Source organism: Eublepharis macularius, chromosome 2, assembly GCF_028583425.1.
Source record: "Eublepharis macularius isolate TG4126 chromosome 2, MPM_Emac_v1.0, whole genome shotgun sequence".
NCBI lineage: Eukaryota > Metazoa > Chordata > Lepidosauria > Squamata > Eublepharidae > Eublepharis > Eublepharis macularius.
In genome coordinates, this window is record NC_072791.1 from 69,217,185 (window position 1) to 69,361,363 (window position 144,179).

At 41.6% G+C, this 144,179-nt stretch overlaps 5 protein-coding genes across 9 annotated transcripts in view; 3 read left to right on the forward strand and 2 right to left on the reverse strand.

The window, feature by feature from the left end:
• The first annotated feature begins 1,215 nt into the window (after positions 1-1,215).
• CAPN3 (calpain 3) lies at positions 1,216-46,098 on the forward strand. Its single transcript, XM_054971127.1, has 23 exons — positions 1,216-2,089; positions 4,052-4,121; positions 10,420-10,538; positions 10,827-10,960; positions 14,211-14,379; positions 15,677-15,808; positions 17,062-17,145; positions 17,469-17,554; positions 18,716-18,793; positions 21,578-21,738; positions 25,234-25,403; positions 25,774-25,785; positions 26,357-26,565; positions 28,125-28,161; positions 29,872-29,946; positions 31,439-31,516; positions 34,350-34,407; positions 34,682-34,746; positions 37,447-37,515; positions 39,433-39,511; positions 39,699-39,815; positions 41,576-41,634; positions 42,486-46,098. The coding sequence occupies exons 1-23, from the start codon at positions 1,799-1,801 to the stop codon at positions 42,510-42,512; spliced, it is 2,379 nt and encodes a 792-aa protein (XP_054827102.1). The 5' UTR covers positions 1,216-1,798; the 3' UTR covers positions 42,513-46,098.
• Positions 46,099-48,278: 2,180 nt separating this feature from the next.
• On the reverse strand, positions 48,279-94,413 carry ZNF106 (zinc finger protein 106). The gene is made up of 22 exons (XM_054970718.1): positions 94,309-94,413; positions 85,758-85,843; positions 85,285-85,346; positions 77,371-77,565; positions 71,120-73,207; positions 68,830-69,448; positions 68,048-68,117; positions 67,593-67,747; positions 67,441-67,501; positions 66,170-66,523; positions 63,990-64,779; positions 63,234-63,289; positions 62,041-62,186; positions 60,506-60,640; positions 59,803-59,919; positions 57,706-57,897; positions 56,753-56,815; positions 56,406-56,525; positions 55,740-55,811; positions 54,433-54,504; positions 53,772-53,918; positions 48,279-52,042 (listed from the first exon to the last, which is right to left on the reverse strand). Exons 2-22 carry the CDS (start codon positions 85,809-85,811, stop codon positions 51,986-51,988), a joined length of 5,625 nt encoding a protein of 1,874 aa, XP_054826693.1. The 5' UTR covers positions 85,812-85,843; positions 94,309-94,413; the 3' UTR covers positions 48,279-51,985.
• A 6,284-nt stretch (positions 94,414-100,697) lies between these two features.
• Positions 100,698-126,550, forward strand: SNAP23 (synaptosome associated protein 23). Of its 2 annotated transcripts, none has more exons than XM_054972754.1 (8): positions 100,698-100,846; positions 112,443-112,551; positions 119,315-119,356; positions 120,545-120,593; positions 121,975-122,092; positions 124,186-124,335; positions 124,630-124,774; positions 125,022-126,550. In XM_054972754.1, the coding sequence occupies exons 2-8, from the start codon at positions 112,495-112,497 to the stop codon at positions 125,085-125,087; spliced, it is 627 nt and encodes a 208-aa protein (XP_054828729.1). In that variant the 5' UTR covers positions 100,698-100,846; positions 112,443-112,494; the 3' UTR covers positions 125,088-126,550. The 2 variants fall into 2 exon arrangements, with proteins under 2 accessions (XP_054828729.1, XP_054828730.1); XM_054972755.1 differs by lacking the exon at positions 100,698-100,846 and adding an exon at positions 101,021-101,067.
• Positions 126,551-130,783: 4,233 nt separating this feature from the next.
• LRRC57 (leucine rich repeat containing 57) lies at positions 130,784-139,565 on the reverse strand. Of its 4 annotated transcripts, none has more exons than XM_054972750.1 (6): positions 139,480-139,565; positions 136,460-136,647; positions 135,304-135,439; positions 134,594-134,862; positions 133,355-133,540; positions 130,784-132,440 (listed from the first exon to the last, which is right to left on the reverse strand). In XM_054972750.1, the coding sequence occupies exons 2-6, from the start codon at positions 136,541-136,543 to the stop codon at positions 132,399-132,401; spliced, it is 717 nt and encodes a 238-aa protein (XP_054828725.1). In that variant the 5' UTR covers positions 136,544-136,647; positions 139,480-139,565; the 3' UTR covers positions 130,784-132,398. The 4 variants fall into 4 exon arrangements, with proteins under 4 accessions (XP_054828725.1, XP_054828727.1, XP_054828726.1 ...); XM_054972752.1 differs by lacking the exon at positions 139,480-139,565 and adding an exon at positions 139,308-139,470; XM_054972751.1 differs by lacking the exon at positions 139,480-139,565 and adding an exon at positions 139,002-139,296.
• Positions 139,566-139,578: 13 nt separating this feature from the next.
• The window catches only part of HAUS2 (HAUS augmin like complex subunit 2), a 22,084-nt gene continuing 17,483 nt past the window's right edge, over positions 139,579-144,179 (forward strand). The window contains exon 1 of the mRNA XM_054972753.1: positions 139,579-139,740. Within this exon, the coding sequence (XP_054828728.1) occupies positions 139,651-139,740 (90 nt within the window). The 5' untranslated portion in view covers positions 139,579-139,650. The remainder of the gene's footprint in view (positions 139,741-144,179) is intronic.

The following is a 144,179-nucleotide window of genomic DNA, read 5'->3' on the forward strand; positions in this document are numbered from 1 at the left end:
TTATGGGCATGGAGCAGGGGTCGCTGGGGGTGTGAAGGGTAGTTGTGAATTTCCTGTACTGTGCAGGGGGTTGGACTAGATGACCCTGGAGAACCCTTCTGACTCTAGGATTCTCTGAGATTACTTTTTCTTTTTAAAAATACATTTCCCTCTCATTCCCTCTCTCTACATGTCCAAACTTTCTTCTGTTAAAGTTGGTTCACAGAACCCGTTCCAGGTTGTAGTAGCCCTTGGTAAGATGTTGTCCAGTGAATCCCTCGCATAGCCATGATACAAATACAGATAGCAAGCAAGAAAATAGTGCAGCTGCTCCTACTTGACGTCACTTCTTAATCACTTGTCCTGGCAAGTGAGCTGCAGCTGTTGCTGGGAACAGCACTACCATCACTTGCCTGTCCTCTCCCTCTAGTTGCTGACTGCTATTGCTGTTCCTGGCAGCCACTATTGTTCACTTAATTAAGTGGGCAGTGGAATGAAGTAGCTACCACAGCATTGACTATCCTCTGGTTATCTGGCAGATGAGGAGAGGAAGAGAAAGAACTTTCCACAATAGTGGTAACATGCATGTTGAAGGGGGAAGGAAAGGTGGGCAGCCAAAGGAGGAGCATTGCCATCAAGATAATGAGAGGATAGGCAGTGATTTCTTCTGCTGCAAATTTGTTGGCCCTACCCAGGCCACAGGGCTTTGGCAGCTACCTAATGATGCCTATCTCTGACTCTAGCTCTGGGATTCATTTATTTCTCTATTTATTTGTTTGTCTGAATAGCAATGCCCACTGATTATCTTCCTTGAGCAAGTGAGCAGGGGCAGGGACTGCTCCTATAGCCATTGCCATTCAGTTACCTGAGGGGCAACCATCATAGCAGCACCCTTGTTTCATTCAAGGCAGTGGCCAAATCCGGGCCACCCCCACCACTGTTGCTGCCCACAGGAAGAGGCCAGATGAGCAAGTGGAAGCCTTCTGAGGGGAGTGCAGGTGGGAGGCTCATATGATAGCATATTGCCAACCCCTAGATTATTTCTCTCATGCACATTTATATGAGCTCTCTCTCTCTCTCTCTCTCTCACACACACACACACACACACACACACACACACACACACACACACACACACTTGAGATTTATCTAATTGTTGGTTGCTGGCTCTGCATAATACTTCAGTTTTCCTCAAATATATACAACACGTACTTCTAAATTTTTAAACGCATGATATGTATGACTTTTACATAGTTGTCAGTTCCTTAATTTTTTTAGCTACTCTTACTTAGAAGGGCTGGGGGCGGGGGAGAAAGTACTACTAAAAGAAAGCCTTTAAGGTGCTTTTTTGACATGGTTAGAAACGTTACTTAAAATTCTGCCTACTCTTTTCAGTTCTTCTGAATCAACTTTGAACCCTCCCCTCCTCCACACCAACTCCCCCCCTGTTTATTTATAGTTTTCTGAGTTGCAACCTTCACAAAGCATGCCATAGGCATGCTCTCTTTCACTCGCACATACATCTCCAGAGGCAAAAGTTACTCAACATTTCTTCTTGTTTCTTGCTGAGTTGGGAATTTTGACATCAAGTTGCAGAATGACTACAGGAAGAATCTCAGGAAGATATGAGGACAACTTGGTGGTGCAGGTCTTTATAATTTTTTTTCCTGAATGTATGTAGACAAACAACAGAAAGACAGACAACGGTGCCGGTGAAACGGTTTTCAGCACGACTTCCTCTTTTCTGTCACTTCCTTCCAGTTCAAAAAATCTTCCTTTCTGTTGTTGTTGTTGATAAATTTGCTTAAATCTTACCTCCATGCCAACAGCTGTCAGTGCCACTGTGGCTCAAAAGGCTGAGGTTGGACTGGTTCCCTCTCAGCATGTTAGCACAACTGCTGAGACAGGTGGAGGCACAGGAGGGATCTATTCTGCTATTCTCAGTCGCAACCAGCCCATCATTGGAGTGAAAGAGAAGACTTTTTATGAGCTCCGCAAGAAGTGTCTGGAAAAGAAGATTCTGTATGAGGATCCAGATTTCCCAGCTAATGATACCACCCTCTTCTACAGTCAAAAGCTCCCTGTTAAATTTGAGTGGAAGAGACCAACAGTGAGTAGGCTGTCTGTTTAATTTAAAGGCTGATTGTATTTAATATTGGCAAATTAACTAATTCCCTTTTCCATTTGTTCAGACAAAATTTCTTAAAATTTCATATGTTGCCTCTAGCATGTGTCATTCAAGATGTGGGAGCACTGTTTATTAAAAGGATAGCTAGAAAACAGTGGGATTATAGAAGAAAAGGCTGAACTCGGAGCTCACATCTGAAGTGCCAGATGGAGTTCACCTTTCGTTCTTAAATATATTGTTATTTCTTGGTTTTGGGGAGAGGGACTCTAAATGCTAGTTCATTTGCTGCAGGGAAATTGCATTTCCTCAGCAATATTCTAGGAAAATATAACACACAGCACGTTTATAAGGATTGCTTAGTTCAACAAGGGTCTTACACAGGTATTTTGTACACCTCTTGGCCAGCTCCTTCAATATAAAGAGCGACATAAATATTTCTGTAGATTTATAGTTTAATTACAAAGACTACAGATTCTTTCAGATGCTGAAATCACATGGGCAGGACTGTATGGTCATGGCTAAGCCAATGTGATGAAATAGCCCCAAACATTCCCTTTGTTGGGGCATGTTAACCACTGTTAACCAATGGCCAAATCTTAAATTTAAGTTTATGGAAAACAGCTATTCCTTGCTTCAAGAGGCACTGTGGCTCTCTTAAAATTGTGGTGAAAGGTGGATGTCTTCAGATCAGACACATTAGATGGTGCCATAACATACGATGCAAAGTATTTCCAAGTTCCTCTCTCATGCCATTATTAATCTGCTCTTTTCCTCCCTATCCAATGATTTGGCTGTGGTTTATTATTATTTAGTTAGACTTTTTGGTCATTTACATTGTTTCCAACCAGAAGACATTCATCCCCTACTTATCTTTAGGTCTCAAGGTTAGCTCCACTCCTATCTTTAGGATGGCAATGTGAATTTCCATATAGACAACTAGAACTAGTGCAGTCCTAGCTTGCTGTGATGTTGTCACGGAAAAAGACTTCTCGTCTAACATAGTCTTATCTCTAAAATAAGACTTAAGCGAAGGAGAAAAAGTAAGAGATACAGGAATCAGTCCAAATTTCCAAGCTGGGATAGGAACTTTTAAAAATCATTACTGCAGTCTATAGTCCTCTCCAGATGTTCAGTCATGTACAGTGAATGTGTTTAGAGGGGAACATGATTGCATCTGCTAGCCGTACCCCTACACAGACAGTAGAAGGTCTGCACAGAACTCTATGCATGTGTAACATGTAGGTTCTTCCACCATAGCAGGAACACCACCTTAGAGCAAGGCCCGCAACGACTCATACAGAGCCTATGATCATATATTTATATGTGTGCAGACTGTGTGCAAACTTTCTATTGACTGAATGGATATCAAGGGGGAAGTTCACCAGGTTCTGTCCTGTCCTGATCTCCTTTATATGTGTTCACCAAGTTAAAAACTCCTAGAGTCATACAAAAGATAGGAGAAAATGATACATGTCTGCTTTTTATTTAACAGATCTAGTTACCATTTGCCTTTCTCCTCTGTCTCACAGTTCTCACAGGACAAATTCAAATACTTAGAAGCTATTTTTTTGAAAAGTTATTTTTGTAAACATAGGCAGGTGTAGCACATAATCATATCAGCTGCCCTAACCGTATAGGTAGAAAGTGTACCACTTACACTACTGTTCAGCACAAACAGTCTGCTTACAAAACACAGAAACTCAAGAAAGCTGCATATATCTACATATGTATTGTGAACTGATTTTACAACAGAATATTGTACTTCCAGTTTCCAAATCCGATTGTTAAATCCTCCAAAAATTTGTGGATTGCATCCAACCTGAGGCTCTGTATATTTGGCGAAACACGAGAATACAGAAAGCTTGCACCAAAACAGCAACAATTAATTTTAGTTCTAAATTGTAGTACATTTTACTCTCTCAGACGTTTATTTCTAATCTACAGGAAATCTGTGAGAATCCACGTTTTATCATTGGTGGAGCCAAAAGGACTGACATTTGTCAAGGAGAACTAGGTATGAAAACCTCTGTTCTGAACTATTTGGATTTGTGTTACCTAACCAAATTAATTTGTCAGAGACCCATAGAGGCTATTTAGGATGTTAAAAAGGCTCAGGAGTAGGGGTGTGCACCCAAAAAATATTCAGCTTTCCTGCTTCAAGTTTACCCGAAGTGGGAAAACAATTCAGGATAACTCAAATCCCGAAGCAGCAAGCCGCTTCAGGATTTGGGTGTGTAAATGCTTTGGTGTGGTCTGTAAAGATTCAGGAATCTTTACAGACCACACCAAAGCTCAAAGCAGCACTTTCCTTGCCGTTTGCGTTTTGAAATCAACACTTTTCTTGCCACTTGCAAGCAGCAAGAAAAGTGTTGCTCTTTGGCCAAAACTTCCAGAAGCGATATAAATCACTTCAAGAAGCTTTGCTTCAGGATTCCCAAATCAGCAATGCTGGGGCCGAATCAGGAACCCCAAATCTTTCCAAATCAGACCTGATTCAGGTTAAAAACTCCAATTGGAAATCAAAGCGCACACCTCTACTAAAGAGTAAGACTAGAACTTGACCAGTAAGTTAAAGTGCCAGTCAGCTTCATATTTTAATTGAAAAATGGTCTCCAGGAACAAAGTGCTTATTTTTACTTACAACGTTCAGAGAGAAAACTGTCTTAATACTTTCTGAACCAAATATTGTTTAATGATTAGCAGAGATTTGCATTTATTTAACTCCCGCTGTGGAGCACTGGAGCACTGCTGGGGTGGTGCGCTGGGCCCTGGAGTGCTTCTGCACTTTGCAGCAGGCCGGTTTCAACCCCAAATGGGCGCAATTTGGCACACTGTGGAGCACAGGAGCACTGCCAGGAGGGCCCTGGAGAGCTCCTGTGCTTCACAGTGGGCCAATGTAGGGCCCAATTTGGCCCCAAATGAGCCGAAATCGGCCTGTTGCAGCCTGCGGGAGCATGCCCCGGGAGGCATGTTCCCCCACCTTTTCTCCCACCAGTCAGATTAGCGGGGGGGGGGGGTGCAGGGGGGGAGCATGGGATCCCCTGCCCTCAGCAGGAGACTGGCAACCCTAGTAACTACAACGCTACAATATATTTGTTAGGCTTTAAGGTGCCACAGGAGTCTCCAGCCTAGTTCTCACAGCTATTTTAAACCTGACACTGGACTGTATCACTTTCAGATTCAAAACGGAACACTCAGATTCAAAAAGAAACAAGAAATACAGAGAACAATGTGGGGTAATGGTTACAGTATTGGACTAGGATCTGGGACCAATCAGACACTCTCAGGCTAAGCTGCCTCACAATGTTGTGATGAGGATAAAATGGAGGAGCAGAGAATGATGTAAGCTACTTTGGGTCCCCAACGAGAAGAAAAGTGGGGTATGAATGCAGTAAATAATTATAAAACAAGTAAACCCTTCTGCACATAGAAAACTGGATAATAATAATAATAACTGTACTTATATACTACTCTTCTAGACAGATTAGTGTCTGACTCAGAAAGGTGAACAAAGTTAGTGTTATCATTATCCTCATAATACAGCTGGGGAACTGAGGGTGAAAGGAGTGGCTTACCCAAAGCATCTACTGAGCTTATGGCAGTAGAGTAATTTGAACCAGCAGAGTCCTGATTGCTCTAGCTTAGCCTTTTCCCTGTGATGCTAGTTGTCTATACTTGCTATGTGTGAGATCTTTGCACATATGTTGGTGTCATATTATGCTCCCTCCAAGGTTGAATAAAAGTAGGGGGACAAGCTGAAAGAGACTGAGAGAAGCTGACGTGAACTAGCAGCTGTGACAAAACCTGTGCAACCCTTAAGTATACATTTATATTTTATTAATTGTCATCTGGAGATCATAATATGATTAGGAACTGAAGTGATCCCCTGCTCCCAACTTTTCCCCCCTGCCACCAGAGTTGGAAGGGGCCATACAGGGGGAAAGGCAGGGAATGGGCCTCCTGAGTGTGCTCCTTAGGTCTGGCGTGATGGCATCACTGACGTCATTGTGCCACCACAAGAGCACTCTCATGCTTCACAGCAGGCTGATTTGGGCCCGAAATGGGCCAAATCGGGCCTGTTTGGGGCTCAAATCAGCCTACAGCGAAGCGCACACACTCCCCAGCCTTGCGAGAGGACATCACTTTCCTGAAGCCAGCACAAGGAATGCAAGCACTGGGTCCCCACTCCAGTCGGGAGGGTAAGGGGACCTGGCAACCCTAGTATGTCTAGCATTTTTGTTGAAAGCGTCTGGCAACCCTATTAGGCCAGATCCAATTGTGCGGAGAGAAAGGAGATTGAGGGGGGACATGATTGCTCTCTTTAAATATTTGGAGGAGGACAAGGAGCTGTTCCAGTTGGCAGCAGAGGATAGGACTCAAAGCTACGGGCTTAAATTACATGCAGAAAGGTACTGGCTGGATATTAGGGGAAAAAATTTCATGGTCAGAGTAGTTCAAAGGTGGAATCAGCTGCAGTTTTCAAGAACAGGCTGGATTAATATTTGTCAGAGATGCTTTAGGCTCATCCTGCATTGAGCAGGGGGTTGGACTAGAAGGCTCATTCCAACTCTGTGATTCTGTAAAACCTGTAAGGACTTGTGTTGGGGGGACCCCGTTTCCCCGTTTCCCCCTGCCCACACTGTTTCCTCCTTCCCTCCTTCTGGCAACCCCCAAGTTCTCACCCTTCCATGATTCTACCCATGAACCAATTTACCTTTTATCTATCCCCCATCTTTGGCTACATATTATTTCATTTTTACCCCTTACTCAGAGGGAACCCATTGTGGCTAGCGTTTCCAGGTGCCTGCCATTGGTGGGCAAACTCCCAGGCCGTTGATCCATCAATGATGGGTGGGAGGTGATAAGCCCCCTGGAGGTCACTTGCCACTGGCAGGCACCCCAGGAGCGTGCGCAGTGCGCACGCTCCCAAGGGGCGCGGCTGTCTGGGGTCTGAGACAGCCCCCGGCCTCGCCGGGAGAAAGCAAGGGGAGGCAGCCGGGAGGGGGCTGCCCTGCCACCCCAGCCAGCAGCCAGGACCAGAGCCTGCCCACCCCAGGGGAAAGGGGCAAAGGGTCAAAGCCCCAGAGGGCTAGAGGGGGCAGGGAGAGGCCAGCTAGTCCCACCCTCCAGGGGGAGGATAGGGGGCTGAGCAGAACAGAGGGAGAAGGCAAATGCAGGAAGAATAGGGACCCAGCAGTAGCCCAAACAGAGCCCTTACCAGCAAAGGAGGAGAAGCAGCCACAGCAGCTCAGAGCCACGCCCCAGCCTCCACCTCAGCTTGAAGACAACAACCTGGCTCAGGAGATGCTCAGAACCACGCCCCTCCAGGTGGAGCTGCTGAAGGCATTCTGTGGGAAGAGCTGGGCAACCAGCCAAGGGGCCACAGCTGGGCCTACCTTCAGTAATCAGCTCAGCCAGGGAGGCCTGGCAGCCAGCCAACATGACACAGCTGTTGCTGATCCAGGCAGCCCAGCCAGCTACCCTGGCTGCAGCAGCTTGAGACGGCTCAGGCCAATGCTGGGAGGCCAAGGAGGGGTGTGGCCTGGCAGGCAGGACCTGCAAGGAGGGCGAGGCGGTGAGAGAAGGCCCTATAAAGGCTGGCTGGGAAGAGCTCTGGGGTGGTGGATGTGAGCAAGGAGTGATGGTGTGGAGTGAGAGTGGAGGCGAGTTCTGGGAGGAGGAGATGACTGAGGGTGAAGGGGGTGAGCAGGCCAGTGAGTGGACTGAGAGGGAGTCTGGGTGATGTATACCGCCCCTCCTTCCATGGAGCAGGGTCCTGCAGCATCCCTGGCACCCCTCTGACATCAGGGCTGGCCCAGCCAGCGCCCCGCCCAGTGGCAGTGGCGGCGAGCCCTGACAGCGGCAACATCACCCCCCAAAGTGACATCATTGCACCAGCCACAGGACTGTTTCTATGCTTCATTTGGGGTCAATTTGGCCCTGCATGGAGCATGGGAGTGCTCCCATGGCCAGCGCGACAACATCACTTCCGGCAGTAATGCCATTGCACAGACGGTGCAGTGTGCATGCAAAGAACTGCATGCTGCCAACACGAGCTAAATGTCAGGTCCCCCTCTCCCACTGAGAGGGTATCAGGACCTGGCAACCTTAACTGTAGCTTACATCATTCTGTCCTCCATTTTATCCTCATAATAACCCTGTGAAGTAAGTTAGGATGACAGTGTGTGTCTGATCCAAAGTCACCCAATGAGTTTTCATGACAGTGTGTGTATTTGAACTTATCTCTCCTAGATCCTAGTCTGAAATCTGGTTGCCAACTTCCAGTCGGGCCTAGAGATCTGGAATTATAAGTGATCTCCAGACTACAGAGATCTCAGTTTCCCTGGAGAAAATGGCTACTTTGGACAGTAGACTTAGGGTTCCCAGGTGCCCACAAGTGGCAAGCAAACCCCCAGGGTTTGACTCCTTGCCCACCAATCCGCCAACAATCAGGAGGAGGTGGCAAGCCCCCCCAGAGGTCTCCCACCGCCAGCAGGCACCCTGGGAACACATGTGGTGCATGTGTTCCAGAGGGGCGTGATGACATCACTTCTGGGAGTGATGTCACGCCAGCCATGAAAATTCTCCTGCACTTTGTTTGGTACCAATTTTGGCCCCAAATGGACTGAATCGGCCCCGCACAGAGCACAGGAACACTCATACATCCAGCGCAATGACATCACCCCCGGAAATGATGTCATTCTGCATGTGCCGAGATGGGAAACACGCTTCTAGCACAAGGTAAGTGCCAGGTCCCCCCCTTCCACTGGGAGGGTAGAGGGACCTGACAACCCTAGGGCAGACTCTATGGTGTTAAACCCCACTGAGATTCCTCCCCAAACCCCAGGCTCCAACCTGAAATTTCCAGGAATTTCCCAATCCAGAGTTGGCAGCCCTAGAGAAACTCTAACCACTATATCACACTGTCTTTTGTGTAGTGGCTGCTATTGAAGAGTGCAGTCTGCTGGGCCTGGACAAGTCATGCAAGTTGTGTGGTATTAAATTGCCCACTGGTTGCTAGTGGGCCTGGTCCTATTGAGTCCTCCCTCAGAGGCCAAAACAGCCCTGGAAAGGGCCATGCCCCATTCCCTTTTCCTGACAAAAATCAAGTCGAAGAATGGTAATGTTTTTGTGGCTGCCCTGCAATGGTCACTGAGGGCATCCATTTCTTAAAGCTACGGGTTTGCCTCTTATCATTCCCATTCCTTTCCCTTTCTACTCCCAGGATTTAATCCAAACCCAGCAGGTGATGATGCAAAGGGGAATGAAAGCAATATACATCTCAGTGATCAAATGTGAATGTATCATGGCCTCCTTACAATAGATATTTATAGCATAACAAACTATAGCCCTTATGCATGTTAGCTGTTTACCCAGAACATACCAAGGGTCAGTTTATTAAGATCAAAAGGGCAACAGACCAAGGTCTGAATATTTAAGAACTTCTTCCATGGACAACATATAAAAGATGTTGCAAAGAAGTCCGCCCCCCTCCATGTGTATCTTTTCAGCTTTTGCTGCCTTCTGTAGTTGAACACTAGAGCACTTGCTAAATGAAATCAACAACCTAAAATAAGTTTCAGTAATAGCATTTTTACTAACTAGCAAGTTGTTTGAATAAAATATTTTAATTAGATAATTATTCACATTATTCTGATTTGCACCTTTACAGTGACAGAAGGTCTAATTTGGGCATTCTGGATAAGAAGGGTAAAGACTAGATCCACTTATATCTCCTTCTAAGGACTGATGATTTTCCGGCAAAGATTTCTGCAAACTTTGTGGAGTTAGAATGTATAAGGGCACTTTTCTGTGGAAGACTGATCCCTTTCAAACAAAAACGATAAATGGGAGATACACACTGTAAGGGACAGCACCCATATTTCTGCAAAAAAAGTCAAGAAAATGATATGAAATAGAGTACTATTGTACAAATAGTTTTGCTCAAACCCACTAATACTCCTTTTTTTCTTTTAAGGGACTCTGAGAATATTTTACCAAAATGAAAACTCTTATAACTTTAGTATATAGGTACTAGTGATGCTATGGACATATTATCTGCTGAAATCTTCTTAACAATGGAGCTGCAAGTTGAGGGAGAATCACATTGAACTTGCAGCACTGAATTTCTTTTCTTTTTAGAGCTAAATATCTGCATTCCCTGGACCACCACTAGAGGGTTATAGAGGCATCCTTACTTAACAAAAGAAAAATTATTTATAGAGGCCTTCAGTCTTCCATTGTATACATTTTCCCTTTCCTCTTATTTCTGACTCTTCATTTTTTATCCTCTTCCTTTTCCTTTATATCAGGTGATTGTTGGTTCTTGGCTGCCACTGCTTGTTTAACCCTAAATGAAAAATTGTTGTACCGGGTCATACCCCAGGACCAGACCTTCATAAAAGATTATGCTGGGATCTTTCACTTCCAGGTGTGTTTTGTTGATCTGAAACAAGTTTCCCTTTTCATAATTCAGCTGTAGCAGTGCATGGCACACAAATATTCTAACGTAAGGCCTATTTAACTATTCTTTCTCCATTACAAATGTATTCTGTACATTCCCCACTGTAAATTTTCCCACTACAAATGTATAAAACCAAGCCCCATATGGCAGCAATAATATGTAAGCCAGTTCATAGTCACAAGCTGTGTAGTTACCTGTTTTTTGTAACATATTTCACTACTACACATATCTAATTTCTTCTTTTTAACTTTCCAGTTTTGGCGTTATGGAAGTTGGGTGGAAGTTATCATTGATGATCGCTTACCAACATATGGTAAACAACTGGTATTTACCAAATCTGCCCACCAAAATGAATTTTGGAGTGCTCTGATGGAAAAGGCCTATGCAAAGTAAATATATTTTGAATCCTGTTTGCTCTCTGGGGTGAAGTAGGGACATTATTTTGTATGCCGATGTCTCTTTATTATGATATGTGTCTGTGTTTACTTGTGGTAAGAGTAATGCTCCCAAACTCAATTTCTCACCCCCAAGGAATTGAGGATCAAAAGAAAAAAGGCCACCACATAGGGATGCCACAGAGTAATGAATAGAGGTGGGCACAATCCAAAAAAAATTAACGATCCAGCTGATTGTGGATCGGCGCCGGTGCCGATCCCGAATTAACAATCCACACAGAGCATCTCCCGTTCCCAATCTGTGGATCGTGGATTGTGGAGGCCAAAGCGGGGTGCGCTGCTATTCCCAGCTATGTGGGAAGGTGGGTGGTGGCAGTGGCTGCTGGGCCTGGCGGGCACGGGGAGACGGCGACAAGCCGCCTCCCCTCAGGGGGCGGGGGGTCTGGCCGCTCAACGGCGGCACCCCCCATGTGCCCGCCTGCCAGGCCGAAGAGGAGCGTGCTGGTATTCCAGGCGAGAAAAGAACGGTGGGTGATGACGGCAGCTGCTGGGCCTGGTGGGCACGGGGAGACGGCGACAAGCCACCTCCCCTCAGAGCTGCCTATCAGGGTTTGCAGGGATGAGATTGGAGTGCCCATGGCTACAGAACACCCCCTTCCCCCTCCCTCCCCTGGGTGTCTTCTCCCAACTGGTGACTGCTTTGCTGCTCCGTAGTTGGAAGGAAGCCCTGCTGATCAAGGAAAGCTGGGTTCCATTCGGGTTTCCAGGGCGACAGAAGGAGAGCAAACACAGCTCAGGCATTCCCCTGACTCCGTTGCCAGGGGAATAGATTGCTGGCGCCTGAGTGTCTGGCTTCCCAATCCGAGCCCCATCGCCCTGATCCAGGCCCCTGCCGATCGCTGAATCGTTGGCCATGGACAATCACGATCCGCCAGTTCACCATCATGTGATCGCCATTATCGTGGGGTTTTTTCAATCGTAATGCGGATCGTGCCCATCTCTAGTAATGAAGATCTGTCTTCTCTTGAGATTCCTCAGGTCGACATGTCATGCAATAATATAACTCCATAGTTTTGTGTGGTTTCTTTGGAAGAAGCCGCTACAAAGCATTGTAGGTACTTGGACTCCTGGCACGTATATCAAGAAAAGTTTCTGCTTCTACCAGAAACTATGTTTCTGTGAGCAAAAGCACAGCCATTTTTCTTGCTGGCTTGAAAAATGAAGCAGTTTTTGCCTGGCCTTGAATGTAACCCTGCAGAGAATAGCTTAGCCAGCAAGACCAGAAGTAGTAAACAACTGCCGGTTGAAACCAGCTAGATAAGAAGTAAAAGTTTCACTTAGAGATGACAGAAGAGGATGGGCCTTTCGTCTCAGCAAGAAGGTGGGCTTTGTCTCAGAAAGGCAAGGTATAAAAGGTCTTCCCCACCATCTTTAGGGTGGGCTCAGAGTTTTTTTCTTGCTTGAAACTCTGTAACCCTTTTATTCCTGGAATAAAATCTTTTCCTCTTTCAACATTGTCCAGATTAGTGTAATTATTTGGGCAAACACCACACCAAGTCAAAGGGACCTTGCACTCCCTCCACTATTCACCTGGTTAATGGAGGTGTCAAGAAACTGACTATGCTAGTCTGTTTCTTGGCCTTTTTCAAGCATTGGTTCAGGCCTTTTGGCCCAGATAAAAATAAAGAAACCCTTTTCCTCTGGGAAAGTGCAGTCATGAAGACACTACAAGTTCCCACTTAGATAAGGGTGAGATAGAACTAGCCACAGGTGCACATCATAAAGTATCAAGGACAGAGCTCAGGAAGGAGTTTCGCATTCAGCATTCCATCTTGTTAAGGCATAGCATTCTGGGAGTGGAGTGATTTGCTCCCACTTGTGCAGACATTCCAACTTCAGGGGTATGTCATCACAAGGTGAGCTCCTCATTGATTGGTCAGGCTGTACTTCATGCAGGTGGCCTTAAAGCTTGAACCCTCATTCTAGTTACATCCTTCCTAGGGTTCTAGGGATCATGTCCTCCTATGCTAAGAATCATATCTTCCTTTTGGGATGGTTGCTGGTGGACACCTGTAGTGATACACTGTCTTGTTCTCTGGACTTTAGACTCTGAAATTTTGCCTGGACTGTTTGCTGTAGCTGAAAGGTAATGTCTGGGTTAGGACTGAAAGCCCATTACAGTATTATTAGGATAGTTATTTAGATTATTATTTTCTTTTCCTGTTTTGCACATTTTTATAATTGTATTTTTGCACTTCTTTTAATAAACTTTATTAATCATAGTCATGTGGAGGTATTTGGATTTCAGCACTTTCTGAATCCAGCACTGTGGTCTACTTGCCAGAACTACCCAAGTCATTGTTTAGCGGAACTCAGAGCCAAACTACAAGTGACGTCTTACACAGGTTGGACACTAGTCGGCTTCCCTCAAGTTTTGATGGGAAATGTAGGCGCCCTGGTTTTACAGCTTGGCTCTCCATTACAGCTGCAAGACCAGGATTCCTACATTTCCCATCAAAACTTGAGGGAAGCCGACTAGTGTCCAACCTGTGTAAGACGTCACTTTTAGTTTGGCTCTCAGTCTGCAAAATGGTCTGTCTTGCAGGGCTGATGTCTTTTTGCTTAACACTTGATAGGTATTGAGGATTAAGTTGAGGGCTAGCCAAAGAGGCTGGTGGAGGCTCCACTACTCTGGACATGAGGATTTACTTTCCAGTTTTGAGTGTTTTGACTCTTGACCCCCATAAGAAATCTTCTTGTGGGACTGGGAGGTTTCAACAGGGAGAACAGTTGTGGGAAGGCTAGCATGTGGCAAAATGGCTCATGTGTGCTCTGCAGGCTCCTAATGACATCACTTCTGGTTTAGAACAGAAGCAAAGGGGTCTCAGCAGGGCCGATTCTTTTGAATCAGCCTAGCTAAAACTCAATTTCTTCTTGTTTAAAGCAGAAGTGATGTCATAAGAACTGATTGGAATGCATGCACACAAAAGAAGAGAAGCAGGGGGCCCCCTCCATTTCAAGGTAGCGGGACCTGGCAAACCTGGCACTGGGTCAGGAGGATGTGCTCAAACTGCCTGCTTCAAACTTAAGAGAGTGGACAAAATGTGGATTTAAACAATGCAAATTATTTAGGTGTTTAAGTTCTTGATTTATGTTACAAACCTTTCAGTCAAAGATGATCTGTTTATAAATGGAGAAGAAGCACCAAGATTGTACTGAAACTTTTTTTGTTGATTTTTTTCAGGCTTCATGGATCCTATGAGGCTCTGAAAGGAGGTAACACCACAGAAGCCATGGAGGATTTCACTGGAGGAGTGACAGAATTCTATGAGATAAAAGATGCACCTAAAGATATATACAAAATCATGAAGCATGCCATTGAAAGGGGATCACTCATGGCCTGCTCTATAGAGGTACATGCTAGGAAGTGCTAAGGATTTTCTCACATCCATAATTAGCCCTGAGTCATCCTAGTGTGAGATATTTCTGAGGGTCATTTTATGCTGTTTATATTAAATAAATACAAGGCAAATACATGTCATGATGAAGATGATCTCTGACAGTGGATGCTATTGGATACAAAAGATCATTCACACAACTGTTCATCATTCATTTGGAATATTTCTGCACTTGATACCACACTACATACTGGGTTGATTTCAAATGTCAGAATTTACCTTTGTTTCATCTTCTCTGCAACACTGGGTACATATGGATTATTTGTTCTCCTATTCATGAAAATATTCTACAAAAGTTATAAGGTGATATGAAATGCAACATCAGAATCAGGGCTTATCAAGTGAAAAGAGCCTTTGGTTGGACTTCTGTATAATTTTTAGTGAGCCCTTGATGAAAGTTTTTTTTTAGATTGCCAATGTGGAAATATGATTTACGTCTTTCAAAAATGAAGAAGCATGTTGAACTATCAGTGGCCTATATATGGGTACAAGGTGAGGCCTAGGAGGCCTAGCAGGGTGGAGGATGTGGCTGATTTGTAAATGTTCATACTGTTTATTTAGAGAATTCATATGCTGCTTCTCCAGAGGCCTGTTCAAGGCAGCTAACACAATAAAAACTACACAGTAAAATCGTAACAACATAATAAATAATATCAATGTTAAAACAAGCCATAAAACAAGCCAGGGGCATAAAACACTATTAACAGAGCAATCCTAAGCAGAGTTACTTCCATCTAGGATCATTGATTTCAATGGGCTTAGATCAGAGTGACTGTTCTTAGGATTGCTGTGCATGCAACCTAAAATAATATGTAAACAAATAGGCTTGAACAAGATTATAAAAACAACTTTAAAAGATGGAACCTCCTCACGGAAAAGCCTGAGGCCTAGCACTTAAAGAAGAGCAAGGAAGACACCATGCGAGTCTTAAGTTTGGAGGACATTCCAAAGATAAGGTACAACCACTGAAAAGGCCCTGCTTCTGGTTGCCCCCCCCTCACTGCTGCCAGCAAGGGACATAGAGAACATGGCTTAGGAAATCTCCCTCTCCATTGTCTCCTCCAAATTTCTCTAAGTTCTGCCTCTCCTTGAACATTTCCAGTCCTCCTTGTGGATTTTTATAAAGTTTTTTTTATTTCCATAACATGCCCTATTATTTTATTTCCCACTCTTTTTGCTTCTTTTTCCAAACTGTTTTTCTATTCTTTTATTTCTTTGTTTTGCACTCTCTCTGTCCTTTTTTCTATCACAGGACACCATGGGACTTATTTATGGAAATGCTCCTCAAACTGATATTGGATTGTTAATTGCCCAAATGATGAAGAACATGAATAATCCACCCCTGAATGATTCGTCCCAATGTACAAATGATGGAGCAACTCGGGTTTGTATTCCTCTAGTCAAAAAACCACCTAGTACCATCTATTCGCACAAATTCTATTCTTCATGTGCCCAACAGAACAATTAGAACTCCTGAAAGATGGTACTGGGTTGAATGTAGCGGGTCTGAAATATCGAGAGCCCATTGACCAGACTGCTGAGTTGTCAATTCCATTTTGGGAAACTTCTGGAGATTTGGGAGTGGATCCCGGGGAGAGTCCTTATTGGGGTATAGAATGCCATAGAATTCACTCTCCAAAGCAGCCATTTTCCTCAGGGGAACTGATCTCTGTCGTCTGTAGATCAATTGTAGTTCCAGGAGTTCTCAAGGCCCCACCAGGAGGTTGGCAATCCTACCAGACCACCATAGTCAGTGAGAGTAAATATTGAGATAGATGGACTTGGTTCATATTGTACATTCAGTGTAAGAATTACTAATTTTTAGATTAGTAAAAATTAACTCCGTTCAGAGGAAAGGGGGCTCTAGTGGGGGGGCCTTAACAGTCTTTATTGTTACTTATTAATTTTGCAATAATTTTATTGTGGGATTACTGTGGAGAGAATTCTTATTTCCCTGGTATTTCTGGCAATTCATGGTGGCTAGGACCTACAAACAACCCTGTGTCCACCTGCATGGATTCCATGATGAACAGGGGGCACTGGGGCAGCCCAGGCTAAACCATTCCAGAAACAGGGGCATTAGGACCCAGAGGAAAACAGGCAGGTTGAGCCTGGTGAGGTAAAGTTGACAGGGCAAAAGCTGATTGGGGCAGAGGTGACTTGTGGGGCACAGATCTCCAAAAGAAGCAGGCAGCACCCTAGGATGCTGGGAGAATTTAATGGAGCTACCCTACCCAGGCAAGCAGGGGGACAAGATAGATAGCATGTCATGGGAGGTTGTGTCTGCTTAGCTGAACACCAAAAGAAGTAGTCTGAGCAACTTAGGGGGGTGCAGTAGGTATGTCTGGCAAGATGTGAGCAGGCTGGTGCACAGGGAAAGAATATTTGTAATCCAATAAAAGGAGGTAAATTAAAGACTGTACTTCATCCTTGGGTCAATTGCTCCTTGCAGGTCCCCCTAGTCTACTATAACCACCCATGGCAGTGTTCATAAATGCCCAATCTGAGTATATGTGGAACAGTTTTCCAGGGAGAACATAAATTAGAACAAAAGGAAATGAAAAGCAGGAGGACAAGTTACCCTTTTAAAAAAAACTAGAAGATACAGCTGCTACTGTATTTCATTGTATTTTACAGACAATCATTCCAATGCTGTTTGAGACGCGCATGGCTAATGGACTCGTCAAAGGTCATGCCTATTCAGTGACAGCAATGGAGGAGGTAAATAGGGAATCAATGATTCTGCTTATGGGAGAAGTACAGGTTAGAAATTTTATAAATAAATATAGATAAAGCCATAAATGTTGCTAAGATGCAAGAAAATGAATGAGATATTGTATTTGTACAATATACAATGAAGTAACTTCTTTATGAAAAAAGGAATGGATACTTAGTAGTATCAGTCAGGATCAGAGAAGCAGATAAAGCTCTGGTAGAGCTGGACAGAATCAAGGTTAGCATGTGTTTTGAGTTATGCTAGCATCTATAAGAGGATGCTTGCTAAGCAACTTTATTGAATTAATTATATGTTTTCCTTTTCCAAGACAACTTTTAAGGGGAAAAAGATAAACCTGGTGCGGCTAAGAAATCCTTGGGGGCAAGTAGAATGGAATGGAGCTTGGAGTGACAGGTGAGTGCAAAACAACTCATAGACTTTGGAAACAGACTTTGCACATAGACTTTGGAAACAGACTTTGCACATAGACTTTGGAAACAGCTTTCTTACATTAAGAATACATATTGGTTCTGCAGAGGTGCCCAACAAAATTTTGATCCTATTTGTGGTCCAATATAAAATGCATAAGTTAGTGTTCTTCTGAAGATATACCATGCTTTAAACTGGAAGTTATTAAAGTGTGAATGTCTTGGGACAAGTTCATGCCTGCATATTCATCAATCAGTGATGGGATTATGAAATGATGACATCCATCTATGAACTGGTCAGACTGAATTGGACACCAGAAATGGAGCTTTCATACCTCCTCCAGAATCATATGGCTCAGTGACACTAGTTCACACATTCAGCTGTGCATCATTGTGTCTGCATAATAAATGCATGTGCTAATTAGCCCTTAAGGGAAATAAGAGGAACAGAAGGCATAGCATGCTTTCTTCATTCAGTCAAAGATTTCCCTGATTACAGAATTCTCCAATTCACACCAAGGCTGAGGACAACAATTCAAAATTATTGCAATACTTCATGCAAGAAGCAGGAGGAAGTGGTTTCACCTCCTTCACCCTCCCCACTGCAACTTCCCAGCCTGTATGGCTGGTACGGTTACCCTGGAGATTAACTTTCCCAGGATTGGAAACAGTGGCTGGGAAGGAGGAGAGGAGAAGCTAGGAATGCAACCATCAGCACTTTCACTTCACTGATTATGAGATTCATCCTAATGGTTAGAGGAGCAAGAAGCATGTGTTTAACTTTGTGTGACATCCATAGGATCTAAGAGTCCTCTCTGTTCACAAGATTGTGTTTTATCTTCTCAGATTGAAGCCTGAAATAAAGTTACTATCTCTTTTTTATGGGTAACAAAAAGGCCTAAAATAGGATTACAATTTGCAGCACTTTCACTCTGCAGCCCAGTAAATTTTACATGTAGGTCTGTAGGTAGATGTTTTCTACACCTTCAGGAAAGGAAAGGGAAAAACTTAACCATTTGTTAAACTAAAGATATGTAAACCTTTAATTCATAGATCATTAATAGAAAAATATTTGGTTTAAGAAACAGCAGAAACGTAATTTGTAATCAATTTTGTACTGAAAAGATTCTTCTTAATTTTATTTCAGTTCTAATGAGTGGACCCTGATTGACAAATCGGAGAAGATACGATTGCAGCATAAAGTTGAAGAAGATGGGGAATTCTGGTAAAGATATACGGTTTTTGTCTATAGATAAAATGCTGCATTCTTTTGGAGAAATCCTGCATTTGAACTTCAGCACAAATCCATGATCCTACTGCCTAATCAATCACAGGCCAAATCCCCACGTCCTTACATTCACACCACTTTTTTGCTACTGCTGCGCTATACTTACTGCTGTTCACATGTTCTCTATTCAATTCTGTCATTCTCTTGCTATGGTTGCGCTTCAGTTCAGAATGCATGAAAAACGCTTGGAGACATTTCTTTCATGCTAGTTTCAGTATGAATGTGAATGCTTACAAGCGCTTCTCAAGAGACTGGCCCCCAAACCACACCTCCTTCAGAGTGCCCTGCCTTAAAGGAGCAAGGTTTCCCTCTGTAAAGGGATCCTTATGGCCAGGACTGTGTCCGAAGCTATCCTGCTCCCCCTTGTTTTCCCTCCCCCCCCCCATGTCAGCCACGTCTTTAAAAGGGGGAGGCTGCAGCCTGCGCGACTTGGCACCCACCTCATGCCCGCCTTGACTCCGCAGCTGCAAAACTGAATTTCTCGCTGCTTCCTCAAGTGGAGGAGTAGGAAAAGGAGGGCAAAAGCGGTGGCATTGCAGATGGGCCCCTTGGCTGAGCACTCAACTGTGCACCTGGGCCAGCAGCGGAACTTCCAGCGCTGCCCTCCCCTCCTCAGCCTGTGCCCCTCACTCTTCCCTTCTCCCTGCCGTGCCAGGGAGAAGTTGGAGGTTTAGAACCAGTTGGGAGGAGGAGGCGGCAGGAGAAGAAGGGGTGAGAAGGCAGCGTTGCCTCGACATTGATAAAGCTTGGTCTTGCTCCGCCCTATATCCCACATTTCTCACAGTAATGTGCACAAATGATAATGCCATGCAGTCACTATTTGGGCAGGAATGTGAATGACCACTGGGTAATTGCAGAATAGAAAATAACACAATCATTACGAGAGAAAAGCGAAAGGTAAGACTGTGTGGATTCAGCCACAGTTAACAAATTTCGCAAACTAATCTATGTAGTTGACCACAAACCAGTCCAAATGAATGCCATTCTCTGATAGAACAGCTCAGCTGTCCAGCAGACACTGCTCTGTCCCACCCTCTGAGAGCCAAACTACATGAGACGCCCAGCTCGTGTTCTTCAAGATTCCCTGGGTAGTATAGTCTTATATAGATGAGCCACTCCATGCGATTCTCTGCCAGTGGAAGAGCACTGGGTGGCAGGGGGGGGGGATTCTCTCTCATCTCTTGCAAAAAGCCTTTGTTTGGGTTTTCTTCCAGGAGCTCAGGGGCGGGGGCAGGGGAGTGGATGTAACAGAGGCAGGAAATCCAGGGCATCTTTTTACAAGAGAGAGAGAGAATTACCCTCCACACTGCTTTTCTTCTCGGTGGAGAATTGCAAATTCTCTTTCTCTCTTGTAAAAAGCCGAGAGAAAGGCTGCCAGGGGCAGAGAAGGAGAGAAAGCTGAAGAAGGGAACCAGATAAAGGTAAGTTAGCTGGTGAGTAGGAAGGAGAGAAGGAAACAGGAAAGGGGGAAAAGCTATAGGGGCTTTCAGGGAAGGGAAAGAGGAAATAGTAGGTGAGGGGAAAATAAGGTGCCCCTTGGAAATCTTTGTTGTATATCATCCAATTCAATAGCTTTTATATTACACTGGTTCTTGAGTCACCCCATTTCATTCCCAGGTTCATTTCTAGGTATTGATTAGATCTTACAAAGCACTTCATGACCCAGTACCCACATATTGAAAGGACCGCCTGTTCCAATATGCCACATGGTAACAGCTGTGCTCATCAGAGAAAAGTCTGCTGAAGGTGTCACCCTGCGAATAGGTACAGTCAGCAGCTGCCCAGACCTGAGCTTTCTTTGTTGTATTTCCCACCTGGTGCAATGGTTTGCCTGAGGGGGCCAGGAAGCCTCCCTCACTTCTATTATTCCAAAGAATGTGTGAAATGGAATTGTTCCAGAGGTCAGTTTTATAATGGAAATTGGGCTATAGTGAAATTGAATTGTTCAGAAATATGCTTTTACCAAGGACAAGGGCTATAGTTTGTGGTATTGTGTGCAGGGCTCATTTTGAGGGGGAATGTGCAGGAACGCAGTACCGGCAGTTCCCCAAAGAGGTCATATGTCAGGTGGCCCCGCCCACCTGACTCTTGGCTATTTTGGGCCCGTTTCAGCCTGGGTTGGGGCCAAAACGGCCTGGATCGGGCCTCTGACTGGTGGTGGATCACTCTTCCACTCAGCATCGGCCCGAGCCTGACCATTTTGGGCCCCTTTTTGGCCATTTTCAGCCCCTTTTTGCCATTTCGGCCCTGAATGGCCAGGATTGGGTCCAAAACAGCCAGGATAGGTGATGTCAGGGGGTGTGGCATATGCAAATCAGTTATGCCAATGACACACTCCCGGTGATGGCAAGGGACGTGGCATATGCTAATGGTTTATGTTAATGAGTTCCTCTAGCTCTTTTTCTACGAAATGACCCAATTGTGTTATTTCCTTTTTACTGCATTATTTTCTGATATCTGTAATCCAGTTTTTTGCATTTATTTATTTATTTTATATTATTTCTTTAAAGTACATTTCTTATGCTTTATACTGTTTTATTGTACTGTTTTCTCACTTTGTATCCCAGTCTTATTACCATATTTATTGTACTCTTCCTATTGCATTGGTAAATTTTGTAATCCACCTTAAGTCTCAGTGAGAAAGGTAGACTACAAATAAAATAAATAAATAAATAAATAAAATACATATCATAGTATCAATTCCCCACCCCATCTCTCTAGGATATCTTTTGAAGATTTTATGAGATACTTCACAAAGCTTGAGATGTGTAATCTCACACCTGATGCACTGGCAGTTGATAAACTTCACACATGGACAGTTTCAGTCACTGAAGGGCGCTGGGTGCGAGGATGCACTGCAGGTGGTTGCCGTAACCATCCAGGTAAGCAATATATGGGAGCTGCAGATTCTGCCATATTCTGCATGTCTAAACCCTGCAACATACATTTTGTTCTGGAACCATTTACTATGAACAAGTGGTAAGAATTTTGAACATCATCTAAGGGTACAAACAAATGTGACATGGGAATTCCATAATGAAATCTCCTGACTTTTTTGCTTGTCCTGAAAATCAGCTATGGGGGCCATAAATATGATCAGAGAAGCAGGAGGAGGAGAAAAAAGTTTTTTTAAACTCTTCCATGCACCATTTCCCCATGCTAAATCAATCCATGCTGAATTTTATCTTGATTTGTTTATTTATTTAACTTATTCTCTTAAAGGAGAAAAAAAGAAATACAAGTTGTATCTCTTGCTAAGGCTCTTCCCCAGTGTCACTGCTCCAGTCAGACTGAAGACATTAGGAAAGTCTATAGAATGCCTGGCTTGCTCACTGGCAAGTGCCTGTTCTGCTTTAGGCCTTCCAAGGGATCGAGACTTAGCAGCCATCTCACATCTCCTACCAGTGGCTCACTGCTCTCCCAAGCCCATTCAACTCTTGGAGAGTTTCCTTGCTTCTTTCTGGGTATCTAAGCTGCCACCAATTGATCGATCAGGATATTTCCCACTAAGGGGATCAGCTCTCCTAACACTGTGTTGCCATTTACAAGTTCCACCTAGTACCCATGTCTGCTGCTTTCACTCCAACTAGCCTTCACAGGGCAGGTTTACTGCACTTGCACAATCTTGGTAGTGTAGCAATCTGTTGATCAACCACCTCCCTTCCCCTATGCCCTTTAGTAATGTGCAAGTGGGGCTTATCATGGTTATGGAGAATAAACCTGCAATCAAAATAATAAGAAATTTGTCGAAGGCTTTCATGGCTGGAGAACGATGGTTGTTGTGGGTTTTCCGGGCTGTATTGCCGTGGTCTTGGCATTGTAGTTCCTGACGTTTCGCCAGCAGCTGTGGCTGGCATCTTCAGAGGTGTAGCACCAAAAGAGAGAGATCTCTCAGTGTCACAGCTACACCTCTGAAGATGCCAGCCACAGCTGCTGGCGAAACGTCAGGAACTACAATGCCAAGACCACGGCAATACAGCCCGGAAAACCCACAACAACCAATAAGAAATTTGTTGCACACACATTCTGCATAGCAAAAGATTGAGCAAGGTTACACAGCAAAGGTGCATAAACACCAGGCCTTTTTTTCAGCCGGAGCATGGCAGAATGGTGTGCCAGCACCTCTCCAAAATGATCACGTGCTTCAGGAAACCTGAAGTGGAAAAAAAGCCAGGGTTTAAATGCCCCTTTCAATGCTGCTGTGCAGCGGCACAGAAAGGAGAATTTAAACCCCACCAGCTCACCTCAGCTGCCTGGTGAGGAAGTCTCTGCCAAGCAGCTGAAGCCAGGGTTTAAATTCCCCTTTCTGTACCACTGCGCAGTGGCATGGAAAGGGGAGTTTAAACCCCACCGGCTTGCTTGGGCTGCCTGGTGGGGAAGTCCCCGCCATGCAGCTGAAGCTGGGGCTTAAATGCCCCTTTCCATGCTGCTGTGCAGCGGCATGGAAAGGGGCATTTAAAACCTGCTGGCTTGCTTGGGCTACCTGGCGGGGAAGTCCCCACCAAGCAGCTGAAGCCCAGGGGTTTAAAATTTAAAGAGCCCCTTGCAGCGGAGCCCTGCATGATGATGTCACTTCCCGGAAATGATGTCATCACACAGTCCCAGGAGCACGCATGGCTTTGCGCACACACACTTGTAGTGGCAAGGTAGCCACCCCCTACAGGGAGTTGCCCCAGGTGCTGGCAACCGCTACCCTGAGTTCTACCACCTGTTTCCCCAGAAAAATCCCTGATAAACACAATCCTCTGTACCTTATCTAACTTTCCTGACAGTAGTTATTCTAAGGCACGCTTCTTTTTTCTTGAGTTACAACTTTCTATCTGTCATTCATGACTCCAAGTCTTCATCCAGGCTGCCTGCCTCTTTGTTAGCTCCACATGGTAATGGTAGTCATCATAATGGAGCCCAGGTGTGAGAGATCCTTCCTCCAAGTTGCTTCCTGAAAGGCTTCCTAAAATTGAACCCCATTCCCAAGTTCAAGGAATTTATCTCCTCTGCCTGCCCAGCCCTCATGGGTCAATCGTCTTCTCATCCTGTCCTTCTGAAGAAGAGATACAGTCTATCATTTGTAGACAGATAGATACAATCTATCAAGTGTCACTTTCCTGACAGAGTGTAAGATGGCCCTTTGGTTGTTCTCTAATGGCCAGAGGTATTTGCATAACCAACTTGGGTGCTTGAACCATCAATATGAGAAATGTTTGAGACTAACTAACTTCTCTCCTGTTTCCTGTCCTTGTACTAACAGAGAAACTTCTTGGAATTAACGTGAGGGTTTTGTAGCCCCAAAACTGTCAATAGTGTGATGTAGCCTGAAATGGAGGGCAGTTCTCCACATCTGTCATGGATCTTGTATGTCACTTGTGTATGTGTACCTTAAGGTTCAAGTCAGAAAGTATGTGGAGGTGCCATAGATAAAGGCTTACTCACAAGTCCCACTATAGTCCTCCTGAATGCTCCACAGTAGATTCTACGTAGAAACTAAGTGCTTCTCCATGTAGAAATAAACAAACAGCCTGCTCACTAGCACAGCAGAAAGAACACCAAATTGGACTCTTTTTCTATGAAATTTGAATGTTTTCTGGTCAAGGGGCTGTTGTGACATGGGAGAGCTGTCAATCATGTAATCCTTTGGTAGCATGGCTAATATGACAATATGCCAAAGAAGAAAGCTGAGAGAAACTGAAGTCTTGCTGAGCAAATTGATCCCACAGTCTCCCCTTAAGCTAGAGGCTACCAAGTGCCTTACACATTTACACAAATGCAACTCAAGAGATCCAAAGTGTGATGGATAGGTTTGAAGGTTCCCTGGAGAGGCAACACAGAAGTAAATACATAAATAAATAATGGCCATTGCTCTATCAGCCTGCCCAAAGGCACCAAAACGAGCATGTCAATTGCTGTACCCTCACTGAGGCCCTGGGCCAGAGCCCTTTCTATGAAGCTGGCATGCTTCCCTAGAGCTCATGACAAGCCACAGATATGTCATCCATAATTCAATGAAAGTAGTAATGTAGCATTGACATTGTGTCTATTATTCATAAACTCAGATACATGAAAATACACCATGGCTCCTGTTAGAGGAGTTTCTGCCAATAAACTTAGGAAACTATAATGAGTAAAGGATTTCTGATGTTGTAGAACTGACACCAAGGATGCCAGGGACTATTCTGATAAAAGAGAACAGATCTCAGCAACCTAGGCCTTCCACTTTGCTTAGAGAAATATCTAGCAATGTATAAATTATTACCTTGGTCCTTTTCCTAAAATATTTCAAAATGGAAGTTGAGACAAAGAAGAATTCTCACAGAGACTGGTGGTATAGGTTTTAAATTAAATTAAAGTAATTTTATAGTTTGGGGTGGTTTTATTTGCAGACACATTTTGGACCAATCCTCAGTATCGTTTGAAACTCCTGGAAGAAGATGATGACCCAGAAGATGATGAAGTTGTGTGTAGTTTTCTAGTTGCACTGATGCAAAAAAACAGGAGGAAAGAACGCAAACTAGGAGCCAACCTTCTCACTATTGGCTTTGCCATCTATGAGGTATCACTGTTACTAAGCTTCTATGTTACTCCACCAAATTGCTTCATTCACTACTGAACTGATCAAATTCGAGACTATCATTATAAGTCCCTCATGGACAACTAATGATACTGAACAGCTGTATGTAAAAGGGGACATTGTGTGATTGCTTTAAAACATTTTACCAGGCATGAGACAGTTCAAAGCCTTTTCTTCTTAGGCATAAACACATGTATGTTGCCTAAAGCACAGAAGAAATCACAAATACTGGGTCCTGGTATAACTGCTTAATCAAGAAATGGAGTTTGTGGGTGGCAATTGTATATAAATGTGTAGTAAGACATTGTCCACCTCATATCTAATGATATTTATACCTTATTTTTTCTCTAAGGTGCCCAAAGAGGTATGAACAGAATAGAGGCCGAAGAGCTGATGCCTTGATGTAACATTTTCAGATATTTCTGCTTTGTGCTTGTCCATATCAACCATTGGAATTGTCTGTTTGAGTTTATTATCTGTGATTCAGTGCAAGTGCAAAATTTTGCCCATGCAAATAAATAGCACCTGAAGAAGGCGTTATTTGAATGGGGTCTTTACCCACGTGTGGAGCTTGTATATGAGTGTTAGCATCTTGGGTTTGTATTGCATTAAAATTGTTTATTATAATTTGGGAGTCAGTTGTGCTTTATAAGGATATTGTTTTATCTTTTTCTGCCAGCACAGACACAGCATTAAAATATTAATATACATCTATAGCGGCCCCTATATAGTAAAATTTAGTTCTAAGTATGACTCAGTAGAAGATGTTAGTCCCTCACTGCTAACATTAACTGAGTTGGAATTATACTATCTAGTGTAATAGATTTCAAAGTTGTTGAGACAATTCCAGTCACTGTTGCTATTATATGTATCTGTGCTCTTTGTTTTTTCTGCAGAAATGTAAGGCTTTGCTAGCAATCTCTTTTTGTTTACAGATGCAAGGTGACAAGAAGCACTTACAGAAAGACTTTTTCCTCTACAATGCCTCCAAAGTCAAGTGCAAGTCATATATAAACATGAGAGAAGTTGCTGAACGCTTCCGGCTGCCTCCAAACGAGTATGTCATCATCCCATCCACATATGAACCTCACCAAGAAGGGGAATTCATCCTAAGAGTCTTCTCAGAAAAAAGAAGCCATTCAGAGTAAGTACTAGATCCTCAGCTTGGATTCCACACTGAAAATTAGCATTTATATAACAGTTCTGAGGCATTCAGAGCATTTCACATCCATTATCTCAATAATCCTTATAACAATCTTACAGACTAGACGGAATGAGGAAATAGTGAACACACAAACATGTGAAGCTGCAATCAGAACTGACTACACTGATTGTCAATAGTTCTCCAGGGTCTTAGGCAGAGGTCTGTCACATTACCAACTACTTTCACCTTTTAGTTAGAGCTGTCAAGAATTGAACATGAGACCTTCTGAATGTAAAGCAGATTAGTGAATTCATGGCAGAGGTGAGATCTGAATTAAGGACTCACTAGCTCAACAACTTCAGGCATTGTGCTAAACCGCCACTTAGCCTGCAGTGGTCTTTTAATATCCCCTGCCTAAAATGCAGCCCACCTTCTAATATATCTGGACACATTTGTAAGAGATAATATTTACACTATAGCAGCCCAAATGGCCCATACTAACTCAATCTCATCAGAGCTTGGAAACTAAGCAGGGTTGGCTATGGTCAGTACTTGAATGGGAGACCACCAAGGAAGACTCAGGTTGTTATGTGGAGAAAGACAATGGCAAACTGCCGCTGCTCATCTCTTGCTTTGAAAACCTCATGAGGTGAACTTTCACATGGTTGATGGCACTTTACTGCTGCTTTATTGCTGCCATTAAATGTATTTTCAGTTATACATGTTTTAACAAGATTTAATATCAATTATTAGACAATCAAAGCATAGAACTGACTAAATTATTGATGTTACTTCTTTACATTACTTCATACTAGACATGGGCATGAACTGGGAAAATGGCGGTTTGTTGGGTTCGTGGTTTGTTGTGTTTCACGAACCACGAACCAGCATGAAATTGCCCGGTTCACGAACTGGTTCATTTGGTTCATGCAAATGTCACTTCCGAGGCAGCAGAAGGTCTGCAGAAAGCCCCTCCCCTCCTTTCCCCGTTGCCTAGGAAACTGATTGATTGGCACCAGGTTGTCTGCAGTGACAAACCAAAAAATGAATCAAACGAACCAGGCTAAAAATCATAGCGGTTCGTCGTGGGTCATCAGAAATGCCCGCTGACGAACCACCGGTGAATCATGAACCAAATAACGGCCCGGTTTGTGATGAACTTTGGTTTATATTTCAGTTCATGCCCATCTCTACTTTATACCTAGTGTTTACTTGTACAGTTCTTCCAGTTTACACAAAACTTTCAACACGCTTGGGGTTCTTTTCACTTTGCTTTATGGCCAGTTTAGACATTAGAGATTCTGGCCATTTAGCAAAGACAACCTCCCAATGTCTGCTGTATGACCATCATGGTCACTGACAGGTTTTTTTTAGATATTTAATTCTGATGAGACTGTAAATAGATGCTAGAACACAAATGGAGGATGTTTAGAACCAGCAGGGGCTTCTCCTTTGAATTGTGTTATCATGCTGTGCTAAGGCAAAGAGAAATGGACATGATCCCTTATTTTTTCCCCTCTTGTCTCCTATCCATTTCTGCCATCCCACCAATCCTGTAGAGAAGTTGAAAACAAGATTGAAGCAGGACACTTTTCTGTGAGTACCTCCTATACTCAGTTTATTATAGGCCCTTTGTTTTGTTATTATTACTTTTTTTAATGTATAGGCTTGAAACATTTCAAGCTGTCCTTTTTTAAAAACAATGGAAGAGTGCTCCAGGATGCAAGTAGTTTCAGAAAAAATATGTCACTTTATAAAACTTAAAAAGTCCAAATATGAACAGTGATAAAACCTGAATGTCTATTCTTTGGAAATTTCTTAAGATTTTGTTGCTAGATTACAGTGATTGATGAGAATTGGAATATTTTGCTGAAAATTTCTAATTTTTTTAGAAATTCAGCCCTACTCTGTTTCTCCACTAATATTAGCCACCTATGTTTTCCATACACATTATTTCCCCCAAATACAATGCTATTGTGAAGTGTGGTTTTTTTCCTTGCTTCCTCACAGCATTGTGGTGCATTTGTGTATCTTCTGGGTTTCCCCCAATTTTTATCTGATCTTTTCCAAACCTGCTTTACTGAGAAGTTTTGGGAAAGATCACAGCAAATTTTGGATGGCTATCATGTGGAATCATCCCACAGATCTCACCAACATAGTGGCCATTTTTGCTGTACCTGTCCCCATGGTGTGGAAGAAGGGCAAGCCCACGGGGAATACAATAGAACAATGCTTCACAAATTATTCAATTTTTAAAGTGCCAGTGCTGTATGATTTAAACATTCATACATATTTGTGCTGTTCTTACAGGAACAAGAGTAAATCCCATATACAAAAAGTGCATTCAAGGTTAATATACAGAAAGTGCATTCAAGGTTATTGCAACATGTCCGGGTGTAATAGAGTTTGTATGAATATAAATCCTTGCATTAGACTCTTTCCTTCTTTCTGGTGTCCTTTTCTTACACAGAGCAAACGCAGAGGTGGGAGAGATGTAAAAATCCTCCTCAGGCCCAATCTGGGGCCGGCTTAGAAACCACAGATTTCGTGTCCTCTTCTACGGGAGCACTGCCTTTGGTTCCATGTGGTTGAAGATTCTCATATTACAACAACCGGATAGGGCAGCCGTCTATTCCAAGGCGCCCTTCTTCCACACCAGTTTGTTACGGGGTTTGCCATCCCTCCCCTTCTCATTTGTACCTGTCCCCATGGCAGCCATTTACTCCTGCCATAACAGGCTTTCTTAAAAAAAATAATCAGCAATTGAATATTGCTATATTGTCACAACATTACAAAAATAGGGGTATCAGGTTCTCTGAATTCCCAGCTTCCATTTTTCAAAAAGTTTAACCTTTTTGTTGCAAAGATATGCATTTTCCCTTGTATCTCCACAACAAAAGAGGCTAGGGGCTTTTAAAAGGGAATTTTAGGGAGATACGTATTTCCCCTTGTATCTCCATAATAAAAGGGGCTGGGGACTTTTTGGGAATTCAGAAAATCAAATACAAAGATTGTTATAACATTATGATGATGAGATATTAAATTGCCAATTTACACAAAAACTGGGACAGTCCTAGGGGTGTGGGTCGTTGTCTGCTGGTTGAGACTGGGGTGAGGAAACTATGGGGAAACCTGCCATATGGAAGCCCTATTGCTACTGCAGTGCATTAGCAGCATTAGTATGTGAGGTGGCACCTGTCTGAAAAGCAGGAGAGCTTGTACGAGACATTTTCAGACGCTCTGTCCTGTTGGTAAACTGCACTCACGGATTCCCACCCTCTTTTCTCCCACTTCTCCTCTCTCTAGCCAATCATCTTTGTCTCAGACAGAGCAAACAAAAATAAGGATCTGAAAGGTGGTGAAGGGCCTAAAAAGGAAAAGGCAAGCAGAGATAAGAAAAAGAAATATGATAGTGTTTCTATATCAGTCGGCATGAAAACTTGAGTGTGTTTTAACTAGCATGTTGAAGTAGTGAGTATCTTCTATCCCTGCACATAGTGAGCTTGCATCCTTTGCCATAATGCTTTGAAAATGAGTTCCATAGAAGAAACATTTATATCAAAATTCCAACGGGAGATAGTAGAAACCTGATCTCCAGTTCACTGGGCTTTCTTTTTTTCTTTTTCTTTTTAAAAATGTTGTTCTAACCTAAGCTGCATCCACACAGTTTTTTCTCCATCTTAATTTCCAAACTGCAGTGGGTTTTTCTTGCGCAACCATACAATGTTGTCCTCTAAGCATTCAGTTTTCTTGGTACACATCCTTAGGACATTGTTTTTCAAACCCAGGATGGTACTAACGTTTTTGAAAGAATGCAGTCCATGTGCATTAGCTGGACAGAAAGGTGTGCATTTTAGGAGGTCCTGCACCCAACTAAACAATTTTCCTTAGAACATAAGAACATAAGCAAAGCCATGTTGGATCAGGCCAGTGGCCCATCCAGTCCAACATTCTGTCACACACAGTGGCTAGAAATCCAGTGCCATCTAAAGGACTGTCAGTGAGGCCAGGACACCAGAAGGGATTGAAAACAAATCAGCCGGTATCATAATGCCTCTGTATAAATCGATGGTGAGGCCTCATTTGGAGTACTGTCCTTGTCCTATGGCTACCATTTCCCCCAATACCACTGGAGGGCTTTTCCCAGTTTTTTTTTTAATCGATAATTGCCATTGTAATGATCTATTGCCATCATTTACTAGTTCCTCAGAATTCTCACCTTTCATTTAAATAAAAGCCAGTTTAGCCCTTTTCAATAAAGGGCTGGGTACTCTTTTAAATCTGAAAGCTGGGAATCCAGTGGAACTAGCAGTTCATGGCAACAGATTGTTATTATAACACTATTGCGCAATAGCAGAATAGCAATTACCAATTTCTTTAAAAGCCCTGGATGGTGCAGTAGGAGAAACATACATGGCAAATGGCAGCTGATGGAGGAAAGTGTACACAAAACTCTTGTGTGGACATATTAGTACTAGTGTGAATGTTTCTACAGTCACAGTTGCCATGTCAGGGAACCAGAGAATCCTCCCTGTTTGGATGCAGTGTCATCTTCTACATGCATGGAATTCTTATCGTTGCATGGGAACGGGCTGTGAGTGGCAGAAGGGTACAGTTCTTTTAAATCATTCTATAATGATGCTATTACGTAGGTCCATCTGCCTACCTATTATATAAACAGGCCGGTTAGACTCTTCTCTCCTTGTTAGACAAATATGAGTATTCGCTCATAGAATTAAACAAAACAAGTTTAAGCAGGACAGCCTGTGACAAGATGACAATGGAAGACAGAAGAGCGTTTTCTCTTTTCTGGATACCCATAAGTAAATACATCAACCTCTGTTATTTCAGTCCATCTTTTTTGCTTTTGCAGCCCACTGCCACACATTCCACTAAGGACAGCGAGGAAGACAGACAGTTCCAAAATATTTTTCGGCAGATTGCTGGGGATGTGAGTATGTCACTGTTTCTCTTTCTTGTCAGCAGTTAAATGCATTCCTTCTGTAAGGCCCAAAGCCAAGCTAGTCACAAGATGTCTGAAAGCTGGTTTTGAAGTCTTAACTTGTCAGTGTTAAGAAGAATCTTAAGTTCAGCAGTGTTATTTAAATTAAAATAATGTATTAGTGAGGAAGCCAAATATAATGGCACATACTGACATGTAACTAACAGTTAGTGCTAGAGTTGCCAACTCTAGGTGGGGAGACTCCTGGAGATTTGGGTTGGAGCCTGGGGAGGGCAGAATTTGAGGAGGAGGAGAGGGCCCTCAGCATTAATGTGATGCCATAGAGGCCACCCTTGAAGATGGCTATTTTTTCCAGGAGAACTGATTTCTGTAGTCTAGAGATCAATTGCAATTCTGGCAGATCTCCAGGCCCCACCTGGGGGTTAGCAGCCCTAGTCAGTGCCCAGAGGTCACATGGAATTTTCCCACATTCCTTTTCATTCCAGCAGTCATTCCTGGAGTCACAGGATACATACAGATAAATAACTGGGTCAGTGGGCTGGAGTAAGGAGGGACGACAGGATAAAATTAACCCCTGTCCTCAGTGGAGCTGTGCTTGCAGAAGAAAGAGGCAGGAGGAACAATTCCCTCCCCTTACTCCAGGCCCCCAGCCCATGGATCTATTCCTCCATGGGAGTCTTGCAACCCTGAGAAAGATCTTTCTGGGTGTCAAAAGGCTGCAAGAGCAGAAAGAAACACAGAAAAACTCCATGCACAGAATGATTCGATACAGGCTGATGCTTTTTGTTTCTAGTAAATGTCTCAAATCTGCTCAGGCTATTGAGCTATTGATCCATCTAATTAGCTTCCCTGCTGGTCTCCTGCCGGGGAGGGGGAGCATATGGTCCATCTGCCCCCCTATGCCTAAGGAGTTAGAATTTCACCAATCCACACCTCCACCCTTTTCTTACCTTGTGTATGGTGGGCAGGGAAAGGGGGAAGGGTGCCCCATCTGGAATGCTGATATCCATGTTTGCATTGAGATGTTATTTTATTGGTTTTATTTATTGTTTATGATTGTAACCCGCCCTGAGCCTGCTTGCAGGGAGGGCAAGCTAAAAATCTAATCAATCAATCTTAAACCTTTAAAAATAAGTTTCTTGAATATGTCCTTCATAATTAAGTGTTGATTTCAGCTTTTTTGAAATAACAGAATTAGGTTTATTAGATTAATAAGCATACAGTGACCTACTCTACAACCTTCAGGAAACCCTGAAGGCGTTGACTTTGATGATGATGATGATTCCACCGTTCTCACTGAGATCTAAGGCAGATTACAACAGTGCAGGTGAAAATACAATATAATCAACAGCTAAGATATTCATGGAGCAAAGTACAATAATGAACAACAGGATATTCAGGGAAACAGATACAATAGGGAGTGGTAGCAGAAAATTTTTAAACAAACATAAAACCAAGCATAGAAATGAAAAGTATCTGAAAATAAGCATAACTAATTTTCATTGCATGTTTAGCAGCATGGAAACTTACTAGTAGCCACATATCTGCATCAGAAGACAGTACCAAATAGCATAGCCTTTAGTCCCTGTTCTTACCAAGGCATCTCTCTGAGCTATTTCTTACGACAGTCCTGTAATCTGGGTAGCAAGCCCTCATAAATAATTCAGTTTTACATAGTTCGTGGAAAGTCAGGCAAGCAGGTGCTTTACTGATCATCTCAGGCAGGCATTCCATAAGGTGGGGGCTACCACAGAGAAAGCGTGTGTGTGGGCAGCTGTTGAGTTTGTCGAACTGCAAGGTGATATCTGCAAAAGGCCTTGACCAGATGAGTGAAGCTGCCTTGGCGGAGCATAAGAGAAGAGGAAGCCATGCAGATATGAGGAGCCAAGGCCATGAAGGGCTTTGAATGGGATAGTGATGATCTTGAACTGAGCCCAGTAACTGATGGGAAGCCAGCCAATGGAGTGACTGCAGAATGGGAGTGCTGTGCATGCTCCATCTAGCTCCTGAGAGTAAACAAGCTGCAGCATTCTTCTCCAACTGAAGTCTCCAAGTTAACTTTGTAGACTGTATTACAGTAGTCTATTCTTGATATTACTGTGCCATGAATCCAGACGGCCAGACTGGCCATCTTCCAGGCTGCTCTGAGTTGTGACAAGGCCTTTTTGTGACTGCGTTTACTTGCTTCTCTAGCAACAGTGTTGGTCTAGTATAACCCCATGGCTCTTAACAGAGTCAGCCAAGGTCATCTGAACCCAATCAAAGGTTGGAAGCACAATGTCCTTCAAGATCTCTGCTTTTCCAGCTAGCATTACTTCCATCTTGTGTGGCTTCATTATGCACTGTGCACATGATTCTCTGCAAGCCACATGGAATGCACAACCAACTCTGATTTAAAAACTTTTAAAATGACCACAGAATGAAATGTGTAGTTCTACCCTATGTAAGGTCCTTTCGGAGTACTGCTTCCAGGCACTAATTTTGCTCTAAGATGCCAAACAGAATGTAAGGGAGCTTCCTGTGGAGACAAGCCTCCTGCACTAGATAAAGGATTTCAAGGCCAATATTATTCTAGTGATAAAGATGGACTATAAATAGCATAAGTAAGAAGAATATCATGGGGCCCTACACTAGCCTGAAATCACATGCCACACTGTGCTGCCTGCCACAAGAACACATAGACACAGTAGAAACCTACATTTAAATCTAAACACATTTTCACTCTCACAAACACATTCTTGTTTCAAATAGAAATTAAACACATTTTTGCAACCTTGAGAGAAGTTACCATTTTGTCACCTGCTCTTCTTTTTCCTCACAGGACATGGAGATTAGTGCTGATGAACTGAGAAATGTCCTCAACAATGTCCTGAAAAAACGTAAGCTTTGCTCCACTGTTTGCCCTACAATTCAACCTCTGAGACCCAAATTACATGTTATAGGGGAGGTCTTTCATTGGGGCTGTGATCCACAGAAGGGGCATGGTTAACCCCACCCTGTCCTCTGATAGCCAGCTTCATGGGTTCAATATGTTCAGGGTAATGCTGTTTCAGAATATGTTAGGTGAGGAAAGATACTGTTTACTGACATCATTTCAAATGCAATATAAATAATTTATGCTTTATGGTCTTTAATTGGAATTACTTCTTTTAGACAAGGACCTGAAGACAGAAGGGTTTGCACAGGAGTCCTGCCGCAGCATGATTGCCTTAATGGATGTATCCTTTTCAAATCACTTGCAACAGTTTGACATCACAGTCAGGAGAGTACTGGGAAGTTAAAATGGCCCTGGAGCAGGCCAAGATAAGCTGTCCTGCAGCACTGTAAGCCAGCGTTGCAAGGGGCACTTGGGGCCAAAATACAAAATATAGTTAATATGTGCCAGGTCATGTGCGCGCAACCTGACTTGGAGTCAGATGTATACTGGGAGAACTCACATTAAACACTGCTTGTTTGCTCACTGTTGCAAGGAGCTTTTGGTTTCTCTCCCATTCCACTTTTGCCAGGGACTTTTTATCCCTTTTCTCTGTCTCCATGTGAACTGGGTGTGTAAAGCCAGAAAAAAGGGGCAAAAAGCCCCATCCCAACCTTTCCACTGTCAAAAGCAAGTTGGGAGAGAAACTGGAAACTCCTCCCCCCCCTCGCCCCCGCCCTTGCAGTACTTCCTCACAGTGCTAAATGCTAAGCACTGTTTAAGGAGAATTCCCCTCATGTACATCTGACTATGAGTCAGATTGTGCACTTCTGACTCAGCCTATGGGGTGTATATTGTTTTTGGCTCTCAGTTCAGCAGTCCCAACAACAGGCATTAGCTCACCAATTGCTTCCTCACACAAACTGGTGGCAGTGCAGGAGAGACAACTGGTGATTACTGCTGAAAGGCTTCGGCCAAGTAGCTCTGGGGTGTTAGCAGAGTTACTGGGATTTGAATCTGCTTGGGGCTGTAGGGGTGAAGGTGGGGGTGGGGGCTGGGGTTTGGGCAGTTTAAAGGGCCCTGCCGCTTGCAAGCAGCAGGTCCCTTTAAACTATCAGCTGGCAGGCAGCAGGGGGGGATTCCCCCCCTCGCCACCTGCCAGCTGATAGTTTAAAGGGACCTGCCGCTTGCAAGGCAGGAAAGGGCCCTTTAAACTGTCAAATGCTCCTTTCCGTGCCGCTGCTAAGCGGCTAGAAAGGGGCATTTAAACCCCACGAACCACTAACTGATTCGTAACTGGCCTCAGTTCCGTGCCAGTTCGTGGTTCTTGGTTCGTGAAAAGCCACGAACCACAAACCTCATGGTTCGTTCTTTTTTGGGGGGGTTCGTGCCCATGTCTAACTATGAGAGAGTCAGAGAGAGAGAGAGAGAGATCAAGGATGTGTCCATCCTTCCTTTCTTCTGTCCTAGAACTATCCCTTTGAAGCATAGATTGTTTTCTCAGATATTTGCTTCCTTCTTGCACTACCCTTTCCTTTCTTTGTCCTTCTCCATCTTGCCACCATGGGTGCAGGACATGCCATGCTGCATCTCTCAGCATCCTAGACCAGATAGCTTTCTTTACTCTTTCCTGTCCTCAGTGGACTTCCTGAAATAAAAGGACTCATATTTCTTTTCTAAAACTTAAACTAGGCTTCGGCTGTGAGTTTGTTCCTCTCCGTGCATATATTCTGCAACTGAAGCACACGCACATGCTTCACTGCATTTACTCTGCTACTCTGCTAACAGCTCTTTTGTTCTAGGGAATTCCCCATGTCTCTATGGCCTTTACCACAGAGATTAGGGGAAATTCCTAGTGTGTCACCCTGAAATGACATCACCATTCTCCCAAAGCACTGCCCTCAAAATCTCAGAGCATTTTTATTTATTTATTTAATTCAATTTATATTCTGCCCTCTCCACATCAGCAGGCTCAGGGGGGATTACAATCAGTATAGTAATTTAAATTACATATAGCTTTAAAACCAATAAAATCACATAAATATTTAATAACATACAGCAGACATTGCTGGCAACTCCTGGCATTAGGTATCAGTAAGATATAACAGCGGTTAGGAACCCTGGTTCACTGGTAAGCTCGCTGCTGCAACCTGTGCACCTTCCCTGCTGCCCACCCATATGCCCCTTCCCTATCACCCACCTCTGCATCCATCACCAGCTTGCTGTCTGCACGCCCTTCCCAGAATGGCACTGGGCAGTGTGGGCAGCCAGCAGTATTACTCACATCCATGCGCTAGGGGGGGAAATAGTGCAAGCATCCATGCAAAGGGGAGGAGGCTGAACAAGGAAGCTTATACAGTTCAAAAGTTGAGCATGAGTTAAAAGGCTGAGAAGCAGGGCTAGAGAGTAACAAAAAATTAAGGTTTTATTTATTCAGGTTGAGAAATAGGTTTGCCAGCCTCCAGATAATGGATGGAGATCTCCCCAAATTACTACTGATCTCCAGGCTAAAGAGATCAGTTCCCCTGGAGAAAATGGCTGCTTTGTAGGGTGGACTCTATGGGCTTATACCCCACTAAATGCCCTCCCCAATCCCTGACCTCCCCAGGCTCCACTTCCAAAACCTCCAGGAATTTCCCAACCCAGAGCTGGCACTCATAAGCAAGCCCTTGGATTAGTTTGGAGTGGAGAAAAGACTTGAGGCAGGGTGGAGGGCATGCCCAGGAAGGGCTTTCATGGCAGGAAGCGCTCAAAATAAGGAAAGCAGAAAGAGGAGGAGGTTAGAGGAGCTCGTGTTCCTTAACCAAAAGTCCTTTTGGCAAAAATGGAGGCAGAATAGTTATACAAGATGAAGAGCAGAGGATGAATAATAGTATGTTGTCTAGTGTCTCAGTAAATTAATAATTAAGCAGGTATAACATACATATTCTCTCTCTGGAAATTGAATGTTGGCTTTATTTATATTGTTTGATGAATTGTTTTGACTTAAATACTAATATCACAGACAGATGGTTCTGGGAAGATAAATCTTGATGAGTTTAGACACCTTTGGGACAAGATTAAAAGCTGGCAGGTATTCTGGAATTTTTTCAAGTTCTTTCCTTTAGAGACAGCATTTTATTATGGGGAATTGCCACAGCATGATATAGTAAAGTCAAAAGAGTAGTTAAAGTGCAGATTACACACATTCTAAATACTGATAGGTAGCAAATGGAGTGACTGCAGAATGGGAATAATATTCATGTTCCCCCTAGCTCCTGATAATAACTGAGCTGCAGCATTCTGCACCAACTGGAGTCTCTGAGACTTATGTACAGAGCATTAAAGTAGTCAAGTCTTGATGTTACCATGGCATGGATCCAAGTGGCCAGATCAGCCTTGTAGAAGTACCCAGCTATCTTCCAGGACTGACTTTGTAGAAAGCATTTTTTGCAGTTGCCTTAGCTTGCTTTTCCAGTAGCAGCACTGAATCCGGTATAACTCCTAGGCTCTTGAGTCTGCAAGGGTCAGGTGAACTCCATCTAAAGTGGGGAATGCAATGTCCTTCAAGATCTCTCTCTTCCCAACAAGCATCACTTGGGTCTTCTCTGGGATCAGTTTCAGTTTGTTTACTTTCAGCCATTTGACCACAGCTGTCAGGCAGTGATCCAAGATCTCTACTGCATTGTGTGGTGATTTGGATTGTGAGATGTAGAGCTGGGTGTAATCTGCTGATTGCTAGCATCCAATTCCATAGCTATGAATGCTTCCCCAAGTTCTATTTTGCTTTCATTTTGTTGAATTAAAACCAGTACTGTTGGACCATAAAAGCAACTTAGGTACTGTATGTTTCTGAAAGAGTATGGCCAAATCCACACTTCCCTACCTTCCGCTTTTCATACGCAATAATTGTGTGGGATTCTATCCCACAATGTCCCAGTCTGTGTTCACATCCCCTCTTTTACTGCGCCAGCATCGTGCCATACTCCGTTCACATCTCTGGGAGAATTGCGCGATATGGGGCGGGTTTAGGTCCGCCATCGCCGATGATGACATCACGTAGCCTTTTAAAAAAAATTTAATGCTAGATTTTCGCTAGCTATCGATTTTCTGCTCAATTGCAATGGCAGGGCCACTCCCCCATTGATGCCTGTGATTGGTTAATGTTACCACTCAGCTATAATTATAGGATAGCGATTTTTCAATTGCAATGGTCGGGCCACACCCCTATTGATGCCTGTGATTGGTTAATGTTACCGCTCAGCTATAATTATTGGATAGTGATTTTTCACGATACCGATAATTTTAATTTTTTTAAATAAAAAACCCCCGGAAAGAGTCAGCCTTTGCAGGCACAGTCCACTTATCAGAAATTACCTAGGCTCTCCTTTGGCAGTGAAACATTATTTACTGTAAAAAAAAATGGCACCCCCCCCACCCTGATGCCTCCACGGACTTCTTACAACACCACTTCCCAAACCGCTTGTGGGTGATCTTCATGAATGGGATTGCGCAATAGCACTAGGAATGCCCCCCCTTTTAAAAAAAATAAACAGGATGGGCGTGTGGGCATGCCTTGGACAGAGTTGGGACCATAAGAATTGCTTGGCAAAGAGGGATGGTGTTCCAGAAAGGCAAGAAACAAGGAAGTGGGGGTGGTTAAGAGGGGGCGGTCTCTTTGGGAACCGCTTCTATTTGTTCACATCCATGGTGAGAACTGCGCAAGAGAAGCGTTTGAAAGCGTGACAACCTTGTCTGAGGCGCAGCGCAACAGATACGATAGAATGGTGGGATTGAGGTAAGAGTACGTGAACAGCCCTCTGAGAAGCGCATAAATGGTGGGAAAATAGCGGCAAACTTGAGCCGTGTAGATTTGGCCTATATTAGGTTTTCTTTGCTTTCTGTGGTGATAGGGGCTTCAGCTCCACAGAATATCACTGAGTTTCCACTGTTTTTTGTGGAAGAGTTTCAAAACTAAAATGTCACCATCATTATGACTTTTCTTTTCCAGAGAATTTTCAAACTTTATGACACAGATCATTCAGGAACCATTAACAGCTACGAGATGCGCAATGCTGTCAAAGATGCAGGTATCACAGAGTATTCATTGCCCTGATTTCTTTGGGAAAGATGTTTGCCAACCTATTTCCCTTGTTTCATCTTTTATAGGTATCCTTTATAAAGCATAATATCTAAATAATATTTTCCTCCCTCCCTTCTGCCCCCACCCTGCCCAAGTCATCCTGGGTGTTCCATGTTGCATGTTTTCCTTTTCAGGGTTTCAACTGAATACCCAGCTTTATGACATCATTACTATGCGCTATGCTGACAGAAATATGAACATTGACTTTGACAGTTTTATCTGTTGCTTTGTGCGACTAGAGGGAATGTTCCGTAAGTCTGTATATTGCATTTATTTAAAATATGTATATCATACCATTCCACCCAGATGGCATCAAAACCAGGCAAAATCACATAAAATAAGAAAACCAATACATTATCAATTAATATATAAAAAAATACAGAAAATCAATTAAAAAGCATACAAAAATCAATACAAAATACAAACAGAATCTCTCAACCATTTATTCTTCCTTCAGAGGCACACCTGAAAGCAAACTTGTTCTGACTGACTGACTGGGTGGTACTAGCACCTTTTGAGAGGGCTCTCCCAAATCCTCATGGGAGAACTGGTAGAAATCAGTACAACCTTATATATAAATACCAGCACCTTTTAAAAAACAAACAGCCAGCCAGCCAGCCCTGGCAGGGCTACTACCACTTGTTCTGCTTCCTCCCCTCTAGCTGGGAAGCTGCCTGGAGGGGGAACTGTCTTCCAAAGACAGGATTTTTACAATCTGTTCTGGTCTTCCCCTATTTGATGGGTTGTTGTTGTTCTCATATTGTAAGTTGCTTTGAGTTCACATTGAGAGGAGAAAAGCAGGATAAAAGTACCTAGATAAATAAATTCTTCAAAGTACTGAAGAAAATGTATAGGAATGTTTATGGTGTGTTGTTTTGGGTACTGGAGAAGGATTAGTTGAGAGATTACTGAAACAAGGGGGGCAGCTCAATTGCTTCAGATTTAAATTGGATTTTTGTGGGCCACTACAGGTTTTTGATACCAATTAAAATCAAACCAACTTGGATCTGCTAGGGCTAATTTTATAACATAGGGAGAAAAACCCAGGCTCTAAGCATTCTTCTTCCTGAAAATTATAATACTGAAACAAAATGATCACAGTATCTTAGGTCCTGCTATCAGTTACATGCATGTTTTATTTTAAATAACATTACCTGATTATTTTTATCTAATCAGATACCTGCATATTACTCAACTATTGGCTGATACTAAGCTAAAGGTCATAAAACTGCCCAATCTAGCAGCCATACTGAGTAGATTTTGGTCAATTTTATGATTGATGATTATCAATCATAAAATTTTTACCTAAGTGATATTGCTACCTATCCCAAGGTGAACAGGTCCAGGAACTGAAAAGTAGAAACCTTTTCTCTGTAAATTTGACTCCTTCACTTTTCTGACTAAACTGAAATGTTTTGAGCTATTGTGCCCAAAATGAGACTCAGTCTCTACTTCACCAGATAATTTTAGAGTATATTTAGCATCTATTACTTCAGATGTATGATCTATTAATAATCTATTATGTCTGCATAGCTAAATATGGGAACTCTCCCAAACATACCTTTCACATGATGGAAATTGGCACCACTGAGATCTGTGGCTTTGATCCTATGAATTGTAAGCAGTGTTACATATGTGGTAGCTTTCTCCCTACCCGCTGCAGTTATTTCTACCTAGATATTGTGCCTCATGGGGGGGGGGGGGTCAAAGCAGAGGGCTGCCATGAGAGGGAGTGACTCGGCAAAAATTGCCTTGTCCCCTCTTCCAACGTTGAAGTGCTTATTGCACACATGAAGGGGCTTAGGAGGATCCTCCAAATCCATGAGTTTCTGGCTTACACATTGCATTGCTCAGATAAGTAGTTAACCCCCATAATCCACCATCAGCTTCCAGAAATGTTGACAGTTTTGATGGCTCACAGTACTTGGGTCTGTGTTTGGCTTACTATTCAGAGTGATCTATATTTTACATAGAGTAGTTCTCCATATGCTATTTTTCTTCTGTTCTGTAGGTGCATTTCATGCATTTGATAAAGATGGAGATGGTATTATTAAACTGAATGTCTTAGAGGTAAATACTTTTCTTTGATATGTTTCATCAGGGAACTATGTTCAGATGTTTCTTTTCTTAAAACACTGAGAAATTGGTAGGAAGCAAGTCCCCAAATTAAATCTGTTTTGGGACCACTTTTCATGTTGTAGTTTCCCTTAACAACAAAATATTAATCATAGATAACTGTACTGTAGGGAAACAATGGAAATGTTGACTCACCCAAACCACTGCCCACTTGGCAGTAGAGCGTCTTGTGTTGGAGCCAGTGGAAAATCTGTACTAGAATTCCCTGGCTCTTTTCTACCACTACAGCCTCAAATTCTCCCCTTAAATGATATTTAAGGGGAAATAACCTCCCAGAACAGCATGAGAGGAGATTTTGAGTTCTGCAGTAGAAGTGGCAAATAGGCAAAAGTCACCTTTCCCCATATCCTAGCCTAAATTTTACTTAATATGGTTTCTGTTATTTAGGGATAGTGTCATAACGGTTCAATAAAGGATTACAGTAATACTGATTTCAGCAGTAAGCTGATACTTGAAAATACTGGAATGCATTCTATTATCAGACACCTATACCAAACTTTTTCTGTCCTCCAGCTCAAACAAATACACTTGAGGACCACTTCACCCACTCTAAATGCATATATTGGGGTGATTGTATGGAACTTAAGGGTGCCTTTTAAGACATCCACTCTCATGAATATGGGAACAAGAGCAAAGACAGGCAGCTGAGCCTGTTCCTTTGCATGTTTATTTGAAAATAAATCCCACTGGGATCTTTAGGACTCGTTTCCAGTTTAAAAGTTTGCATTTGTTTGGCATTTGGTAAAATGTTCTCTTTGTAATTTACTGTTTGTTTCTCCTTCCAGTGGCTACAGCTCACCATGTATGCGTAAATCCTCACCTGTTCCCCCCCCCCGCCCCCACCTCACAACTGCATGCTGATTTTGCCTGGCAGCCAACATTCATTTGCACAACTGGTACATCTGAAAGTTACACAGGAAGACAAGTGAGACTTGACAACTGTTTTAGACCCAAAGCATCATCTTTCTTTATCAGATGATTGTCAGCTGTCTGAAATTGATGTTCTTCCACATATTGGTAACTAATGTCAGCACTATGGCTTCTTACAAATGCCATTTATATGATGGGAAACGCTTATCAATCTAGTGCTCACTGGCCATTTCTCCTAACTGACTTTCTCATGCAAACATACCTACTGTTCTTAGCTTGAAAAGAGTTTTGCAGTGTGAGGGACAAAAGAGTCAGGAATATTGAACACAGAATTACTGGATAGCCATTCTAAATATGTGAAGTATTTTAAAATAAAAACAGTGCACTTGCATACAATGCCTTGAGCTGTTTGGGGTCTATTCATACACTCTCTTTCGTTCTCTGCATTAGACATGGGCACGAACAGCATTACAAATGGAAAAAACCAACGAACAGCCCGTTCGTCTGTTTGCGAACAGCCATTTGTGAGGCCCCATTCTAAACGAACAAGTGGTCGTTGCAAGCCTCCTTCGTTGCCTTCTTCAGCCATTCGTCAAGCCAGACAGTCTGGCACCTGCAATCAATTCCCTTGGCAACCGGAGGCAGGGACTGAACTCTGTCTGAACTCCTTCTGGCTTTCCTTCTGGCTTTAACCCTTCAAAGTACTTCTAGCAGAGAGTCCCATTTTTGCCACTCTGACGGGAAAATGACAGGGGAGACCTGTGTATTGTGCCTTTCCTGGGGTGCAATCTCTCTGAAACTTGGGGGGGGGGGGTCTTCAGAGGACAGTGAGGACTATGTCCCCTGCAAATTTGGTGGGTATTGGACATTGGGAAGGTCAAACTAGCTGCTGCAGACACTGCTGTTTTTGACAGGACAGGGCCCTTTAAACTATCAGCTGGCAGGCAGCAGGGGGGAATCTCTGGTTCTGGCCCCCACGAACAGCGAAAATGTTCGGGAACAGTTCATGTTCGTCCATGTTCATTGTTCGTGGATGGCAACGAATGATGAACAGGGTGTTCGGGGTTTTTTTCCTGTTCGTGCCCATGTCTACTCTGCATCCATCTCTAGGCTTTGGGGGTTTGCATTCCTATGGTCAAATATACACAAAACAGTACATTTGTTTGCAGCATGACCCAGGCTGTGTTTAGTATTTATAAGAATTTGCACTTCCTATGAATGAGCCATATCCATACACAAATTTGAATATGGGCTTTAATGCTACTGGATAAAAGATACAACTTGTGTGTGAAAGAAAACTAACTGGATTTGATCTTGGTAAAAAATATTTACCCCCTCCCAAAACTTAAATTTTGTCTAAGCAATTTAGGTCTTCAGTACACATATGGTGGGGGGGAAAGTACCAGGATCTATTGTGCTGCAAATACATGCATTTGGAAGCTTGAGGATCTCATGTCAGAAAATTTTGTGCGCATGCTGTGACTTTATTGTTGTACAGACTGTGACCAAAGCACTAGATGAAAATTCATTTCTCTAGATGTACTAGGCTGAAATTAATGTTCATAAAAATACTGTGATTTAATTTAAAAGTATTATTTGTTAGTGTCTAGTTCCCTTTCTATCTGTGAAGGCTTCTAGTTCTTAAGCAACCAGATGGATCAGATTGCCACAATGAGAAGCATTTTTAAGTGTTTCACCTCATACATATTTCTATGTTCTGAGCTACTATAACCTTTGACAGTCAACTTTTAAAGATTTTGAGCAACTAGATACTAGGAATTAGATGGTCTGTGGTAAAAGGAACAGAGAGAATAAGTAAACGTGGAGGTGATATTAACCTTGTAATGCACTGATTTATTTTAAATAATTAGATACCACTTTTCAGTTGCATACTTAAAGTGGTTTAAATTAATGTTGGTATCTAATATTCAATGCCCTTTAACACTGTTCAAATTGACATGGCTCATCTGGCCACCTGGATCCATGGCATGGTATCATCAAGTCTTGTAATGCGCCCCTCGTAAGTCTGTCCTGAAAGTCAACTTAGAGACTCCAAATATTGGCTCAAGTATTACTGAGAGCAAGTACATATTACTTCCATTCTGCTGTCACTTAATTGACTACCCATCAGTTTGGCTCAATTCAAGGTTTTGGCTATCACATACAAAGCCCTTCACAGCCTTGGTCCCTCATATCTATGTGACCACTTCTCTCCCTATGCTATGCCACAGCAGTTTTGCTCATCTGAACAGGGCTTCTGCAGATGCCACTAGGGGTGTGCGCTTCGGGTTTCCAATTTGGGTTTTTAACCCAAATCGGGCCTAATTTGGAAAGATTTGGGGTTTCCGAATCGTCTCCAACATTGCTGAGCAGATTCGGGAATCCCGAAGCAAAGCTTCCCGAAGCGATTTGTATCACTTCGGGAAGTTTCAGCTAAAAAGCAACACTTTTCTTGCTGCTTGCAAGCGGCAAGGAAAGTGTTGCTTTCAAAACGTCGGCTGCTTTACAGCTGATGGGAGGGGATTCCCCACTCCAGCTGAAAAAAAGCCTTTTAAATGCCAGACATTTAGAAGGCTTTTTCAGCTGATGAGAGGGGAATCCCCTCCCATCAGCTGTAAAGTGGGCTTTTAAAAGCAACACTCTTCTTGCGCTTTGCAAAGGGCAAGAAAAGTGCTTTGAACAGCACTTAAAGCATTTAACCACCCAAATCCCGAAGCGGTTATCCTGAATTGTTTTCCCACTTCTGGTAAACCCGAATATTTTTTGGGTGCACACCCCTAGATGCCACCCTGCAAATGAGAAAAATCACCAGCTACCCATACATGCGCATCCTCCCTCACCTTATGGAACAGCCTGCCTAAAGAGTTGCTGTAGCTTAGCGGTTCGGTTGTGTTTGCACTCTGCTGGTTTGAATCCCTCTACTGCCATGAGCTCTGCAGGCGGCCTTAGGTAAGCCACTCTTCTCAGCCCCATCTCTCTAGCTGTATTGTGGGGATGATAACAACACTGACTATGCTCACCGCTCTGAGTGAGCATTAATGTTTAAAAGAGCAGTATATAAGTAAACTGTTATTAGAATATAAGCACACTGCCAGGGAAGCTCCCACTCTGGCTTTCTGCAAACTGTGCAAAACCAAATTATTCAGGAGAGCTTTCTTACACAGCTAATAGGTATGTGCTGTAAGGAGATGGTTCAGAGAGAGAATGGTACAGCAATAGGGTCTGTATACTATACTACCATGTACCATCTGTTGCTGTAAGTATACTCCTACTGGATAGTTCCACATTTATTTAATATGTCATATCAATCTGCTTATTTTGTTTCAGCATTGTTTTTCAGTTCTGTATCAGATTTCTGATTGTCTTCAAACTTTTGCTATCCTTACGTTATTGTACTGTTTACTGAATGTCCCAGCTGTTGATTGTATTGACTTATTCTATGTAATCTGCCTTGAGTCTCAGTGAGAAAGGCAGACTATAAATAAACAAATAAAAATAGAGGAAAAGGAAAAGCAACAGGCAACAATATACCTAGCATCCTTATTTCAAAAGATCATGGTGAAAGATAAGGCTGGAGATCAGTCCATGAAGCCAACCTTTTATTCCTCGATTAAGGGGAGAGGGTAATTCCTTGCTATACTCTAATGGAACGGCCATTACAAAGTAACATAAAATATTTAGACTCATTGGGTGATAGCTGCAGGATATTGAGAGAGACCTGAATTTTGATAAATCGGTAAAACAGGATCCTAAAGCACTATTGCACAAAAGGCAAGAGAAACATCCTGAGAGCAGGGGAAAACTTTCTAGAAGCCAGGGAGAGAACACTGGGTATTCTCGGGCAGCCACCACTGCAAACACTAAAAAGCTTTGCCCAGGTAAATCAGATGGGAGCATATGAGCAGGACCATTCCCTACAGAGGCAAGAGAAATACTGGCCTTCCCCAGAAATACTGGGGAAGAAGCTGGACATGCCTTGTAATCAAGCCACAGCCAATTCTTTTTTTTCCTACCTAGACTGCTCGAGCAACAAGTAGGTAGAATAAGATGTTTTGCATATCCAAAAGCCAAATCTTGTGACATGAAGTTCATCAGATGAACTTAAAAGTAACAGAACTGCAACCATTCATTATTGCCAAGTCATTCCAGATGTTGTGTACATGCCAGAACCAAGTGCACAGGACCAAAAAGCCAGAAGCTATTTGTAAAGATCAATCTTCATCCCTTCTGTGTGGCATAAGTTACACATTTTTGAATTCCATTATCCTGGTAGGATAATTTTTTGTGTCCAAGAAATTATAATTATAAGCACTTGGAAATTTCTTGATAAGGCTTTCCCTGTTAATTTAAATGGCGGTAGCAGGTATATTTATAGTATACACGTCTGCAACTGCCACTGAAGTAACAGGGAAGACCTTGTACACAAGTTCTTTGTGTATACATCCTATTGCGCTTTTTTCACCTACTAAAATAAATTGATTCTTAGGAATCTGTCAACTCTACAGGCAAAGGATTTTTACTCAGAACAAAATTAGGCAGGTGGAGGGGGGAGATAGATAAAATGATATAAAAGTACTATAGTCCATGTACATCAGAAGTTCTAAAATGTTTTATGTCTTTTCCCCCATGTGCTGATTGATAACATTTCTATTTAATTGCCCAAATACTTTTCTGACATTAACTCAAGATTCTGAAAGGGTTAAATCTTCAAAACACTGTTATGTTATAAATCTTCACCATTTGGGAGGCAACTTATATGTAGCCTCAATTTCAAGACAGCCAAAATATGCATGCGGGGGGGGGGGGGAGAATCACCAAATAGATTATAATATTTAAACATGTATACTCTTGCTCACATGGAAGCTCCACATTACAGCAGATAAGAACATAACCATGAAGCTGCAAAGGCTTAAAGGGCACCTGAATTTTCTTAGGAAGGAGGAGAGATGTTCACTAATTCCCCTTCCTGCCATAGCCCACTAAGCCCCCAGAAATTTTGTTCCTAGGAGTCAGCAGATCTTCAGGAATAGCATGGCATAGGGGTGAATTGCCATGCTTCTTTGCCCTAAAGCCTTCAGAATGTGTGGTTGGATACAGGCCATAAACTTACCATTAGAGATGGGCACAAACTGGAAAAAACCGCAAACCGTGCGGTTCGTTGCATTTCACAAACAACAACCCACAAACTTTCACGAACCTGCCCCGGTTTGCGAACCAGTTCGTTTGGTTTGTGAAAACATCACATTCAGGTCAGCAAATTGTCACTTCTGGGTCAGCAGAAGGTCACTTGCAGGCCAGGAGAAGGTCTGCAGGAAGTCCATCCCCTGTTGCCTAGGAAACTGACTGATCAGCATCGGGATGTCTGCAGTGACGAACCAAACAAACCAGCCTAAAGTTTGTGCCGGTTCGTCAGAAATGGGCTCTGACAAACCGCCAGTTCACAAACCATGAATCGGCGTGGTTCGCCACGAACTTTGGTTCGTATTTCAGTTCATGCCCATCTCTACTTACCATGCTTAAAACCTCATGAAATTTGAAGTATATGCAAGACAGAAACACTATTAAACCAAGTGTTGAATAATTATTTTGTGCTCCATTGCCACCTAATCAACTGAAACGCTTTTAAATACTATGAGTAATAAGAAAAACCACACCAGATACCTTTTAGTATAAAGTAACTTTATTTTCATGGTTTTTGTTTTGTTTGATGAAGTTCACAGCTTTGTAGTAAAAGGAAAGGAAAGACCAAATCATTTTGTCCACAAGTCACATCTTTACTTGTGTGAAAAGTCACATAGGTTTCATCCCACTAAAATTAAACAAGTTGGGGAAAATTGCCAGTAAAATTATAGACTATATTTCCTAAATTATTTATGCTTAGTTTGATCTAGCATTTTTCATTATTATTTTTCTCAACACCCATCTGCTCCTGCCTAAAAGCTTATAATTTGAAAAGGTCTGGCTGAGTTCAAACCATGGTACTGTGAGAAGGGGAAAAATAAGAAGCTGATACTTTTGCTTGCTTGTATGTGACACAGAAAGTCTTCCTGCTACAACCCTGGAGGCCTAGGGAATCCAGAGCACGCTACTGGTTAAAAATGTCAATATGAAATTTCAGGTTGATGTTTAAGGATGCAATCAGAGCTGTTATTCTGAGAATTTTGCCACTTCCTTCAATGGGATGTAGATTATACATCTGATGTTTAAAACTCAACATTTTAGAAGTCTGTCCTTCATGCCCAAATATTTACTACAAGGGCCAAACAGAAGCTTGGGTAGTCACTGAAATGTTGTTGGATTTATTGGTAAAAACATGGTAACAGACAAGCAGTCCCCCAGATGCTAATGCACAAACCATTTCCTCACAGCACAGTTACAACACAGAATACTTGTTCACTAAATAGAGTAAAAGGTATAAAAGCCTCTTCTATTGTGTTGGCATGCAGTCCAAATTTACTTTATACACACCCCATAACAGTTTATTCAGTCATTAAGCCAACACATATAAGTTAACACACTCCTCACACAATCCAAAACACAATCCACAATTCCCTCTAGTCACGTCATTTCCTTCTCTCTTTCCAAGACAAAAAAAGTTATCAATATCTTGACGATTTTATACTAAAAACTTCCTTCAACGTATTTGTGGAAAGATGCCAGAAACCTGCCATGAGCGTGACAGACAATCTTGAAAAATCCACTCCACATAATTTTATCCTTTATGTCTCCATGGTTTCCAGCAAATTCTAGAGGAACAGGCTCATATTTCCTGGTAAAGAGGTAGAAGCATAGAAAGCAGAGCCTCAAACAAACAAACAAAAATCCCCAAACATCCCTGAAGTAAAAGAGAAGAACATTTCTAAGAACTGAAAGAGGAAACTATGTGGCTCCAGTGATATCTTAATGCAACAGACTGAGGCAATGAGACTGTCCAACTTTGTCAGAGGTATTGCAAATTTATCAACATGCATCAGGATCAGATTTTAGAGCAGTTCTCATGAACTTTTCAAATAAAGGCCAACGTATGGAAACTAACCTTTGACAATACACACACTATATTATTGGCTGGTAATATAGTGAAGACAAAGGGTTAAGGCATCCCAAAACGGATTAAAGGAAAATCTGTCTTCACGTCCATCTTAAACATGCACACGCACACCCTCACACCCCTATTAATGAGGCCAGGAACACTAAACAATGCAAGAACTTTATCACTTGCACCAATGGAAGTAATGAAAAAGGATGCTTTTTTTTAAAAAAAAGTCACAAGCAAAGTCACCATCTTCTTCCGATAAAGAATCCTACAAAGAAGATACTGGAAGAGGATGTAAAATCAAAATTCATTCATTTACTAATCCTCAAGACTAGTACAAACACAGCACTCCACATACTTTCAATACAACACTCTGCATTCAGCTAAGGAGGATCTAATGGCAATCTATCTTGTGTTCTCACACCTATTACATGTCCCTTTTTCTACAGTTCAAATACTCTATAGTTTCTTGATAAAACTCTGATAACTTTCCCAAGTTTCTCCCTTTAGCTTTTCTCACTGTGAAAAAGGCTGCCCCCCTCCAAAAAAATCTGCAAGAAATACGTGATGATGAAAATGCTGAAAACAACCCAATAGCCCTTGCCTAGAAGACAGCTGGCTAAAGGAGAAGAGAAAGTGTCTGGTGCAGGTTGCTGCTTCTCTTTGGAAAGGTATTTTCAATTCATTACAATTCATTGAGCCGTATCAATGAATTGTAAGCAAAATATCTTCAGTTCACTCAGGGAATGACCACCTGGGGGGACTATGGATCCTGTCCAAGGTAACAGACACATGATAATGCATAAAGAACGTTCTCTTTCTCCAGAAAAACTTAAGAGGCTGCTTAGAAGACAGGTTTATCCACAGAAAAGGAGGGCAATATTTTCTTCAGTAGCTTTGGAGAGGAAAGGTTCAAATATACAGCAAGGATACTAGAATATGACCCTTCAGTTCCCCTAGTTCTGGTAAGTTGTCAAGAAAAAAAGTTACTGGACCTGTTTTGGTTCTTATCCTCAGCTGCAAAGAACACTTCCCTTCCCTTGGAGCTTAATCTTTAAAAACAAAGAAAAAAGATAATATTCATTGGCCCTTTAGAACATTGTTATCTGAAGAAGAAAAAAAGACCTCAAAACTTACACAGCCATTCTTTTCTGGTTCTGTTACTGGTATATCTTTTTTTGGCTTATTACAGAGGACAACTAAGATTGAAAATTATGAGAACACTGACTACAACTGCAAAGAACAAACCATTTGGAAAAACAAAAAAGTAGGAACTGCTGGAATGCCACTCGGATGAACATTTCTCCCTTGTGACTGCAACCATCATCTTCAGCCAACTCTAAATGCATGCACACACAAACAAACAAACAGGTTTTCAGCTTCTGCTTGGGCTCTTTAGACTTCAAAATCATGTTTCAAATCCAACAACCCCTCTCTATTATATGGGATCTTCCAACTACTAAACCAGACCAAAATGGAAACAATAGCTGTTTAAAAGTCACTGCCCAAACATGGTTTCAAGTCCCAAGTGTCAGCTGGACAGGAAAAGAAAATGTTCAATAAAGATGCCAGTCATAACTTAAAAAAATATGCTCAGAATGTATTGTCATTATTGTGAAAAGACAGCATCAAAATATACAGACAACAAAAACCGAGATCATTGTCTGCACTGGTCTTTATACCAATTAAAAATAAAAACTCCAGAAACTGCTGTAGAAACCCAGTAATATGGCTGTTTGGGTGATGCAGTATCTATAAATCCATCGCCACAAGCCTCTTTGGGGGACAAAAAAAAAATACAGAAAGTAACTACAGCAGTGAACTGTTCAGACTTAGCATTTAGGACTGAAAGTAAGTACGTCATTTACTTTTTAATGGTGGGGGATAACTCATCTTGAAGTACAAATATGTGACGGAAAGAAACAGAGCAATCAGTGCTTATGTGATATTTCTGGTAGTTTTTTTTTTTTAAATTATTGAAACAGTCTAAATCCAAAAGTATAATATACCTGTGAGATCCTTGGTACAAGATAAAAACTGATGAATGCAGAAGAGGCTTTAAGCACCAGCCAGAGTACTAGGCTCTGAATCTTAGATATATACCATCTACTTCTTTCAGAGCATAGATTTAAAAAGAAAGGAGTTTGTTTCTGCTGATGAATAAAAAACGTTAAACATCTGTGATTGGTCTGAATCTGTCCATCATTCCTTTCTCTACAGAGCTGCATGCAAAATGCTGTCTCTGCAGCGAAAAAAAAAGAAAAAAAAAGAAAAAGCCTTATTCCTCTTTGTATTCCAAGTAAGAACATGGGAGGAAGAGGGGCAAGACATGGAATTTCCAGTATAGAAAATTTACTTCCCAATGTGGGAGGCATAAACACTTCACGAGTCAATCTTGCTATCATCTTCTGCATGTTTCTCAATATGTCCTACAGCATCCTGAGCAGAGAGAGAGAAAAAAACTTTTTTTTACCAAACTAAAGATTGAAGCACACTAGCATCTAAAATTTCATACCAGTATTTGACATTCATGTTTTTGTATTTGAGGCCACATTTTGTTGCTTATACTATACATCAGAGCAAACAGCTTCATCTTAGAAACAAATGGGATTCCTAACCCTCTTTTTCTATGTAAGCTCATCCTTCTTATCAACCATTATGATTCCACCACCTATTTGTTTAGTCTCCATTGACCATATCAAATAGCTTTGAGGGACCTGAATCAAAGAAATGAGGCTGAAGGAGTGCTATGTGCCTCCCCTTTCCTTTTCCACAAGGCTTTTCTTTCTTGGAGTTTCTCTGTAGTCATAAGCTGGTAGTAACAGAGGACTAGAGTACACATGTTCTAGATATCTACATTAGGCATCTACTATGTCCTAATGGCAAATTTTGTAGTATAACAACAACAAAAAGAACAACATTTGATTTACAGACCGCCCTTCAGGGCAACTTAATGCCCACTCAGAGTGGTTTACAAAGTATGTTATTATTATCCCCACAACAATCACCCTGTGAGGTGGGTGGGGCTGAGAGAGCTCTAGAAGAGCTCTAGAAGGTTACCCAGCGGGCTTCAGGTGGAGGAGTGGGGAATCAAACCCGGTTCTCCAGATTAGAGTCCCACGCTCTTAACCATTACACCAAACTGGCACTATTGTACCTTCCCAAGACAGAAAAAAAATACTTTAGAAAGTCTATATGGATCTTTATGGGAGTCAGGGGAGGAGTTCTGATGGTTTATTCTCCCATCTCCTTGCAGTTCCACAAGTTTAATTTTTTACAAAACAATGAATAAACTAGGTATTCAAGGAGACTTAAAAAAAAACCTAAAGAAACAATCTGAATTTTGTTGACAGGTCAAAAGATTTTTATACACCAGTGAAGACAAAAAATATGAGGTAGCAGTACTAAGATATACACTCCAGTGGTACTTGTATCATCTAGATTTTTGAAACTATTTTTAACCCTAAAAAAGAAGGGAGACCTTGGCTAATAGCCAACAAGAATTCTGTACTTCTTCAAAGCCTCCAGCTCACTTTACCTACGCTGGCCTTAGTTGCTTTCATTTTGCTCTATAGGACGGGGTCCACAGAATGATGAATCGTTTCTATAGCAGCCCAATACCCTTGGGAAACTGCACCTGAGGATGAGGGGACCCTCAAGAACAGTGCTGGATTCAGTGCAAGGCTGCAACCAGGACTTGGCAGAATTTGTTCTCTCCTGTCTTGCTCAAGTGGCCACAACAGAGATTGGGGGTGGGGTGTTATTTCTGCTGATTCCCCCTTTTCAGGGGTCACAGTGGGAACAGAAGGCAGCAGAACTCCCACCTTCCAACTAGCTCTGTACCTGGTCTATAAAATCCCACCCTGTAACTTCACAACAATGTGAGGGGTTTTTTTGTTTTTAAAGATGAGTTCTTCCACATATTTATTACTTTTGCACAGGATTTCTAAGTTTTTGCCAGTACCTTGCTGCTTAATATTTAAAAGGATTTATATGAACATTCTTTAAACAGCTGTATGAACTTCTTAATGATGATTTTTTTCATAAATAGGGTATGTGATGGACTTTTTATAATATATAAAATATATTTATCACTTTAACAGCTAGTATGAGCTGCACCTCACAAATGTTCTCTCTCCACTTTTTATCTAGTTTCTTTACTACATACCTGCTTGGAACTTTTCCGGGAGGAAAAGAAAACATCACAGTTCTTCCAGCGACATTTTAGTGTTTGAAAGTTTGGGTTTGTGTGGTCATTTAACAAATGCTGTTTCAGGTGGTCCACAACTCCAAATATCAGCGAACATCCATGCCACTGATGAGAAAGAATTAAGACAGATGTTATCAAGGAAGCACGACAACAGCTTAAAAGCTCATATGTTTTGTTCTTTTCACTTTACTGTTAAACTAGCAGTTATTTTTATATATAGGAATAAAACTGATGAAGCAATGGTGATATTGGAGAAAACACCAGAAGGAGAAGGTTTTGGTCTCTGTGTCCCTGGTGTAGGCCTTTCAGAGTCAAAGCACTGCCTCCCATTAACCTTACTGCTAGAGCACACATTGTAATTGCTATAGGAATACAGCCCAAAATAGTATCGTCACAGGTTCTCTCCCCTCTAGCTGTTATGTTCCTGGCAGCCACAGAGGACACTTCCCATTTATGGTGTCAGCCACTGCAAGTGTTGCAAAACACAGACTATCTCCCAGTGAGGGTTCCCATTTTTAGTGGCATCTGAGAGTTGAATATAACATGTCTTATTCTTTGTTCTACAGGCACTTTAAGCATTTGAGAGTTGAATATAACATGTCACTGTTGTGTTCTTTACCCAGCAACGATAATTCTGCATCAGGTTAAGTCGCACAGCTTGGATACTGCCATCATAACAGCCAGTGTAGATCTGAAAAGGGGAGAAAATGCATTGGAAAAATCACAAAATAAAAGCCATCAATTAAAGATGCTAAATTTAGAATTACAGCAGTGTAAATCCCCCCCCCCACATAAGCATATGACTAAATTGTCACACTATTTATTTATTTATAGTCTGCCTTTCTCACTGAGACTCAAGGCAGATTACACAGTATAGGTCAATACGATCAACAGCTGGGACATTCAATAAACAAAAAAATACAGTACAGTTTGAAAACAAGCAGAAATCCAATACAGCGCTGAAAACAATGTGGAACTAGGATCCATGAGCCGCCACAGGTGAACCATTTTAACAGGTCCTCTCTTTTTGTAGGGTGTTGAGGCCATCTTCACCTCGCCCTTATCTTCAATAGATAATGATCAGACCATGGTTCAAGCTGAACCTCCAGTTCCAAAATTAGATCTCCTCTCAAAGGTTCAGTGCCAGTCACTACTTGAGAGAGACTCAGGGCAACCAAAGAAGCTATAAAATTCTGGACTGGCCAAGACAAGAGCATTCACTATGAATGCTGAAGTCTCCCAGAGCAATTGCTTTAGGTATCTCCAGTACCACATCTGCGAACACCTCTGGCAACTCAGGAAGGTGCTTACTGGGGGACCAGGCAGCTAGTAAACGAGCAGACAACCTAATCCATCCTTGTTTCCCAATGTAAGGAGCAGAAATTAAAGTACTCACAAATTAGAGAGAGCAAGATTTCAGGTTCCCCAGAACTCTTCAGACTAGACTTTTGGTACAGTAATAAAAAGCGGAGGAGATAGGAGGAAAACAGATTTTCAAAGCCTGATAGAAAAGTCCCAAATATGTAGCTGAAAGCCTTCTTGAAAGGAAGACTTGTCCCCATTTCAATATGACTATAAAATAAAGACTTTGGTTTTTTTGTCATCTGTCATGTCTCCATCCTCACTTCCTTGTTATGAACATCTAGTCTGATGAAGACTGGATGTAGGGAACCTGATGCAGAGAACGTGAAAGCTTGCTCGCTGCGGCTTATGCAGAGTGAGTTGAAAAGCATCGCTCCTTTGAAGCAGGCAGTAGCACAGTGGGTGGGGAATGAGAGAGAAGCTCCTCCTACTGGAAGGAACCAAGCATGAAATCATCTGCATAGCCCTGAGTACAAAATATGTGGAAGAAGTAAGCCACTCCTGGATTACCACTACTACTGAAAGTAAATCACTACTATTAAGGATAAGGGAAAAAATGGTTACCATGCTCTTGTGAATGGTCATGCACATAATCATATCCGAGTGTCCTCCGTAGACTTGTAAACGATCGTGAGACTTGGGAGAAGAAAATGAAAAATATCAGACACTTCACAAGCTGAAGTTTGCTTTATTAATTGAAAAAAAGTTTACACAACTGAGAAGCATGGGCCTAATAAGATACCCGTCTTGCCATACTTTACAATTCTACTTTTCTCATTCTGTAAAATCTTGAATACCTTCAAGCCACACAAGGCTGAAGTGGGTGTGCTACAAAGAAAGCTTTTGAACAATGAAAGATGAACTACACTGATAACCCCACAAGTTGCAGTGCTCAGCAAACCAACTAGTAAAACAAACATGCAGCTGCTGTACAACAGTGCAGCAGGGTTGCTCCAGATGACAAGAACAAGCTACAGCAGTTTTGGGGCAACAAAAACAGAGTGCTCAGGCCTCCCTAACTCCTGCAGGGTTTCATAATTGTTCCAACTCAGCTTAGAGCAAAAAGAAAATGTTCCAAATTACATCTCACTGAATACATGGAAGTTCAAAGCAAACAAACTAAAGAACCCCTGTTTTCAGGAAAAAGAGAAGCTACAGAACACAGAATGCCTCTTTTTTAACAGCGTGTTATCAGAAGCAACACGTTAGAGTCAATATCTGTGCTTTTACCTGCAGCTCATAAACACGAACAAATTTATCCAAGCAGGCTGTTACCATCACTTTTCCCAGGATGTTCACAACTGTCACTGCATGGTTGTGTCCTTTGTAGATCCGTACCAGCTCCCCTGTCTGTAACAGAAAATACTATCATTACAACATATAAGGATACCCAAATATGAGCTTGCACATTTCTTACATTAAACATTCTTGAAGGAACAACAGAAGTTCAGTGGCATTCAAATTACTTTAGAGCTTCCTCTCAGTAAAGCAGGCACTACAAAAAGCCAGTTAACATTCAACCTCCAGCTATCATAGCAACCATATTTTCTCAGTTTTTTATTATATGAGCAACTCACATGTATGTTGTGGGCATGGACAGATTGGTCACTGGAACCACTGAACACCAGGTCATTCACAACCTTTTAAGAGAGACAACCAAATAGTCTGATTACCAAGGATATTTCAAACACTGTCCCTCTTCTACCTCCTCTGTCTTGCACATTTTATGCCTACTATGACAGCACAATGAAGTACAAATGGAAATAGACAAATGGTTCCCAACCTTTTTGGTATGGTGACCCACTAGCCAAAATGTAATTGGTATATGACCCACTTTAAAAAAATATAACACATGTACAAATCAATCAAACCAAAAAACCTGGGAACCCACTTTTGCAGGCTTTGCGACCCACCTTAGGGCTGGGACCCACAGGTTGGGAAACGCTGAAATAGACAAGTCCATCAATGACTATTTGCTATGACAGCTATGTTCAGCTATGTTCGCCTCTGTATCTATGGTTGTGGGCCTTTCAGGACACCTGATTGGCCATTGTGGGGGAAACAATCCTGAACTAGATAGACTCTTGGTCTTTTGTACTTTACACAAGAGTCTTAGAGTAAGGTATGCTAGTCACCTAAAAAGATCTAGCTGGTTCCAGCTTGCAGTAAACAAATGTTTTCTAAAGTTCTATTGAAAGAGATATTCAGTCTGGGCGTTCAGGAAAAAGCACTCTGTATGCTCACAGAACTTTCCTCTCCTTGAGTGGCATCATATATTGTCCTGAAAAAATGGGATTTGATAAGATGTGAAAGGGAACAGCAGAGGGTCACTTAGGGACCCCTGTGGAGAAAGAAGAATAAAAAAAGCCTCTCTTCACGGAAATATGGAATACATTATTGCAATCCTGAACAAAGTCACATAAATTGCACCACTATTTAGTTGGTAATTGATACATTTTTCAGTTTTCAGAGATAGGAAAACTGCTTAAGGAAACCTATCCTTAAAAGGCATTGTTTTCTAATTACTTACCTTCATACAGAGGACTGTTTTGCTATGACCTTCAAGGGTTCGAAGCAGCAGTCCATTTCGAGCATCTCGCACACTGATCGTACAATCATAAGATCCCACAATCAGCAATCTGCGTGCTCCTTCCTGGGCTGTAGCTAGACAGCTGATTGCTCTGGGGCCATGGCACTCAAAGGTATCGCCTTGTTTGTTGTTCTGAGGGAACACAATTTTAACCATTACTGCCAATATTTCCTTTTAAAAGCCATATTCTATTAAGAATTCTTTTGTTAGAAAGCATGTAACAATAGTATGCTATTCAACTTTCCATTTCAGATTATTCAAGTGAAAGGCAGCACCATCCTCTATAACCCAATTCAATTTTCTAAGCAGGCATTTATTTAGAAAATTTAAATGCCACCTCCCCAGAAACTTGCTCAAGGCATCTCACATAATAAATCTGGCATGGAGTGAATTCATTTATCCCTCCCGTTTATAACTTGTTATATCCCAGAAATTTTGAGGACCTCACACAGTATGTCAATTCTTACATTAAAAAAAAATTGCAAACAAATTATTCTAAATATTCCATTAACTGTGCCACAGCAGCTATTGTCCTTTGTCAGCTTATGGTATTTCTGTGCATAAAGATGCAAAACTGACTGCCTGGTACCCAGATTATTCTGTCCTTTGCTTTTCAAGCCATAAAAGCAGTGGCGCAAGATGCGCTGGAAATGCTGGTTGCCCTTTTCAGGTTACTATGCAAGTTTTTAAAGTATTAAGCTATAAGTTTCAAGAGAGACCCATCATTAGATCTCCTGACTTTCTGTGTTAAAAGCAGGAGCTAGGAGGAAGGGAAAGAGGGAGAGCTTAACTACCACAGCACTGCTCCTGACAGAAAAACTGCCCTACTTTAGCTGCTATTAGCCTTGGCAAGGGGGGTGGGGGAGATCCTGGGGGCACGGCAGTTTTCCCCATGAAATGACACTAGGGGGTGGATTATACCCTATTCTCGCCCAATCCAAATCAAGATCCCTATGGCTACATTTTAACATTAAAAAACAGTTCTTATTTAATATGTATTTCAACTCTGAGCAAGATGACAAAATACAGGCTTTTTAAAGAAGTGGGACTGAAAATAGCATTTAAATCTCTGTCACAGCACTCAAATTTTCTAACATAAACTGATGTCTCTCATATACTGGGCATCCTTGAGACTGTTCAAAACCATCTCAGGAAACTCTTGCAAATACAACCAAGATGCCACCTTCTTGACTCCTATGATGTGGACATGTCCAGTAATTTCTCTATTTTGAACAAAGGTAGGTTTCAAAATATACTAGTAACAAAAAGCTATTTTGTTCACAGACATATCATAAACCAGTCTCCCTTGTCCAGCAGAAATGGATTCTGCATACCACATGTTTGGCTAAGCACTAGGTGGTGCAATTTTTCTACTATTGGAGACAAAGGTCCATGCCAAGTTCCAGCCTACATGGGCAGATATGTGGGCTATCTGTTTTGTTGAGCAGAAGATGCCCAACAGATAAGACAAAGCCAACCCCTTATCCCCAAGTACTGGATAACCCAATAATTCATTTTCAATCTATTTTGTTTCTGTATTGAATTGCCTGTGTAAAATAGCCTTGATGAAAACAAAGTTGCTTTAAATATTTCTTTATAAGCAGGACAACAATGAGATAACCTATATAATTATCTTTCAGAATAAGTTTTTTTCCCCCTCTAAAAAGACTGTCCCAAATCAACTTACAACATGAGAATAAACAATAAGGAAAAGGTTTTTAGACAATAACCTAGGAAGTAATTCCTTAGGAGATCTAAGCTGTGGCTGGCTGCATTGGGCAAATTTGTTACCTGCATAGTGGCCGTCCCTTTACTATGTACTATTACATATGATAACTGCACCAGTTGCTTCTAGTATTAAGACAGAATCTGCATCTTGTCCCTTTCCTAATCACAGAAGTGGATCCTGCAATGCACTGAGTCCACATTTCAAACATGAGATGAGGCTACTCACACAAGCAGATATTTATGAGAGTTAGCCCACTGTGGCAGTGTTAGTATCCCTGGCTCTGTGGAATACACATCTCTCCTACTGACCTTTATATTGAAAGTGACCACACTGCCATTTGCAAGTCCTGCGTAAAGGATTTTCCATCTGCTGTGTAGACAGAGTATACGGTCATCTAACTTAAACTGATCGATACGTTCTCTAGTCTGGAAAGAGGAAATAAATACCATACAATTAAAAGCATTGTTCACCATGTAGATATGTGATCCTAAATAAAATACCTAAAAGCTAGTTTTGTTTACAAGAGAATCTTCAAGCTTGGAAAAGTCAGACTGTGATATCAATGCAATGAAAGCGCTAAGAATGTACAACTATCTCACCTTCCCCTCCCTTTGCAGGTCAATCCTGCCCACCCCACACCCCTTGTGCTGCTCCTGGAACAGCATTTCAGGGGTGTGTTTGCTACAGTGGGAGGAAGTGAGAAAGTCATGCTCCACAGATGGAAATCCTTCCGAGGAACGCCTTTGATGGATCCAGCCCAGACTCTTTTGCCTATATAAGATACAGCAACAGCTCTTCTCTGCAACAGCAGCTATACCCTTCAAGGAATATCATATGATGTCCAAATAGGAGCAATAAAACTACACTGTCGTCTTGGGCAAATAAAGCAATCCTGCCTGTATGTTAGTTGCATCATGTGGGAAAAAGAGAAGTATCTCAAAAAGCACACGCACACATAGTTGTTTATGAAATTTCACATCCTCATACGGGCACTGCTATGTTTATAATTACCTTGATGTTGTAACAATTTATACTGTGGTCACTGGAGCCAGAATAGAGAGCTGCATTTTTCCCATTAGTCTGAGTAACCAGGAGGCAGTTCACTTTTGAAGTGTGTGCTTCAAATACACCAACACATTTCCTGTTCTGGGTGGAGGAAGGCATTAACAAGATTAACTTACACTCATCTCAAATTGAGGTACCACCCAAGCACTGCAACTTCCAAATCAACCACTTACTTCCTTCTTATCTGCATTTATTTTAAACCACAAAATCTGTTAAGGGCACCCATTTTGGTGCTCTCAAGTTACCTGTTTGTATCTTTAAAAAATATGGGTCTTAATAAGTCTGCCTATCCTCCTGGAAACTGACCTACTAGATGCACACCTCAGATTACTTTTTATTCTATAAATGCTATATTGTGATCTCTCCAGTTACTTTCTTATACTGTAAAAGCTTTGTTAGCCAGCACTCACAGAAATGAGGGTTACTGGTTAATAAAATGTGTCAGACACTCAAGCTTATTGCTGTTCCCTCGCTCCCACCCTGGCAGAGCTGGTTCCTGACTGGTCGGGGCAGTCTGAGGAGAAAGGAGGCAACTAAGAACAACACCAGCTGACTGTTCCGGTTGTCAAAAACTCAGCAACAGCATCAAGCTAACCAGCTGGAGAAGTGGCATTGAGGCACACAAGCACCCAAAGACACAGAGCAATAGTGGCTGAGTAAGAAGTTTGCCTTCTAGGCAATGACAGTTAACTAAGCATTCTAGATAACTGTACCAGATGACAAAGCTTTTACAGTACCTGCACCAAGGAAACAAGTAAGGAAGAGTAATGATGGAAACAGACTTCAGTGGTAAGTACAGTGAGTTTTTCTGAAGCATCTGGTTGGCATCTCTGGGAAACAAGATGCTGGATCTGATCTGGCAGGAATCTTCTCATGCTTTTAATTACTTAACCAAATAGATAAGTTGTGCATATTCCAGGGGCTGAGGGGGAAAGTTCCCAAGTATTCATTGCTAGAAACAGTTTTAGTAGTATTAACATTTTGGGGGAATGTGGCTCTTAAAGATAACCAATATGCAGATGACACTGAACTCTTGCACTCCCTTAAAGCCAAGTTAGGTGGGTCTGTAGAACTCCTGAACAGATGCCAGGAGAAAGTAATGGGATGAAAGATGGCCAGTCAACCCAGAAAAATCTGAGGAAATGTTGGTCACTGACAAAGTCACTTGAGGACTGTATTGGAGGGGAGCTGATGGCCTAAAGTTAGAGGCTCGCGTTTCCTTCACGGCACACAGTACCTTTTATTATATTATTTATTGAGCCATCAAGCAGGTCTCTGAAGAGAACTTATTTTCTAAATAAATAATTCCTTTAAAACTTACCTATGTTTCCAGGTAGATTAATTTGGTTCTTAGTTTAACTGAATTTATCCACCATGGTCAGTCCTCAAGAGTTTAACTGACTTAACATCTCTCATAAAGGAATATTGGGAACACTACAAGCTAGCTTCTTTATCATAACTTATTTTGCAAATCTACTTACCACCAAGTTATATGCACGGATAGTTTTATCGGCTGAACAGGTGTACAGCAAATTCCCAAAAATCTGAATAGCATTCACGGCAGCTGAATGCCCCTCAAAGACTCCTTCTGTAGGTTCTTCATCCTCCCCAGGCTCTGAAGAGACTTCTGTCAAACACATAGTGGCCAAAGCCTTCCATTAATCAGTTTCTGCTTATAATGCCAGGATGAAGGCAAACTCCCAGGTCCCCCCACCTACTCGCAAAAAGCAGAAAGCTTCTCAAAGTTGGCAGATGTTATGCTAATACAAATTTATTCCACTATAGCAAACAACACACAGCAACTGTTAGAAGTCCCCTGCCAGGGAACATTAGAAAAGTAGCAACTTACAGACACTAGAAACATACCACAAAGTGAAATAAGCAAACAAGCGTGCGTATGGAAATGGGTGTTTGCTTAGGACCACATTAGGAATGATCCTTGAATTTTAATTACGGTAAACACAACAAAACTAATGACACTGGGAACATTCCCAGTGAACCACTTAACGTAGTAAAACAGAAGTCTCCAGACGAAAGTCAAGGAACACTCTTGGTGGCCTCTTGGCAGCTACAGACAAGCCTGGGAATGCCAAGCTATCCATTGCAATGTGAACTGCATGGTTGCTACCCTGCAGTGGGACAGGAAAATCGCTGAATGCACCTTATATTAGTGATTGTTCACAAAGGGTCCAAGCCCTGAGTTTATATGGCTGTAAACTGATTGCCTCTATCTGGTCACATTGGACAACCTAAATCCCATCTGGACCACACTAGCAATAACTGAAGACAGTCAGTTAAGAGAATGTAAACTGGTTCAGCTCTGCTACGCTGGGGTAAAGGGACCCCTCTCTAATCGTCTCATGGTTTACAGACAACTAAGATTTAAGAACTGTCCTAGTTTGTTTTGTGGAAATTACTCTTATATTGTGACATGATGTGAATTACGCTTATATGTGAAATGAGAATTTTTACTTTTCTAAATATCAGCTTCTCCCCCACCTTTCAACAAACTTCTGCAGCCTTAGTGTTTTGAGGCAATATTACAAAACATTGCCACTCTCAGAAGATGAGCTTGTACTTTTTCCCAGATTCCAAACAACCTTGCAACTCCTCACACACAAAACAGTCTTAAGAGTGTGCCTCTCATTTCAATATAACAAACAAATGGTTGTACCTGATGAATTTTTTGATCCTCTAATTGATGATATAGATGTCTGAGTCTCAGCCACACTATAGAATAAATAGAACACCACTGTCATTACAAAACTTCAGCAATGAAAAAAAACTATCCATCTTTACATAAATATTACATATAGTGGATTGGATCCTAATTTGCCATGAAATGGCATTTTTATTTGAGAACAGAGCAATTTTTCAGATTCACCCTTCCACTGTGGACTCCCCATGCTACCCACTGGGGTCTGCTGATCCACAGGAAGCCAACGGGGAAGGGGGGGGGCTGCAGTTGGAAAGGCCTTTCCTCCAGCACAACTCTGCTCACGCTGTTTAGGATGAAAGCCAGCTTGCTGGATCAAAAATACCATCAGTGGAGATCTGATAATGTAATGAAATTTTACTGGGTCTCATCTAAGCCTGTGATCCCTAAAATTGCTGCTGAGGTACAGGGAACCCTCAGGAACAGCCTCAAGGGGAAGTGAAGGCCTCTAGTGGGGGAAGTTAAAAATTTGGGGAATATCACAGACACTCCTCCTGCAGGTGGAAGCATCTTATGACTTCATGGATCCAGTCCAGGACTTATAAGTCACCTCTCTGACTAAAGGTGCCGGAGGTGACCTAGAATATTAGAGAGAGCAACAATAAGGTCATCAATTAAGCAATCAAAAACCAACCAAGTCTACCACAATCCAACTTAAACCAATCGCACCAGCACAAAAGCATCACAAACATACGTGTACATTTTCCAGCTTACCTTCTTTCAATGCCATCCCTACAGTTTGTTCCAATCTCACTGGTAGAGCTCACTTCATCGTAGCCAAACCGAGATGCCTCTCTCAAAACCTGCTCTGAGGAACTCAAGGAATCTCTCTTAGAAGGGCTGTCTGGTTTCTCATCGCCTGACTCTGAAGAAGTGATGGCCACCACTTCAAGAGGAGATTTGGGGACCTCCACAAACTCCAGAGATGTGTCACTCTCATTCTCATCCTTCTTCCCATTTCTTTCCTGAATAGCATCTGCATCTTCTTGCTTTGGAGGGGAGGATGTTGTAACTTTTTCTCCTTTAGGTCCCTTTACAGACTTGACTTTCCTGAAAGGTTTCGAGTCACTTATGTCCTGCTCTGTGTCACTGTTCTCAGGCACATGGGTTGCTCGCAGCGCTTTCTTCTTCTTCAACTTCTTCTTTTTCTTGCTTACTTTGGTCTCTATGGAGACCAGAGTAGAGACTGCCATCTGCTCAGGCTGTTCAGTGGTCCGTTTCAGATCTTCATCCACAGGTGCTTCAGAAGGAAATTTTCTGCTCAGAAAGGAACTAGTACACTGTTCTGAGATGAGACTGTCTGCTGGGCTTTTGTCTTCTTCTGTCTTCACTGACAATAAAGATGCTGAACAGCTAAGGGAAATATGGTCAGATAAGCTGGCTGTCTCCTTATCAGAAGCAGGATCTTGAGTATCCTGATTAGCCTGCTGGAAATCTAAGAGTCCTGACAACGACATGGCAGCAGAGATTACAGGGTACGTTGAAGATTTCTGGCTTGCATTTTCTGAAAAATAGATGGCGAGGAGAGGAGAGCAATTTTCACACAATGTTCAGCATTTATGCATCCTAATCCTAAATCTTGAAATCAAGCTGTTAGTGGCTCAGGCTTTCCTAGACCTTTCTGGCCCTGGCCATGGAATAAGTAACTTGATCAGGGACACCCTCCTCCACTGATGGAGAATGAGAGAGATTCCAAGATCAAATTCAAGCCCCATTAATCAAGACGGTAGCTAACACATAAACTAAAGCCACCACAACAGCAAATGTTGTTGAGCAACTTGGACTTGGAGGACCTGGTCTCCACTTCATTTCTAGGTGACCCTGGTAAGCAAAGCAGCACCTCATTTACCCATGAGCACTATGGAAATTGTAATAACATTTGCCTTTTTTGTTCTGAGAATATGTATGATAATTGCTTAGCAACTGCCTTGTGGACTAATCTCAAGTGGAGCATGCTTTTCAACAATGGAAGGTGGCTAGGAGGGATTCGAGATATCTGAAAGTTGTACCTCCTAGAGAATCCTTCAAAAGGATGCTTTTTAGTTGCAGGATCAAGAAATTACCACTCTTAAATCGACACAATACAATGCGGAGATGAGAACTGAGGTTCTAACTGGATTATTTCTCTTCACAACTGTAATGAGTGAACTCCCCCCCCCACCGACACACACACACACACATTTAAGTAATTATCCGCTCCCCCCCCCCCCCACACACACACACAGCCTCACATTATTTTGCTTTTCAAATATTTCCAAAGAGAACTCAGCCTTGCCTGGAACTTCTTTAATATGTTTCACGTGTGATGGTTTAGATGTTCTGCTTCTCTGGCCAACAGAAAACGCTGTTAGAAAAAAGGCTGGTCTAGAAGTTCTACCCCACTCCTCTAAGACAATCTGCTAGCTGCGTTAGCAGAAGAAAGGACAGACATAGAGTTAAATCTAACAGAAATTTCCCCTGACAGAAGAAGGATGGCTGATTTTGCCCATTTCCTTCTCTTGTGAGAGACTTCAGAGTTTGACCTCATTCTGCTCCTGTTGGTCCCCCGTCCCTTAAAAACAAAGTGGTGGGGGGGAACACTTTGGACTGCAGTGGGAGAGACGAAGTGGAGGATTTCTGCTCTGTTCATGGAAATCCCTTCCATGTGGAAATTTTGAGCAGGATCCAGCCCTTAATGTCCGGCAGTTTTCTTCAGCAAGCTGGCTCTTCCCATCTGTCTTCACTTCATTTTGCCTCCAATGGAAAAATAGCAGAGTTGTGCTAGGTCCTACTAAGATTGATCTCTTGCAAGTGAATAGTGGTGCTTAAGCTAGCCTATAAACACAGTGCACATGCAGACACAGATATTTTAATATAACATGGTTAATCTTGTAATAAGAGTTAAACTAACATACCATCCTGAGACTGAAGCTCCACTTGTGGAGAACACGGAGAGCTCTGGGGTGGTATATTCATGCTCTCTTCTTCAGGCTTTGGAGATACTGGTTCTTGCTTGATTTTAATGGACGCATTGGGAACTGTGATGGCTCCCACGACCCCAGTAGTTTGGAATGTAGGAGGAACGCTTACTTGGATAGAGGCTGCCAAGGCAGCAGGGGATATCTGGGCTGAGAGGGGTGAAGCACTTTCCAGAAGAGGAACCAGAAGACCCGGACTAGCATTTAGATCTTGTGTTGGCTGAAGCTTGTAGTTTCTTTTTTCACTTGAGCTGCTGGGATGAAGCTGCTGTTCAGAAGGCTCATATGTTTCTAGAGAAACAGATGAGATGTATTTCAGCAAAATCCACAAGTGCTGAGAAATAAAAGTCAGAGAGGATACGCTTTGTGCGGTGTTGCCTGTTCCTCTGCAGTATGAAAATGGGCTCCTATGCCTCTGGTAATGAGCTATGTGTATGTGCTGCTTTAACCTAGTTGCTTTTTGAGAGAAGCATGAGGTAGCTACTTAAGGTCAAACATACCTGTTGGCATGCTGTTAGCAAAGTGCAACCAGAGGGAGTTTGCCCTTTCAGCGTGATCACAGCCCTAGCATGGCACTCTCAAAGAATTAAAGTTCTCATAAGCACAAACTGGCCTTTTCAAACCCTTTCCCCTTAAGGAGCTTCCCCCCCCCCCCCGCCAAATACTGTAATTGCTAGACAGATACCTGTCTTTACTGGTGGAAATTTACCTTTTTTGTTGTTTCCATTTTCTAAAATACTATTAAAAAACTAATATTGTCTTGAAAACTGAGCGAGCATCATTAGTCTGAGTGATAAGCATCTTCCAGATTTAAACAAGGACATATATTTATATGATAAAAATGTAATCTGATATTTTTAAATTACTTATGGGATTGTACAATAGCTCTTTTTGCTGTTAAAATAGTTTTTAGGGGGTGCAAACTATTCATGATATAATTTAAAAATATCAAATTACATTTTGATCATATAAGTATATATCCTTGTTTAAATCTGGTTAAAACCTCTATATATTTTTGAATCATGGGCAATATTCGACCATTTTTTTTCTTTTTTAATTAAAGTTAGGATTTGGGAGGAAGAATGTTGGAATCCATGTTCTGAATAGTTCTAAGGAACTAAACCATGAAGGGAAAGAATTGCAAACTTCCAAGCCTCGTATCATATGAATGTCAAGTGTCAGTAGAGCAATAGCACTGGCCCAAATACCTTGCAATCCCTGCAGGATTTCAATTCTCTGGCTCCTCAAAGTGCCCATTTCTACAGATATCTACGGAGACAAAGAAGAATTCAAATCAGATTCATCTAAAGACATCTTGATACTAACAGAGCTACAGCTAATGGAGCTCAGATGTGGTTACCTGTTGTTTCAGTACAAGTAGTCGCTGAACTTCCACACAAGCTGCCTGTAAAGCAGCTCGAGCCTGCAAGAGGCTTCCGTCTACACACTGCAATGACCTGCTCAATTCTTCTTCCCTCAGGGAAATAGACAACAACTGATCGACCTGAGAACGTTCTGCAAGAGAAGATTAAGTTACAAGACTTGACACAGCACATCACTCCAAGAACACTAAAAAAAGAAAGGGGGGAGGAATAGAATACGTATGGGAGACCTCCCCAACATTTTTTAAGCTAGAAAAAACAACTACATCCAACAACTGTTATCTTGGGCACATTCTGTTCGTTGCACTTGTAATAGTTTAAGTATATGGTGTTTGCTGTAAGCTGCTTTAGGTCCATCCAGAGTAAAAACCAGGGTATAAATACTTAAATAAATAAATTAAGCAACGCAGCTTTATTTCTCACTATCACTTACCTTTTTTGCCTTTAATCTTCCTTCGCTTATTCTTTCTTTCTAAACTTGGAATTTCAGGAGAGGATCCCTCCTACAAATTAAAATACAAGTATCCTTTATTTGCTAAACTGGAATAATGGGATATCACCTGCAAAGTTATGATATTTTAAAAAGACAATACATTTTTCAAGTGGCAAACTAAAATCACACTAAGAATTACAATATTTGTTATGACTCCAGTTACAAGGAAAATATATGGCAATGGGCTATATTTAACTTGGCTGAAGGTCTGATGGAAAAATAAATAAGTATTGACCCATTATAACCTTTGCACATGAAAATGCAGAAAGCAGGCGTGATGGACCAGAGTAAATGAACAGAATATGTCAAGGTAATACTACTGGTTAAAAGTGAAAAACTAGGATAGATTCTGAACAAGGATCTTCCTAGCTTTGCCCTCCCTCCATAGACGCTCCCTGGCTCAGGGCAAGTTTATTCCCAAGGTTGCAAGATTCATGTGACATGCTGGTTGGTGGGCTGCTTTGAAGAAAGAGAAAGAGCAAAATTGCTCCGTTTTCCTCCCCCATCTGCAAAGAGGCAGAAATAGCAATTTAATCCCCTTTCCCCTGCCCATATGGCTATTACTCCATATGAGCCCCACAATGCTGCGAATAAGTTTTCCCAGTGTCAAATAGGACTGCTGGAGGGAGGGGGGAGTGGAGGTGACCCATGACTGTCAGCAGAAAGTGCCAATGGATTGCTGGACCCATCCCAGAATGTCTAACGATCTTCAGACAACTTACTCCGGTTGCTCTTCTTTTTTTGCCAATTCCCTGGCTGTCATTCTGCTCGTTGCCAGATGTATAGCTGCTATCTGTGGCTGCATCTACAGTGCTGGATGTAGTGAGAGCTGAAGCGAGACAGTGTCTTTCCCCTGGACTTCCTAGCATATCTTGGCTTTCAAATAGCTGTGCTCTGTATTCTGGACTTCTCTGGATTTCACTAAATGCAGCCAGGCTGCTAACTTCAGGGGGTGTCTGTAGGCTGAGTCTCCTTCCACTGACAAGTGAGTCAGTTCTGAGCGGTGATGAAGGGAGAGAAGAAGCCTCTTGTTTCACACAAGGCAGAGGATCGGCATGCATCGGGAAGCCAGAGGTTGTGCCTTCAGTGACAGTAACTGAACTGATCTGCGTTTGCTCGTTTTCTTTGCCTGAGCCTTGATTGTTGAAGAAACTGTAAACAGACGTTGCCTTTTCTATTGCCACACTGCTCTCAGAGAGGCTACGCTTTCTAATGGACCCAGGGGAGCCAATGGATATCCCTTCCCAGTGAAATCCTTCAAGAGCGGTCAGATCAGGCTCCTCACCCAGCCCAAGACCCTCCTGTTCGTTCTGGATGAGAGGGACCATCTCAATGCCAAACCTTCAACACACACAAAAAAAATGAAATGTGTCACAGTGAAAGTTTAACAAAAACATCCCAAAATACACACACATTTGTAATAATTTAAGTCCACCTATAACATAAAGTACCACTGTTGCATAGTTATCTATAAAAAAAAACCCTGACAAGAAACAGCAAAAACCCTGACAAGAAACAGCAAATTCTGACCTCTCATGAGGTCAGAATATACGAGCAACACTTTCATATAATTAATCAGCTTGTCTAAATATTACATAAAGGGCAGGACTGGAGCAGACTAGAATCAATCAAACAAGTTACCTCATCTCCCCAATAAGTTGGTTACTGTAATACTGAGGAAGGCTGGAGAACAGAAAAAAAACAGAAACCACCAAGTGATGCACACACAGAAAACACCAAGCCATGAGATCAGCCTTTTTTTTAGTTGTGTTCATCAAGCCTGCTTTGTGGTTCCTTCAAGCCTATAATCCCCTCATAATAGGCCAGGTGAATACCAGGTGGCATCCTGAGCCCAGGCATGTCCATTATGAAGGACTAGAACACTAAGTGGTGCTAAAGGCTTCAATTATAAAAAGAAAAACCATAAAAAGACAAAGGCCCAGATCGCAGATTGTGACACTAAACTTATAACATTTCGTTTGCACTCTATTTTTTCCTGGCTCAAATGCCAAGATTCTGTCTTGGAATCAAGCCCTAGGTGAAGCTGCAACAGCAATAACAATATTGCAGGCAATCTTGCACACAACTGTCTGTTAAACAAGAGATATGAAGCAGTCTTTTATGCCTAAATTCCCTACCCCATCTGTATAATACTATTATTAAAAAACCCTGTATATTTAATGGTTAGTGGTTGGATCCAGTGATTTGTTGGTGCAGAAAGCGTGACTTTTTGCCACATTCCCTGCTGAGGTTGTAGCATAATGCAAACATTTTATCTGCAGTTACATTTATGCTGCCACCAACCAGGTCACATTTTCTTTGATCCAGGTAGGTTTCTTGGAATCACTCCAGCTGACAAATTTTATTCTATTATAACTAGAAAGAACCAATATAAAGTGTTCAATCCAGGAAGGGGAGTGCTAAATTGCTTTACAAGTAAGGCCTGGTCTTTAAATATGGCAACACATGATAGTACAATAAAATATAAATACCAAAAAAGACTACATAATGCTAGTATTATTTCTCACAGACTAGTTAAATGTATCTTTCTACCGTAAAATGCACGCTCAGCCACATCCTTCTCCTTCCATACAACACCCTCAACTGTTCACGACTGCCTTTAAATGTTAAATTTCAGCTCCTATTGTTGTTTCCGTATATGGAACAAATGGGCTTCAACCCAGTTCCTCATCCTGGCACCTTTATCTGCCTTTGCTTGTAATTTTACAGCTTACTATGAAAACCTATGATGGTTGATTTATACAATAAATCATTCTTCAGAGGCCAGAGGGAGGAGAGACAGCAGCTAGGTGCCTCCTCCATTATGTCTTGATCCAATTAATGAGTTAACAGTGCTCTTACTTGCTCTTGCATTTTGCCAGTTTTATGATTTCATTGTTTTATCTTTTGCATACAGACTGCTGTATGCATTGAAACAATATAGACTGAAAAACTATCTATAAACAACGACTGTATGATAAGAACCACATTTAAGGCCAACGGACTACAAACCTTGGTAAACCTTTGCCAAGTTCTTGTTTCTTCTTTGTCACCTGCTGAATGACCTGCTCCCAGTTTACATTTCTACGAGACACACTAATGATCTGCCTTAAGGTAGGCTTGAGCCCTGATTCCTTCTCCGTCTCATTCTTTCGATGGCCGCTAATATTCCGAATGCGCCTTGCACTGTTGAGGTTGGGCTCTGGTAGATGTGAGCCAGTCTTGCTCTTCAAACTAGCACGCCATGTCAAGTCTCTTTGGAGGGAAGCTGGAAAGCCAAGCTTACTCAGTTCAGGGAGAAGAGGACCTGAAGGCTGCCCTCCTGCACTCTTCTGCAGCTCATGATTTAAATGAGCTTCATAATCTTCCTCTTCAGGATGATCATTTGATCTTATAGCATCTTCCTCACCGTCCTCTTCCTTGGTTGATTTCAAGTCAACATTTAAGATGTGTTGACAGTGTGATAGGGATTCGACAGACTCCGTTTGGAATTTAGAATAGTTTTTGTCAATTTGTCCCAAATGTCCTAGACAGTTATCGTTTTTTGTTGTAATACGGTTCGTTTCTACGGGTTCATCAGCTGAACAAGTATTTGAAGGGACACTTTTGATTCCTGCTATGTCTCTGTAACTCTCATCCTCCAACCTATCTACCTGGGACTCGTGCAGAGAACATGCAAGTCCCTTAGTACTCCAGTCTTCATTTCCATAACTATGAGTACTTGTATAAGGGCTCAAGGGAGGGGTCTGCAAAGAAGGGCTACCCTGCAGTTCTTGTTTGGCTTTCCATAATACTTCACTTAGGCTTTCATTGCTGTCTAACACATTTCTGAAGTCTCTGGAAGTATTATATTCATTACTCAGCCTAACTCCGTAAGAGGAAGAATTGTTGTCCTCCAAGTCTAATGCATTCAGCTGACTTTGACACTCTCTGGAGGATAATAAAAGTTGGACATGTTTCAAGAGATTCTTTGGACTTCTCTTTTGAGAAGATGGCTTTAAATCTGGAATAGCAAGAAGTGGAGACTTCAGGGATGGCATTCTATGGCCTCTGCTTTCAGCTTGGTCTGATTTTTTCCCACTGGGGCATTCTGTTGGCCCTTTGCATGGCACAAGTTTGTTGGATGCTGTTTTTGAATTAGAGGATATTGAAAAAGTTTCTTCCCATTTTTTAAATTTTGGGTCACTGGTTTTAGGATCTGCCCAGTTTGGAGTTGAGGATGATAACAGATGGATAGAATCTGCTTTCTCTGGTACATTAGTCACATTCTTATCACACAACGGTGGCTGCTCTACAGTTTTCTGGGTGGGATAAGGAGCCCAACGACTTGTCTTTTCTCGGGAAGGGCTGCTGCATTTTCCATTTACTTTGGAGGTTTTGCTATCTAGCTGCACAGAAGTGCTAAAGTTCAGCATCCCATCTGGAGGAAGCTGATCACTAGTGAAGTCCAACAAACAATCCCTGCTGTCGTTTTCATTCATGTGACCACTCTCTTGCCACTGCCATGCATACATTTCTCCACTGTATTTCTCTTGTATGCTGTTGCTTTTAAACCAGGGAGCATCTAAACTGTCCATTTGGGAGATATTATTTGCAGCTCTATTTCTTCCTAAATTCCATCCACCTCCATTTTGCTGACCAGGTTTCCAGTTACATCCAGAGTTTTTGGACTGCCAATTAGAAAAGCTATTTTTCCCTTCAGAATTCCAGTTGGAATTTCTTCCCCTGCCACCATGATGCCAACCTGATTGTCCACCTCCAGAGTTCTGATGCCAAGCACCTCCACTATTCCCTCCATAATTCTGATACCGATTTGAAGGCACTCCAGAATTATTTTGATGCCACCCAGGCCTTCCTCTCTGGCTGCCAAGATGTCTGTTTGTGTTATTTGGGTTCCTTGGAGAATGTGTGAATTTGCCTTGTCTAGAATTTAAGAAACCATCATTTTCCCATTTCCAGTCTCTCTGAGGTAGCCCACGATGGTACCATGATGATGAATCATAGCCTTCTCTGTCTTGGTAAGTTCGATCATCTTGCCGTCTTTGTGACCTTCTGTCTTCAGTTTCTATTTCATGGTTCACACGGCAGGCTTCGTTTGTCCTATAAAAGACACAAACTTTTTTTTAATTTTGTGACTGAAGAGCCTACCCTCACTCATTCCCAGCGATGGTCCACTTCATAAAAAATGTGGAAAGATTAAACTTTGCCCCAAATCCCTCTGAATGATGTAACATTGCATTTCGCTACTTGTTTGCTAATGACAAGCAGCAATTCTTTTCCTGGGTTGTAGAAACTCAACAAAGCATTGCTGAGCAAAGCCCCAGGCCAGCAGCCTGGCCAACCTCTTCAATGACCACCTTCATCAGCTGCACGTTGGTAATCACAAGTTTCAGCCTGCCTTTCATTTATAACTTTGAAGCACACCTCAACCTCAGAGGAAACATGATAACACAAAGCAAATTTCATTAAGAATAGCAGCTCCAGGCTGCTTTGTCAAGCACAGCAAAGATAAATTCCCTTTTTGCACTCTCAATGGTTTAGATGCAAACCTCTTTTTCTGCTTGTGGAAGACCCCTCTGAGCAGCCTGGGTGAGGAAGACTTTAAGTGATTTAGCTTCTACCTGTAGGTCCCCACTCCCCATGCTTTTCCTAGGGGTCCACCCCTGGAACATGATTTTGGAGGATGCAGCAAGCCAAGGAGAAATGTTCCCCTTCATCTAGCACATATTTGCTTACAGCAGACAGGATCCACTTTCATGTTACTGGATGACAACTTGAAATGTGGACTGGAGATCTATCTTTGCATTTTTCCAAAACATGCATATATGAATGACTGGCATCTTTTCAAACCTCTGCTCCTTGAACTGTGAAGCCTTCACTGCCCATGACACCCCAACATTATTACAGCATGACCATCCATGAAGTCATTAGCTGTCAGTGATGGGACTGTTTTCTGGAGAACTGTATGTATGCCTCCAAGAATACAGCAGTTCCCTATGAATCTGTCTAGCCCTCTTTAAAATATGTTTATGCATGTGGCCACCATTATATGCAGCAGTAGTGCACTGCTCAGCATAATCATTCATTGACTAAAGTAGTATTTCCTTTTCTCTGTCCTGAACCTATTTTCCAACAACTCCAATGAGTGCCTCTCAAGTTCTTGTATTATGGGAGAGAGAGGAAAAACTCTCTATCCACTTCATCTACCCATGCATAATTTTATAGACCTCTCTTTTATCCCCTATTAGCCATCTTTTTTTGTAGACTGAGAACAGTTTCCTTTCCCCAGAGGAAACATACTCCAACTCCTTGATCATCTTGGTTACCAGCTCTTGTAATGTTTTTTGAGATATTGTGACCACAACTGCAAAATGAGGCTGCACCTTAGCTCTATACAATTCAGTATTGCCCGTTTTATTTTCAACTCCTTTCCTAATAATCCCTAGCATGGAGTTTGCCCTTTTCACTGATGTCAGGCACGTAGTCAACACTTTCATCAAGCTCTTCACTACAACCCCAGTATCTCTTTCAGTCTCAGTCAGTTCAGAAGCATCAGCATGCATTTAAAATCAGAATTTTTTTGTTCCAGTATCCATCACCACCACACACTTACTAGCACTGAATCTAATTTGCCACATTGTTGCCCATTCACTCAGTTAAGAGAGATCCTCCTGTAGCTCTCCACAATCCACCCTGGTTTTCATTATCCTGCATAATCAGGTACCTTCTAACACAAGGGGTTGGCTTACATGTATTGAGAAACTTGATTTGTGAATGCAAATGCAGAAACACTGAGCTGCTCCATATAACTCTACCCTCTGAAAAGGAAACAACAGAGTTGGCAGACAAGTTTATACAGGTAACAAATAGTTACAAGCCAGATATATATGAACCCATTCTGTTTATTGTAGAGAGAAGGGATACAATTTGATATTCCTTCTATAAATGGTCTAGATAAGTAAGTATTTAAAAATCATTTTCTTAGTTCAATAAATAAAATGCTTTAAATATTTGGTGATTATTTGAACAACTGACCAATGTTTTCATTTGAGGGATTCATTTCATTTGAGGGCCTACCTTTCCTCAAAACAGGGGAGAAACAGCGAAGGGGCAGCCTGGATGTAAGCACTTGAAGCATTCGTTCTTTTTAAAAGCTCCCAAACCCCAAACTGTCCATACTCTAGTGAACAAAGACAGGTTTTCAGGGAGGAAACTGGGTGGCATTCACAGATAACATATCTGTGTCCCTCTTGACCTTGGCTGCTTTCCTCCTGTTTTGGAAGTTCTCTCCAGCCCTACTTCATTTCTGCCACCAAGCCCCATCCATCAGAAGACGGACACATTACTACAGGTGGAAATACACTCAGGCTGACATCTTAATGGCTAGGCTGAAAAATTCCCATGTTCTTTCATGTAATTGGAACACTCATGTTTTTAGGTTAAGGTTTTAAGGAAAGCAAAATGTAATTGCATGAACCCATTTGCCTTTTGCAACCAACCACCCTTCCCCACAAAAAAACCCAGCACCCAGTGAGTTAGTTCTTTGGCACAATTAGTACAATTTATTTTACATAGTCTAGAACAACAGTTTTCTTGTACTGTCACTACAGAGTATTACAACAGAAACTAGAAAGGATGAGGATTAGTTAACTGAAGATTATCTTCTTGGCAGTTTTCAAATCTTACATGCAGGAGAAATGTAAGAGAAGCAGCAAGAGTTCCTGAAGATGAACATTAAACCAAGATTTATTCTAGCCATAATAGACAGGGCATATTTTCAGTTAATATTCATCATGTTTAATGCAATGCTTCCAAGACCATGCTTCTGTAACAGTTATGCTTTGGCAGTCTACCCACAGGATTCTATTTAGGCTTGTCAAGAAACTAATAGAGTAGTTTTATTGCTGCTTTTCAGGTAGAAATGCTGCTTTAAACAGAGTAGAATTGATCCGTCTACCAGAACTTATTTATCCTGTAAAAATCATGATGAGAACATTCAGTGTTAAAATGGAGCAAGGGCAATTTTTCCTTTCTCCCTGTAGGCTACTGGAGACATAAGGGTAGGGACATTTCACACTATGGTATCCCTCTTCACAACTCCTGACCATGGATATGCTTATGGTTTCGAGTTCCACATCCTTTTTTAACTCCGACTACTCTCAAAGTCTCTATTAGCTCCATAAATGGGCTCCAATGATTGCTGAATTTATGGCTCATTGCAAGTACCAAGGAGAAAAGTAAGCCACAGGGACTATGCTTAAGTAGTTAGAATTGACTTATCAGCTACTGACATAACTAGATCAGAAGACAGAAAGATATGCAAGCAACACTAACACAATTCCTGGATAACAAGGAGGGTACTACTGGAAAATTTTAAACACCTCTTAGAAAATCCCTGTATTAGTATAGAAAAGATTCGTTCACACAGCAAGATCTTTGCATACACCCTGGAGTGTTGGATACGGTAACAAAAACTGACTCTTGGTCTTTAAATTGTATACTGTCAAATGTTACATGATACAAGCAATGCACATTTCAGAACAGTTTCAAAGGCAGCCTGCAATGTGATATGCAACTATGAAGAAGATTTAAGGCAACCAAAACATACACTGGGCAGATTTTCAAGATCCAAATACATTTCTGGAGTAACAACAAATTTAAGCAAGCTAAAAAATTTTCCAGGGTCACTCAAAAGACATACAGCAAAAAGTCATAAGCAGCCTACTTTCACAGGACTAAGGTCCCTCTAAAAAGTTTTACAGAAAAATAATTTCTATTAAATAGGTACATAATTATAGCTGTATAGCGATGAAACACAGTGCACTCCCTTTATACTAGATTGTTTGGGAAAAGGCAGGGTGTCAATGCTCCAGGTTCAGGTACTGTGAACTGTGCAAAATGTCTAATCAGGCTATTCACAGTATGAGCAGGGAACTCAGTATTTTGTGAAAGGACCTCAATAAACTTGCATAGATATGTGCACAAAATCAGCTTTCAGCTGTAAGATCAAATCAACATTCAATTATATTGTTTGCATTAGGGTAAACTTTCACAGGGTAAACTTTCATAGTTCTCTGACCTGAAAGGTATGATTCAAGGGCTACATACCAAATATCAAAAGTTGTATACTAAAAATAGTAACTCTCCAACTGTAGGCAACAGCAGACTATACTAAGTGCCCTGAACCGTCTTGTCAACATTTTCCTACATTCACTGAGCTGTACAACAAACCCCCATAACTACTGAAACATGGATAGACTCACCGGTTCTGCTCATTTCTTTGCTTGATTAACTGGATGAGTTCCTTGTCAAAATATTCTTCATCAGCCTCTTCCTTCCCTTCATCTCCATCGTGGGCTTCAACGTTGTCTTTGTGCAGCTGGCTAGAGATGTGCTTAGCATATGCTGACAAGCCCACCACTGTCACCTGACACACCTGGCACTCATGGTTGCTGTCCCTGGGAAAAGATGGAGATCGTGGACATTCAATTCTTCCCACAGGCATGGCAAACGTTGCTGCTCTGACTCAGTTTCCTCTGAACAGTTGTGGGTCAGTCACACACAAGGACTAGTAGCCCACACTGTAATTTTTTAAAACTTCACAAAATGTTATCACTTTTATCTTTAGTAGATTAGCTGATTTTGATGACTTCTTGGTAAGGTTTCAGATTTTTTTCCAACAATCAAGAGGTAAAAGACTTGGGGGATAATCAGTGTCAGCTGGAATTCTTCTTGGATTGTTGTACTCAAAACCTTGTCAGAGGAAACATGAGGGAAGAGATGGTGGCAGAGTGGAGGGCTTGCAGAGCTAGCAGAAGCTGCCCTGAAGCACCTCCATGGTGCCAGCTGCACTGAGAAAACCCAGTGACTGAGTCTAGTTTTAATCTCACTCTCAGCCTTCCCCCTCCAATGAAAGTCAGCAGAAGGGAGGGGAGAAAACACTCCTCCAACCAATCCTATTGAAGTGAAACTTGAACTGGGACAGCTGGCACAGTGGCCTGGAATTCAAAGACTCTCATGGCACAGCAAATGAAAGGAGGGAGTCTCCAGTTCACTGTACTTTATTTGGTTCAGAAGATGCATGTGAAGTCCACTCTCCACTTCGCAAAGGATTAGCCCTAAGGACACAAAATTATTTCAGTTGGAAGAAGCCAACAACTGTGTCAGACAAGTGGTGGCTCATACTCTGATTTCAGTGAAGACTGCCAGGGTTGCAATCTTTGCATTGTCTGAGCAGCCCACATGCAAAAATAAAGAAAGAGTGAACAGCAATTAATATATTCTGTAACAGTGTTATACAAGACTGTTAGCCAAGAAAGAAACTTCATTAACTGCTCCAGAGTGTAACGTCATACTTTTGACATTATGGCATGCTCCAGATTCTACTTAGACACTGGTTGCACTCAGATATCAAACTGAACTGGAGTTAAGGAAAAGCATACACAAATCTAGCTGGTTGCCAGGCTTGCACATGTATACTCACTCCTCCTCACTTCTTATGTGGAGAATCACAGTTAAAAACTGGAATAAGTTGCCTGCAGTGTAGAAATGCAGATGTGCACGCTAACCAGAGTTAGTTTCTCAACCACCCATGTGGATTCTAAGCATGGATTCAAACAGGGGTCCCCATCATTTTTGAGCCCATGGACACCTCTGGAATTGACACATGCTGGTAGGCACAACCACAAAACAGCTGCTGCAGAAGGTGGAGTCATACACAAAATGTCAAGGAGTGAGGTTATGTATAACACTAAAAGTAATTCTTCAACTATTGCAGGCAGAAGCTCTGCTTTGGATGCCATTTAAAATGAATATACTGTTTTGAAGTGTTTTCTTGCTTACACATAGCTTACCTTTAGTCACACAGTGAAAATCCTTGTGCTCCTACAGCTGGAGCAAGGCTTCAGACTTTGTTGAGCAGAGCAGCTGGAGCCACCCCTGTGCTTCACATTCACAAACTTTCTCTTTGTTCAAGACACATCTCCTCAACCCATATTGGCTTCCCATTGATAAGCTCTCTTAAGTTTGATAAGCTCACTATTTGGGAATCATTGTACTAAGAATGTCTATTTTTTTTTTTACACTTTTGATCATCTATTCAAGGAAAGGCCAACACATGTTTTAGGCATTTAACTTTACATCAAAGCTTCATGCCATTGTCTCTTTGTAATGTGGCTTTTAGTACAGCTGTGAAATTACTTGGATAGAAATATTTGCTAATGAAGTGTCAGAACTCCCCATCTCCGGGGTCACAATCATCTTCAGTATTTTGTGAAGAATTTCCATCAAAGGAAATGAGGTCTACGAATCTTCTTCCACCTCTGCAATTTTTTTAAAATGTGAAAGGCAAAACCACAGAAGAGATCCTTCACCCACTCACAAGGTATTAGACTAATGGTCTTCAGCCTGCTTTAGTAAGAGAGGCCAGCTGAATGTTAAATAAGGACTAAGGCTTTTTAAAGGGGCTTTCACTTGTACTTTCAGCCAAAATTTTAAATTAGTGAAGTATAATATAACTCTGAGAAACTCTGTTATGAACGCGTACTTAACAACACTGTGCTTTTATTTTATAGCTTTCATTTTCGGACCAAACCAAGCAGAAAATTGAAATAAAATTATATTTCAACCCCCCTCTCCCCTCAGCAGCAGATGGTGAAACTGCTTTATGGTACAGGATACCTGAAATGATGGCTACTACCAATCAAACAACATTAGCCACAGAACGAAAATTAGGTTGTATTCAGGTATCATATTAAGCTGACACTGTGCAGGAACTTCAGCTTGCTTCTGAACTTGCACATGTGCCACATTCCTGCCTCTCTCATCATGCAGAGGACAATCTGAATGCAGCCCACCTCAGAAGAGCAGAGATCTTTCTCATGTTATCTCATGGGTAGAGATGGGCATGATCCACATTACGATCGAAAAAAACCCACGATAATGGCGATCGCCTGATCGTGACCCGGCAGATCGTTATCGTCCATGGCCAACGATCCAGCGATCGGGAGGGGCCTGGATCGGGGCGATCGGGCTCAGATCGGGGATCCAGACACAGGCACCAGCAATCTATTCCCCTGGCAACGGAGCCAGGGGAATGCCTGAGCTCTGTTTGCCCTCCTTCTGTTGCCCTGGAAACCCGAATGGAAGCCCAGCTTTCCTTGATCAGCAGGGCTTCCTTCCAACCACGGAGCAGCAAAGCAGTCACAAGTTGGGAGAAGACACCCAGGGGAGGGAGGGGGAAGGGGGTGTTCTGTAGCCATGGGCACTCCAATCTCATCCCTGCAAACCCTGATAGGCAGCTCTGACGGCCAAACACAGACGGCCAAACACAAACACAGATGCCGCCGGCATTACCCACCATTCCTGTATCGCTGGGAACAGCGGGGCGCCCCTCCACTTTTGCCTCCATGTTCCACAATCCACAGATTGGGAACGGGAGATGCTTGGTGCGGGTCGTTAAATCAGGATTGTTGCCGGCGCCGATCCACGATCAGCTTGATCGTTAATTTTTTTTGGATCGTGCCCACCTCTACTCATGGGCATCCAATTAATTACACAAGTGAATTGCATTTGGATTTAGACAGAGAGGACTTCAAGCAAGAAAATAAGAGACCCTTTTAATAAGTAATGCAATATACAGTACTCTAATACCAATATACCAAAAGCTTAAGCATTGCAGTAATTATTAAGCTTTTGGTATATTGGCATTAGAATACTTCTACAGTAAGGATTCCTACAAATACAAATTGGGACATATCCTCTCCTGCTCAAATGCGAATGTTAAACAGAAGCGTAGCAAAAGAGAATGGGAGGTTGGGGGAACAGAATATAAAACCCCAAGAAAAACAAAGTAATCTGACTGACCATATAAAGCACCTAAACTGACAGACTCAGCAATTGCCAAAAAAAAAAAAGCAAAAAAACACCCTAAATCAGACAATGTAAAATATGATTCTAAAAATTATCTGGAATAAGCAAGGTCAAGTTACACTGCTAAAGTTAATGTTGATGACACTCTGGTGTCAGGGCAACCACTCCTCAGCTGTTCAGCATTGGAACAGATGGATTCTTAGTGCCAAATGCAAGGTCAGTCAGTAGTAAGACTGGATTCAAAGAGTGAACAAAGGCCCTACTTGGACCCAAAGAAGGCAAATGTGATTTTTGTCATTTGCTTCACGCATCTTACTTTAAGGCATTCAAGTTTATTTATTTAAAAGGTGCAGAAAGAAAAGGCACCTCTCTTCAACAGTTACCAGAACATTTTACGTTCATACTAGAACATTTTACATTACATTCACTCCACCTCTAGACATTGCACACACAGAAGGGACACTAAAGGTCCAGCTAGTCCCATTTCCTACCGATACCTCTAGGAAGCTCACAAATAGGCCATGACAGTTTGTCACAAGTCTCTAGTAATCAGAGGCACAACACCTCTGAATATGGAGGCTCCATTTTTAGCTACTGGGGCTGTAACAGACCTATTATGACCTATTCTATCCTCTATGCCCTTTTCCAATCCATTTTTAAAGTTGTCTATATGGATGCAAAAAAGGAAAGGCATTTAGTAGAGGATGATTTAGATCCATCGAACTTTGCATTGTGGAATACAGCACACTTCTCTCATGCTACTTTTGTAGGATGGTAGAGCGGGCAGGATCCAAACATCACACTTTTTTACAAGCAGAAGGCACTTCTGCTTATGCAAAGGAAGGCATTCTGACAATTCCCACTACAACCCCATCAATGCCACATCCCATGTCATTCCTGAAGGTTCCCACCAATAGTTTTTCAGAGAGCACAGGGGTGGGTGAGGGCAAGAAAAATCCAATCTAAAGCTTAATTTGTGATTAAGGGCTAGAATATTACAAACATATCTGTTCTATGATTCAATGAAGTACTGTTGTGCTTTTCAATCTATTTAATGATGTTGCAGAGGGGATCGGTTAGAAAGAAGGGTTTCTAATGGGTGTGCTGGATTCATTTGGACACGTTCAGTTCAATGCCCCCCCCCCCACTAGATGCAGCAGAATTTCAGTATTCTTCTACCATCTGGATATGAGTACACAACACTGAGGAACTGCTCTAGGCCAAATCTGGATTTTCACTCATCAAACTTGCATATGAGAACCAAATATTTATTTATGTGGGATATTGCTATGCCATTTCTTCAGAGCCCTGCTTTTTCCCACCGAGAAGGGAGTTAAGCACCAGATACCAACCCAGAAACAAATGGGCAGCCACTGTAAAGGTCTCAAAATTGGAGTGATGTTAAAAATTACTAACTTGCATGTTGCTGCATTCTGAAGTAGCTTAAGCATCAAAATTTTTATGGTTTTATTACATTATTTTATTTGATGGTAAGCCACCTTCTTGGATACCTTGATAGGAGAAAGGTGATACAGAGATATATTCATTAAAGATATTAATGTTTTACTTTTCGGGGATCTGAAGCAGTCCTGCAAAGGGTTGAATAAACATTCCAAATTCCTAAGCCATAATATCACGTTCAGGAACTTGTTGGAAATTTTTAAGCTGTACTTCAGTTTCCCTGGGCAAATGGGCTTGGTGCCTAAAAGACAATTCAGCAAGATTCAGGATGGGGAACTACCCATAACAGTATCATACCAATCCATATTATGTGCGTGCAAATGGTTAGCATTTTTGCAATCCCAGAAATACCAGTTCCACTGTTAATACAGGCCACTGTCCAAAGGAGAGCAAGTGCTATATTTTGCTATGACAAACCAAGTAACAAACAACTTGCATCCTTGGGAACGTGCATCCTTAACATGTTTCTAGAAAACATCATCCTCCATTAAAATGAAGTTACTAATCAGGCTCAAGCGTAATTTTGGGATGGCTGGTACAAGCATGTCATATGGGTCCTTACCCACACAGGATCTCATCTCTTCTATACAAACTCATGATCCATGAAAGAAAAGTTTCTGTTTTCATTCTGAAGTTACACTGGCCACATTTATGAAGATATACCACAACCCATACCCTTTTCTATTGTGCCCTATGAAAAACACCCTCCCCTTGCAAAGCTCTCTGATTATTTTGTGATGTCTTAGTTGGTGCTAAAGCAAAGTTTCTTAAATGGAGGATCAGTAAGGATAGAGGGGGCACACGTTTGATGTCCATTCAGTAATAAGAACAGAGCCCCCTAATTTTTCTAGGAATGAGATAGGGACTCATCACCTAATGGGACAGAATCACCTTCCTCCTCTTTCAAAGGCTGGGAGCTCACACTGCTGTGACCATTATTTGCTTTTATCTACTATCTAGATCACCTCAGAGTATTACCCAGAAAATGCACAGATCGGTTACCGCACACCAATAGCATGGCCTTAAGAACTCTAATAGGTTGAGTGGCCCCAAGGATGTTCAGTCCTAATACAGTCAAAGTTATTTCTGCTATAAAAGTGAATAAGCTTTCACTCCGTTTTTCAAAGCAAACTATTTCAGTACAATAACAATCATAAAGAGATAACATTATTTATTTACTTCATTTATACCCGATCTTTCTCCCTAACAGGGACCCAAGGTGGCTTACACAATTGTTCCCTCCTCCATTTTATCCTTACAACTACCCTGAGGTAGACTGAGAGTTTGTAATGGGCCCTGGGTCACCCAGTGAGCTTTCACAGCAGTGTGGAGATTCAAACCTAGTTTTCCCAGATCCTAGCCCAACATTCTAACCACTGCACCAAACTGGCTCTCTAAACATTCACAGAGAATAACTATTTGTCTATAGTGATTTTTAGCTGAACAACAGAAGTTCAGGTTTTGTGCAATGCTGTTCTATGAGCCGCTCTGACTTGTTTCCCAGCCCCTTCCCACACCTTTTCAGTTGCTTCTAATTAGTAGTTATTAACCACTAAGAACGCTCCAAATAGTAGGCTCCTTTGTATCCAAAGCATTTTAACAATATCCAAGTGGATGCCCATATCAAAGACCAAAAGATCAATCAAAGCCAAGAAGCGGGAGTATGACATCTTATCAGTATAAAAATGGAGATTGTCCAGAGGAGCCACCAAAGCCATCTCTGTCCCACAACAAGTTCTGAAGCGCAACTGAAGAGGATCACGAACAGATATGTTATCTAGAATACCTCAGAGTTTATTTATCATCACCCTCTTAAAACCCTTACAGCTTATTTCAGAGGATCTGGGATGCTCCCCTCTAACGTAATGCATTGATGATTTTTTTCAGATGAACCCTTACCTTAATCCTGCATGACTTTACCAGCAAAAAAGGGCAAGGGTCCTTCACAACAGGTAGAATATTATCAGCATTACTCAGGAAGAATATGCCAAAACTATTCATTAAAAATGATCCAGAAGGAGGTTCTAACATGTCTGTTAAATGAGTTACTACCAGTCAGATTTGTTTCAGGCAAAGAGGCAGGCTCATCATCAGAGCTGAAGATGGAAAAACAAGACCATACTGTTCATATAATCAAGAAAGTGCTCTCAAAACAAATGGTGACAGTTCAGTGATTGGGAGAAAGTAGAAAATGCTGTACACAGAAACATCTACAAGACAATCCTCTTCCTCAGAAACCGCTGGTAACCTTTTTTGGTTCGGAAATGTCAGATTATCTGCTGAGTTATGTCTCCTCCTTGCTGTTCTACCATTTCCCTTGTGCAGACAGCAAGGCACCAGAATAGGGGCCGTATAAAATGATTCATAGAGATGACCATTATTTTTAGTGACTGGATTAGTTATATTAAAAACAACAGGGATCAAATTCAGATTTTGATTAGATGATTTCTGATTTCATTACTCTTTTGAGCAGTAGGTATTCCTATGAAATCAAAAATAATCTGAAACCAATAGACTCAATTGCATATAAGTATGGACATCATTACAGATTCATGTTTTATATTTAGCTAATTATTTTAAGTGTCAGAGCAGAGTTCTAGTAACAGTTCTGAGAAACTCAGAAGGATAGTAGCATTCATAGTAATCTTTGGCAAATTTATTATGTAGCCATGAATAGCTTCTCATTTCAGCCGTAAGATTTTAGCTTTTTAAAAATCTTGTTAAACAATACTAAGCCATATTAAAAACCTTTCATTTAAGGAGAATTTGTTTCACACAGGACTATTTTGTTTTGAAACACTGCATCAAGTTGCATAAAGATGTAGTTGACACTGTTATAAGCATACCTTCCTTTCAAATTTTCAAGCTCCCTGTGGTGAAGCATACTTCTCATGTGCTCATCCATCTCCTAAAAAAGACGTATAAGCCATAAATAGTCAGAAAGCAGTGCATAGCACATTACCAAGCAATCAACATCTACAGATTAATTTCCTCTTCAGCCATAAGATGGGTTAGGCTGAATGCATGACTGGCCTAAGGTCACCCAGCAAGCTTTCATGGCAGAGCAGAGATTAAAACCTGGGTCTCCCAGATCCTAGTCCAGCACTTTCACCATTATAGCATACTGGCTTTCAGTTCTAATCTACTGCGCACATCAAATACACTTTCAAATACTTGATCATATCTCAGTTGTGATTATTATTATTATTATATAATATTTTATTTGAGCCAGTTTGTTTTGAGGACAAAAAGGTTAATTCCACAGAATTTCTTTTATTGAGAAAAATGGTATATTAACTTTGAAATGCTCCTTTTTTACCTTTTTTGAGCTGTATATGATGTGGCACAATATACATTTTCGTTCTCGAACCATAGTGAATACTTCGGAAAAATCTTACCCCACTCCTAGAAGCAGAAAGAAAGCCATTAACATTTCTTACAACTTTATAAAGAATGATTATAAATAATTTAGACAGAGCTCTAGTTGTTCAACACACCCTTCATTTCTTTAGCTCCTTTACCTCCATTCATATCTTTAGCTATAATTTGTTTTATAACAGCCTAATTGCACTGTACCTTTGATCAAATTCTTGCATTGTGAAAAAACATTTGTGTATCACATTTATCTGAAAAGATGAGCCTAACTGTCAGATAATCCCCCTTAAAATGGTTGCCCACAAAAGGTTTTCTTTTATTACTGTACATAACAGTAACTTGTATAAAGACTTGACAGCCCCTGTTTTCTTGATGGCACACAGAGAAAGCCTTAGTCTTCTTTTCAGGTAAACAGGTATTCAGTATTCAATTAAGGCAATATGCTGAAAACCTGAAATGCATAAGAGATCAAATTCTGATTCCACCTACAATAACCTTCCCACAAGTCACTGACACTGTGAAAATACCTACCCATTAACACGATAAAGGACAGAACATGTGACAACATGTTCAATGAGGACAAGAAAATAAGTAGATTCAAGACACCAAAATTCAGCAAGACCGGAAAAGCTGATACAGTAGAAAGACCAACAGACTGTGGCTGGAAAGAAAGTTCAACGGTTTGGGGTTTATTTGTCTTAGTTTATTTATTGAACTCTTATTGTTTTGATCTGTTTAAATCCACAGTAAAAATTAATAGCCACCCATGGGTCTAGATTGGTTGTCAGTCTGCCTTTAGTAATTTACAATTAGTTAAGCTTTACACATTACAGTAGTCCACAAAAACAAATTGTTACTTGGACTATTCAGCACTAAAGAAAACAATTCAATTTAATATTTTAAATTTGTGATACCGATGTTGAAACTCTGCACAGCACAACATGATTGAAAACACTTCAGTTTTTCCCCTGTCCTAATGAATAGTTGTTATTAACGAATCAAGTACATTGTTACAATTTTCATTTAGATATTTGTATTAATGTATATAATATTAATATAAGCATGTTAAAATATTTAAAATATTTACAGCAGGCCTTCTAGTATAACAGGCATGAATATGCATGAATTTCACAGAAAAGCAATGTAAGGCTGTTTGATCTCATCAGGCCCAACGTTTATCAGGAAAATAATTCTCTCTAGCTGCCAAAGCGTGAATTGTCATACTGTGGAAGAATGGAGATTGCAAGTTAAGATATAGTAGAATAACAATTAAGAGCATTAGCTATGAACAACACTTTCCTAGTCCTGATTTGTTTTTTGCCAGAGCAAATCATTACCCCCTTACCTTTATCACAGGGATTTCTAACAACAAATAGCCTACCTTACATTGGCTATTTTAAGGACTGCTGAGAGACTAGATGTGATATACTTTTAACAGTCTATAAAAACAATAAAATGTGCTATTACTATGAATAATAGAGAAAGTATTATTGGGCTGCACACCATCTTTGGGATTTGCATTACCTATCCTTAATTAATCAAAGGAAGTTGATCCTATGCTCTGCAGTAGTATGATAGAGGAGAAGTAAGAGCTGGGCTCGAGAACAAAAGAAACTTTGATTAGTTGTGTTAGAAGTTGTCTCCAACTCTGAGCCATGACAGCAGTCATTGCAAATTCTCTTTTAGAAGCTCATACCACAACTACAGGAGATGATAGTACCTAGACTCAAGGACACCATGAAGCCTTTTGAATGTAATCAAGGAAGAATATTAAGTTGCATGCTTCTTTAGCAAATTTAATCTATCATTTCAAACAAACCTTATTAATGTACAGTAAATAACAGGCAATGGGGTTGAGCCCAGGGTGGATTTGATTTAAATCAAACTGACTTAAATCACGATTTAAATCACTAGTCATTAAGGCTTGATTTAAATCATAGTTTTCTACATAAAGACTAATTCTTGCTGGTATAACTTTAATATGCAAGTAGATGCCTGCCTTACCGATAGGTAAAGGAACTTCATTAAAGTATTCCCAAACTGGGTCTCTTTTACGGCCTGCTGCCATTATAGGTTTTTTCCTCCAAGGAAAGAATGTGATAAACCTCAGGTCATACACACAAAAGATCCAAAGACTTGTGCAGTATTGTGCTCAAAAAGTTTCACTTTCATTTTGCACTGCTTGCCCCTCCCTCCTCACACTTAGTTTCTTCTTGTGCAGATCTATTCCACTCCAAACAGAAAAATATTGTTTCTATTCACTGAACTTCTTGAAACTTAGCACTGAAGGGGTTGATTCTGTCTTCATAGGTTTGTAGAACAATAGGATTAAGGTCTTTTTCTCAACTCTGTTCATGTTATAACATTTTTGCTGTGAAGAAGAGGCATGTGATCTCTGCTGAGCTGACACAAATTCAGTTTTGAGAACTGCAAAACCAAGCATCTGTGATAATATCTTGTAGGCAGAGAAACTGACCAATAATCTTACAAAAACCTCTGGAAGAGCATGACATTGTGAATGGATTAATGGAATTTATTTACCAAAAAAATTAAACATATACAGCCTTATTCTACATAATTAAAAACTAATCTTTATTTCATGATGGAATAACCTTTGGATGGTAATATATTTTCCTCAAAAAGCATTTTATTTAAAAAAATCCGATTTAAATCAAAAAAATCGATTTTTTTTTATTTTTTAAAAAAATCATTGATTTTTATCCACCCTGGTTGAACCCAAATGCTGTTTTCTGATTTCGTGTCACTTCAACCAGTGGTGGAGGTGAGGGATGATTTTTACAGACTCCCCCCCCCCCGCCTGCTGAGCTCCTCAAATCATGCTCCTCAGGAACCCACAATAATAGTGTGGGTGGTGTGAAGTGGAAGGGGGGAGTTCACAACAATATTACCCCCTCTACTAGAAGAAAAAGTTGGATTTCTGCTCATGTGCATGCTGTAAAACATTAACAATACGTATGCTCGAACATAATGTTTTCCAAGAAACAAAACAAACAAAAACAATGGACAAACACACTTCAAATGGGAAGCAAAACTGTGAAAGCTATTCAGCAGCCATTACGGTAACAGACTACAGAATCTGATTACAGAAATGCATACATTTACATGCATTCAGATCTTACACTTGACATGCTAAGTAGCAGTTAAATACAAGGACTGCAAGAGAGATGTGAGATATGACAGCAAATCCCCCTAAATACATACTCAAACGCTTCTAGAGCTTGGGGCTCGTATAAAGAGATTTAATAACAGCTATCAATAAACTACCAAAGAATGCATGCTAAAATTTACATTAGAAACACATTACTGGGAAAAACCTTTTTTCCAAGTAGACAGCTGTTAAACATCTGCTCAAGAAAAATACTCCTACATGATTAACATGACTGTCATCAGGATCATTATAAGCACATTTTTAAACTTCTGAAGATTATTTTAATGGAAAAAAGAACATGTAGGTATACTTAAGAAGCAGGGTGCTAACTCTTGGGCTGAATATTGTGGATGTCGTTGTGGGCCATGATTTGTTCTGCTTCGCAGTATTCTATCCTAGGATCACTTTGTAGTTTAAGGAATTAATCCTCTTCAATACATTTAGGATATTGCTCAAAATTGGCTCAGCACTTCTGGAATTCTGACACAAGTGCAAAAGGGAAGTAAAGCACTTAAAAGGGACAAAGAGGTCACTGGAGTAGGTATGACCTTTCACATCCGTTAGCACGCAAAATTAAAGTGACGTTTGCCAATCAGATCTAAAATTACATGCTTTGGTGAATTAGCATATCAGAGTAACTGTATGTGATGGCAGGGCCAGTTTAAGGCTTCTGCCACCTGTCCAATCAACCATAGCCACTTATGATTAAGTCTAAAAATACTGTCTGCATTCAGATGCTATTGGCTGTCACTATGAAAGACAAGAACAAGTTTCTTTTTGCAAAGCAATTGCTCAGACTGCAGTAAAAGAGGCAACAGGTTAGAGTACAGGTTCTCAGCCTCTCTTAGTGAGCCTTCTAAACCAAAGAAAAACATTCCAAAGGTCTCCATCAAAATACAAAACCTTGGCTGGAGGTATCCTCTCTACCAATGGGAAGACACATGAGACTTTAGTTAAAATATTTATCCAGGTTTTTAGCATCAAAGTCCATGAAACAGGCTAACAAAAAGCATAAAACATACTATTTTTATAACTGATATCGAATCAAGTTATTTTTTTAAAAAATCAATCAAGTCTTAATATAACAACACAGAAGAAACAAAGAAACCAAAACAACTAACAGGATTTGAGTCCAGTGGCACCTTAAGTGACCAAAAAGATTTTGAGGGCGTACACTTTCAAGAGTCAGAGCTCCCTTCTTCAGGCACCAAAGAACTAGCAGCAATTAAACACTACAATCTGAATTCAAAGGCCCTCTGGAACAAAGTAATTTCAGTTTGCCATCTGTAAGCAATAACAAGTGAGACAAGGTGGACCTTCTTTGGGATGACAATTCAAAAGATATGGTGCCACCTGTGAAAGTCTTAGAATGCTGTTCTAAGCAGTCACACCCTTCTAAGCCCAATGACCAGGGCAGACTGGCCATTTAACATACAGGGAAATTTCCTGGTGGGCCACTCCCCTAATGACCCATGAGCGCCTAGAAACAACCAAAGCCAAGCCCTAGCAACTCTGTCAGTGCCTTAGGCCACTTAGCTCATACCATTCATTGGTAATGTCTCAGGGACCTATCAGCTTAGCTTGTTCCCAACCTGTTCTCTCTTTCCAGTCTACTCCTGCCACTGACATCCATATGTAGCCACTCAGTGAAGGAACATACAACTATGAGAGGCTTCTGACTAGGCCAAAAAAACCCCGCTCTAGTTAACTATTTTAAAAACATTAACTTGTGCACAAAAAATACCCAGATCATTGATGGATTTGATAGCTATGCCAATTACAGAAACAAATCTGTTAACTGTTATTAAGAATCAAAAATATTTTAAATTACACTGATTTGTTGTCATTTCTAACAAAGTTAGAGAAAGAAATGTGAATCATTTCTAACAATGAAAGAAATGTGAATCATTCATTGGATAGTTCTTGGATAATTATTGGCAGAAGACTTAAAATTTACTCTGAAACATCAGGCTCAAGCTACAGACAGATAGATGCAAATTCAGTTCTTCACAGGATCTTTGCAGAGCAGAGAGCCAGGTCACATAGAAGAGGACATCCCCAATTACTTCAACAAGCCTCCAACTTCTTGTGAAAGGATGGAGACCTCCACATGGCACATGAAGGTTGTGGCACAAGTAAATGGGAAGTGCAGATACCCAAGAGGCATCTTTCAGAGAAGGCAAAAGGTATGAACCCCACACAGGAGCTAGCTTAGCGAATCACATGGTCAGGGCTGTCTGGTTTTCGTCTTATGGCTAGGATGGCTCCTCAAAGTGACATTAGCTCATCTGCTTCTTGAACTTGGATGAGATTTCGATTAATCAGAAAACCTTGTATCATTTCTGATACAGAACAATGTAGAGAATATTGTTCAGGTTCTCAACCTGGAACTCCTTTCAGTTGTTTCCTGTTATACCATTGTTTTAGTTAAAGAACATCTGGAAGTCAAAACATCATTTTGGAAGTAAACAAGTCACAGAGTAAATTCTGAAGTAAATAAAAGGTTCTGATTAAGAATGCAATTAATATTCTTTAGATATTTGAGAGGATTTGCCCGAAAAGTCTTTAAAGTAAATGTTTGATTAAATGGAATCTTGTTAGACTGCATAATAGAAACTAAATACAGTATTTAAAATTTGGTAGGAATTTCAAAAAGTTGGATGGCAAAGCAAATATCAGTCCCCAAAATATTGACTTCAAAAGCTTCAGTGGCAACAAGGAGACATGCATTTTCTCAACAAATATATGTCACTTCTTCAGAACACACCAAAACAATGCACTTTAACATGGGAAAATCTATTTTAAAATGCCTTAAAGGACATCTTAGGTTCACAATATTTGAAATACCCCAAATCCCTTTACCCTACTGTTATGACAACTAGAGAAGCTTGGAAGTATTTATGGATACTTTTGAAACTTGATCCTTTCACACATCTACTTAAGTATGTAGGGCAACCCTCACATTAAGACTGTTACTAGTACACACATGTGAAAAAGATGGGCCACGGCTGGAATTCACTCCCTAACTCAGCTAGTGGACATAAGACTCTTTTTAATTCTTTAATATCTCAAAGGAAAAGTTTTCATTACCTCCTATTGCAATCTGACAATATATGCAATTAAAATGCTGTCTTCAAAAATAATCTTTCTAAACCTCTTGATACCTTTTATTTTATTAATTCATTGGAATTTTTTTTAAATGCTTATATATTTATGTTTTTATTTATACAGGGACTGTATGTAGCCGAATCCAAATGATCCAGCAAATTAGGATACAATATCCAATTTTCACACTGCTACGAATTGTGTAAAATTACTAAACAAAATTAGATCTAAGATTAGAGTGAATTAAAGCAAAATATTGTTTTTTATTTATGTTTTTATTTATATAGGGACTGCATGTAGCAGAATCCAAATGATCCAGAGAATTAGGATACAATATCCAACTTTCACACTGCTACGAATTGTGTAAAATTACTAAACAAAATTAGATCTAAGATTAGAGTGAATTAAAGCAAAATATTGCTCCAAGTCTACTGGACATTAGCCAGGCTTTATAAATTGACTTTTCATAACACAACTTGGAAATACCAAATTGCAGGTATTTACTAGTAACATTCATATATTGTAGTTCTGTCTGGGAGTTTGGCTCTTTTGGTATTTGATTACAGAACATATTAATTTTATTTAGGCTTCGCATTTGAATTCTTTACAGTAATCCTCCTTCTCAGCAGCTCTCTCAATTCATGGAACCTGCACTCAACTCCAGAAACTGTGTGTGCTGAGAGCACTAACATACTTAGCCTTCAAGCTTAGAATTTAACAATTTCACCAGTTTAGAGAAATGAATGATCTCCCTGACTATGCTACAAAAGATTAAGTTACACTTGCTTATCAAGAAAGAGATCATAAATACTAGAATATACGGGAACGTTTTCTGGAACTCTATGAACACTGTAACACAGATTACTATTGCTTACTCGCTCTCTCTTTCCCTTTACTTCTATTACTGCTCTTCTTCAAATTTTTATATATTTTCTTATTCTAAGTAGGTTGTTGCACTAGGGTGAGCAAGCAGGAGGATTTGGAGGGAATGTTACTGTTGTATCAGTTATTTGAAAAGGAAAAAAAAGAACACTAATCAACACCTTCATAAAAATGGGGAAACTGTTCATAAAAGAAGCATGCAAACATCTTTGAATAAGACATACTAAATAGTCACCCACAGATTAAGTTATAATGAACATTACTTAAGGTATATTTTTAGAAGATTAGAAAAACAGTTAATATTTTATGTAATCATATCACCTTTGAACACAGACATCAGGTTATTACTGTATTAAAAATTTAGATTTATGACACTAAAATAGCTCAGAACTTGCACTATAATTTTATCTATGAAAATAAAAACTAGTACTGTTTAAGTTAATTAAGCTGAACCAAGAGTTACTCTTTAGGTTTGTTCTCTGTGGACTACCACAATGGATAGTACATATTCTACGTGGAAGGACATTTGCCATGCTTCCAGATTACAGTCAGCTACAATCCCTTATGCAAATCTAAGGGGGGAAACTGCACACACCACCACAAGTTTCTGGGAAGTTTCTACTGCAGTCCCACTTGCATTGTTAAAGGCTGGTTTTTGATTTCACTTTTAGAATAAAGACAAGATTGTGTTTTCAGCAGTGATCAAATATATCAAAGGAATGCATAGCTGTCCAATAATTTCCCATATATTTTCCCATTGCAATCTCAGAACCACTTGAAAATGCTTCAAGAACCACTGCAATCATTAGGTTGCAATTTAAAGACCACTGGCATGGGAACACTACCACCTTTATCTCTCTTTATCATCTCTTTTGGATAATCCCCATTGCAGCTCGCTGATGCCTCTCCAGTGTTAAGAGTTGCAAAAATGAAGAGTTTTCTCTTGTATTCTCAAAATGCTGGCAAGAAAACATGGAATTTCTAAATTGGGCACTTCCCTTATAATCGGGTGTTTTTTGTGCGTGTGACCTGTTTAGCCCATAAAACAATTGTGTTCCAAGAATACAACAAAAATAAGAAATCACACACACTTTGTGGGTCACACTCCACTCCAGGACTATGTACTTCAACATACCTACAAGCTACCTAAAATGGTTCCCCTCCCCCATCCCATCACCATAAAGTTCTCCTTTCAATACTGGAGAAAGCCAAGACCTTAAACAGACCTCAAACTGAGTCTAACATCCTGAAATACACCGGTACTGAAACTCAACCTAGCACTTCCACCCCAGACCCGAACGGGAGCAACAGTCCACCTTTCAGAGCTCAGAAGCCGTACCCTCTACACTCCACAGCGCTGAAGCAGCCCACAAGCCCATCACCAAACAAGATGGACCGAACAGGCCCCCTCCACCATCACAACCGCTTCCTTCCCCAGAGACTTGCTGAAGACGACCCAAAAGAGAACCGCGCTACAGCACGGAAAGCAACTATTTCCATTTGGCCAATCAAACGACCAAATTCTATCCAGCATTGCACGCTGGGAATAGTAGTTTTTATATCTCAGCAACCGGTTTGCTTGCGTCATTGAAACAGGAAACGAACTCTGCGGCTTGTGCAAGGCGTGACGCGATGCATTGTGGGCGTTGTAGTTTCAATAACTAGGTTTGCACGCTTATCTCTGAAAGCAGAATAGGCACGTTATTCAGTTGTAGCAAAACCCATCAGAAACCTCTTGAAGTCTAACATTTATTTTAGCAAATGCGTATACTCCAATAAATCGTTGAAATGCCACGAGACTTTTTTTTTGTTTCTGCCAGGGATTAAATCCTATTGAACACAATGTTGCAGAGAAGTTAGCCGTGTTAGTCTGTGGTAGCAAAATCAAAAAGAGTCCAGTAGCACCTTTAAGACTAACCAATTTTATTTTAGCATAAGCTTTCGAGAATCAAGTTCTCTTCATCAGATGCCTGATACAGAGACTGGTCAAACACAGAAGAGCAAGAGAGGGAAGAGGCAATTGGGGGGGAGGGAGGGGGAGGGAGCAATCAAAACATTCCTTTGCTAGTATATGTAAACATCTCCTTTTGGTGTGTGTATCAGTTGGCTTCAAAGGAGTTTGCCCTGTTAGTTTGTAGAAGCCAAACAGCAAGACTATCCAATTCCAATGCAGTATGGGCCTTCGGTAACCACGGCTCTCCCTGCCAGATGCATCTGACAAAGAGATCTGTGGTTCCCGAAAGCCCACGCCAGGTACCACTGAGCTCCCCCAGACCCTACCTCTGTAAAGGAAATCTGTTACCTGTGGTAATGTGATAATGTAATGTAATGTGATAATGTAATGTAATGTGATAATGTAATCACATTACCACAGGTAACAGATTTCCTTTACAGAGGTGGGGTCTGGGGGAGCTCAGTGGTACCTGGCGTGGGCTTTCGGGAACCACAGATCTCTTTGTCAGATGCATCTGGCAGGGAGAGCCCTGGTTACCGAAGGCCCATACTGCATTGGAATTGGATGGTCTAGCTGTTTGGCTTCTACAAACTAACAGGGCAAACTCCTTTGAAGCCAACTGATACACACACCAAAAGGAGATGTTTACATATACTAGCAAAGGAATGTTTTGATTGCTCCCTCCCCCTCCCGCCCCCCCTAATTGCCTCTTCCCTCTCTTGCTCTTCTGTGTTTGACCAGTCTCTGTATCAGGCATCTGATGAAGAGAACTTGATTCTCAAAAGCTTATGCTAAAATAAAATTGGTTAGTCTTAAAGGTGCTACTGGACTCTTTTTGATTGAACACAATGTGAATCACTTTCCAGTAAATATGCAAATAATTGGCCTTTAATTCTGCACTTTTAGACACGTTAACTTAAAAAAACCAAATTGAATATAGTGGGAGAGTTTGGAGTAGAAATGTCTAGAAATGGCCTGAAAAAAATGTCTAGGAATGGCCTGACCAGAAGAAAACAAACAATAAATAGCAAGAGTGCTGTTCCTGCAATATTGACACAGGATGATAGCTAGAAGTGCCAGACTAGTGGTAAAGCGGAAGTTGTTCCTATATTTCCGAATAGATAAACATCAATGCATAGAATCCTGTTTGAAAAGTTGCAAAAACCTGCAGAACTGGTTGGACTACAGAATACTGGAGGAGACAAAATACATGCACCACATCCTGTGGTAACTTCGCTATGCACAGCCTTGGTCATGCCTATCTATTTGCAGCAAAGAAGTAAATCCCTTATTATTCAATGGAGCTAGCTCTCAGAAGAGAGTATTTAGAATTATAACCACTGATTTGGAAGTTCAGGTCATTTTTTCTGCTGTTTTCTTACTTCCAAATTTCCTTTCACACTTCCTCCAAACACTTGCACTTTGGGCTGCTTATTGGCAAGTGTCTGCATTTTGATAGAATTTAAGGTGCTCTGCAGCCATTTTTCACATTTCTTCTAAGATTATGACAGATTATTGTTTTTCATACTGCCACAACTAGCCCCATGCATTTTAAGCAAACACCAGAAGAGACAACATTTGCCATTGATATTATTAACTGCAATGGTTCTTGAGGTTCCCAGAAATACAAGTGATCTCCAGACTACTTAGGTAACTAACCCTGGAGAAAATGACTGCTTTAGAGGGTGGACTCTATGGCATTATACCCTGCTGAGGTCCTTTTCCAGGCTCCATCCCCAAATCATCAGGAATTTCCCAACCTGTATTTGGCAACCCTGCTAGGCTTACTAGTTGCCCACCGATAGTGGGCAATCTCCTGGGGGTTTGCTGGGGTGCAGCAAATCCTCTGGCAATCACTCGCCACTGGCAGGCAACCATGGAAAGCGCTCACCAGGCACACTTCCAGTAGTGTTGCCAAGTCTCTATACCCTCCCTGGGAGGGGGAGGGGAAACTTGGCACTTACCTCATGTAGGAAGTGAGGTCTCCTTTGCATGTGCATGCTCCGGCACCTGCGCAATGACATCACCGACAGAAGTGACGTCGTCACACCGGCCATGGGAGTGCTCCCATGCTCCATGTGGGGCCAATTCGGCCTGTTTGGATCCCAAATCGGCCCCAAACAAAACGCAGGAATGCTCCTGCGGCCAGTGCAATGACGTCACTTCTGGCGATGACATTGTCATGTCCCTTAGGAGCATGGACACAGCACACGTTCCTGGGGTGCCTGCCAATGGCGAGCAACCTCTGGGAGCTTGCCACCTCCTACTGACCACTGGCAGGTTGGCGGGCAAGGTGGCAAACCCCTGGGAGTTTGCCTGCCACTGGCGGGTACCTGGAAACCCTAGCTCCCAGGGGTGTGATGTCACTTCATTACACTGGCTGTGAACATGCTCCTGTGCTTTGTTGGGGCCAATTTTGGACCCAAATGGGTCAGAATTAGCCCCATGCTAAGCACAGGGGCACACCTATGCAGGCATGATGACATCACTTCCCGGACGTCATCATGCCTCTCTGGAATTGCATGGATGCCTCAGAGGGTAAGTCCCAGGTCCCCCACATCCCACTGGAGACCTGGAAACCCTAAACCCTGCAGAGGCAGGCAATGGCAAACCACCTCTGTCAGTTGCTTGTTTTGAAAACACCAGCAGGGGTTGCTATAAGTTGTCTGTGATTTGACAGCACTTTACACACTCACATCTCATACACAGTGGTTCCCAACCCATCTTCACTGCAGAAAAAAGGCGTACCTGTCTCATAACTAGACATGTCAAGTGTCTGCTTCAGGTGAACAATCTCCTGGGAAAGGGCTTTCTCACCTGCCTCACATCTTGAGCTGGTGGGAAAAATGGTGAGGGATGGAAATCTTCCAGTTTAAATGCTACATCTGGGGCTGATTATTTAGGAATCTGCTTCATTAGGCATCAGCCTCATTGAGACCTTGTTGTTTCTGGTTGAAACCAGAAGTGATGTCATCAGGATCCCTGTGGAGTGTGCGCACGCCATTTTGCCACATGCTCCAACAACCTCCCTACATCTCCCACCCTGCTGGCCCGGTGAGCAATGGCAGGGGAGTGGTAGCTGTCAGTGGGGGATCAGATGATGTTCTAGAAGGTCTACAGGGATGATCCTCAAGCTCCAGAAGATGCCAGGCTGTACTTATTTTCCTTTTATAAGATATGCTTATTTTCCTTTTATAAATATTACAGTTTTTAACAGATTCAAGTTCTCTTATTTCAAGTCCAACTTGTGAAGGCATGAAAGCCGTGAAGTCTTGCTCCTAAAGGAAAGATTTGCCAAGATTTTTCCTGCTTTCCCACAGCATTATAGTGAATTCTAGAGCTGACAGCTCTAGGTTGTGAAATCCCTGGAGATTTGGGGATGGAGTAGGGATACCCAGAGCATCCTGTCATGTTGCTTGCTGGTGCCTTGAGCCCTGGTGAGAGGAAATGGTGGGGTGGAATGTGTGCCAGCATTGTGCTGGCATGCTTACATCACCTCTGGTGAAAACTGGAAGTGACATGGAGGTTTTATGCAAATGCTAGAGCATCTGCTATGTTGCTTCTGATTTTCACCGGAAGTGACATAAGCATCTCAACACTGCACTAATATGCCAGGTTGGCAAATTTATTAATTGCTCCAAAATTTTGGGAAAGGTCACAACAAAGCCTGGAACCTGGAAAGTTTGACTTTTTCCAGTCACTTCCTAACAATGGCCATTTCTCTCACAGTGGATGGCCATTTTCTCCATCTGCCCTAGAGTTGCCAACTCTGGTTGGGAAGTTCCTGGAGATCTGAGGAGAGTAGGGTTTGGGGACAGGAAGGACCCCAGCAGAGATGTGATGCCATAGAGTCTGCTGTCCAAAGCAGCCATTTTTTTCCTGTGGAATTGATCTCTGTTGTCTGGGGATCAGTTGTAATTCCACTTGGAGATTGGAAACATTACCTTGCCCTAAGTAACTTTATATATATATTTCAATTGGCAACTTATTATTGCTACATTGCTATAAGATTATAACAATGTGTAAAAGCTTCTCTAACTTCCTAGCTTTTGTTTTTAAAAAACTGAGCCTCTAGTACCTTTTGTTGCAGAGATAAAGAGAAAAGCATATCTACAGACATACTTTTTTTTAAGAATGAAAGCTGAGAATTCAGAGATGATGCTATGGAATATGCTGATATTAAATTGACAATTTTTTTTAAATGAAAAGTCTTGGTTGTGTGTGGGGTAACGATTGCCTAGAGATGCCGGAAGGCAGCCTGGTATCCACAGGGCTTTGAGGGCAAGACAACAAGTGGAAATGACATTGAACTACATACTGATGTTACATTCGGGCAGATTTCTTGGACAGGACATCAGCACATCAGACAATGCTCTAGAAACTCTTAAGGTTCAGGTTTTTGCCTGAACGTGTTGTTGGCACGTAGGCTGACATAATGTCCACCCCCCTACTCTTTTCCCTCCAAGCCTGAGAGACAGGACAGGTGGAAGGGCCCTTTGGCATAGGATTGTGGGTTGGGAGATAGGGTTGCCAGGGTTGCCAACCCCATCTTGGGAGATTCCTGAAGATTTAGGGGTGGAGTCTGGGGAGACACCTCAACGGGGTACAATGCCAGAGTCCACCCTCCAAAGCAACCATTTTCTCCAGAACTGATCTGTAGTCTAGGTATCAGTTGTAATTCTGGGAGGTCTCCAGGACCCACCTGGAGGTCGGCAAGCCTACTTTAGCAAGAGATTGTCCGCCAGAAATGACCACTGCCAGGACATGGAAACTATGGGGAAACCTGACACAGAGAAGTCCTGTTGCCAGTTGTACAGCCGCATGTAGCCATCTCTGGCTAACCAATGGCTCTATAATATGTCTTAATGGTGTAGCTGTTCTCTAATGATCTTCTAGTGATCATTCTATAATGGAAATTATCTGTAATATTTATGTGCTCCTGGAATGATTTGCCATAATGTAATAAAATTTGTTTCTTTAAATAACAATTACAATACATAACGAAGCTCAAGACAACGCATCTACCTGGACTGAATCCAGACATAAGCTTCCTGTCTCATTACCAATGCTAATTTTTCCACACTCGCTACCCCTCAGCATACCCCACCCTATTCAATCACACCTGCCATTGTCATTCACCGGCTATTATCATTAGGCTTCTATAATCACTCCTCTCTCCAAGATATAAGGTCAGATGGATTCACATGCTAGCTGTATCTGAAGAAGTGAGCTGCGGCTCATGAAAGCTCATACCCTACCACAAATGTTGTTAGCCTTATAGGTGCTACTGGTGTCTTGTTCTTTTCTACAATTACAACACAGCAAATCAATTTGGTATATTTTATATTTTTATTCTTGTCTCTCATTATTTAAAACTAGGTAAGTCATATGCGCAAACTGAATCAAACTGATACGTCGGTCAGCAAACAGTAAAAACTGAACCCTCTTAATTTTTTTTGAACGGTACCCGCTCCCCTCCGCGCAACTAAACCCAGCAGGGATAAGTCGTTCAAGTAACCAACGAATATATATAGTGGTGGAAATATCTCTAAGACTGACGTCTCTTCTGGCCTATTGTAGCCCTCGCTTTTATAGTTTAAGCCAATACCAAAAAACTGGGTGGGAAGGTGGGTGGCGGGGAGTATCAGGAGTACAAACATGAATCAAAATGTTCTGAGAAAAAAGGCGGAGCCGAATCTTGACCGGCGTTGACTTTCTCCAATTACAATGAACGGTTCTTGCACAAGTTACCAATGTGTTGCGACTGCGAGAGGCTGGGTTGGTGGCTGAAGAAAACTGAAGGGAAAACGTTGCCGGAAACTGGCCAGGGTGGCGGTGTCCGGTCAAAGGGGATCCGAAGGCTGAGCGATTTGTGGGGGAAAGGGCTGAACTGTGGTGTTTGTGTGCGGAAGGTGTGCGACGGGTGAGTCGCCGAAGGGAAGGAAGGGCCAACTGAGTGCTGGGAGATCCGGGGTGGTGGTGAGGGAAGTGGAGGGCTTTGGCGGTGGGGTGAGGCGGAGCGCGGGGGGAAGCGCCCGAGTGGGGCTGCTCTGAGGGGGCGGCTGGGCGGGGTCTGAGTGCCAGGCAGGCTCAAGGAGACGGGGAAGAGGAGGCGCCGCGTTCTTCTTCATCTCAGGAAGTAAGGTGAGCCTCGCCAGCTCGGGCTACAAGGATATCTGGTTTGGCATCCTGTTTCCGACGGAGGCCTCCCAGATGTTTCCAGCAAGCGCTCAAGGCTGGCGTACAGGAATGCTGCGGAGGGGATATAAACCCCGTCAGAGCAGCCATTCATGCCGTTCCAGATCTGCTTTTACACGAGGAAGATGGTGATTCTGGCATTGTAAGGGAGATATACTGGATTCTTATTGTTTTGTGATTTTTCCACGGCGGAGATATGGGTATAGAACAAGGGGAAAGGAGTTTTGCCGTCTTCGCAGTTTTGTTCAAAATGAAGTGGCTAAATGTAAAACTTGATCACAGTAGAGTGGGTCTTCATCCAGTGACTGCCTTTTCCAGTTGTTTTATTTATGGGTAAGGGGCTCACACATTGCTGTTTTTGTAGACTAGGTACATGAAAGAACCGCACTTCTGTGATCGTTCATGTAAGAAATGCTTGGTGTATAGATTTAAATTATTGGGGTGGGAGGGTGTGCTCTGGTTCTAGAGGATGCCCTTTTTTGAGGTCCTTCTCTTTGGCTGTGACTTTTTTAAGGGAATTATTTATTTATTTATTTTCGATTTATACCCAGTCCTCCCCACAAATGGGCTCAGGGCAGCTAACAACATTAAAAATACATTAAAATCACAAAAACATAAAATAAACAATAATTTTTTAAAAATCATTAAAATAGTCCAGGAGCAGGCTATTTAGACAAATATTGGGAATCCGTATACGGGCATAGCAGATGGCCAAGGGCAGCCCCAGAAGAATTACACTAGTAATAAATCCCAGGATAAGAATTATTCTGACCATATCCTTGAAATACTTTATTGTCTTAAAAATGATAGCTTTAACTTCCTAAAGATTAAATCACAATTCAGCTATTATTGCATCAGCTCTAATCATGAAGTCAAACAATCATTTCTTTAAATATATCTGGAGCACAAAACCCGTCAGGAAGCAGTTGAGCCTTTGGATGACCAAACAATGAAAGGAATGGTAAAGGAAGATGAAGAGATGGCAGAGAAGCTTAATGAGTTCTTTGCATCTGTGTTCACTGTGCGAAGTGTGGGGCATGTACCCATGCCACAGCCACAATTCTCAGGAAGGGATAATGAAGATCTTAGTCAAATTGAGGTGATAAGACATTAAGCTCTAGAACTATTGGGGAAATTAAAAACTAATCATTTTCCAGGGCCTAATGGCAGAGAGCCAAGTGTTCTTAGGGAACTCGAATGTGACATTGTTGATCTACTAACCAGTATATCTACCTTGTCAGTAAAATCAGCCACTATAGTAGAAGACTGAATAATTTGTATATTAAAGAATTTGTACACTACATTTCCATGTGTTCAAGGTTTTAAATGTTACATCAATTCTTAAAAAGGGGCCCAGAGGGGAAACAGAAAATTCCAGGCAAGTTTGCCTAACATCCATCCCAGGCGAACTTAGTAGAAAATGTAATCAAAGATACAATTATTAGCCACATAGAAGGAACAAAGCCTGCCAAGGGGAAATCAGCATGGCTTCTGCAAAGGGAATTCCCATCTCACCAACCTTTTGGAGTTCTTTGAAAAAGTGAACAAACTTGTAGATAATGGTGACCTGGTAGACATTAAATGCTTGGACAGTCAAAGGACTTTTGACAAGATACCTCACCAAAGACTCCTGAGTAATCTTAGCAGTCATGGGATATGGATTAAAATTGATTAAATGACAGGAAGCAAAGAGTAGGAATAAAATAGTTGTCTCATTGGGCCTGTGCTATTTAATTTGTTCATAAATGATCTGGAAGGGGTGTGTGAACAGTGTAATGGACAAGTTTGCAAAATACACAACCTTATTCAGGATGGTGAAAGCCAAGGGTGACCATGAAGAGCTCCTGGAGGATCTCCACAAATTGAGTAAGTGGGCAACAGTGTGGCAAATGGTCAAGGAAAGTAAGTGTAAGGTGATGCCCATGGAAATAAAAAACCCAATTCATACTAACAAGTTTATACTAGTAACTAGTGACCAAGCCCATTTTTAAAATAATGGAGCTAAAAACCCCTCCTGTGCTCTTCAGTGGGTCGTTTTCAGACAATTTGGGGTGCAGGAATGCTGCTGGGGTGGCGTGACGGGCACTAGAGTGCTCCTGCACTCTATAGCAGGCTAATTTTGGCCCCAAATGGGCCTGATACAGCCTCGAATGGGCTGAAATGGCCCGCTGCAGAGTGCAGAAGCACACCAGGGCCCAATATGCTGCCCTGGCCTGCTTGTGGGCGCCAGCATGCCGGGCCTTACCGCTGCTGCGGCTCCTGCTGCAGGGACTTGGGAGGGTTGCACTGGTGCGCCAGGTCTCACTATAGCTTCTGTGGCTGCAGCAGCACAACCTTCCTAAGGTCCCAAGGAGGCTGCTGCAGCAATGAAAAAGGACAATGCAGAGGTGCGGCCCACCCAGCTGCTGCGCCGGGCCTTCCCGGGCCTCCAGAAGGTCTGAGGTGTCAAACCTTCCTATCACTGGGCCAAGCCTTCCCAGGCCTCTAGAGGCCCTAAGGAGGCAGTGGGAAGGCAAACAGTGTTGCCGCTGATTCAATTCTTATCCCAGGGAAAAAGTGAGTTGTCAGCAACATGGTTTGCCTTTTATGTCTTAGAATGAGGTCTGAACTTGTTGTGATTGAGAGGAGAAAAGATCTTGGAATTGTAGTAGCTCCAGTGTGCCAAAGCAGTGAATAGGCAAACTCTATGTTGGGGATTATTAGGAAATGGATTGAAAATAAAACATTGAATATTATAATGCCCCTATATAGGTCAATAGTGTAACTTCATTTGGAATACTTTATGTAGTTTTTGTCACTGTATCTCTTAAAGGACATTGCAGAGCTGGAAAAAAGTACAGAAGAGCGCAGCTAAGATGATTAAGGGGTTGGGGCACCTTTACTATGAGGAAAGGCTGAACAGTCTTGGCCTTTTCAAATAGAGACAATTAAGAGAGGGACATGATAGAAGTTTATAAAATTACACACAGGTAGAAAGAGCGAACAGACAGAACTTTTTCTTCGTCTTCCAAAATACTAGAACTCAAGGCATCCAGTGAAGTTAATGGGTGATACATTCAGGATGGACAAAAAGAAATACTTCTTTACTCTTATCCAAACACCCAACACGCCCTGGCTTTCTATCCACCATTTGCCAAAGGTATACCATCTCGGATGACCTGTTAGGGGTCTCAGTCAACAACCTCCCACTGACTTGAGTGGATCTACAAGTCAGATGCAGTGATGGATCAGCTATCAATATTAAAATCTAAGGCAGCTCCTTGGTATAAACTAATCAAATTTGACCATTTAAGATCTCCCTACCTAGCCAGTATTTCTCATTATAACCTCAGAGTCTTTCACTGCTCTGCACTTTCAGATGATGCAAACAGCTCTTTTGGCGGCGTTATTCTCACATCCCTATGGAACATCGCACCTGCATTTGTAGATTACCTACAGTGGAGAACCTTTCCCGCTACCTACTTTATTGTCCATTATATAGTGTACCCAGAGCTAAATTCTTGGCCAGAATCCTATCAGTCACAAACACATACTCTGAAATTGAGAAGATTGTGTTTTTGTTATCTGACATTGATAATCATGTTTCCTATAGACACATTATATGTCTACAATGTAAGAGTTCTTTTTCTCAGTATTCCCCCAAATTTCTCAATTTTTCCATTGGAAAAAAAGTCCAAAGCCTTTTTGATGCTGTTCTTTTTGAGTATAAAAAACCTTTAGGGACCTTAGAAAACATTTTACTTGTGGTAAAAGAAAATATCTTGGTTGTCTTTTTTAATGGTCCCTCAAATTTTCTATCAGAATTTTTAAAACAATATCCTTGGGGAGGGTCCTCTCTAATTTTTCCAGGTTTTTTTCCTGGTCTTCACATCTCTACACTCAGTTGTGACTCCCAAAAAGCTGCTCCTGTGTCATAAACATATGATTTTGATCATATGTACCCTAGTTATACATATATATTCTAATAAAATTTGTACAACCTTTTATGTAGTTTGTTGGCAAAGTTACAAAAAACTCAGATATGAGAGTAGTTGGAAAAGATAGATTAATAATTCTTTAATTGCTAGACTGGACCACTTATCTGTTAATGTATCTTTTAAACATCCTATAAAAATTTGTACAGGAGCACAATAACATCATATTTGGCCCTAGCAAGATACTGCATGATTAAAAATGTGTACAATCAGCTAAATCTCAAACCAATCACATGTTTGTATTGTGACATATAAAAGATCTTATAGATAGCAAATGTCATTTAGTATAAACAGATGTCATTAAGATAAGAAAATTTTGGTGAAAGAAATCATGAAAAGATATAGGTGAGAAATGTATATATGTCTGTATGACAATGGAAATTCCAATGCATTTCATAATAGAATTAAGTATGATCTGATTTTAAATCATTCGTAGCTTTAATTGAGAAATGTTAAGAGATTTACTTTTTATTGCATTAATATGTTCATCAGTTATTGGATTCATTTTAATAAGCGTTTTTATTTTAGTTTCTTGCTTAATTAAAAAGATTAGAGTTTATTTTAATAAATATTAAACTTTAAAGAAAATATGTATGTATCTTGATAGGAAAGAGTGAAACAGGAAGAATCCTTTTACAAGTTATGTACACTGAGAAGCAGTTTTTCTAAAGAGAAAAATCTGTTTTCAGACCTCATCTGAAGCTAAAAGCTTACCTAGAATCAGTCAGTTATACTTAAAGATTCTTCTAAGCAGGAGTTTGACATGGTGCAAATGGCTGCAGTTGGGAAAAAAACAAACAAACAGGAATGCTCTCAAACAGGATTGTTTTCCTCCCAGACGCAGAGCTTTTTTCATTCCAGATATCAATATGCATATGAATGAACACTCAGGGCTTCAATAGCAAAGTCCCTGTTAATATTGTTTTGGGATGGCTTGTTCAAATATTTCTGTTCCTCCATTCTCTAAGGATTCAGGTTGTCTTGTATGGCAGTACCAGGTGGCAAAAAAGTCAAAGTAACATCATTCTGCTACTACAAAATTCTAGGCTGCCACTCTTGTCCACAGTTCGGTATGCTCTGTGCCTCCCAAGAAGGCTCTCCGAAGTAAAGTTTTACATGCTGTACAAAAAATTCAGTGATACCTTCTGTACCTCTGCAGGCAGGCAATTCAGGAACATTGGAGTGGTTACTGGAAATGCTCTTCCTTGAGATGACATAGAATGCACTAGCCTGAGAGGAAGTATAATAAGGAGGCAGTTGTATACGAAGTGGAGTTGTTATAAGTGAAGTTATAAGTTGTATAAGAAGTGGAGTTGGCACATGAGAGTGTAATGGGGACCTAGAAGCAAATAGGTAATCAGTGCAGAAAGGGGCCCTTTAAAGTTTCCCCGAAGCTTCCCGAAGCAACCAGAATGTTTCGGGGAAGCTTTGATTTGGGATTTCCGAATCAGGGCCACCATGCTGGCCCCGATTCGGGAATCCCGAATCTTTACAAATATGGTCCGATTCGGGTATTTTATCCAAATCGGAAACCCGAAGTGCACACTCCTACTCCTGATCTCTTTATTTGATCTGTTAAAAAAACACTGGACTTCATCCAGTAATGATGATCAGTTACTGCCAACAGCTTTGTCTTTGTTTATTGCTTCAGTAATGATCAGCATCAGGGTTTTCTTGCACTAGTGTTAGTGCAGTTTGATTTTCCTAAGCAAGAAAAAGTTATTTGTGCATATGTACATGAATACCATAGCATGCAGTCACTTATACAAAGTATTATGTTGTCCTTTGGTGTTGATATGCTCTAAATATTAGATGTGAATTGCGGAGGGGTTTCCGGTTGTAGCAGTGATGTTTCAAAAGTTACATTGTTTTACTAGCCTGTTTTCAAACTGCCAGAAAAAAAATCCATGATTGTTATTGCATCATGTGCAGGAAACTGATAAGTGATGGGAAAAATGCTGAGTTAATATCTTTGTTTTTAATTTTGTTAGCCAGTGACAAGTAATATGGAGTGTGTGAATATGGGGGGGAGAATTCAGCTAGAGGATAGTACTAGAGGTTGTCATGAGTATGAGTATTGCTTAGTAATGTTATGACTGGTTTTCTATTTTCTGAAATACAAAGATGTTGTAATGCAAAAGTTTAAGCAGTTTAATGATGAAGTTTAAGCAGCTGCAAGATAGCTTATGTGTGCTTCTTATGTTTTAGACCAGTATATAACTGGAGTACGTGAAAGTATATATGCAGGAAACTATTTGCTTTATATAGATGGAAGTTGTCTACATTTGTCTTTTAAAAATATATAATGTTTCAGTAGTAGTTGGGTCTTTGAAATCTGGTGCATTTAATCTGGACTCTAATCTGGAGAACCAGGTTTGATTCCCCACTCCTCCACTTGAAGCCAGCTGGGTGACCTTGGGCAAGTCACAGGTCTCTGGAGCTCTCTCAGCCCCACCCACCTCACAGGGTGTTTTGTTGTGGGGATAATAGTGACATACTTTGTAAACCGCTCTGAGTGGGCATTAAGTTGTCCTGAAGGGCGGTATATAAATCGAATGTTATTATTAGGTTATTATTATATGAATATCTAAGCATTGTGTGTTTCTAGGTGAGTTTATAGATTTAGGGAAGGGCTTGGCTTTCTGAGCAGTGTTGGTAGTGTAATACAATGTTATTGTGTAACAGGAATTGAGATGCTGGAAGAATTTCACAAACTTGTTTCTCATAATTTTGAATCTAAGTAAACCTGGGTGTTTTACATTTATGTCCCCAAAACTGTGTTGACTTAGTTCACTTATTACAGTATTGTAATTGGAATGTTTGCCTTTCCTCCACCATGGATACACATTCTGCAGTCAAATATTTGTGAGACCCAAACATTAGGCCTTTCTGCTTTCAGTAGATAGAATTGAGGAAGTTTTCATGCATTGTTTCATGTGGGAGGAAATCAAGTTTGTCCACAGTTGCAAGGAGACTTCTTCTTTTAAGGAGTTTCAGATAGAAGAAACCCACAAGACTGTTGTCTTCAAGGATCCAGCAATGCATATAGAACAGAATAGAATAAAAGTAGTGGTCCAAGATTCTCCCCGCCCACCCCCTCCCCATTCCTGTGGGATGCTCTTCCTTCCATTGTTTTCCTTGATTACCTACTTCATTTATTCCCTGTCCTATCCTTTCCTGAACCTTCTCCATCCTTTACTCTTCTAGCCTGTCTTTGACATCAAAGCAGAGGATTGTTGCCAGCATTGATTTTCTATTCAAATCTAAATAAATAATTCACATATTGTTAGAAAAATTTAAATAGCAAAAGAAGTCAAATATACCATGTAAAAGCCTGGACCATGGATACACACTATTCTTTAAATAGTGGTCTGGGTCCAGAGATGAACTTGGACAAAGAAATTCAGTCAAGCTTTATAGCAAAGTTGGTGCTATCTAGTAATAAAGCCTTCACAGTTAAGGATAATATATGTTCAGACATATATCAGGCCTTGGTCTCCTTCCTTCCTTCTTCTAGAAAGCAGCCCTAAAATGTAGGAGCCAGGTTTATTTTTTGAGCCTTCAAAGTTTCTGATGTTAATAACCAGCTTTCCAAGTTATTGCTAGTAGTCTATCTTTTCTCTTTTAAAAATTCCTCATGTTCCATTCACCTTCAAAGAAGGCCTCATTCCCTTCTGCATGAGAAACATAGAGGAATCTGTTTGTTTTAAATTAGTGTCTGTCACCAGTTCTTTTTTATAAAAACAAGATTTTAAAAAAATCTTTGAATAACAACAACAACAACATTTGATTTATATACCGCCCTTCAGGACAACTTAATGCCCTCTCAGAGCGGTTTACAAAGTATGTTATTATTTTTTTTTCCCACAAAATCCCTTAGCTGATCTTCTGAATTTATCTTGTAAGCTTGATCTTTATAATTAAACCAAATTCCTTTCGGAAATAGCCATTTATACTTTATCCCTCGTTCCCTCAAGAGAGCTGCCAGCCTTTTGTACTTAAATCTTCTTTTCCGAACTAAAAATGGAACGTCCTTCAGTATCTTGACTTTATTTCCCAGAAAGTCCAAGTCCGCATTATATGAGTTATATAGGATAGTGTCCCGGACCCTCCTAGATGAAAACTCAATAAAAATCTCGCGAGGCAGCTGCCGCTTCATTGCATATTTTGAAGAAGCCCGACGGACTTCCAAAATGGCGCTTTTTACTTCTTCTTTAGTTGCCCTCGCGGGTGTCGCCAATAGTTCCGAGGCAAGATCCCTTAAATCCTCGTTTTCCTCCTCTTTAACATTCTGGAGACGCAAAATGGTCTGTGTTCGCTCCACTTGCAGCCCGATCAGCTGGTTTTCCACCAACTTTAGCTCCTTGTTCGTTGCTCTCATGAGTGACGCATTTTCCCGAGCAGACTTCTCTGCCCCCCCCCCTGCTACTTCCTTGATGGCTTTCACATCGCTCTCAATTAAGCCCACCCTTTGATCTGTTTCATTCAACTTGTCAACAAAGGGTTTTATGGCTTCGATAACCAACCTTTTCACCAAATCCTCGAGCGACTCCCCTCTTCCCTGCAGGGCAGCTGAAACTGACTTGCCCAAGGCAGGACTCTGCTTTTTCGCTGCCATTTTAGGGGGGGGACCGCCAACCTTCCGAAACTCAGCGAGGGGGAAGAAATCTGAGTCTTCTTAACTTCAGATCCCACCACTCCTTCACATGTGCTTGTAATAACAGAAGGGATTCGCTTACTTACAGGCTTCCGCCTAGTCCTGTTCTTTGCTGTTTTCCGTGGCCCGGCAGCACACAAGGTGCCGCGCACGTCTGCCGGCCTCCATGGGGACAAACGGGCAATTTACCCCCTGCTCGATTTCCAGGGGGCTCTTCCCGCCGCGTCCCAGACCCAGACTCCCTCCCTGGGAGTCCTGAGGGCTAACCTTTGCAGATCAGCCGCCCGGTCAGGCTGCTCGGCCGCTTCCTCTCGGACCTGCTGAGAGGAGCGTCCGACATGGCCGCGAAAACGAAACCGAATCTACAAAGTATGTTATTATTGATGGTTGTTGTGGGTTTTCCGGGCTGTATTGCCGTGGTCTTGGCATTGTAGTTCCTGACGTTTCGCCAGCAGCTGTGGCTGGCATCTTCAGAGGTGTAGCACCAAAAGACAGATCTCTCAGTGTCACAGTGTTATTATTATCCCCACAACAAAACACCCTGTGAGGTGGGTGGGTCTGAGAGAGCTAGAAGCTGTGACTGACGCAAGGTCACCCAGCTGGTTTCAAGTGGAGGAGTGAGGAATCAAACCTGGTTCTCCAGATTAGAGTCCCGCGCTCTTAACCACTACACCAAACTGGCATGATTAATTTACCCAATTAATCATGGACACCATATAAATTGATTTTTAACATTGCAGTCCACTTTGAAAACTGGTGATGATGGAGAGCGCTGTCAAGTCATAGCTGATGGGATTTTCTAGACAAGAGACTAACAGTTAAAATCAAACAACTGCCTTCTAGCTTTTCCAAGCCTGGAGAGGAAAAAAGATGAACTTGTAGATGTGTTCCCCTGATGAGCAGCACAAGTTCTAATATTTCTAATTAAGGAATAGGGAGAATTCAGGCAGGAAAAATGTGACTTTAGAGATGATGTTAGTTAACCCTACTGAGCTGGGCTTTCAGCAGGAATTCAAACCAGTCCCAATTGAGTCAGTCTGGACTAAGAAACACTTGGTAGGAAATGCTTGTCAGGATTGTTAATCCAGTACAGTCCTTTTGTGTGTAAGAGTACTTTCATTAATGTAATGAGAGGTCCTAATTAATACTTTAGATCCTTGATACTGAGAGGGGCTTGTCTTCTCCCTGGTTTGATTCTTTCTTCAACAATCCTACTTCATGAGGTGTGTTTCCACTTCGGTTAGTCTACGTTCTGTTGAGGTGTTAATGGTCAGAAGTTTTGTTTCTTGGCATCATGTGATTAACAGATAGAAGCTGATCTCATATCCTCATGATTGAGGAGGCAAAGATGCCGACAAAAATGGAAGCTTGATAGCAGCAGTAGAGCTGTTGGTTAGTTGATGATTTTTTTTTTAAGTTATTGCCTTGGACTCGCCAGTTTCTTCTCCTAATCTGTTCTGGGAGTTGGTGAGTAGGCTGCATCACTGTGCACAGCACTGGCTGCTTCATAATAAGGGAGATTGCCTAATATATACCCCCCCCATTGTGTGTTGCACTTGTTCAGGATAAGCTCATAGTGTGCTGTTGCAGTTGCTTTCTTCTCTTGAGCAAGGGAACCATATGGTGGTGACAGCTATGCTAGACAGGGACAGGTGAGCATATGTTGACATGGGTGCTTCACAGTTTCTCTGGCATTTGCGTGAATTGATTTCAGGACTCTTTTGGTATGGCTTTCTCATATACAGTTCAGAGATGCTCTAGTACTTGCTGGTTCAGCTCAGAGCCAAGCTACAAGTGACGCCTGACACAGGTTGGACACTTGTCAGCTTCCCTCAAGTGTTGATGGGAAATGTAGGCATCCTGGACTTGAAGCTGTAATGGAGAGCCAAGCTGTAAAACCAGGACGCCTACATTTCCCATCAAAACTTGAGGTAAGCTGACAAGTGTCCAACCTGTGTAAGGCATCACTTGTAGCTTGGCTCTCAGTCCTGCTCACCCATTGCAAGCAGGGAGCAAGCAGCTCAAACTTACTGACCAGGTTACTTTTTGCACACAGTCATGTGCAGCACTCTTGAAGCCCCCACCCATCACCCCCACCTCATGTTACACTACCAGTTGTTTAAATGAAGAATAAGTACAGTCATATAGAAAAAATACTTTAAAAGTTTTGTCGTTTAATTGTTTACCTGTTTCTGTCTGATCAACATTAATGGCCTTCAGACTTTCTGAGTCTGTAGCAGTTCACACATGTATCTTTTTGCACAGCATAATAGAAGTTGTAGTTTTCTACCACTCCAGTGTCATAAAAACATTGTTCACAGTAATTTTTAAAAATATGTCTTGCATGTGAACATATTCAGACAAGAACAAGTAAAAAAAGTATCTTGATTGGTGATAAATTACTCTGCACAATCCCTGTCTCATGCAGGAGTTTTCTTCTGTTTTGTGCTTGAATTGAGCAACAGCTCACTAGTTATTGCAACCATGAGAGAAGCAGTGTGTTTGCAGAGTTTTCAGCATGTCTAATACAATTTTTTCTGTCCAGGATTGTTCTTGTATTTAGAACTTGTATACTTCTGAAAATCAATCTGCTTATAAGTAATATGGCACTTCTTTCTATTTCTAACAATGCTTTTGTCCTGTTTGAATTCAATGAAGTTTTAGTTACTGTAAATAATTGTTTGTTACAGGAGAAATCCCATTGTTTGTGAACAATCAGATACTGGAAAATAAGTGCTCATCATGGCTGAGTTGTCATCTGAAGAAATTCAACTGAGGGCCCATCAGGTTACAGATGAAGTAAGTAGTTCCTAACCTATTGTTTTCCCTATGCTTCTATGGTGGGAAATAGGCCTCTGATCAAGAAAAGAAAATGAGAATGCTCAAAGCTTACTTGTCTCCAAAATGGCTTTTTAGAGTATTGAGCGGGGAGCTTTTCCTTAAATGGTCAAACATTTAACTTACCATGTTAAACATTATTTACTTATTAGCAATATTTATGGATAATAACAATAATTAACATGTTCACTGTCCGTCTTCTGTGCAGCCCCATATGGGGACTGCGCCTGCGCAGGCCTACCGACCGGATTTTTCTTTTCTAGCCAACGTCCACTAGGGGGCGCCCGTACGCACCAATGCGCCTGCGCGGCTTTTCCCGCCCAAGCGACATTGGGCGACGTCGCCCCCTTCCCCCCAGTTTCTTCTTTGCCGCCGACTGGTGAAGATCTAGCTGTCCGCTGCGAGAAGAAACGCCATTTTGTGAGAGAGATCGTTCGTTTTTTCTGTCAAGTATGTCTGAGAAGTCGCTGTTTAAGCACTGTTCGACCTGTTCGACAAAAATGACGAGAACGGATGGCCATTCCGTTTGCCTTGAGTGCTTGGGTGAAGGACACGTCGTTGAGAGATGTGAGCATTGTCAACGGTTCACGCCTAAGGCCAGGGCTGAGAGGGCGAACAGGTTGAATGCCCTGCTTTGGAGGAGGGCTATGCGGGCGTCGGGAGCCCCTGATACTCCTGGGGGGCCACCGCCAGTTAGTGGGACGGCCGAAACCCTTTCGGTGGTCGGACAATCCGTTCGTAGCTCCGCTTCCACCTCTCGCTCCCGCTCGCCAGATCGGCCCCGACAAGCTCCGACTCCAACCTCGGATCCGAAAGACGCTTCGGGCTCCACTTCGGATCATAAACATCAGACCCCAAAGTCGGATCCGACTCGGAAGCGACGACACCGTTCCAAGTCCCCGACGAGGTCGGAACCGCCCTCCACACCAGCTCCAAAGGTGCAGAGGACTTCATCGGATCCGAACATTCCGGCCGGATCGGCTCCTAAGCCGTCGGATCCGACATCGGAATCGACGCCGTCGGCTTCAAAGCCTACAGAATCGGCTCGCCTTAGCCTCAGTCCGAAGACTACTGCTAGGTCGGAACCAAAGGCTTCGGATCTGTTGCCTACTCTGGTATCGCCGGATCCGATGGACCGGAGTCGAAGCGCCGACCAGGGCTTAGCCTCCAAAGGCGAGAAGAAGGCAAAAAAGAAGTCGAAGCACAGACAATCGACTTCCATCCAAACTGATGAGGTGCTCTGGGAGAAGCCCACAACTCCTTCACCGCACCTGTCGTCTCCGTCGTACCATTCCTCTGCTGATGACGGTGACCTGCCCGACGCTCCACCTCGTGTGGCCCATAAGTGGTCTGCTGGTGACTATGCTGGTAGAGAGAATCTACCTTATCACTTGCCCAGGAGTGGATATGACAGGGAAGGCTCCCTCTATGCAAGGTCTCACAGATCCTATTCTCCATCCTTTGGCAGAGAGTATTGGGGTGACACTCGGAGTGAGTTCTCCCACTATGGCTCTCCCGGGCATGCTTCGCCCTACCGGCATCCTGAGCCTTACCAAGGTCCAGTCCCTAGCCCTCCGTCTGACCCGTCACCTGATGACATCATTATTGGGACTGGTCATATTTAACCGTCGGAAGACTACCGGCTCTATACTGAGCAAATGATCCGAATGGCCCATTCTTTGGACATTGAGATTTCGGCTGTAGATCCGAAACCAAAAGATAAGATTCTGCAGTATGTCCAGTCTGGGAATCCTCCAACCATTGCATTCCTGTTCACTGAAGGTTTGGTGGAAATCATTACCACAATCTGTAACAAACCGGCTTCCGTTTACCCGACATCTCGTAAACTAGAAGCTCTGTATAAGACAAGAGATGACGTCTGTACGTATCTCTTTGCACATCCACCGCCTTCTTCCCTCATTACTGAGGAGATGCAGACCCGTCAATGCCAAGGGTCCTATGCTGTACCCATCGACAAAGAGAGCAGAAAGCTGGATTCGTTGGGTAAGAAATTATACTCGTCTGCTGCCCTGACGCTCAAAATCTCTAACTACTCGGCCATCATGGGTGCCTATCAAATTTTCCTATGGAATAGGATGGCGGTCTTCATGGAAAAGCTTCCGGCAGACCAGAAAGTGTTGGCGAAGGTAGTGCTTGATGAGGCCCTGCGACTGTCACGACAACAGATAAATGCTGGCCGTGACACGGTTGACACATCTGCAAGGGCATTGGCATCTTCAATCATGCTTCGCACGACTGCATTACCTGTCGACATACGAAACAAAGTGGAGAATCTACCCTTTGAGGGTCAATCTCTGTTTTCATCGAAAACGGATGAATACCTGTTGCAAAAACATAAAGACCGACTAACAGCCCGTTCCTACGGTATTCTCCCAACCAGGCCGTTCACCGAGAATCGATTCCATTATCGTTCTTCGCAGGGCTATCGTGGTCGGCAGCAGAGATATCAACCGTATCCACGTTATGGGTCCTACAGGCAATTCCAGCCGCCTGCAAGCTCTTTTCAGCGCCGGAGGCCTAACTACCGCCCACGTCGTGGTCAACAAGCCCACGATGCCAAAGAGTCAGCAACTCAACCTAAACAGTTCTGACTAGAATTTGAACAATCTGTCGTGTTTGTAAACAGATTGGCTCAGTTTGCCTCAGCATTGGCAGAGTTTACCTCTGATAGTTGGGTTCTTAACATTGTTACAGTTGGCTATAAAATTCAGTTTGATGTTTACCCAGTGTTGTCTCTTCCTGACCACGCAGTACAATCCTCTTCTGATAAGTTGCAGACTGAAGTTGTAGCACTTCTGGAGAAGGGAGCCGTACAGGAGGTACTCCCTCAGGACCCCCTCTTGGGTTTTTATTCTAGGATGTTCCTTGTAGATAAAAAGGATGGAGTTGTACGACCCATTTTAGACCTGAGAGAATTGAATAAATTCGTTCTCGTTAAACGGTTCAGGATGCTTACCTTGAATACAGTCCTCCAGTTAATGCCTGAGGACATGTGGTTCGCTGTCCTGGATCTCAGGGACGCATACTTCCATATTGCCATCCATCCTAGTCATAAGAAATACCTTAGGTTCCTTTGCAACAATAAGGCCTACCATTATCAGGTACTCCCTTTTGGATTATCAACAGCCCCCCAGGTTTTTTCTAAATGTATGGCTGTTGTAGTGGCATACTTGAGGGAACAAGGCTGTACCATCTATCCCTATCTTGATGATTGGCTTTTGGCAGCGCCCTTTGCTGACGCACTCCTGGTCCAAATTAATAAGGTGATGCTTACTTGCTCCCGGTTAGGACTTTTGGTTAACCTCAAAAAATCTAACCTTACCCCGTCCAGGAGAATACTGTTTATCGGTATGGAACTGGATGGCAATGTAAATAGGGGTTTTCTGCCCAGGGAACGTGCACTAAAGATTGGCAGGATGGTGAATCTCTTTTCGAGATGTAGGTTCCAGTCGGTAATGGCTATCCAGAGACTGCTTGGCCTTATGGCCTCTTCTACGGTAGTTACCCCTATGGCCCGGTTGCACATGCGACCTCTCCAGCTGTGGTTCCTATCTGTTCATGATTTTGAACACGAATCTCAGACCAAGCGATACTCCATCCCTAGAGGGATTCTCCGTGCCTTACGATGGTGGCTTAATGAGACTAATCTCCTTGGGGGTATTGCATTTGGGTCCATCCAAACCGAGATCACAATCTCGACTGATGCCTCCACGATAGGATGGGGAGCCCAGTGTGGAGCCCTTAGGGCACATGGGGTTTGGTCAGAGCAGGAAAGGGAAAATCACATTAACCTGCTAGAATTGAGAGCGGTCCGTTATGCCCTTATCGCATTTGCAGACACGCTGCAGCAGAAGTCCGTTCAGGTACTCACAGACAATTGCACCACAATGTTCTACCTGAACAAGCAAGGAGGCACTACCTCCAAGGCCCTCTGCGACGAGGCCGTTCGGATTTGGGAATGGGCCATGGACAGAGGCGTGTTCATTCATACGGTCCATATTCCTGGCACCACCAACGTCATCGCAGACAAACTGAGTCGTATGCAGTCCGACAATTACGAATGGACCATAGCAGACAGCTACCTGAACACCATCTTTTTGGACTGGGGGTTCCCAGACATAGACCTCTTTGCATCGGAGGACAACAAGAAGGCCCCACATTTTTGCTCCAGGGGAGGTCTAGGTCACCACTCCCTCGGGGACGCGTTCCAGATACGCTGGACAGGGCACCTGTTTTATGCCTTCCCTCCGTTCCCACTGTTGTCTCGAATCATCAGCAAAATTCAGAGGGATGGGCCTCACATAATTCTAGTAGCGCCCTTTTGGCCCAGACAGGCTTGGTTCCAACATGTCATGCAGCTTTCACAGGGGTCATATTATCGGTTCACTCTGAACCCGGACCTTCTGTCTGACAACGGGGTTTGGTATCACGACCTACCCAAACTGAGCCTCACTGCTTGGCACATTCTGGTTCGGAAGGAATGTCTGACAGAGTAGCTGAGATTTTGCTGAATGCACGTAGGGACACTACTCACAGGTCATACTCTGCTAAATGGAAGCGATTTGAAGCCTGGGCTAATGACAAAGGAGTGAATGTTTGGGATTGCCATCTATCATCTGTGTTTGAGTTCCTCCTGTCTCTAAAGGACGGGGGACTTCCTAATTCCTCTATTAAAGTGTATTTGGCGGCCATTTCAGCCTTCCACCCTAAGATAGATGGGAAAACAGTTTTCTCCCACAGCTTGTCGAAATCTTTTTTAAAGGGGTTGTATAACATGTTTCCACAAGTCAAGGAAATTGTTCCTCAATGGTCGCTGCAAGTAGTATTGGCGGGGCTTATGAAATCGCCCTTCGAATCGCTGGCTACTTGTGAATTAAAATGGTTGTTCTGTAAAGTGGCTTTCTTGATCGCCATTACATCTGCCCGCAGAATTAGCAAGTTGGCGGCCCTTAGGTGGGATCCTCCCTTTTTGAAGGTCCATCAGAATAAAGTAGTTCTGAGACCTGATCTTTGTTGTAGACCCAAAGTCTCCACTCAATTTCATACCTCACAAGACATTGTCCTGCCTATCTTTTTTCCTGACCCTTCTAATAACTCTGAAAGGGCCTTGCATTCCTTGGATGTGAGAAGGGCCATTTTACCTTCAACGTAGCTCACAGTTTAGATGTACCAAACAACTATTCGTGTGCTATTATGGGCCCAGGAAGGGAAAAGCTGCTACAGCTCAATCAATTTCTCGCTGGGTTACTCAAACTGTTAGGGCTTGCTACTCACATGCTAAGTTACCTTGCCCTTTGGAAGTAAAAGCTCATTCCACTAGGGCGCAAGCTGCCTCTATGGCCTTCCTTAGGGGAGTGCCCTTGCAAGATATCTGCAGGGCTGCAATGTGGTCGTCTTCTGACACGTTTGCTAAACATTATGCTCTAGATGTGTGGGAAAGGAAAGAGGCTGCTGTTGGTCAAGCAGTACTTCAGTCTCTTTTTCAATGAGAACACATGCCCGCCTCCTGGGTAAGTGGCTTGTGAGTCTCCCATGTGGGGCTGCACAGAAGACAGACAGTGAAAACAGAGTTGCGCTTACCGTAACTACGGTTCATTGACGTCTTCTGTGCAGACACACAACCCTCCCTCCTCCCCCGCTGTGTTCTTCCAGGTAATGTGAAGGCATGCGGCGGCAAAGGAGAAACTGAGGGGAAGGGGGCGACGTCACCCAATGTCGCTCGGGCGGGAAAAGCCGCGCAGGCGAATTGGTGTGTACGGGCGCCCCCTACTGGACGTTGGCTAGAAAAGAAAAATCCGGTCGGCAGGCCTGCGCAGGCGCAGTCCCCATGTGTGTCTGCACAGAAGACGTCAATGAACAGTAGTTACGGTAAGCGCAACTCTGTTTTATACATGTTATAAAGGACCTGAATAAAACAGTTAATTAACTATGAAGGACTAATAACAACAATAACCAGAGGTGTTCACAGTAGGCATGCTTGGATCATTGTGTGTTTATGTAATTGCATCACTGAGAGTCAGTGATGTGATTACATAGCAGCTAGAGTGATTGACTAGTATCTAGATGACTCCTCACTGTCATAGAAGCTCGCTGAGTGACCTTGGACCAGTCACACACTCTTAGCCTAAAATACCTCACAGGATTTTTGTGAGGGGAAAATGGATGAGAGTTGTAAGCATTATTGGTTCCCCATTGGGGAAAAAGGCAGTGTATACATAAAATAATTAAGCTTTTTTTTATATATAAAAATTTTTATTGGATTAGATTATATAATCATAAAATACAAACATTCCCCCTTTATTACTATCTGTTTCTAACCCCCTCCATTTCCTCCCCCCTTTTATTTGACTTCCAACAGTTTTCCAACCCTTTAACTATCTTATTGCTTACTTACATAATACCTCATGTAATCTATTAAACATACACTTAAAATAATTAAGCTTTTGATGAAAAAAATTAAAATTCTCTAGATTTGTCTACTTAATAAACCGGAATGGAGCTGTATTTCAGAGGCCTTCATTCAAAATCTAAGCAGCAAATCTACAAGAGAATACTGTTTTAAGAATATTGTTAACTAACTTGTGAAAGAGTTGTATTCTTCTGGGTATGTACCCCATGTCATGAAGTTGCATGAAAAAATAGTGTAATAGCTAAATGTCTGCTATCTAAATATGCATGCTTAAACATTTTGTTTTGTTTTTAGTCTTTGGAAAGCACAAGGAGGATTCTTGGCATGGCCATTGAGGTAATATTTATGAAATTTAAAAGAATTAATGCCTTCATTTTCTACAGGTAAAATTGCACATATATCCAGTAGTCGAGAGACGAATTTGCAAACTGCTGCCCTTTATTACCATTGACCTATAAGGCCCTGTGCGGACTGGGACCAGCATATTTACGGGACCGTCTGTCCCCATATATTCCCCGGAAGACACTCCGATCAGGGGACAAACAGCTGTTGGTGGTCCCTGGCCCCAAGGAGGCCCGCCTAGCTTCGACTAGAGCCAGGGCCATTTCGGTCCTGGCTCCCACCTGGTGGAATGCTCTGTCTGCTGAAATCAGGGCCTGGCAGGACCTACTATCTTTTTGCCAGGCCTGTGAAACAGAGTTGTTCTGCCAGGCATATGGCTGAGGCTGGGCCTCCGCCGGCCTGAAAAACAGGGGTGTATAAATCTTAACCCTCCCTGTAAAGGCTGTCCACCATCCTGTTTTAAATGTGTTGTTTTTAATGTACATGAATTTTTAAATTGTATTTTTAATATGTTGTTATCCTCCCTGAGCCCGCTTGCGGGGAGGGCGGAATAGAAGTCTGAAATAAATAAATAGCACATACTACTTTTTGCAACCTGAAAGGTAAAAAAAATTAAATAAAAACACAAATTTTGTTGCAAGTATGTGTGCATTGATAATCTTACATAGTCACAGTAAGACGAGCAGCACATTGGATTTAGAGTTGAACCTGACAACATTGAAAGCATTGAATCATCAGTAGTGTACTATCGTATCAATAGCCTATTAATTGTGGACAAAAGTAGTAACATTTAAACAAACCATATCCTTGAGAATATGTTATATGAACAGGCGGTATTACCCAATAATGTATAGTTGTATTAAAAATCTTTATACTACATATTTTGAGTAAATAAAGCCTTGTCTTAAAAAGTATTTCACTCTTGAGAAGACACTTCATAGGAGTCTTACTCCTTGTACAAGCCAAAAAAATGGGCAAACCACCTTTTGGTGTTCACGTTTCTTTTCTCCTGCTAGCCTACATAATAAAGCTCTGGCTCACAAAATCCTATGTTCATGATTAATGTGTTTTCTCTAAAATGCCACTACACTTTTCTAATTGTAATTCAAACAGTTGATTATATTTTGCAGCGTACCTGATGATTTTGTATTTCTTGTATACAATTTTTGTCTTCCTAAATAGTCCCAAGATACAGGAATCAAAACCATCACCATGCTAGACGAACAAGGGGGTGAGTTGCACATTGGCAATGGTCTGGTATGATGGCAAGGCTATCTTTTGTATTAATCTGCTGTGTGGGTATTTTTCTGTCTGTAATAAGATTGTGGTCATATGATTTATGTGGTTCAGAATCAGGCAGAGAGAACATTCACAACTACAGCTTTGGTTTTTATAAAATTTCTGATGCAGCACATGAACACACGTGAAGCTGCCTTATACTGAATCAGACCTTTGGTCTCTGGCATTGGCTCTCCAGAGTCTTAAGCAGTGGTTTTTCACATCACCTGCCACCTGATATTTTTAACTGGAAATACCAGGGATTGAACCTGGGACCTTCTGTATGCCAAGCAGTAACAATGAGCCACAGCCCCTCTCCTTCCATAACTTGTATTTTGGAGGAAAGTTATTTAAACTAGAGGTGGAGCAACATGCTTGTATTCAGTCGACACAGCGTTTTTGTTAAGCTGCATTCTTCTTGCAGTTTCAAGAATCTGTCAAACACATTCATATACTGAACTTAGCTGCTCAATAAATTGCTGGCTATCTTCAAGAATACATACATTTAGGCTGAGATCCAAATTGCTTCCTGGGCTCATGAAAATAACTAGGCCTAGGCTAGCCCGATGGAAGGAGAGAAGAATGATGTAAACAGCTTTTGAGTTTCCGGTAGGGAGAAATGCAAGGCATAAATGAAGTAAACAAACAGACAATTGATGTTGAATAAATGACATCCATGCCATGTTGGAAACTACTTTTTAAAACACAATCCCATACAGCATGAGGAAGTGGGGCTCCTTTTTAAGGAAAAAACAAATCTGAATCCTCTTCAGGCTCATAGAACTAGTCTCACAGTTGTTCTTATCCTAAACTTAATCTCATATCCAAAGTCGAACATACATGTTTTCTGCAAGTAACCAAACTTTTTAAAAATGCAATGTAAAAATGCAGATGAGTATTCTCGTCTTTCAAATATTTTCCAAATCCTTGTGCTTGATAAGTTGATAAGGGGATGGATCCTGTCTAGTAGTAGCAGAGCAGAGCTAGATAAAAGGTCACTTTCCCACCTCCTGTGGTGTGCCTTAAGTCATGTCCTTGGGGATCAGTGAACTCTTGGGAACAGCATTGGGGACAGAGTAGGAGTCTGCAGTAGTAGGGAAATTGACAAAAATTTCCCTCCTCCGAAGTCCTCCTGCCAGTGGAAAAGGAGTATAGAATGCAAGCTGTTGAGCATACCAGGTTTATCAGCAATCTACATTCCGTTCCATATGCAATATTTTTATGATAATTAAGTTTTAGAAGATTTTGAACAAAAAGTTCATAAATAATGTGCTGGTATCTTTAGTGTTCAAAGTTTCTGAACTTTTTTTTGTTTTGTTTAATACTTTCCACAGAGCAGCTAAACCGTATAGAAGAAGGCATGGACCAGATAAATAAAGACATGAGAGAAGCTGAGAAGAACTTGACAGAACTCAACAAGTGTTGTGGCCTTTGTGTCTGTCCTTGCAATAGGTCAGTTAAAGGCAGATGGAGTTCCAAGACAGATTCTCAAAGAAAACTAGCCCATTGCAGAAACATTCAGAGACTGGAAGGTTTTTGCTGGAGTGCTTTAGAATTTTCCCTTCTGTGGTGTTGGGGAGATTCTAAAACTCAGGTGGTACCAATTTCTTGAATGTGGGTAAGGGAAAAGGAACAAAATAATAATGCAGTTTATGTGGCCTTTTAAATTACTCCTCTTAGTTGTTTTGAGAACATATTGATCAGTATATATTTTTAAAATGTCACTTATAATTCCTATGTGTAGATTTTTTTTCAGTTGGATGATCAGAAGCAAGAAACCTAACTTGCATGAGCTTTGAGAGTTTAGGGGAAGCATGATACGCCGAATAAGTTTCTCTTCTTCTTCCTCCTCCTATCATATTCTTCCTTGTTCCTATGAAAAGTACTTACCTTGTGTCAGGGTTTTTCTGATGGTTCTAAATATGTTCATTCAAATTCATGTGCTTGAGAAAGATGTTTGGAGCTTTGGAAATCAAGAAAATAGCAATGAGGGTGACTGGAGGCAGAGGAGAAGAAACAGTACAGATTTGGAGAGGGAAAGAATTTTTCAGTGCCCAGAGCTACATCATGGTATAACTTTCTCCTAATTGTAAATTCTGGGATACTGTTAACATACGTGGGGACTGTAATATCTGTAAAATCTTTCTCTTCTCCCTTACTCTGGGGTTATTTGAAGCTACTTCTTTTCTAATCATAGAACTAATCCCAGCTGTACTTTTGAAATAACTGTTTTTGCTAACGGCTGTTATCTGTTTGCTGGTCTTGCTGTTCACTCTCTTGTTCTCTCTCTTCCCTAACCATCCCACTTTTCCTTACTTACTAAAATGAAGATTTAACACCAGAGATTGGATTCGGTTAACTGGGCAAAGTGGACTTTAGGAAAAGGTCAATCTTATGAAGCAGCCTCTGTTGTTTATCAGCCATCTGAAGGTGATGTTCTAAGTGGATGCATGTTTGCATGCGCATGCGTTCTTAACATGCAAGCAGTCGTGTCATGGTTTGTAATTGTATGTATCTGTGATGTAGTGTCAAACTATTAATTCTGACTTCATATTTGATTTGAATAAACACTGTAATTTCTAGGATACTACTAGTAGTTCATGTTTGGCATTCTAAATCTATTGAAAATAGTGGTTTAGATACGGTTTGAAAATGCTGGAGAAATATTTTTGAAAGGTGACACTAAAATACAGTGAAGACTTGTCAGTCCAATTTTGCTTATATTTGGAATCAAAAGTTCATTTGTATTTGAAAATCTCATATTGTGTTTATTTTCTGTACAGTTGTATGATTTCAGCAATGGCTGTTTCATATGCTCATGCAAAATGTTGGCCCAGTGATAATAGAATTGGAAATCCTACTGAGATTTCATTTTGAGCTTTGAACATCACCACTAATGAGTACTCTTAAACACTAAATAGCTTTCATTCCTTTGTATCATATAGTTTGGTTCAGGTTGCAGTTCACCTAAGCTTCAATGCAGTCAACTTTGGAAGCAATAATAAACAAGCTGTAAAAAATTGAGCTCAGATATTAAACAATAATGGCCTTGAATGTAAACATAGCATTTGAACTTCATAAAAATAGAACCTCGAGCCTACTCTTGTGTAGAATCAACAGTGTGGTGTAGTGGTTGGACCAAGAGCTGGGAGATCCTGGTTTGAATCCCCATTTTGCCATAGAAGCTTGCTTGGCGACCTGGGCCTGTTGCACACACTCAACCTAACCTGCCTCACAGGATTGTTGTTGGATAAAATGAAGGAGAGGAGAATGAAGTAAGCTGCTTTGGGTCCCCAGTGGGGAGAAAGGTGGGGTATAACTATAGTAAAAATCAATAATATAGAATCATGCTGCTTAGGGCTGGATGTTATTTAATTGATTGAATACAGCAGTTATTTGAAAACATGTTAGGAAGTTTTACTAGTCAAGATGAAAGCCAAGATTGACTACAGCTCCCGGATTCTTTGGCAAACCTGAGTCAGTTAAAGATCTACTGTTATTCTTGATGTATTTGGTGTAATACGTGTGTGTGTTTTTTCTTGTAGAACAAGGAACTTTGAGTCTAGTAAGTCTTATAAGACAACTTGGGGTGATAGCGTTGAAAATTCAGATCATGTGGTATCTAAACAACCGGCACGTGTAGTAGATTATCAGCAGCAGAACTCAGGAGGACCATCTGGAGGTTACATTGCACGGTAAAATGCTTTTATTTCCTTTCCACTTTTAAAGAGAGGAAGGGGTGCTTCTTATTCTGCATCAATGATGGCTGCATTTAAAAAGCTTGAGGAGAAATTCTGTATAACCCATGCAAAAATGAACCTTCTAGAAATTCTCCAGTATGTAAAATCACTTTCTGGTTAGATTTTTACACCAGCATTTCAGAGACAACCCGGTTTCTGGGAATGACGACTAACATTATGATATATGTTGCATGTAGAAGAAAAGAGTTCTGATTTCTCAAAACAGGTTTCCTCTGATATTTTCAACAGGATAACAAATGATGCCAGAGAGGATGAGATGGAAGAAAACCTAACTCAAGTGGGAAACATCTTGGGGAATCTGAAACATATGGCTATGGATATGGGAAATGAGATTGATTCACAAAACAAACAGATAGACCGGATAAATGAGAAGGTAAGAACCAAATCACTTTGCCTTTATTGCCTACCTTAGTGAACATAGTCCTAAAGTGGCCAATTTAACAAGTCCACGAGATGGTAAGATCACTGTTGACTACCATGTTTAATGTCTGGTAGGTGGCCTTTGTCCTATATCCTGAGTTAACTCCTGTCTTGGGCCAGTTCTTGAAGAAAGTGTCTTGAATTGTTTTAATTTCCATCCTTGTTTACTAGAACTCTTCCATGGTATTTTTTTGTTCCAGGCTGAAACCAACAAAGACCGTATTGAGCAAGCCAATGTAAAAGCCAAAAAACTCATTGACAACTAGAAGCCTGATGCCAATTCTTTATCCAATTGAAACAATTTCCTCAATTTCCAAAGAAGAGAGGTAGCAGAATTCTAAAGGAACAATGAAGCAGGAACTGCATCATAAACCGTTTTGGTTGCACGTGTATAGGCTTGGTTTGAGAATCTGAGAAAGCAGCACAACAGAAAATGGGCTTTCATGCTCTTTTGGTATATTCTCAGGGCTTCATTTTCATTGAGTCTTTTCATGGTTCCTTCTCCTTTCATTTCCTTTGTTTCCTCCCTTCATAATTGGATGGTAACAACTGAACAAAAAAGCTGAAGAAAATGTGCTTCACAGGATTTAATTACCTCAATGCTGCATGTCATTGCCAAAAGGGTGAATTGGTGATTTTCATAAACTGTGTGTCTTAAATTTATAGTTTTAGAAGTTGCTTCATTTCTTTATCAAGCCTTACATGATACGAAGAGATCGAGGAAACTTTATCTTGTACCAGTTGAAACATGTGGTTTAGTGGCTGCTACTTTGGGTAATGGGGCTCTAAAACACAAGATTGTTGACCAGTAAGTTGTAAAATAGAGGGGAAAACAACGCTATCAGTGAATAAGCCATAGCCATCTTCAGCCCTGAATGCTAAGGAGACATTATGTTATATTTTTGGCAAGCCTATATCATTTGTATATGCATTAGGGTCTATTCTCCATTTCCACACTGGCTGATGGTGTTTGATAGCACCATCCTTTCAGAGAAGTTTTACAGCAGTTTGAGGAACTGAGTGGGCACTGGGCAGACAGCACTTGAGCTTGTATCCCTGTGAGGGCACATTATTATGTACCACGGGAAGATTGCAAGCAGAGCACTTCAAGGGAAAGGCCTTGACACAATGTGTGACTTAATTTGAAATAAAGTTGCTTAGCTTTCATCATTAACATTTTGTATTTTCCTTTACATCAAATTTCCTGGAAAAATGGCCTTGGTATAAGCATTTTTTGTATCGTATAAAAAAATAAATCAAAGTTTAGTAAAACTTTTTTCCAGAGCTTAAAGCTGAATGAAAACTGTTTTCTGATTTGTTTCCTAAAGAAATGGCCACTTCCCTTCAGTTTACACATTATATCAAGTGTGCAGAACCTTCTTCTGGAGAACAGTGTCTTGGTATCTTGCTAAAAATCATTTGTGTAATTTCTAGGAACGCATCAGAAGCTGGGCACAGCTCAGATTCCAATGCAGGTTAAAACACTGGTGATTATAGTGAGTTATCTGCTGCTGTTTGGGGTGAGACTGAGTTGTAAATTGTTCTGAGTATTCACCAAATGATTAGTCTGTGTATGTAAGAAAGATTTTCTTTGGGAAACTGGCATACTGTAGAATATAGCTGTCTCATACCTTCTAGCTGGAACCATTTGTTTGTTTGAGTCTTGAGCTGTATTGAAGTACATGTGTTTAAAGTCAGTGCTGAAATAAAGCTTTATAGCTTTCTCTTGCTTGTATGAGACTGGATCTATTAATGGATATCAGACATCCTGGCTTATTGTAATTCAGTCCTGTGCAAGCTATTACCCACCATGCTTGAATGTAATTTATCAGCCATGTGTGGTTTGCTTGGCACACAGCTACTTGTTTTTGCAATCTCAGGCAGGTAACACCACCAGGACTCCTGGGGGCCTGCCATGCATGGCTCATGGTAGACTATGCTGAATTTTGGCTTCAAGTCAGCATATAAAGCATTTCCATTTCATGATTAAGGTGCTTGATCTAGCTTTTGAGTAATACATGAGAATTATGATCTATCTGAAGGGTTTAATTTAAAACATCATAAATTCTCAGGCTTGCCCAAGAAAGCTTTAGTTCACTCATGTAATTAAGAATTAGCAAATAGCATGGGCTCCTCTCCTCCCCCCTCCCCTTGCAAAAGAAATGGGCTTTATGCTTTCTCACTTACACTGAACAAATATTGTGCAAGAAAATCATAAACGGTTCATATTGGCTTGAATCTACTAGAGAATTTCCACATGACTGAGGTTGAGTTTCCAATACCCCTTTGCCATAGTAGACTTCCGACTCTCCTCATGATGTTCCTAGGGGTCCTCTGTCCCCAAGAAGCAGTGTTTCAGGAGGGATAGGCTACAGTGAAGGGAGAGGTCACATTCTATAGGTGGAAAAATTCCTCTTCGGAGGCGTTTAAAAAAGTTTGGCTTTCTGTAGTTATAATTTTTCTTTAAATAGTGAATGGCTATCCTATTTGTTTGCCTTCCTGGAAAACAATTCTAACTGAGCCATAATGTCTCTGTAATGACAAAGCTCAGTTTTAAAGTAGTAAACTATCAAAGGAAAGAAGGCCTACTTTATACAGTCCATGAAGATAAGTTTCAGGTAGGTGGTCATATTGGGCTGATGTAGAACAGTAGAATTTGAAGAAGGGAGATTTAACTCTCAAAAGCATATACCCTGAAAATCTTTTTGGTTTCTAAAGGGCCACTGGATTGAAATTCTGCAGCTTTATACCTCACTCTTTAATTTTAGTATTTACCATATTGTATGCCATTATTTCTCAATTTCCTCCAATTTTGCCAGTTCTTGAAACAAAAAAACCCTTTAAAGCTCCATCACACATGTTGCTTTTGACTTAATCTGAGACTAGGCCTACAGTCACTTACATTCTAAGTAAACGTTGTTGCCTAGCACACATTCCTGCACTGAGAATTCTTTGGAAGCCATGTATAATTTGCAGGTCAGTGTGACAAAACACTTCAGTATGGATACTGTAATTGTCTGCTTTTGTGTGTAATTTGGATTTTTGAAGAATGCAAATGAACAAGCTGTTCTACAAAACTCTTGACTTTCTGTGTTGCCTAACTGAGCTGGGATGCAATAAAAATGCTTCAGGTTTTCTTCATAAACCAGTTAGACTGAATAAACATAATTTATTAATGTCTTATTTTTCTTTTTCAAGAGCATGTAACACAGATCACTTCATGTAATTACAAATACAAACCAATTATAAGAGCTAGTCTTGGTGGTTTCTGAGTCATTTCCACTCCGTATTTTGCAGTGAGACAACCCAGACTAATTTCCACTGAGTGTACCAGTTTTTTGACCCAAGTGATGATTTTTTTAAAAAATTGTTTATCGTCCACCTTTAGCACTGAAACAGAAGGCGGATCACACATCAAGTCAATACAATCAGTTCTGGTATAGAAAAATGTGAGTGGGAGGGAGGTCATGGCTTCAGCCTGGCCATATTGGTGAAGTTCAGGACACAGCAGACATCTTCCACTATATTATTATTATTCACCTGCCTTTCCCTTGGTCTTTATGGAGGAAGGGTCGCTAAGTTATAAATAAGTATGTTTCTGCTTATGTGGCATGCCTTATTTCTAGATTTTTATTGCCTTTGGTAAAATATCAGCTTGTTTGATCAAGTTTCAGGTTCTTTAAAGCTACCCAGTGAGATTTCTAAGAACCATCTTATACAGAGCATCCAACCAGATATAACATACACAATGTCTCCAACAACCTGCTCTTAGTAGCAGACAGTGTGCCTACCTGCTTGCTGATGAGAAAATAGATTAATTGGTTCTTGACTCTTAAATATTGAGACAGAGGAGGATAGTGTATATTAAATTTTACAAAGCAAAGATAATGGGTTTGATCCCTCCCTTGGACCAGAACAAGCTAGAAGGTAAGTGTTGCTGTCTTTCTAAGTCCCTGGCAAAACTGTTCCTGCAGGCAACCCCCCCCCCTTAGTGACATCATGGGGTGGGGGGCGCTGCAGAAAGGACGGCAGAGGTATAGGAATTGTGAATACTTCCTTGACCATTGCACAAGCTTTTGTTTTGTTAATGTCATGGCAGGCCTGGAGTTAACCCCCTCGAGTGTAACTTGCCTAATACAGAATCATGCTGCTTAGGGCTGGATGTTATTTGATTGAATACAGCAGTTATTTGAAAACATCTTCGGAAGTTTTATTATTCAAGATGGAAGCCAAGATTGGCTACAGTGTCTGGATTCTTTGACAAACCTGAGTCAGTTAAAGATCTACTGTCATTCTTGGGGTGTTTGGTGTAATATATTTGTGGTTTTATTTCCATTCCATTGAGTTGCACTGCAGTTGAACCAGCATGGGCTGTTCCACAGGGCGCTGATCCTACAAAGCAATTGGCATCATAGGTGCATGCACACAGTAGCATAGACTGGAGTGGCTGGACTGTAGCTTCCTTTGTCCCCCACTTGCAGGTAAGAGGTTTACACCAGCAGAACTCAAGAGTTGTGAGAGAGGAGTTACCACGTGGCCTCCTTGGCTGGCTTTGGGAGTGCAGTTCCTTGCCTGATCATTGGTGTGAAGTGATAGGAAGGGTGCAAGTGGACATGGTTGCCTCTGCAGGGTCTGTCTTCACTGCCACTGAGTGAGCATGAGCTCAGCTTTACTCCATTGGTCCTCTACTGATCCGTATTTCTGGCTTAGCATTGTATTCTACACATGCTGAACACAGAAGCCACCTTACTGACTCAGACCATTGGTCCATCAAGGTCAGTGATGTCTAGACTGGCAGTGGCTTCCCCAGGTCTCAGGAAGTGGTCTTTCACTTCACCTGCTACCTAATCCTTTTATCTGATGATGCTGGGGAATTGAACCTGGGACCTTCTGCATGTGAAGCAGACCCTCTTCTAGTGAGCCACAGCCCTCTGCTTTCGCATCTTCCCCTGTACTTTTTTTTTAAAAGCCAAGTATTTACATAATCCATGGCAAGAGGAAGGGCTTTAACAAAAGCCAGTCCCTTAATTTTTCCAAATTTGCAACTAGTATTTCCGCAAGGTGCAATTTTATCCCCCATGTTATCCAACCACTACATAAAGCCTTTAAGAAATAATTCATAGCTATGAAATTGGATTCCATCAATATGCAGCTCTATATCTCACTATCGAACCCCTGGTGATGCTGTAGAGGTACCGAGTTGCTTGCTAGCTGTTGTCAAATGGCTGAAAGTAAACAAATTGAAATTGAACCAAACAAGACAGAAGAGATACTGGTTGGAAATACAGATCTTGACAGTATGCTTCCAACCTTTGATAGGGTCCAGTTGACCCTGGCTGACTCAGTGAAAAGCTTAGAGGTTATATTGGACCCAGCACTGCTACTAGAGAAACAAGTAAATGCAGCAGCAAAAAAGGTCTTCTCCCAACTAAGGCTGGAAGATGGCTCCCTACCTCAATACAGCTGATCTGGCCACCTAGATTCTTGCTACAGAAACATCGAGACTAGACTACTGTAATTTACTCTATATAGATCTCCCCTCAAAGTTAACTCAGAGACTCCAGCTGGTGCAAAACACTGCAGCCTGTTTACTTTCAGGAGCTAGATGGAGCATGCATATCTGCCATTCTGCAGTCACTCCATTGGCTACCTATCAATTACGAAACTCTGTTCAAGATCATGATCATTCAAAGTCCTTCATGGCCTAGGGCCCTCAAATGAGCAAAACCGCCTCTCTCCCTGTGTTCTGCCATGGCAGCTTCACTCATCTGAACACAACCTATTGCACCTGCAGTTGAGCTAAATCAACAACTGCCTGTATATGCGCTTTCTCTGTGGTAGCCCTCCCTGCCCTTGTGGGATAACCTGCCTGTCTTTCTGCAAACTATGCAGGACTGAATTATACAGGACTTTCTACTCAAGATTACCAGGATATGTTTTAAGAAATAGCTCAAAGAGATAACCTTGGAAAGGGACAGGGAATGTAGACTAGGCTATTGGGTACTGGCTGCTGGTGTGGATATAGTCCCGCTGGATAGTTTGATGTTGGCAAAGATGTCATGTTAATTACTTAATTCAGAAAGGTTTCATCTGTGTGTTCTGCTTTACTAGTTTTCAGATTTGCAGCTACCATTGTGTTGTTTTATTTACTTACATATTTATATTCTTGTATTTTTGTGATTGAGCTGTTGTGACCCACTCTGAGCCTGCTTGCGGGGAGGGCGAATAGAAATCTAAACATCAATCAAACCCAACTTATCTGTTTTCATTGGATGTCCCAACTGTTGATCATATTGTATTTTTGCTGTTAATGTCCTAGCTATTGATTATGTTATATTCACTTGCAGTAAGTAATCCGCCTTGGATCTCAGTGAGATAGACTATAAATAGGCAGACTATAAACAAACAATGAAGAGGTGCAAAAAGTAAAACTCAATTTATTCTATGGTGTAAATGTTTATTGTATATTTATTACTATGTAATAAAAACCTTGTCAGATGACCCCATCCCAAAAGCTAGCAGTATAAACATTCAGATAAATATGGTAGCTTTCTTTTCAATGAAATAGAATATGCTAGATTTTTCCATAGAAGAGCAACGTTACTTTCACAGAACCCATGTTATACATATGTTTATTTTTATTATTCATATTGTGTTTGAATAGTTCTTAACATAGCTTTAATGTTAAAAGTGCCAAAGAGCTTAAGACATTTGTGGATGTAAATTGTTTAAAGTAAAAATATACAAGTTATTCTGAGTAGTTGCATATTTTTCGGTCCTCCTGCATACTTTGCATAAGGCAGCAATAATAAAGGTGATCAACTAGATTAAGCAGTTGAGTTTGTTCTACTACCATAAACAGTCAGTGCAAGGATGCCGTCTTCTCTCCCCTCCCCCACAATGCAGTCAGTGTGGATATCTAGATCCAGTCACATACGCCATTTAAGCATGCTTAGAGGTGGATTGTAGTGCATTTCACCATCAAGTGGAAGACAAGCCAATCACGGGCTGCCCTTGTAAAAGTGAAGCCGGGACAATTATTTTTTTATCTTGTAACACATTACACTAAACTTAATTCTTTGTGCTTCATAAAATACATAGTTTTTTTTAAAAAGCAGTCAGCCTCTTCTACACTATAAGACAATACAGCAAAAAGATGACTTTGCATTGTTAAGCAGTTTCAAAGCCTCCTTGCAAGTGTTCCCCAGACATAATTATGCTCACTCTCCATATTACAACTTCTTTAAAAAACAAGCTTGCTGACAGCTGAAACAAACTGGTGCAGCTCAAGTAATATACAAGATTTTTCTTCCAATCCACAAGGATCCCTGAAGATGGAGAATTAAATAAGGCAGACATTGTCTGCTCTTATGGTAAACATTACACCCAGGCTAGTTTGGCTGCATCTTTCCTTCACTTTGCAGCATTAAATGTTTATGTACCAGACCACTAAAAAGTCAATATGGCTGGTGTTTCCTTGGCATTAGTCAAAGCCTTCACATTCCTTCTTCAAATAGGCTAGCAGCATGTAGGATCCACGTTTCATGAATTTTTCCTTCACAAGATTAGACTGTCCATCAGGCAAACTTTTTCTTTGTGGCTGTGAATCTCTCCATATACTAAAAACAATCAGATACAAAATTACTGGTTTTGGGGGACGCGATGCGCCATAAAGTTGTGGAATTCTACACTAGTACTAGAAACTACTGTTTTTACGATGTGGAATAGGTTTATAATTCAGTGCAATTTCTTATGCTAGAGGGATGCATAATCATGTTTGACTATCTATGCTGGATAAGAAAATGGCTGTTTTGGTTTAAACCCCTACAACAATCAATGCAATAAATAACTATGAGATAAAATTGCCATTTATACAAAATATGACTATAAAGAATCCACTTCCAATTTTCTTAACATGCCCTTTATCTACCATTTACCTCCAGTGGCTAGTAATAACAATTGTGGGGCATAGTTTAGTTGTCTGAAGAGTCACTGTTATCTCCTTTTCCCAAGGCTTATTGCTTTAATATAGGTGATTCAGATTTAGAATAAAGATGCTGTGCTACCTTCACCTCTTCAGCTCAAATCAACAGAACAGCATAAAGTGCTGGTTATGTAGCTTGCTTTGAGTCTGAAACAAGATACCTTTATAACATGAAAGGTTGCAATTTTAATTAGACTTTATGACAATTACCAGTTCTTGAGAGCTTTCATGAATAATGCCTAAGATACAACTTCACCTAAACCAACTGTCCCAGAACAATGCGGAAATGGGAGGGGTTAAGGAGTCACTAAGAGGCAAACAGCCAAGAATGTTTTCTTAAAAGTTCTAAAACAATTTTCTATTACATACATAACCCCACAAGCTGGAAAGATATCCTGCAGGCATTCTAAAACAAAGTCCACAAAACCAATAGCAATCAAAGCACTTTCAAATATATCACTATTCTGTTCTGCTTTGACCCACAAGTAGAAACCTAGTTTCCCAGAGGTCTAGATAGAAATTTAAGATAGAGAAGTTTTTCCTACAAACCTTATCATACCCATCTAACTCTCTGAGTTTCTTGATTTCAAATAGATTACCCTCTACTGCAAGCACAGAGATCTGAGAATCACTGAGAATACTCTGAGGAAGCATGCTTAGTTCTAAACAGTTCTCTTCCAGACGCAAGACTTTGAGGCGGGGACAGTGAGAGATCTGTGATGAGATTTGTGAAATCTATCATGCATTTAAAAGAAACAAGAAAAAAAGATTAAATTTTATCAACACTATATTTATGTCATGCCTCTTCCTCCCACTCCCACACATCTTAAAGATAGCACCGCAACAAATTAATCCATTATGTCTTCCAATAAATGGGCTGCAGTATATCAACTTCTGCTTATTACACACCATAGTAAATTCCCAAATTCTCAAAATTTTGCTATATTACCAATGCTGACAAAGAAAAGGACATGTCTATAGATCTGACTGAACATGTTTCAATATCAACTTTGATGTGGATTCTTGCTGGGTTAATAGAACTATCATATCTTCGATGCAAGAACTGAATCTATATAAAATTATGGTATTGTAGATGTCATTTCAGTTCACATCCACTTTCAGTTCACTAAGCAATCATCTCTCTCTAAATTAGTAATTTCAAGCAATTACAAACTCCCAATGAACTACCTCTGGAGACTTCTTATGCAAGGAATATCCATAAATTAAGAAATTAATACATTATAATGGAAATAAAAGCCTAGATAAGGAAGGTATAAAAGGGCACTGGTTCAGGTAGCCGGCTCAAAGTTGACTCAGCCTTCCATCCTTCTGAGGTCGGTAAAATGAGTACCCAGTTTCCTGGGAGTAAAGTGTAGATGACTGGGGAAGGCAATGGCAAACCACCCTGTAAAAAAGTCTGCCAAGAAAACGTCGTGATGTGACGTCCCCCCCATGGGTCATTAATGACTTGGTGCTTGCACAGGCGACCTTTACCTTTTAAAAGGAAGGTATAATGCTAGAAGCATGAACCTCACATAATATTCTTTTTAACAATAGGAAATTGTGTTACAAAACAGACCAATTTAGCCTGAGTTACCCATTAAAGCTAACAAAGCAATAGGAGCTTATTAAAGGAGCTTACAGTATTAATACTGCAATCTTCAGAACACTTCAGCTGAGGATTGCTCTCTAAGAATGATACCCATCTTGGTAGCATCCAAAACAAATCTGTGTTTGAAGACGCTATTCTATTTTATTGGTGTACACATATAAAACGAGTTCTCAAACCTGATTCTGATTCAAGTTCAGTTCAATGGCCTGCAGTTCTCCCACTGTGTCTGGCACACTTTGGATCTGATTGCGGGAGAGATCCACCACATCTAAGTGACGGAGGCTACAAAGCTGGGGAGGTACAATTCGGAGCTTGTTTCCCGAAAGGCTCAGAGTCTTTAGTGCTGAGAGCTGTCCAAAGGCAGCAGGTAGCTGCGTCAGATAGTTGCCATTCAGATGCAAAGCCTCAAGTTTTTTCAGCTTGCACAGCTCTTCAGGCAGGGCAGCTAGAAATAAGTTACAAACAAAAACAAATCAAGTTACCAGGTGAAGATCAAGACTGTTCTTTGTGGAACAATACAAAACTCCATTTTGCTAAGACTCAAGACATGAAGGGGGATGTTTTTTGGTAATACATGAAATGGGAAAAATACAAATGTCCGGATTAGCATGCAGGCTACACCTTTCCTTGAAATTCTAGCTAGGCACTCATTGATTAATAGACATTATTCAAGTTAAGCAATTCTTAGATAACAAAGGATGTTAATGTACTTCAGTAAAAATGCTATTGCAGTTCTGAAGCACCCTCTCTATTCAGCTGCAAAATGTCATGAGTTTTTAAATCAACATATCCACTTATTGTAAACTTCAGAAGAAAACATGAAATCAAACTTATTGTAATTCATTTATATTTGTATATCCAATAAGATTCTTTTTAGAACTCATACTCAGTTTGTTATGATTGAGAGCAAGGCTTTTCAGCACAGAGAATCTTCCCATTATTGGAGGCAGAGTTTCAATCTTATTGTTTGACAAATCTATTGTCCTGAGATTACTCGCCAGCTTCTGCAGATCTTCAGGAAACTGAAAAAGCAATTAAGATATTATTTAAACATTACAAAAAGACACAAGTCACACAATTATGGGCATGCAGGTTAATAAAGATCTGGGAGCCAATGACTTTAACAGACTTATTTACAAGATTATGATAAAGGTTTATAACATTATGAATGATGGGGGGGCGTTCTGTGTCAGGGTACAGCTGAGTTTGGGAATATCCAATAAGATAAAATAATCTGTGGTGGGAGAAAAAGAAAGTTAACACAAAACCCAGGATAGTGGTTACAATGCCTAGCTAGTACCTGTGAGACTCAGGTTCGAATCACCATTCTGCCACAGAAGCTTGCTGAGTGATCTTGAGCTCTGCCTAACCTACCTCATAGAGTTGTTGGGAGAACACAATGGAGAAGTGTGATATAAACCATTTTGGGTCCCCCTTGGAGAGAAAGATGGGGCATAAATGAAATAAATCAATTACGCATTACCAATTTATGGCATTCATTGGCAAAAGATGCCATGCCCATTAGTGTAGGTAAAATCAAACACACTAGCTTCAAGTATGCATGCATAGGATCAGGTACAGGTTGTTCATCAGATTCCAGTCTACTGACATTACTGTACCTGTAATCCTTCAGAGTTGGATCCAATGAAGGGCATTTCACAGATCTTTTCTGCCCTTCCAGCAATGTTGAGACCAGCATGCTGCCAGTGGCTCAAGAAGCACTGGAGCAAGGTATGGACAATTTCAGGTATAGGAGCAAGGTATGAACGATTACACCTAGATCTCCTTTCTAACCACAATCCCTAGGCCACTCCTGCTTTTGTCCACACAGGTTTCAGGACTTTCACCATCGCCTTTTCAGTGTTCTAATAGGAGCTGATGGTAGGAAGGAGAAGTGACAAATACTTGCTTCGGCAACTCTTACTGTTGGGCCTTTGTTGAATCCAATACTCCTGCTTTCTTAAAAAGCAGTTGGTTGAGGCATAATCAACTACAAAATAAATAATTATTTTTAGTACATATAGTTCATGAAACATATTTACCTCAGAAAGGCCTTTTCCAGTCAGCTGGAATACCCCCGTTTTCTGGGCAGTCTCCAAATGAGCTTTTAAGGCACTGTTCCCCATCTTCCTTTTCTTGAGTCAGAAACTGACAAAATGGTTGTCCTCCTGATACAATTGCAGCCAGGTAACTTTCATTCACTTTGCATTAGGTCACATTAGTTTATTTTCTGGTAAAAGTTAAAGTTTAGAACATATTTAAATAAATATTTGCAATGTGGTACAGCTATTGGGAGTGTCAGATCTGGGATACCAGAGTTCAAACCCCTCTCTGCTATGGAAGCTCATTAGGTGACCTTGGGCCTATCATTTTCACAAAGCCTAACTTATCTCACAGCAGTTGCTTTGAGGATAAAATACAACAGAGAATAACGTACTCCACCATGAGCTCCCACCATGAGGAAGGGTGGGATAAAAATGCAGTAAATAAACAATTATCTAATAGAATTTTTGGTCAGTATACTCAAGCTTGAAAAGTGCTTTATGAACTGTTCGTCTTAGCCTAGTACTTGTGAACGAACACAAATTTATTTAAGTTTTCTTATATTAAGAAAGCATTAAGAATGCATTTTTCATGATTGAAAAAGCACTCTATGGAAATATGCAACAGAAAAAGTAAAGTGTTAGGCAAACAGCTTGACTAAACCAATTTGTTTCCAAGAATGCTTAGGCTCTCTGCCTAAGAAGATTACTTAGTCAGTCTGGTACAAAAAGATCTGGTAGGTAGGTTACATAAATACAAGCAGCCCAGCAACAAAATTCATTAAAGACCTTTTACAATGTGTGAAGCTAAGGCTTCTATTTATTTATAGGTCATCCTATCCCAGGAGCTCAGCATATTGCAAAATTACAGAAAAGGCCCCTCTGAACACAATGCTGTTGTCAAATAAGCATGTATGAGAATCACTCTGTATAGCTTTCACCAATGTTGCGTTGACTTTATGATACATTAATGTACTTTCTGTGTTTTTGCTTCTGAGCTGCTGTCTGGCAAGGAGAACTATACGCACACAAATTAAATACTTACCCAGTCCGCAGGTCTGTAGCCAGGCATCAAATACTGTATACATTTCACCCAAAGAAGACTCAACAGATTGTATAAAATAAAACCATTTGCCAAAACAGCTGTACATAAGCATAACAAGCACATCCATGTTAACTAGGGTAACTTCTCAGGAAAAAAAGTCTCCCAAGGAATATTTGAGAGCTGAATCTATACAATTTTATAGGAATAAACAAACTAAAAATGAAAGTGTGTATCTTGTACCACTGCCTCTATATGTACAATATAATGTACCACAGGTAAACTACTCAAGACGATCCAGCTAAAGTCTAGCAACCATCCACACCAACTGCACTAGAAGAGTGGCTACCAGTTGGTATTTTTTCATTGAAACGACTTTGGACTTCATGCTTAGATAGCCCAGTTTATAAAAGGGAATAGAGAGGAATGGGTGCCAAAAATGAATACACACTGGCTTAATAGGAAGAAAGAATCCAAAAGCAGGACTGCTACTGAAAGATAGATAGTATTACCTCCTCATCAAATTCCCTCACCTTACCTGCTTAAACGTATTTTCAAGGCAAACAAATAAATACCAGTGCTTAAAAGCCCATCACTTTCATTCAACCTTGCCCTTCCTCGCTGCAAAGGCTCAGAATATTACTTCTCTCCCCAAACACCCAACAAAGACACACAACAAATCCTTTGGTCACCCTAGAATAGCATTCACAGTGCCATCTTAAAACCATCATGCCCTTCTAAACCCACTGAAGTTACCATGGTTTGGCATCCTCAAAGAGATCTCGACCTGCACTTGAAACAGCTTCCCTGTTCCCTCAAATGAAGGTTAGAGGCAGGTGGGAAGTAAGAACTCAGGGCCCGAAGAGGACGAGATGAAAGGCTGGGCTTCCCAAGAGATGAGGTCAGAACCTTGTCAGTTCCATCGAGTACCTACTACACCACGCGGCTTGGAAACGGGAGGAACAAACCCACCCACCACGTCTCCTCCCTTTTGTTAAAAAGGGAGAGAAAGAGAAGACTGCGTAGGTGACGAGACAAGAGAAAATGCGTCTCTTAAATTGGGGGCACCGGGAAGGAGGAGGCTCGCAGCCCAAGCAGATTCAGCTTTACCTGTTGAACATGCTACTCTTAATTGGAAGGGAACAAAGGCATCCCACGGAGCTTACTCCTGAACACAGATATGGAGAATCGGACAGCACAGATATAATGAACATTTACCTGTGAACAAGTCCCAGGTAGGGCTTGTGGCTAAAAAGTCACAACACTGCAGCTACTCCCCAAGTTTACAGAAACATCTTGGGCAGATCCAGGCCCAATAGCACCTTTCCAAGGTACGAGCTTTGACTCTGGAAAACTCATTCCCTGGGTATCTCAGTAGGACTTTAGGGTGCTATTGGACCCAGATCTTGCTCTTCGACTGCAGACCAACACGGCTACCCACCTGAGACTATCCTAAGCAGTGTTACCCACGGACTTCAATGAGTTTAGAAAGGCGTAAACCTGCATAGGATGAACTCTTAATCGCCACCAGATCTAGTAATGGAAGAAAAAGCGCTGCGGAGATTCCTCAGAAGTAAGGGAGCCCCGTTCTGCCTCCATTCACCAGCAGCCACAACCGCCCCCTTGCATCCTAGCAACAAACAAAATGCACGACGAGAATCCGAAGGCGCGTAATTTCAGGCCGGACTCCGGAAACGGGCGACTCAGATTTAGCCAGGATCAGCCGCTACAATTAATTATGGCGAACCGTGCCCCCGGATAAGAGCGGAGTCTACCCAGTTTATCCGGGGGGGGGGTGTCTATTACCCAGTTTTCCTGATTGGCTTCCGCCACAGTCAGCATGGCGCGGGGACTGCTACTGACTTCATTTCCCGGTACCGCCGCTCCTAATAGACCGTCTGAATCAACTGCCACACCCAACATGGTCGAGCCAAGCAAAGACGACTTCTTTTTTTCCAGAAAAGACACAATAAATTACCTCCCGGGCATTCTTTTACCGTACAACTCCTAATATAGGCGTTTGGAGTTTGCCACACCCGTCATGGCGGCTCGAGTTTCAAAGAAAGAAGGGGCGGGATTTCTTGCGTAATGGGTCGTGCGCAAGGCTGTTAAGGTCGGCGCCGGATTCAGAGGAGGAATTCTGTCTGTCATGGCCTTCTCCAATCCTTGGGATCCGGTGCAGCCCACGGCGGCTGGACTACTGCTGTCTCGCTGCCTGTCCTCCGGGGTGGTGTCGCAGGTGAGGGAGCCCGTCCGCTGTTCCCTCCTCTTCCTTCGTTCTTGGAGTGCCAGTTTATTCTCTCAAATTCATCTGTTTAGTCCAGCTCTTGAGACGTGGTTGCTATTTCCCCTTGATCAGGATTGCATATTATTAGGGTTCCAGAATGGGAAAAGTAGCCTGTATCTTTCCTAAGTGGTCTTAAAACAGTTGTAATAATTCTGGTAATAGTTTAGCGTTTGTTTTATAGTGCTTTTATCTCAATCCCAAAAGATTATTGTATCAAACTAAATCACATTGAATTTACTTCTCATGTATATAGGACTGGCATTTTTGAAAAAGGACTGGAACCTTTAGAATGTTTTAATTTTTCATGGAAATTCTATTATTTACTACTTAAAGTATTCATTTCTTACAGTTTTATTGTACAACCTTCATGAAACAAATATATTGTTATGCATGTTTAACATGAATGTTTACCATGAAGTAAATCCTGTTGAATTCAGTAGACCTTGCTTCCAGGTGAGTGTGTCTAGAGAACTCTGAAGCTGAATCCAGGTAAGATGGTGATGATGCTGTTGGAGGGAATGCAGTTTTGAATGGGATTGCTGTCCCTATCATCAGTGGAGTGCAACATTAGCTGAAGGATGCTGTTAAAAGCCTGGCAGTTTTCTGCTGGATCTGGGTCTCCTACTGAAGAAGCAGTGGCTACGACAACATAAAATGCTCCCCAACCCCAGTTTTGATTGGTTCCTTATTTGCAGATATCTCATCTGGCTGTACACATTCATGCTTCAATAACTTCAGACTGGATTACTGTAATGTGATCTACATGGGACATCTGTAGAAGATTATCATGAAGCCAACTAGAGGAAAATGTGATAGTGTGTCTGTTATTAGGGACCTGGCATTGGTACCTTAGCCCTTCACTGATTGCATGTTTGTTTCCAGGTCTGATTCAAGGTGCTGGTGCTTACTTTTAAATCCCTTCATTACTTGAGGTCCACATATTTGAAGGACTGCCTCTCTCTACATTATTGTGCAGTAGCTTCACTCTGTCCAATAAGATCTGTTGTCTGTGCCTTTTTGTCTAAGGCACATTGTGCTCAGCCTATGCTCAGGCTTTTTCGGTGGTTACCCCATGCTTGTGGAACACCCTCTTAGAAAAGGGAGGCTTCTGCCCTCCAGGCTTCCTTGCGAGCCTATCAAATGGAACTGTTCCAGAGAGCTTTGTGGACAGTCTGAGTTCTGGGCCAAAGGTAACATTTCCCTGGCTGTAAGCAGTTTTTAGACTGGTTATTTTAATGTAATTTTAAAGTTTTTATAGTTTAATGTTTGAACGTATACAGTTTTGCTGTAACTTACATTTATTGTTGATATTTGCCTTGGGTCCCAAACTGTCAAGAAGGGGGGCATATGAGTATTTTTCATTACTTAATTACAGTCAGTAAGCTGAAAGAACATTTACAGTGCAATCCTAAAAGAGTTACTCCAGTCTAAGCCCATTGAAATCAATGGGCTTAGACTGGAGTAACTCCTCTTAGGATTGCAATATTAGTTTAGACTACTGTAATTAATTGTATTTTGCTTGTATGAAAGTTTGTAAACAAGTACAAATACATAATGTCTTTATTAATTTATGTTTCTAAGATAGTGAGCACCTAACATAATTATTTTAAGGTATAGCCCAGTCCAGACCATGTATAGAGAATCCCTATGTTTTCAGCAGAACCCTCCCCCTCTGTGTTTGTGTGCATGCACACATGCATGTGTAGGTAGTACTATAGTTGTTAAGAGGAATGGGTGGTCTTTGTATGTCTCTTTGTCCCCTTTTAATTCACCTTCTCAAACAAATGCAACTTGATGGGGACATGGACAAACACACAGATCTCTCATTTCTGTTGACAGGCCATTGTGTTGCCACAGATCTGTGCATGGTAGAGGAGATTGTGCCCAATAAACTGTCCTGTATATGTGTGGATTTTCCTTAAATATTCCTAGAAGCATACTCTCCTCCAACAGCCTGTGTCCTATAGCACATACTTGAAGAGTATGAGTGGGCTGGGGTGGGGGCCCTTTTCCATGTTTTTTCTCTCCCAGTCTGCCCTGTGCATAGGATAAAATGAAGAAGAGGAGAATGGTGTAAGCTACTTTGGCCACCATTGGGGAGAAAGATGGGGCATAAATGTAAATGAAATCAATAAATAGTAAAGCTGAAGATGGGAGGCAGATAAAACGTAGCGTTTAGGATAGGAGAGCAGGGTGAGGATATGAGGATTGTTAGGAGGAGGGAAAGAAGAAATACTGTGAGGAAGGTGATAAAGGGGGAAATGAGGTGCCCCTCCCAAATGCTTGCAGGTTCCACACTGTGCAACGGGCTGGGCTGGCACCTGGCACCATGCAACGGGGCCATAGTTTTCCATGTAGAAGCTGACCAAGAAGGGAGGGATGGAAAGCTGAAGAGTATTGGCTGGTGTGGCAGGCAGGGGCGGTGGGAGAGAAGAGAAGGAAGCCAAAAAGGGGAGAGACTATGGGGGCTTTTAGGAAAGGGAAAGAAGAAACAGTGTGGGCAGGGAGTGATGCCCTTACAAGTTCTTGTGGGTTCCTACTCAGAACTCTCCCCTATAATAGCCATTCCATCCAGTCACTACAGCACAATGATCTATCTATCTATTATTGTTGTTATTTAAAACATTTTTTATGCTGCCTTTTCACTCAAACATTAAAATATTTCAACATTAAAATGATTTAAAATAAAGAATATCTAAAATCAACAATTCAATAAGAACATAAAAAAAGCACAAAACACAACCAGGGAGGAGGGCCAGTAACAGTTACTGGGGGTACATCAAACCATATTAAAAAGTCTTAACCCACTAGTGGAAGACAATGATAGAGGGAGACAAATGAGTCTCCTTGGCATGAGAATTCTAAAGTTGTGATGTCACAACCGATAAGTCTGTTTCTCAGGTTACCACCTGCCAAGTCTCAGATGGTGAAGGCATCCAAAGGAGGGCCTCCAGAGATGACCGGAGCAGATGGATAGATTTACATGGTAATGGGGTCCTTCAGGTGTGCCAGCCCCAAACCGTGTAGGGCTTTAACAGTCAGAACCAGCACCATGAATTGGACCCATGAAACAAACTAAGAACCAGTATAGATAGAATAAGACTGGGTGCAGCATTCTGAACCAATGGCAGCTACCAGACAGTCTTAAGGGCAGCCCCAGGTATAGTACATTGCAGTAATCTAATCTAGATGTTACCAGGATGTGGCAAGATCTTTCCTGCCCAGGAAGAGCTGCAGCAGGCTTACCAGCCAAAACTCATGAAGGACACCCCAGCCACTGCTGCCACCTGTTTATCCAACTGGAGGTCTGAATCCAGCAGCATCCACAAGCTCTGAACCTGTTCCTTTAGGAGAATTGCAACTCCATCCAGAATAAGGGATATCTCATTTCCTGGGTCAATCCTTCCCCCACACCAGTAGCACCTCTATTTTGTTGGGATCAATCAATCTTTATTAAAAACGGTCCTTGACTAGCATAAAATATAACAGCATTCATATACTCAAATTCTAAAACTGTAGATTTTAACTCCCATATTAATGAATATAATACACAAATTAAAATGCAATGTTAACATTTAATAACAACAACATTCAATTTATATACCGTCCTTCAGGGCAACTTAATACCCATTCAGAGTAGTTTACAAAGTATGTTATTACTAGCAACCAAGCCTATTTTTTTTAAAAAACGGGCTCTAGAAAAGGAAGCGCCCTCCAGAGAGATGGGCTGCCTTGCCTGGCCTTCCCGCCACCTCGGGGCCCTCCGAAGGGACAGGCCACCTCACCTGGGCTTCCAGCCGGGGCAGCACCCTCTGGAGGCCCACCAGGATAAAAGGTGAGTTGTCACCAATACAGCTTGCCTTTTATATAATAGGATTATCCCCACAGTCATCACTTTGTGAGGTGGGTGGGGCTGAGTGAGCTCTAGAAGAGCTGTGACTGACCCAAGGTCACCCGGTTGGCTTCAGGTGGAGAAGTGGGGAATCAAACCCGGTTCTCCAGATGAGAGTCCTGCTGCTCATAACCACTACACCAATAAAATTATTATGCCTTCATTAGCTGATGGATTTTATAAACTGCCATGAAAAACTTTGCACTACACGCTGTAACCTTTGTTAATGTTAATAATGTTCTGGTGTACACTAATTTCAAATGACCAGCGTACCTATTAAGTAAAAGGAGGATGAACTTAATACGAATTTCTTGATAGAAGCGGGGGGGGGGGGGGGATGAAATAAAACGTGTTCTGTGGTTTCAGTCTCCACATTACTGCAAGGGCATAACCTATTTTCAATCAGAACCTTTTTATATCGCCCCTCTAAAACTGCAGAGAGAAAGACATGGTTTCTCGCAAGGGAAAATGCCCTCTTATGACAGGGTATCTCCAAACG

Coding starts and splice junctions, on each gene's coding strand:
- LRRC57 (XM_054972750.1), bottom strand. CDS start 136,543: ATGGGGAACAGTGCCTTAAAAGCTCATTTGGAGACTGCCCAGAAAACG. Junction 133,541..134,593: donor TGAACTTGAATCAGAATCAG/GTTTGAGAACTC, acceptor AATGCATGATAG/ATTTCACAAATCTCATCACA. Junction 132,441..133,354: donor AGTTAGATGGGTATGATAAG/GTTTGTAGGAAA, acceptor GATTGTTTTTAG/TATATGGAGAGATTCACAGC.
- SNAP23 (XM_054972754.1), top strand. CDS start 112,495: ATGGCTGAGTTGTCATCTGAAGAAATTCAACTGAGGGCCCATCAGGTT. Junction 112,552..119,314: donor CCCATCAGGTTACAGATGAA/GTAAGTAGTTCC, acceptor TTTTGTTTTTAG/TCTTTGGAAAGCACAAGGAG. Junction 120,594..121,974: donor CATGCTAGACGAACAAGGGG/GTGAGTTGCACA, acceptor TACTTTCCACAG/AGCAGCTAAACCGTATAGAA.
- CAPN3 (XM_054971127.1), top strand. CDS start 1,799: ATGCCAACAGCTGTCAGTGCCACTGTGGCTCAAAAGGCTGAGGTTGGA. Junction 10,961..14,210: donor ATGGAAAAGGCCTATGCAAA/GTAAATATATTT, acceptor GATTTTTTTCAG/GCTTCATGGATCCTATGAGG. Junction 31,517..34,349: donor TTCGGCAGATTGCTGGGGAT/GTGAGTATGTCA, acceptor TTTTCCTCACAG/GACATGGAGATTAGTGCTGA.
- ZNF106 (XM_054970718.1), bottom strand. CDS start 85,811: ATGGTTCGAGAACGAAAATGTATATTGTGCCACATCATATACAGCTCA. Junction 56,816..57,705: donor AAACAGTCCTCTGTATGAAG/GTAAGTAATTAG, acceptor CTCTCTTAAAAG/GTTGTGAATGACCTGGTGTT. Junction 55,812..56,405: donor TTCGTGTTTATGAGCTGCAG/GTAAAAGCACAG, acceptor TCTTCTCCCAAG/TCTCACGATCGTTTACAAGT.